This window comes from Pelmatolapia mariae, linkage group LG12 (genome assembly GCF_036321145.2).
Source record: "Pelmatolapia mariae isolate MD_Pm_ZW linkage group LG12, Pm_UMD_F_2, whole genome shotgun sequence".
In the NCBI taxonomy this organism is placed as follows: Eukaryota; Metazoa; Chordata; class Actinopteri; order Cichliformes; family Cichlidae; genus Pelmatolapia; species Pelmatolapia mariae.
Window position 1 is genome coordinate 33,964,782 of NC_086237.1, and position 123,555 is coordinate 34,088,336.

Below are 123,555 nucleotides of genomic sequence, written 5' to 3' on the forward strand. Positions count from 1 at the left end.
GTGTGCCGCACCGGTCAGTGGAAGGATACGGCAGTTTCTCTGTAAATTTCACATTCCAGCAGCAGCGTATTTGGTGCTTGCTCGGACGTTTAGGGGTTTTTTCGCTGTAAAAAGAAGTTTTCTTCCCACGCAGTGAGCAGTGGACGCTAATGTTTTTGTCACTTTTTACGGAATCAAACTCAAAGTAAGGTCAGTACTTCCACGCATTAAACGCTGCACGGTCATACTCTCTCTCCCGCCCTCGTTATATTATCCATTTTTGATCTGCACACAGCTTTTGCCACAAACGTCGCACTCTCTTACGTCATTGTCATGAGACACTCTCGCAAAAAAACATCACGGTTTTAGTAATGCAGTAATGCAGCGTGCTTACGGGAAAGTAACAGTAATCTAATTACCTTTTTTGCAATAGTAATCCCTTACTTTAGTCGTTACTCTAAAAAAAGTAATCGGATTACAGTAACGCGTTACTGCCCATCTCTGCTCATGACTCTCTCTCTCTCTCTGCTTTTACAGTGTGGTGTAGACGTGTTGGACCAAATGGCGCGGATGTATTCCGTAAGAGCAGCAACACGCAGGTGGCCAGTAGCGGTTTTCTACAATATGCTGGACCTGGCGGCAGTGAATGCTTACATTTTGTACAAGGCATGTACAGGGTGGACAGGCAAAAGAAGATTGTTTCTGAGTCTTCTAGCCAAGGAACTTCGTTGCCGATTCATGCAGCACAAGGAAATATTAGCACAGAGGCAGGCTGCTGAAGCTGCTGCGGCTGTAAAGACAACGCAGTGCCAGGTGCAAGAGAGCTGCAACAGAAATCGCAGCAGGTTTACCTGTGCAACATGTCACAAATTCACCTGTGCCAAATGCAGGGATGATGGACACTGGGTCTGCAAATGCTGTAAAGTTTGAAACACTTTGAAATAAAACAGACTTGTGTACCCATATATTGTGAATGTGTGTCTTTTGTATCGCTACGGCAGGAACTTCTGAAGGTTGTAACACAGAGGTTTGGCCTGCCTTGGATCTGAGTAAACAAATGCCAATGTTGCACACACACACACAAACGCAGCAAATCTGCATTTATTAGTCCCACAAGTGGAAAATCTGCATTGTCACTGCAGAAAAGTGGACAGTGCAAGACAAAAGCAGCAAAAATAAAAACTGTACAAAGAGTACAGTATAGAAAGTGCACTATACAAACAATCTGGAGACATAAATATGGACTCGTGTATTGAAAAATATTGGTGTAGATATATATATATGTATGTATGTATAACTAGACTTTATGTATATTATGTAAGGTGTGGATATATAAATATATGTACAACTTAGGGGTGGGTTTTGATTATCGATTTATCAATTAAAATCGATTCTAGCTTGGATAACGTGATATCGATTCATTTAAATCCTGAATCGATTTTTTAATATAAATTTATTTTACCCGAAAAGCCAGAATCTCAGGTTAAACCTCACAAAATTTCAACAACCACCAAACAGCTAAAACAGTAAATGAGAGCAGGTACATGGATTCTGCACAAAGACGTAAACACAAAGAGCGGACCCACTGACAGATCAGAACCAGTGTGATGTCGCCTTTCTTACCCAAAGCCGACAGCTCGCTGATTCTGATGTTTCGGCGGGTCTGCACTTTGCACTGTGTCTGCACTGTGTTTACGTCCTTTTGGCGCTAGATTCTGAAGCTGCAGGTTTTATCTCTCTCCAAACAACATTGACTGAACCAGCAGCAAAAGAAGATCCAAACTACGCTTCACATAAACATCGTCATGAATTCCCTCTGACTTTTGCTGTTTTGCTTCTACCACGATAAAATCACACGTCATGCACAGCTCTCTCTCTCTCTCTCTCGCTCTCAGTATACTTCAAGAACAGTTTCCCGTCTAAAAATCAGTTTTCTTCATTATTCACTTGCGCACAAGTCTACCGTTGTTTACAGCGCTGTCAGCCGCTGTTTTTTTTCCTTTTACTTCCTTCAGAAAAGAAAGCCTCATTTCTGATGTTCAATAGGCTACTGAACAAATTTAAACTTTTTAAAATTATGCGAAATTGCAAAACGCTTAAATGTGTCTCTAATAAAACCTCTGTAACTTTGCTCTGCTTCACTTCAGCAGGTACTGTTCATATGTTGATTCATGGTTTTCTTTCGTTTTTGATCTACTGCAGAATATTTTTATAAAATCCCAGGCCAGGAAAATCGCCTTCATGTTTTTCTGTTTTATCCTCAGCTACTTTGACACAAAGGCATCTGCTGTGATGCTTACACCTTTGATAAAATCTCGCAAGTGTCAGCTTTCTTTTTATAGATATAAAAATATGGAAATGTACTGATGCATGATCTGAATTATAATATTTCTGACTGTCTGAGGCAAAATTTCCCTGATTCAAATCGAATCGAATCGAATCGAATTGTGGATCAAATCGATTCTGGGTATCAGTGACGATACCCAGCCCTAGTACAACTCTGTGTATATATGTTTATGGACAGGCATGCAATGTAGTGACAAGGATTGACAAGAACTAATATTGCATATGAGAAATATTGCACATAGAAACTACCATGGTATATTGTAGGCTGCAGGTACTTTGTTGTTGAGTCTGACAATGATTGGAAGGAAAGACCTTCTGAATCTCTCCTGGTTGGGGGTTGGGGGAGGGTGTGTTTGCACAACAAAAGCAGGAGAACAATGGAGCTGAAGGCCTGTGAAAATCTCAGCAGGGTGCTAGGAGGTGTTAGGTTCAGGGAATTTACGCAAATTTGCACAGGGTTAGTAAATCTAGGTAGTAGTAGGGACTTGCACCAGGAAAAAAAAGGGTCTGTAATTCTAGTGTTAATGCCCTACCTGCCCCCCTCCCAAAACTTTGCCAGACCCGCCCCTGCACAGTTACCAGCTGTCAGCTATGTAGAAAAGGATCCTGGTGTAGAAAGTAATATTAAATAAATTCTAACAACAGCTTATCAAGCTTAAACGTGCTGCTGTTGTTTAGCCGCTGGTTTCCTCTTTCTGGTGCAAAGTGGGCGATAAACAAACAAGAGAGACGGGAGTCGCGACAGAAAAGCAGATTAGCCGATCATTGATCAGTTTCATGATTGAAGTAGCAACAGGAGAGGGAGAGAGAAGAGGCAGTCGCTCCATGTATCGGTTGTTAAGCTTAACGTGGGAATGCTTTACAAACATTCAGAGATGAACTTACACACTTGCTTTACTTCTCTCTGGGATAACTTTCTCACAGATGAAATGCTGGTTTGGTAGCGATGGCTCCAAGTGCTCAACCAGACCTCCCGCACGCCACAGCCGCTCTATCACGTGGCGCAAACTGCGCCGACGTGCTAAGGTTATGAGCTGAATTACGCCATGTCGCAAGTTTTTTTTTAGGTGCTTTTGTGATATTTAATAGATCGGATCAATGTTCCCTATAATTTTTCATTTCCCTTGGACCACTGTGTGCAACAGCAGACGTGTGCACTGTGGTCACGCCAGCATCGAATCCATCCAAGTTACATGGTTTATTAAAATAATCAAATTACAGCATTTACATTTATGTTAGACTACTTTTATTTAACTGCTTTAGCCCACTTACAATGAAAATTTTAAAAAAATCTTGTTCATGACCTGTGTAGTATGTTAACACAATTGGAAGTAAAAATAACTTGAACTCCAATTTTGAAAACACAACTTTCTTTTTTTCTCTTATAAAGCTCTGACTTGTATTATGAGTATGAGTCTGTGGTCTGGGAGAGAGTCCTGTAACTCTCTGTCTGCAAAATACAGTATATAATGACCAATGCTGTGCAATTAATTATATAGTTACTTCTTCAACAAAGTAACTGAGTTTTGCAAACAACAAAGTTTTTTGCAGCTGTTTACCTAAAAATGCAGCCAAGGCATTTTTTTTAAATAAACATTTCAAACTATTTACAGAACAATCAGCTGTTCTGCATCAAATTTGATGCCACACAATTTTATTTTTGCCACTCCAAAAATAATTTCTGTCCACTATGAGATAAAGGAGAACAACAGCCTGATACCTGCAGGCCTGACAACAGGAGATGTATCACTCCTGTAACACCTGTAACATTCAGCAGTTGCCTCATTGTTCTGACACACACAACAAAACTATTGACTACACTACACACTAACTACACAAGATTAGCGCTAAACGTCGCAAATCTCTCACACCTCAAAACACCGCCATCACTCCTAAAACTTCCTCCCGTTTCTCAACATCTAAATGCCATGTTGCCATATCAGTTTTTGATTGGTCGACATGGTACATTTTTCGACCAATAGGAAAGGGTGGGGTTTGTTTCGGTTTTGCTCACAGCGGAGAGTGCTTTCGAGCGTTTTCCTTATAAAACGCCGTTTTTACCGTTTCTTCCCGCAGTAAATATAAACAACGATAGTATTCAGGAAGAAAACAAACATTGCAAATATTTTTATCATAACTCTGGTTTTACGTGGCCTATCAACACAATTTAAACACTGGTATAAAGTCCACACTTTTTCCGTCAATTGTTCCGTCTGTCCTGCTCACATCTCCAATGGCTGTACACGTTGTCATTAACGTGGCTTCACTCCACATCAACCACGCCGCTTTGCTAGCTAAAACACCGGTGTGGGCACATAAGGATGCTGTCATAGCCTGTCAACGACGTTGATTAGCTCCGTATGATTCGAATCGCATTATTGGCTGGACTATGGGATAAGGTGGCATCGTTCTAATCCCATACGCGAGCAGCCAGTCACTTACTGACTAACACTGCAAAACAGAATTGTTAAAGTTTTAATTTTAATTTCAATTCAGGTTAGATTTTTTTGTGCACAACGCAGATTTTTTGTGCGCAGAGACCGTGCCAGCAGTGCGCAATTGCGCACGCGCGCAGCTTAGAGGGAACATCGGATTACATTTTTCATTTCTCTCCGATACCCGATCCAGTAATTTAGGTCAGTATCGGACCGATATGTAATATCGGATCAGTCCATCTCTATTATATACTGTACCTTTAACTCTTGTACACGTGCTTTATTTCAGAACTTGTTGGTGTGGAAAAAGATTTCTGAAGTTTGATTTTTGTTTTAATCAGTTTGCCATGAAAACATATGTTTGCCTTTGAAGTGTTACACCATTCATAGTTTGGAGTTATCCAGAGTGACAGTGGTCAACTCGAGTCTGCAAGTTGTATACGACCCCTCATTCATTCTTTGTGCACTACATAAACTATACCAACTTGCTCAGTTGTTACAGAAGTATAGCAGTAGTATGAAAATTGTTCTGTATAATGAGAATTTAGTCAATGCTAAGTTCAAGGTTTAGCCTTTATTTCAAAGATGGTAAAGTTTTGCTTGATGAGGATGATGGAATGAAGCTAACGAGACCAGTGCTGCCTGTGTGACACCTAATGGTGTGTTCACACCGAACGCGATAGATGCGACCAGAGCGTCAGGTTTACATGTAAAGTCAATGGAGGAGTGCGATGAAGCGCGGATTTGTGTCGCGAAAATGCGTCAGTCGCGCGACACGTTTGAAGCGCGAATAAAAATACGCGCGTCAGTTTTATAAAGAATTTGTGTGTGTGTAAAAAAGATTTGTATGTGTAAAAAGAATTTGACGCTGGGCTGGCATGTTAAAGGGCATTTATTCCCTCAGGACCTGAAGCTCCATAAAGCACCACTCCAATAGCCAAACCCATCTGTTCTCTGATTGGATTGTTAAATTTGTGATTGACATGACATTTTTACACAAACAGGAACGGGTATTGAATCCCAATAATCAGACCCCTATGAGCAGCACATGGGGACTGCAAGGATTCCCTTTGTCTCTTTAGATTAATTAATGAAAGATTTTTAAAACACTTAGTTACAAAGTTGTTCATTAAGTAACTTCACAAGGCATTATCCCCCCCCCCAGCTGTTTTTTAAAAAAATAAATATTGGAGTATTTTCGACACCCTGCTGGACAGGCGGCATGGACTCCAAGTTTGTGAATGGAGTAACTCAAGATTGAGACGACGTAGGAGTTTGAAATTGATACCCTAGGTGCAACTATTAAAAATGTGAATGTTTGACTCCCAGTGACCTTGACCTTGAGGTTAAGGTCAAACGTTAGATTTTCTACAAATCTTGTAAATGCAATAATTCAAGAGGGAAGTCACCCAGCATTTTCAAATACATCCATAGGTGTATCTATTAAAAATGTTGGACGAATTTGAATCCCAGTGCCCTCAGCATTAAGGTCAGAGGTCAGCTGTTGTCAAAAAATGTCACCTTTACAAACTTCTGAGCTGTTCGATTAGATGGGATACTATACACTACCGGGTATTCTAAAACACCACTGGTTTTACAACACCACAATTTTTCAATTTTTTACTGAAAATTATGCAGTTTAACGTCTCATTGCACTCTGAAATGAAAGCATAGTACAAATAAGTCAAAAAAGAAATCATGGAATACATTTATAGACCCAAATGTATTCTAAACTTTGGTCTCATCAAACTAGCCACCTTTACAGATATAACACTCCCGTTGCATTCTCCCTACAATAGAAATAGTGGTGATACATAAAGAATAAGATGATGGGAAACTCAGCGTACATGAAAGAAAGTCTCATGTAGGTAACAAATATTGCCCTGGCCCAGCACTCACAGCACCTGTTTCAGTTGTTATTCAGCCTTCCTTTTTGCCTTTCCTTTCCTGACACAGCACTTGTGCAAACAGAAACTGCAGGTCTTGATGAAGATGAATATGATGAGTAGAACTATAGTGAGGAAGAAGCCCAGGACATCCAGGCTGTGATACTGGTACCAGGTGAGCTCATGGGCCTGGACCCTCAAGTGCTTGGCCCCTTTATTTCTCAGCGTGAACTCGATCCAAAATACTGCCTCTTCCAGAGCACTCATGGGTCTGTCGTGGTGGATGCTGGACAACCGCATAGCATTTTCTTTGTACCTGTGAATGTGTATACAAATTAGAAAAAAAAATGTAAAAATGACTATTATCCTGTATTAATAAAAAATAACTTTAAGACCATAAAAACTCTAGAAAATTGTTTACACGGGTCATTAAAGTTCAGCTCAGCAAGGCTTTCTTGTGTTAGCTGGCTCCAAGAAAAATGGTTTAAGGTAGATTCTTCACGTTTCGTACTCTGAGCCTGCTCCATTTTTTCCCTTTGAAGCCTGTTTTCAGTGCCTAATTTAAAGTGCAGATAGTTCAGAGAACTCACGATTTGTCATTGATGACTGTGTTGACTGCATCTCTTAGGTCCTCAGCTGTCATGAAGTTCAAATTGAGAATAACTGCAGTTCCTTTTTCCTCCATATGGATCATGTTGTCTGGCTGGTCACCAAACATGGGTATGCCCACCATGGGAACTCCGTGGTAGATGGCTTCATAAATCCCATTTGTGCCTCCGTGAGTGATGAAAGCTCTAGCTTTAGGGTGACCTAACAAATAACCGTGTAATACTCAAAGTTAGTTTTTCACATGTGGACAACAGGAGGATTTTAATTACCCAGAATAACTGCTTTGAGCTGAGATTGATTTGCAGATTTTATAACTTATATGCATTCAACTAAACTTTAGTGCAACCTCTTGGAGAAAAAGAACTGACCAGAGCAGATTTGCACAGGGTGCAATATGTAATCAAGATCACATCTGTTAGAAAAGTATAATTGATCAAATTTCCTTGTGTTAATAAACAGAATGCTAACAACCTGCATTTAATGTTGAATGCACGTTTAATTTGTGTCATTGCAGTTTTAAGAACTTCTGTGGTTGGTAGCAGGTTTACGTACCCAGGAGGTCATTCTGAGGGATCCAGTCATATATTCTAGTGTTGGCACTCAAGATTTCTGGTTTTTCTCCTCTGTACCTCCACAGCACCTATAAAAATAACACATTTCTTAGCTTACATGTTTTTTTTTCTGTCGTAGTATACTTACAGCCCAACTCTAAGTAATATATCACAAAATATTATTCCTTCTATTTCCTGAAGAAAATGCAGTGTGAATGCTGATAGTTGAAGTTTTGAGCTGGATTGTGATGATTCCTGAATGTTAAGTTAAAAATGTTGAATGAGCTGAAGAAGAGAATTTTTCACCTGAAAATAAAAGTGCTAAACTGTTGAAAGCTGACACAGAATAAGTTTCAAAATTGAAAAGTAGCTGAACATGTTTAAATACACATTAGAAAAAGCTGAGTAATGACAAAAGAAAATTTAGAGTCAGAAAACATCTGAATGAATATTGAAATCTGATATTCTTTAAATAACTTGGAAGTACATATGTGAAATGTCAAAAAGAAAAATTTGAATCAGAACAAATCTAGATGAGTGTTGACAGCTTATATTCCTTAAATTGGTAGAAGAGTGGAATTATGTATTTTAAATGTCTAAAATCAAGAATCACAAATGAAAAAAATGAATATCTGAAGAACATCTGCTGACTGTGTGTCTGTGTGTCAGAGTAAAAACAGAGATATTAGATGAGGTTAGATGAGTTTAAATGTGGGAGAATCCACTAGTCGCTGCAGTAAAGGCCTGGCAACGCATTAAAAAGAAGGTAACCCACTATCTTGTGATCTCCTTGAGTTCGAGACTTCAGGCTGTTATTGTCAGCAAAGGGTTTTCATTAGCAATGAACATTTTATTTTAATTTTTATTCAGTGTAATTTGTCCAATTACTTTTGAGTCCCTGAAATGAAGGGATTGTGGGGTTTTTTTTAAATAATGCTTTAGTTCCTCACATTTTCATGCAATGTATTTGGTCAACCCACTGAAATAAAACTGAAAGTCTGCACTACAATGGCATCTGAGTTATTTTATTTAAAATTCATTGGGGTAATGTATAAAACCAAAATTAGAAAAAAAATTAAAATAAAATGTCCAAATATTAATAGACCTAACTGTATATTGAAGCATGAGGTTAACTTGTCATTAGAAATCATCAGCTGTTGACAAAGTGTGATTTTTCACACTCTGTATTAGGAAAACGAACATAAATATTGTGGAAATAACATGGAAACTGGGCACTTGCATGTTGAAATGTCCACAGTCTGCAATGTCATTAAAAAAATTGTAGTTTTGGTAGTTCTGGTTTTCAGAAGTAGAGCACTCTGCAACTGGTTATCTAAAACATGAAAAACTACTCCGTGCTTTGCACAGATTAATTACAGCTGGCACAAACATTATCCTCTGACCTTTTGTGGGATCTGAGCGAGGCCTGAGGCTATCATGTTTGCCTTCTCTTTGGTGATGTTGTTGATCATGGAGCCTAAAGTGAAGATCACAATGCCATCATCTCCAGAACTCTGCACAAATTCCTCCAGATCCTGCAACAAGACAAATATTATCCCACTGCCAGCCAACCAGCTGTTTTCTCATTTTTATTCAACATTTTGATGGCTTCACTGCTCCTGGCAGGAATATTCGGTGATGTAATGATTAATCAGATGGTAATAGTTGAGTGTCCTCACCTCTGGTAAAGGTTTAGCAGGTCTGCAGTGGATCCCACCAACATATTTGAAGTTGGGGAGGAAAGGACGAGGGAATTCAAAATCCCAGTAGGTTCGGATTAACCAGATGTCTGCTTTGCTCATCAGTTCACAGGCACTGGTGGGAGTTCCTGTTGCAATGCATAAGTAAAGGACATTAATGTATCACCAATAGTTTATGCAAGGCATCATATTTTCTTAATCAGAAAATTTTAAAACACTGTGTTTACATTATTAGCAAATTTTAAATATTTTTTTTTTAAATCAGTGCTTCATGTCTATTTGCTCACCTTTGACATCAGAGTAATATCTGTCTAATACGTTCCAAAAAGTGTGATCAATCACGATGTCTTGAAGAGCGTAGAAGAGAAAGTTCCACACTCTCTCTGAGAAGTCCATCTTATCTGTGAGTTTGCTCATAGCACCGGGAACAAAGGATGGTGGAGCAGGCATCTGACCACAATGCCTCTCCCAGTTATTAGCTAAGGAGAAGCGCAAGGAGAAGACGAGTGGGATTCCCAAAATATCTGCTACTAAGTCACTGCCAGGGTTGATGGGGTCAGCCAAGAGAAGGTCATAATTTCCCTCTTTCAACTTCTTCATGACGACTTCTGATTTCACCACACCGTCCAAATACTGGATATTGTACTGAAGGTTTGTCTTTGCAATGTTAATGAATCTGATGTAGATCTCCCAGTAGTTCATATAATCAATCTCGTATATGGAGAATTGGAGGAACTCTTCAAAAAAATCTTCTATAGTCTCCAATGAGAAAGAGGCGTTGAAGGGCTCATAGCGAAAGCGGGCAGGTTCATTGGTGTTCATGTACATTGATGAGCTCGGGACCAGTACAGTCACCTGGTGTCCCCTGTCAACCAGCGTCTCCAGAACAGGCTTCATGTTTATCCAGTGGCTGCCATCGGTGTACCACACCAAAATATTTCCTCCATTTGCACTCCATGTCGCACAAAGTACCAGCAGGATGCAGGCAGAGAGACGCAGATCCATGGTGTCTGAATGTCAGCAGGAAAACTACCCGTGGTCTGATTCTTTGGTGAAAGTATATCAGGAAAGATAATTATTAACTCAATAAATCTGAACTCTGACTTATATCTGTCTGTGCTATCACAATGGGTTAAAAGGTAGTCATAGTAAAGTTGACTGTACTGAGAAACAAGACTGATTTCTAACCTGTCCCAGTACCCTAGGGTGGCTGCGGATGACCCAGGTCTTTCTCTGTCTGCCTCTGGTTCCAGGATCATTATTAATTAAGTATAATATTAAGTATATCTTGTGACACATGCACAACACAGCAGGATTGTTGATGTGTGTAGGACTACTGTATGACACTTCAGCACACCTCATTATATACTCTACCTTTAACTCTTGTGCCCATGGGCTTTATGTCAGAACTTGTTGGTGTGGAAAAAGATGTCTGAAGTTTGATTTTTGTTTTTAATCAGTTTGCAATGAAAACATATGTTTGCCTTTGTAGTGTTACACCATTCATGGTTTGGAGTTATCCAGAGTGACGGTCAACTCGAGTCACCTAATTCTATACGACACCTTGGATTAAACCTGAAAATGAGGTCACTGACTATAAAACCAGGTAATGTGATAATATACCCCTCATCTTTCTCTGTGCACTACATAAACTATACCAACTCACTCTGTCATTACAGTGTGGCAGCAGTCTGAAAAATTTTCTGTATATTGAAAATTTGGTCAACACCAAGTGCAAGGTTTAGCCAGTATTTCAAAGATGGTAAGGTTTTGCTTTATAACGCACATGATGCTGCTCTGCTTAGAGCCCGTGTGACACCTTACTTGGCCAGATTTTCAGGTGTTAGTGAGGAGGATGTGAAGGGTCACCATGGTTCTCTAAGAGATATCCAGGAGACGCTGTTGGGCTTCAAAAATGCTGACACGATTCTAATTGGACACTGCCTGGAAACAGATCTCTGTTTACTCAAGGTGACTTCTTCACTTCCTTTTTTAAATTTTATTTTTTTCTTTTTTTTTTAAAGTTTTTCACAGCTTATTTCACATCTTCCAGCTGCAGTCCTTAATAGACTTTAATGTGCAAATAACTGACACAAAATCATCTGGATTTCTGTTTTAAACCAGAACCATGGAAGAAGTTTGTAAAACAAAGTACAAAACATCTGATTGGTTGTGAACATACCATTTGAGACCTTTTTGTTTGTTGTTACACCTATTTTTTTAAATGTTATGTTTTCTATTTATCATATACTCATATACTTGTTATAAGTCACTTTTGGACAAAAGGGTCCAAATGTCATGATACAGTAATCTCACTTTATTTCTCTCTGATGTCCTCCAAAAGTATTTTATTTTGTCCATCAAATTGTACTATTTGTAATTACCCGAACCAAATTTTTATCTAAAGCTTTTACCACCAGGTGGCAGCACATTACTGGAAAGTCTCAATGTAATGTAGCTACCAACCCCTGTCTGGAAGTAGAAATAAAAAGTCACTATTTGCTGTGACCTAATTAAGCAAATCACATACAGCAATTGTTTTGTATATAAAGTCTCTCACAAAAAGCTACCTTAGCAAACATATATGAACAGTTAGTAACAGGTAGCAGTCAACAAAACAATCTATTATTCAAGGATCATTGATTCATTTTATTCTTGAAGAGCTGTGTGCAGTGATGGAAAGCTGCTCCAATGTTATTTTCTTCTGAACTGAGCATGGTATCATTCTGGGAGGATCTAGTGGTGATGACGGGGCCACCATCAAGGTGTTTCAGCTGCTGTTTGCTGTCCCTTTGACTAGAAGACCAATACTTCCTCTGATTTTCCATTATATTTCCTACATCTTTAAGGGCAGAGAGCATGCTACAGTGAGTCACTGCACAATTTTACGGCACAAAGTGGTATTACATGAAAGTACTGCTGGGCCCTATTTCAGCTTCAGCTTATATATCCTCTTTAAGTGTTTTGGGCAGTAAGATTCACTGGTTACTTCTCCATATTTTGTTCATATTCTGTAGCTATAGTTCATGTTGAAAGTAAAACAGAGTAATTTATCAAGTTCTAACCAATAAGAAAAGCTTGAGATATCTTCCTGTTTACTGCAGCTGCTCCACGGGATGGTGGTGGATACATCGGTAGTCTTTCCCCACCGCCTGGGCCCCCCTCACAAACTGACCCTCAACAAGCTCACAGCTGAATACCTCAGAAGGAAAGTGGGGGCACCACAATGCCTTACCACCTGTTATTACAATATCATTACATTCTAAATAAGATGACTTATTAATATGACTCATTATAACATTAAATGCCACAGACTCATGCAGCAGATATCAGATTTATTTCTTTGATGTTGATTTCAATTGCATTGAATTTTTAAAAGATTATTTTTTTGCCCTTAGTTTGTGGCCATGACACTGCAGAAGATGCTACTGCCTGTATGGAGCTGATGCTGTGGAAAGTCAAAGAAGATGGAAAATTTAAATAAAATGCTGGAAATAAAATTATTCCTGTACACTTCATGTGGGGGGAGGGGGAACAAATACTAGCTGTGATTCAAATGTATTATTTTGTGTAAACCTCGTTCAGGACATGGAGGGCAGTTTGTTTTTTGTTAATGTGATTTATGTTAATGAGTTCTGTATGTAAAAGTTCAATTTGGAGCCCATCTTCCATATTTGTATAAATGTTGACCACATGTAGTGCCAAGAGGACCCACAGTGGTGACTTTTCATGAGTAGTACTCAAGTAAAGGCATAGAATGAATTTTGTGTTTTCTTTTCTTAAAAAAGCAAAACTCAACAGTCAATCAGCATTCTGTTTTTAATGTGAGATTAACTTCAGGTACACTTCTGCAAATTGGTGCACCTGTCTTCAGTTAAAGTAATCAGTGGTGATGCATAAAGAATAAGATGGTGGGAAACTCAACATACATGAAAGAAAGTCTCATGTAGGTAACAAATACTGCACTGGTACAACATCTCAGCACGTGTCTGTGAAGGTTCTCAGTCATCCAGGTCATCGTAGTCAAAGGAGTTTGCAAAGAAAAGCGTCTGGACTTCTTTAAGTTGCTTGAAGACGTTTCACCTCTCATCCGAGAAGCTCCTTCAGTTCTAAGGTCAAATGGCCGAGAGTCCCAGATTTAAACCCAGTGGGAGTATCCCCCCAAAGAGGGACAAAGGACCCCCTGGTGATCCTCTAATCACATGAGCCAAGGTGTGAAAGCGGGTGTGGGACCTAATCAGCCAGGGTTTCGGGTGAGCTCTTCCACAGGACAAGACTCAGCAGTCCATCTGCATCTTAAGGATAAAGGTCACTCTTTCGAGGATGCCAATGTTTACATTTTGGACAGAGAGGACAGATGGTTTGAAAGAGGAGTGAAAGAGGCCATCTATGTCCACTGTGAGCGACCATCTTTGAACAGAGGCGGTGGTTTACGACACCAACTGTCTGCCATCTATAATCCAGTTTTGAGTTCCCTCCCCAGACGCCTTCACGCCCACTCACATCCTGGGCCATCTGACCTCAGGAATTCACATGACAAGGTGGGGCCAGGTTTCACAATGAGCTCACCCGAAACCCTGGCTGATTAGGTCCCACACCCGCTTTCACACCTTGGCTCATGTGATTAGAGGATCACCAGGGGGTCCTTTGTCCCTCTTTGGGGGGATACTCCCACTGGGTTTAGATCTGAGACTCTCGGCCATTTGACCTTAGAACTGAAGAAGCTTCTCGGATGAAAGGTGAAACGTCTTCAAGCAACTTAAAGAAGTCCAGACGGTTTTCTTTGCAAACTCCTTTGACAACATCTCAGCACCTGTTTCAGTTCAGTTGTTATTCAGCCTTCCGTTTGGTCTTTCCTTTCCTGACAAAACACCTGTGCAAACAGAAACTGCAGGTCTTGATGAAGATGAATATGAGGAGTAGAACTATAGTGAGGAAGAAGCCCAGGACATCCAGGCTGTGATACTGGTACCAGGTGAGCTCATGGGCCTGGACCCTCAAGTGCTTGGCTCCTTTGTTTCTCAGTGTGAACTCGATCCAGAAAACTGCCTCTTCCAGAGCACTCATGGGTCTGTCGTGGTGGATGCTGGACAGCCGCATAGCATTTTCTTTGTACCTGTGAATGTGTATATGAATTAAAAAGCATAATCTGAATTGTTACATTTTTATTATTTTTTTCCTCTTTATTTATATAGGGCTAATAAAACAAGTATCAAATGATACAAAGATATACGTTATCACAGTTCAGGCAATTACAACAAACACACACACAGAGACACCCCCCCCCCCAAAAAAAAACAAACAAACAAACAAACAAACAAAAAAACCAAAACAAAAAAACCAAAAAAACAAACAAACAAAGACAACAAACAAAAAAGCCATGGTACTCAAAATTAGTGGGCAAGGCTTGAGTGTAACACTCAAAACACGAGAGAGCACTTCAAAACAAAATGTCCTGTAATACTGAAGTGTTGTGCAGGTAAAAAAACACATGAGTTAAATCACAGGGGCAGGTGTTGCCTCTGTTGCACAGGTCAGGAATGTCGGGTATATTTTAGATAGTCTAGATCAGTCTTTCTCAAACTGTGGTACGCGTCCCACTAGTGGTACTTGGGCTCTCTCTGGTGGTACGCGGGAAAGCTCCAATTCTTTTATAGATTGAATAATGTACCATTGTGGAGGCTCCCGACGTTTTCTGGTTGACTCCCGAGGCTCTTCTGTGAGCTGGAGTCAACCAGAAAACGTCTACCCAACCGCGAGTCCTCTGTGAAGAGCAGCCTGTCCTTATCGCCAGCGGTCACAGCCACTACAGAGCGCTGGCAGGCTTATTTCTCTGGGCCTTAAAACTGCAAAGGTGGCACGGCGCTGATGGTAAAAACACAGCCCTTTTCTGCGGTGCCGCGATTCTAGCCACCATCGATGAGTTGGAGGCCCCCGGGAGAATTGTGGCGCAGGAGATGCCATTGGTGAGTCGGGAGCTATCGCCTGGATGCCGAAGCTCCTGGTAGCCAGGAGAATGCAATCCGCTTCTTCTGCGAGTGAGTGGTAATCCTTTGCGGCCAGCAGCGGGGAGTTGGCAAGGCCACTGTAACGTTGGGTTGTGTTGCGTGGTTGAGAGGAGGCGGCAAAACACCTAGCAGGCTAGTCGGAAGAACACACACCCACGCTGGTATCGGTAATCCACGGTGGTTCTTTAATACGCCTTCTTCAACAACCATATAAAAGCCCGGCTGAACGGCTGCGGCTCAACAAGATAACGCCCAGCGTTCATACAACCCAAGCGTTGCAAACAAAGAGAAAAACAAAAAAAAGGTCTCTCCTCATGCACTAGCGTGCAAGCACATGTCCACATAAAACCAGAGAGAGAGCACTGATGACACCATCAACCCTCGACTTGGGTGTCTTAAAGGGACACCACACCATTGTGACTGTTACATATTCCCCCCGGGTTAAACAAAGGCTGTCCTCAGCCGGACCCAGGTGACCCTCCTCCCGCTACCCCCTTTCACTACACATAGCTACTTCAGGTAGTAAGCAGGTTGTGGAGGAAGTGTTATACACCCTTACAGCATTGGTACAGTCAAGACTTAACCAGCCTCCATACATGGTCAGCAGGATAAGAAGTTGAAACCAAAACAGGGAAATGTACAGTGCAATATCGACAAACTGGCATACATGACAGTGTCCCACATGGTGAATGTCCATTTAAATAAATGTTATAGAAATAAAATAAACTTAGGATAGCCAGGACAATTACAGAATGAAATTCCCTCTTTCTCGTAGCTTTTTCTTCTTTTCAAAAACTGTAACAGTCAGCATAATATTTGAAAACGGTACCAGAAAGTACTGTAGAAAACTCAAACAACAGTCATGTTACAACAGTAACCAACACGAAATACATCAAAAAAATGCAAATCCAGGAACTATGGCAAAGCTGCATCGAACCCACGCCCAGGAAAAGCAGGTCCACGCACATCCAATGGAGCCACAGCGAAAAGGCCAAACAAAGAACGGCACCACAGTCCACAAACAGCACTGGAGCGGCTCCAGTCGTTGCCATGGAAATGCACCGCCGCGACCCTTTGATCCTCCCGACGTCCACGTCCAGGCCAGCTTGGTCCGTTCCCGCGAAACATGGAGGACATCCACTTCGCCGCGTCGTACCTTTTTATGTACCAATCATCAGCTGCTCGAAGATACTGCACACTGAGGTCCAAGAGAAGATGTTCGGGCGCCATTTTGTAACGTTGGGTTGTGTTGCGTGGTTGAGAGGAGGCGGCAAAACACCTAGCAGGCTAGTCGGAAGAACACACACCCACGCTGGTATCGGTAATCCACAGTGGTTCTTTAATACGCCTTCTTCAACAACCATATAAAAGCCCGGCTGAACGGCTGCGGCTCAACAACATAACTCCCAGCGTTCATACAACCCAAGCGTTGCAAACAAAGAGAAAAACAAAAAAAAGGTCTCTCCTCATGCACTAGCGTGCAAGCACATGTCCACATAAAACCAGAGAGAGAGCAGTGGCACAAACTGATGACACCACACCATTGTGACTGTTACACCACCTCGCACCGGCAACTGTCGGAGGAAGAGGAATCCGCCGTCGTCCGTTCCTAGCAAGGACAGCATACCCTCCATGAGCTCGAGAGCTGTACCATCACCCAGGCCTTGCGGGGCGATCGTGGCTCAAGAGTTGGGAGTTCGCCTTGTAATCGGAAGGTTGCCGGTTCGAGCCCCGGCTTGGACAGTGTCGGTCGTTGTGTCCTTGGGCAAGACACTTCACCCGTTGCCTACTGGTGGTGGTCAGAGGGCCCGGTAGCGCCAGTGTCCGGCAGCCTCGCCTCTGTCAGTGCGCCCCAGGGTGGCTGTGGCTACAATGTAGCTTGCCATCACCAGTGTGTGAATGTGTGTGTGAATGGGTGGATGACTGAATGTGTAAAGCGCTTTGGGGTCCTTCGGGACTAGTAAAGCGCTATACAAATATAGGCCATTTAGAGAGAGAGTTTATTGACCCGCTCTGCATCGGAGAGGGAGTAGCACCGCAGCAGTGCCTTGAGAGCGGTGTATTTCCCTTGGGTTGAGGGTCATCACACAGTGGGTGGAGAGCGGATCCAGCGAGGCTACCACATGATAGTGATTCGTGTCGTCAGCTGAAACGCCACGAAGAGCAAACTGAGCTTCGATGTGCACGAACCACAAAGGAGGGTCGTGAAGCCAAAATTCCGGCAGCTTAACCGCAACAGCAAAAGTTAAAACGTACAGCTCTCACTTCCAACATAAATGAAGACAGAAAACAAAAGAGCAGTGACGTTTGTAGGGTTACTGAAGTTGGGCTAGCTGGTATATAATTATGTGCTGCATGGTGGCTAGCTACACAGCTACTTTAGCATAACATAAACACAGTGAAGCTGGAGGATGATCGCTAACTTTTTACAACTCGATAAAAGTTGACGAGAGAGTTCCTGATGATTAGGGACAAATGTAATCGAAAGGCTGGATGCTGTAAACGGACCAAACCTCAGTCAGGAGAAAAACTGAGATAATCCATCCACAATACAAGGTTAGTCATTAATATTCTGCAGCATGGGCTGGGCTGTAGTTACATCGTAAGGTTTTAAAAACTGAGCTTTAAAATGATTAGCAGTAATAAAAACCGAGAGAGGCCGACAGTGATCACTGACTGTTTTTAGGGGCTTGTTCAAAATAAATAGAACAAAATAAAAAGCATTAAAACAGCTTTAATAAATGCAGAGTAGTTTGGACCCGGAATCAGGGTTCATCGGGTCATCACTTAAAGATTGGATATCCCACCTGCTGTGAATGTTTTAATGCAGTACAGTTGTTATATTATCACTCGTCACATCCTGTTTATGACAGTTTAAATAAATAACATTCATATAAGACATAAAATTGTCTTGTGTAAACTGTATGTGGTGTTAAATAGGAATATATTACTGTACTTTAATGTCGGTCATAAGCATGGTACTTTAAGAGCCATATATTTTATGAGGTGGTACTCATTGCAAAAAGTTTGAGAACCACTGGTCTAGATCTTGAGAAGTGCAATCTGTATACCGTCTTAAACTGAATAAGGGAGAGTCTTGCACATGAGGACGAGGTATGAATTCTGTCAATTACTTTGTCCCAGTAATCTTTCCCAAACTTAAGGCCCAGGTCCTGTTCCCAACTGGAAGCATTTTTTTTTTTGGGGGGGGGGGGGGGGGGGGGGGGGGGTTCAGTAATTGCCCCATGTCTTAATTAAGGTATATATTTATGTTATAAGAGCCTTACTGTGAGACTTCAGCTCAAATAAGTCTTCCAAGATAGAAGATGCACAGTGTCTTATTTGAAAATAGCGGAAGAAATGATACAAGCGCAAATTTTACAAAGAAGACAGGTCACTAAAGCTTAGAAAAGTGTTATCTTTAAAAAAAATCATAAAAACATGTAATACCCATCCCTCGTGGACTCCCATATACACGACTCCACAAGGGATGGGGGGAAAAGGGGGATGGGGATGCGGAAAAGTATTTTGACTGCGCTGAGTGGACATATATGTTTGCTGTGATGGAGAAATTTTGCTTGGGCAGGTCTTTATAGATATGATCAGATTGTTATATGTCACCCCAAGAGCATGTGTTGTAGTAAATGGTATTAAATCCTCAGAATCTTGTTTACAAGATCAACAAGACGGGGGACCCGATTTCACCATTAATTTTTGCTTTAGCAATTGAACCACTGGCTGAGGCCGTTAGAAATAATCAAAGTATATCTGGATACCAAATTCATGAATTTGAATTCAAAATTTTACTCTACGCAGATGATGTTCTGTTGTTTGTCACCAATCCCCAGAATTCTATACCTTCTGTAATGTCTACTATAGAAACCTTTGGATATCTGTCTGGGTATAAGGTTAATACGAACAAAACTATTGCTATGCCACTGGGAAATTTGCCTATGACATGTAGCATCCCATTTACCTGGTCTGGTTCCGGATTTAAGTGCTTGGGGATATACATTTCACCTAATATAAAAACTAAATAAAAACTATAAATATAAAAACTATATTTTAATACAAAAACTATATTGAAAAAGAATATAGACATAGTTCACAAAAGCGTCAAAAAAGATCTTTCTAGATGGATGGATCTCCCAGTCTCCTGGATGGGCAGAATAAATTTAATTAAAATGAATGTGTTGCCACGGCTTTTATATCCTTTGCAAATGCTCCTGATAAGTCTTACCAAAAAAACGGTAAAAGAAATTGAAAAAGACCTGTCAAGGTTTATTTGGAGGGGTAAGAAAGCCAGATTAAGTATGAAAACGTTACAGCTGCCCAAAGATAAAGGGGATCTTGCCTTTCCTAACATTTTGCTTTATAACTGGTTATGCCATAGTAAAGTTATACATGAATGGATCCACACATATCTAAAAGAGACAGAGAATCCCCTAGATGCGTGGACATGTTCGCTATTTAATCTCTTAAGTGAACTAGTGAGTAAATATATTAAAAACCACAACAAAGTAATGATTGATGCTTATTTAAAAACATGGCGTGATATGAACAAATACACTGAAAGTAATCCTATACCGAGTTATCTAACACCTTTTATAAATAATCGGCACTTTACACCTGGAATGAAAAGTGCAGTATTTCAGAGATGGCTTTGTGCAGGAATACGTGTGGTTGGTGATTTGTTTAATGGGAATGTTTGTATGTCTTTTGAGCAGGTCCAAAAGAAATATGGAATACATCAAATTGATTTTGTTTTGCATTTTTACAGGCCTGTCACTTAATTACTTCAAGTTTTGATACTTTGCACAATACAATGCAACTAGGACCCATTGAAAATTTCTTTTTACATTTAAACGCAGATAAAAGTACTATAAGACAGTTTTACAATACACTACAAGGCCATAACAAACATAATACTGGAAAACTTATCAGGAGTTGGGAGGGAGACCTCCAGTGTCATTGTGATGATCATGTATGGAGTGAGTGCATACAATCTGTGCATTCATTATTTCTTAATAACAGATTAAAGAAACACAATATAACATTTTACATAGACAGTATAGAACGCCTACTTTTCTAAATAAAATTGATCCGAGTAAGTCATCACAATGTACTAAATGTAAATCTGCGGCAGGGACCTACTTGCAATGTCTTTGGACTTGCTCAAAAATTTCAAAATTCTGGCTCTGTGTAACAAAAGAATTAAAGGGTATATTTAAAAGCAGAATACAAAAAGATCCAGCTCAGTATTTATTGGGGCTGCCAACTCTGAACAAATGTCCAGATAAAAAAATATATAAACTACTATGTAAATTATTGTTCTTGGCAAGAAAATGTATTTTTTTCAACTGGATCAATAAAAAACCACCAACAATAACTCAGTGGTATAAAGAAATCTTTAGACTCTTACTAATGGAAAGACTGTGTGCAGAACTAAGTGGTAATGACAATATCTTTTTGGATATATGGCGCCCTCCAATTGATTACTTACCTGATGATCTGAGGGAAACTATAGTGAGAGGGGCAGCCCCGCTCCAATGGCAGGTTGGGTTTGTCAGGACAAATGTGTAAATGGCTGGTAGACCCAATTATTTATCATACTCTATTAGTTTTCCTTTTACATGTCTCAGACTGCTTATTGTGTTGCCTTTGTTGGTGTTGTTGGTGTTGGTGTTTTTTTTTATATCAAAAAATCAGAATAAAGAGATAAATTTAAAAAAAACAAACAAAAAAAACTTGTGGTACTTGAACTTTTATGCTCATTAGACCTTTATGATATGCTGTCAATCTGTCTTTTGAATTCTCCTATGATGCAGAAAAATAATATTCTCAGCTTCAGGCTCTGTGTGCGCTCACACAAAAAGAGGTGTTTTGTGGGTCATGTGACTCTGCTTCTGTATGAAATGATCCCTTTGAGTGCCAAATACTCCAGTCAGAGATGACATCAGATGATGATAAAATTATTAAAATTATTAAAAATCTCTAAAGAACATAAAACCTCAAGAATAAACTCTTAAATGAGGCAAGAGATTAATGGCACAGAAAATCATTAATCTTGAAATTTATTGTAAAGAGCCCTTATCTCTAGTTAATAATTTAATCACTTTGTGCAGTCTCGGTGCTGCTGTTTATTTCTAAGGAGACGGCTGCATGTTAGAGCTCAGACTCCAAGCTGGATCGAATTCAGCGTTAAATGTCATGGTCTCAAAGCCTAATAAGAGACATGGAAATAACTTTAGTTTGTTGCAGATTTAAGTGAAACTAATTTGATTGTGTGAATAGGTATTCTTGGTGTGTGTTCTTCTATTCCATCAGTGTAAAGGATTGCTAACACTTTTTAACACGACCAGCAAATAAGATGCAAGTACCCCGCACTTACGTGCAATTTGCAGATTTGCTGGCAACAATGTTGGTTTTTGCAAGAAACAATGAAACAAGTACCCTGTGCTTTGTGGGGCATGGGTTGTGTTATTGTGTAACTAAAAAAATGTTGCACGAAAATTGCACTTAATTACAGGGTACTTGTAGTCTAACAGTGTAATTATTTTATTGTTTCCTGCAAAAACCTGACTTGGTACACAACTTTGCATGTAATTAAAGGCTACTTGTGCCTTAGTTGTGGGTGCTACAGTGTAATTGTTTGATTGTTTCACAGGTGACTCCATAATATGGCTCGCATTCCAGAAAGTGCAGGGTACTTACAGTGTACTTCTTTCATTATTTCCTGCAAAAACCTGACTTGTTGCCCACAAAATGCATTTAAGTACAGCGTACTTGCACCATATTTGTAGTTTGTGTTATAAAGTGTTGCCAAAACATTTATACCTTTTTTGTATTGCCAAATTAATACATGCACATTCCAGTGACAATAAAGGGGTCAGTGGTTTTAGTAAGGTACAGCATAACAACTTACATTTATTAAAAATAATAATTGCCTTGCAAAGGCTCTATAAAGCACCCCAAAACATACTGCAAATAAATTAAAAAATAAATAAACAAATGAGAAACCAAGACCAGATTGTGTTCAGTGTAAGTTGATCACTGTGACTTGAAATTGCAAATAATTCTGGTTTAAGGTATGTTATGCTTGGCCTTCATACTTTTCATACTCTTGAACCCACATTTATCTTTGCTATAAAATCTATACTTTCAAATCCTAATCAAAAGCACAGATAGTTCAAAGAACTCACGATTTGTCATTGATGACTGTGTTGATTGCGTCTCTAAGATCTTCAGCCGTCATGAAGTTCACGTTGAGAATAACTGCAGCTCCTTTTTCTTTCATATGGACCATGTTGTCTGGCTGGTCAGCAAACATGGGGATGCCCACAATGGGAACGCCGTGGTAGATGGCTTCGTAAATCCCATTTGTACCTCCATGAGTGATGAAAGCTCTAGCTTTAGGGTGACCTAAGACATGTCAAATAACCATGAAACATCTGGAGTAGGATTTTTACACTTGGACAGCAAAAAGGTTTCAATAAACCTGAACAAGTGCTTCGAGCTGATTTGAGTCTTTAAAATATAAAAAAAGTCTTAGTTGGCAGTGTTACTGTGAACTTTACCGTAATGATGAGAGCTTTAGTTTTAGGGTGACCTAAGACATGTCAAATAACCATTTAACAAACCATTAAACATTTAGTTACTTATTGCCTACTACTACTTCCGGCGCCGCTCCGAGCTGGCAGCCAGTATCAGCAGCTCCGACCTGACCGAGTCCCTTTTTCTCTTTAATATATGTTTCTCTGTTGTTTTTGTGTTTTTTGTTTTTGTTTTTCTATTGTGGAGTGCTGTCCCCCACAATGGAGCTCAGAATTCTATGGACAATGGTGTTCTTTATCACATTTTTTACGGCGTCTTTGTCCGGAGAGCGCGTGGAGGTCCGACCTCCCATTGTTTACAGCAGGGATCAGCTGTTAGCCCTCGGAGCCTCCGCTACCATGCCTACCGCCGAGCAAGCTAACATCCCCCGCGAAGTGAGGAGGAAGAGACGCGGTACTCGGGCCGGGATCGGGCGTCGCAGTAAAGTTAGGAGGTACCGGCCAGCGATTCCATCTATTATTATGGGGAATGTGAGATCTTTCCCCAATAAAGTAGACGAACTGGCAGCCCTTACCCGACATCAGAGGAGCTACAGGGAGTGCAGCCTGATGTGCTTCACAGAGTCGTGGCTAACTGCGCTAACTCCGGACTCACACGTAAACATGGATGGTTTTCATCTGATTGTTCTGGCCGACAGAACAACGGAGAGTGGTAAGAAGAGAGGAGGGGGTCTGGCTGTGTTTGTGAACGATAGATGGTGTAACTCTGGGCATTTATCTATCAAAGAGACGCTATGCTGTAAGGACATTGAGCTGCTAGCGGTTAGCATGAGACCGTACTATCTACCGCGAGAGTTTACACACGTGATTATGATAGCTGTGTATGTCCCGCCCTCTGCTAGCGCTGCAGCAGCCTGTGAGGTCCTGCACACTGTAACCAGCAGACTCCAAACACAGCACCCTCAGGCTCTTTTCCTGATCTCTGGGGACTTTAATCACATCTCCCTGTCCTCCACTCTCCCCACCTTCACCCAGTATGTTACCTGCCACACCAGAGACAATAAAACATTGGACTTATTGTATGCCAACACCAAGGAGGCATACAGCTCATCACCTCTCCCTCCCCTGGGGGGCTCAGATCACAATCTGGTTCATCTCCAGCCTGTGTATAAACCTCTAGTACACAGAGAACCAGTTGTGAAACGCACAGTAAGGAAATGGTCGGCAGAAACTGAAGAGGCCCTGAGGGACTGTTTCCGTTCTACTGTGTGGGACAACCTCTGCAGCCCCCTGGAGGATGACCTCAACAGCATCACAGACTGCATTACGGATTACATGAACTTCTGTGTGGACAACACTGTACCCATCAAAAAGGTAAGGTGTTTTTCTAACAACAAGCCATGGATAAATCCTGAAATTAAGGCTCTCCTCAAGGAGAAGAAGAGAGTCTTTAGATCTGGAGACAAACAGGAGCTGAGAGTTGTTCAGAAGAAGCTGAAATGGAAGATAAGGCAGGGGAAGGAAAACTACAGGAGGAAGATGGAAGAGCAGCTGCAACAAGACAACATCAGAGGGGTTTGGAACAGCCTGAAGACAATCTCAGGACAAAAACCAACCCCCCAGGCTGCAGGAGACTTGGGGTGGGTGAATGACCTAAATAAATATTTTAATAGGTTTGATCAACCACCCACCCCTCCCACAGCATCGTCCCCCCTGCTGCAATCTCCTTCATCTCAGGACTTCACACCTCTCAGCTTCACACCTCCCAGCTCCCAGTCATTACACCCACCCCCGGCTTCTGTGGACTCCAACATACACACCCCTCCCCCAAGACCCCCTCTCTCCATCTCAGCACTTCAAGTGAGGAACGAGCTTCGCAAGATCAAGTTGCGTAAGGCTGCAGGTCCAGATGGCGTCAGCTCCAGACTCCTGAGGTGCTGCGCAGATGAACTGTGTGGCATCCTAGGTTATCTGTTCAACCTGAGCCTGTCACTGGGGAAAGTACCACAGCTGTGGAAGACCTCCTGTGTGGTACCGGTACCAAAGACCTCCCATCACAAGGACCTCAGCAGCTACAGGCCGGTAGCCCTGACATCGCATCTGATGAAGACCCTCGAGAGGTTGGTTCTAAACCATCTGTGCCCCCTGGTGAGATCTTCATTGGATCCGCTGCAGTTTGCTTACCAGCCTGGCATTGGGGTGGAGGACGCCATCATCTACCTCCTGCACCGAGCTCTGACTCACCTGGAGAAGCCTGGAAGCACTGTGAGGATCATGTTCTTTGATTTCTCCAGTGCTTTCAACACCATCCAGCCACGACTTCTGAGGGACAAGCTGGAGCTATCGGGAGTGGACCACCACATGTCCCAGTGGATACTGGACTACCTCACAGAACGTCCACAGTATGTGAGGTCACAGGGCTGTGTCTCTGACACGCTGGTCTGCAGTACGGGGGCCCCACAGGGAACTGTGCTGGCACCGTTCCTCTTCACCCTCTACACTGCAGACTTCTCCATCAACTCCCCACGCTGCCACCTACAGAAGTTCTCTGACGACTCTGCCATAGTCGGCCTCATCACAGGTGAGGATGACTCAGAGTACAGACAGTGGACTCTGGACTTTGTGGACTGGTGTCAGCAGAACCACCTGCTGATCAACGCCGGAAAAACCAAGGAGTTGGTGGTGGACTTCCGGAGACGCAGACCCACCACACTGACACCGGTGAACATCCAGGGAGTGGACATTGAGATAGTGGACTCGTATAGGTACCTGGGTGTTCACCTGAATAATAAACTGGACTGGAGCCATAACACTGATGCTCTTTACAGGAAGGGTCAGAGCAGACTCTACCTGCTGAGGCGGCTGAGGTCATTTGGAGTACAGGGAGCGCTTTTAAAGACCTTCTATGACTCTGTGGTGGCATCTTTCATTTTTTACAGTGTGGTATGTTGGAGCAGCGGTTTATCGGCAGCTGAGAGGAAGAGGTTGGATAAACTAATCAGGAAGGCCAGCTCTGTTCTGGGATGCACCCTGGACCCAGTGCAGGTGGTGGGAGACAGAAGGACTCTGGCCAAAATAACATCTCTGATGGACAGAGTCTCCCACCCCATGCATGTAAATGTTGCTGAACTGCAGAGCTGCTTCAGTGACAGACTGCTGCATCCTAGATGCATGAAGGAGCGTTTCCGCAGGTCCTTCCTCCCTGACTGTACAATCAGAACTGCTCCCAACAAACACAGATGCCTACATCAGCGCTGTAACAACTTCTACTGTTATAACTTGCACATTACTTTTCTCAGCTTATATATACACTAACTTATTGGAAGTTACATGTCTACTTTTTAATGCACAGGTACAATAAACAATCTGCACTTTTCTAATTATTCTAAATATTCTTAACTATTTAAACATCTTTCAGTATCCTGCTCCGTTTTCACACTATGTGTACGCTAATTTAAATAACTGTACAGTACTCTGCTCTGGTAGCTATTGTCCATGATGTAAATATGTAAAAATTGTGCTTCTGTTCTGTGTCCTGTTCTGTTTGTATATGTGTGTTTTTGCTGCTGATACAACCAAATTTCCCCTTGTGGGACAATTAAAGGATTATTCTATTCTATTCTATTCTATTCTTATTGCACACGTGGACTACTTGGGGATGTCAATAAATGTGAAGAAGTGATTTAAGCTGAAATTTAACTTGCATGTTAAATAGACATCTGTTATAGTGGAACAGCTTGGAGAAAATGAACTAAACAAAGCAGGTTAGTGCAGCGTGCAACACATAATCATGATTTCATCTGTGAGAAAATCATATTTCATCCAGTTCTCCTTGTTTTTAATATAAGAAATGCTCACAGCCTCCAATAATAAATTTGATGTTGAATGTGGCAAAATAAGCTCTAGGTATAGTTAAAAAAATACAAATTTGCCATCTTTGTGGAATCTGTTTTCGCTAAGATAACTTTTTATGGAATCAGCGTTTCTATACTGCCCATCATCTATTGATCCGTTATTCATCTGTGATTGGTACCCACATTACTTACCCAGAAGGTCATTCTGAGGGATCCAGTCATATATTTTAGTGTTGGCACCCAAACTTTCTGGCTTTTCTCCTCTATATCTCCACAGCACCTATAAACAGTAAGACATTTCTTAGCTAACATGATTGTTTTTTTAGTATGCTAGTTTTATATTGTAATGTAATTTTTCAACAGTTGAAGGGTAGGGGACATCTCAAGACTTGTCATTAGAAATCATCAACCGCAGACAAAATCTGACTTTTCACACCCTGTATGGGAACAACTGAGGGATGTAAATTGGAGATGGCTGATTCTCACAAAGAACATGGAGCCTAAAATGTCCACAGTCTGCAATGTCATTAAAAAAATGGTAGTTTTGGTAGTTCTGGTAGTTAGAAGTCGAGCACTCTGCAACTGGTTATCTGAAACATGAAAAACTACTCCATGCTTTACACAAATTAATTACAGCTGAAACAAAGATTATCCTCTGACCTTTTGTGGGATCTGAGCGAGGCCCGAGGCTATCATGTTTGCCTTCTCTTCAGTGACGTTGTTGATCATGGATCCTAAAGTGAAGATCACAATGCCATCATCTCCAGAAGTCTGCACAAATTCCTCCAGATCCTGCAACAAGTCGAATATTATCCCACTGCCAACAACCAGCTGTTTTCTCATTTTTGTTCAACATTTTGATGGCTTCACTGCTCCTGGCAGGAATATTCTGTGATGTAATGATTAATCAGATGGTAATAGTTGAGTGTCCTTACCTCTGGTAAAGGTTTAGCAGGTCTGCAGTGGATCCCACCAACATATTTGAAGTTGGGGAGGAAAGGACGAGGGAATTCAAAATCCCAGTAGGTTCGGATTAACCAGATGTCTGCTTTGCTCATCAACTCACAGGCACTGGTGGGAGTTCCTGTTGCAGTGCATAAGTAAAGGACATTAACGTATCATCAATAGTTCATACAGGACATATTTTTAAATCAGATCTGATGGGATATTAAAACACTGCGTTTACAGTATTAGCAAATTTTAAATAGTTTTATAAATTAGTGCTTCATGCCTATTTGCTCACCTTTGACATCAGAGTAATATCTGTCTAATACTTTCCAAAAAGTGTGATCAATCACGATGTCTTGAAGAGCGTAGAAGAGAAAGTTCCACACTCTCTCTGAGAAGTCCATCTTATCTGTGAGTTTGCTCATAGCACCGGGCACAAAGGATGGTGGAGTAGGCATCTGACCACAATGCCTCTCCCAGTTGTTACCTATAGAGAAGCGCAAGGAGAAGACGAGTGGGATTCCCAAAATATCTGCTACCAAGTCACTGCCAGCGTAGATGGGGTCAGCCAAGAGAAGGTCGTAATTTCCCTCTTTCAACTTCTTCATGACGACTTCTGATTTCACCACACCGTCCAAAAACTGGATAGAAAACTGCAGTTCAGTTTTCATCAAGTCAATGAATCTGATGTAGATCTCCCAGTAGCTCATATAATCAATTTCGTATATGGAGAATCGGAGGTACTCTTCTAGAAACTCTTCTATAGCCTCCAGTGAGAAAGAGACGCTGAAGGGCTCATAGCGAAAGCGGGAGGGTTCATTGGTGTTCATGTACATTGATGAGCTCGGGACCAGTACAGTCACCTGGTGTCCCCTGTCAACCAGCGTCTCCAGAACAGGCTTCATGTTTATCCAGTGGCTGCCTTCGGTGTACCACACCAAAATATTTCCTCCATTTGCACTCCATGTCGCACAAAGTACCAGCAGGATGCAGGCAGAGAGACGCAGATCCATGGTGTCTGAATGTCAGCAGGAAAACTACCCGTGGTCTGATTCTTTGGTGAAAGTATATCAGGAAAGATAATTATTAACTCAATAAATCTGAACTCTGACTTATATCTGTCTGTGCTATCACAATGGGTTAAAAGGTAGTCATAGTAAAGTTGACTGTACTGAGAAACAAGACTGATTTCTAACCTGTCCCAGTACCCTAGGGTGGCTGCGGATGACTCAGGTCTTTCTCTGTCTGCCTCTGGTTCCAGGATCATTATTAATTAAGTATAATATTAAGTATATCTTGTGACACATGCACAACACAGCAGGATTGTTGATGTGTGTAGGACTACTGTATGACACTTCAGCACACCTCATTATATACTCTACCTTTAACTCTTGTGCCCATGGGCTTTATGTCAGAACTTGTTGGTGTGGAAAAAGATGTCTGAAGTTTGATTTTTGTTTTTAATCAGTTTGCAATGAAAACATATGTTTGCCTTTGTAGTGTTACACCATTCATGGTTTGGAGTTATCCAGAGTGACGGTCAACTCGAGTCACCTAATTCTATACGACACCTTGGATTAAACCTGAAAATGAGGTCACTGACTATAAAACCAGGTAATGTGATAATATACCCCTCATCTTTCTCTGTGCACTACATAAACTATACCAACTCACTCTGTCATTACAGTGTGGCAGCAGTCTGAAAAATTTTCTGTATATTGAAAATTTGGTCAACACCAAGTGCAAGGTTTAGCCAGTATTTCAAAGATGGTAAGGTTTTGCTTTATAACGCACATGATGCAGCTCTGCTTAGAGCCCGTGTGACACCTTACTTGGCCAGATTTTCAGGTGTTAGTGAGGAGGATGTGAAGGGTCACCATGGTTCTCTAAGAGATATCCAGGAGACGCTGTTGGGCTTCAAAAATGCTGACACGATTCTAATTGGACACTGCCTGGAAACAGATCTCTGTTTACTCAAGGTGACTTCTTCACTTCCTTTTTAAATTTTTTTTTCTTTGTTTTAAGTTTTTCACAGCTTATTTCACATCTTCCAGCTGCAGTCCTTAATAGACTTTAATGTGCAAATAATTGACACAAAATCATCTGGATTTATGTTTTAAACCAGAACCATGGAAGAAGTTTGTAAAACAAAGTACAAAACATCTGATTGGTTGTGAACATACCATTTGAGACCTTTTTGTTTGTTGTTACACTTATTTTTTTTAAATGTTATGTTTTCTATTTATCATATACTCAAAGTATTCAACAGGATTCGCCTAGAAATATTGCAGCTTATACAAGTTCACGGCAATGGGTATTGAATCCCAATAATCAGACCCCTATGAGCAGCACATGGGGACTGCAAGGATTCCCTTTGTCTTTTTAGATTAACCAATGAAAGATTTATAAAACACTTAGTTACAGAGTTGTTCATTCAGTAACGTCATAAGGCATTTTTACCCCCCAGGCTGTTTTAAAAAATAAATAAATAAAATAAATATTGGGGTATTTTCGACACCATACTGGACGGGTGGCGTGGACACCAAGTTTGTGAATGGAGTAACTCGAGATTGAGGCGACGTAGGAGTTTTAAATTGACACCCTATGTGTAGCTATTAAAAATGTGAATGTTTGACTCCCAGTGACCTTGACCTTGAGGTTAAGGTCAAATGTTAGATTTTCTGAAAATCTTGTAAATGCAATAATTCAAAAGGGTAGTCACATAGGATTTTCAAATACATCCATAGGTGTATCTATTAAAAATGTTGGATGAATTTGAATCCCAGTGCCCTCAGCATTAAGGTCAGAGGTCAGCTGTTGTGAAAATAAAAAAATGTTAGCTATACAAACTTCTGGGCATTCGATTTGATGAGATACTATACACTACTGTGTCTTCTTAAAAAACTACCAGTTTTAGAACACCCCAATTTTTCCAGTTTTTTATTGAAAATCAAGCAGTTTAATGTCTCACTGCACTCTGAAATGAAAGCATAGTACAAACAAACAATTGGAGTAAAAAAAGAGATCAAGGAATAAATTATTAGACCCAAATGTATTCTAAACTTTTGACTCATCAAAGTAGCCACGTTTTTGCAGATAAAATAGCTGAACACACCCGTTGCAAAAGTTCTTCCCATATTTGTTGCACAAGTTCCCATAAATGTGTGGCACTTGTAGGTTACTTTGCTTTCACTCTTCAGGCCATTTCATCCCAAACCAGCTTGATGGGGTTTAAGTCTGGAGGCTGTGCTGGCCACTCCATGTTTTTGAGCTTACCATCTTGTTCTTTTTTCCTGAGGTACTTCTTGTGTAGCTTGGACCTCTGTTTTGGGTCATTATCTTGCTGTAGGATGAACCCCTGACCAACTAGGCGCATACCAGAGGGTACTGCACGGTGCTGCAGAATGCAGACCTTCACACTTCCTCCTCCATGTTTGACGGTTGATGCCACCACTGTGGAATGATCCTTGCACCTACTCAACGGTGTACAAAGATCCTGCGTGATGAACCCAAGATTTCAAATCCATTTTCATCAATCCATTATACTTTCTTCCAGTCTTCAGTAGTCCAATGGCGGTGTTTCATGGCCCAGCCAAGCCTCTTTGTCTTATTCTGACATCTTAGCAATGACCTTCTTGCTGCAACTCGTCCTGTCAAACTTGCAGCTCGAAGTCTTCTCTTCACAGTTGCAATTGAGACTTGCTTACTACGACCATCTGAACCTGTGAGCCGCCTATCAAGCAAGCTTTGAATTGGTGTCCTCTGATTCAGTTGTGGCTTTGAGTCTCTCTTGACATCTTGACTTTCTTTGCAACTTCTCTGTAGGAAAGACCTAGATTTTTAAGTGTTATGATGGTCTGTCCCTCCTCCATTGTTAATATCCTTTTCTCATAATTTTTTTTGTAGAAACATTACTTTCTGCAGCACAAAACTGTTCAACTGATGGTCACGAGGGTATGGTATCACAGTGTGTTCCAACACTGCTTTTATGCAGACAGGATAGTTGTAAGTAATCCAGAAAAGTTGGAACACCTCTAGAAATTAGTAGAACCAGCTTTCAAGGCTTGATCGACCTCCACTGCTGTAGAACAGCTTTAAATCATTAACCCATTTTGTGTTACCTAAAAAAGGCCTTTTTGTATAATTCTGAAATGTACATTATTTTTCAGTTTTGGGAAACCTTACTTCCTTTTTTTTAACCTTTGGCAGTTCAACACTTACCTTTGTACCATTTCAACCTATTCATTGGATTTGAATTACATAAACTGCAATAAATAGCTGGAAAATTAGGGTGTTTTAAAACTTTTGACAGGTAGTGTATTTGAAACACATAGTTGACAGAGACCAACAGATATTGAAAATTCGTCATGGTCTGGTTGTCTTGTCTTGTAGACCCTGAATTTAATTTGTTATAAGTCACTTTTGGACAAAAGGGTCCAAATGTCATGATACAGTAATCTCACTTTATTTCTCTCTGATGTCCTCCGAAAGTATTTTATTTTGTCCATCAAATTGTACTATTTGTAATTACCCGAACCAAATTTTTATCTAAAGCTTTTACCACCAGGTGGCAGCACATTACTGGAAAGTCTCAATGTAATGTAGCTACCAACCCCTGTCTGGAAGTAGAAATAAAAAGTCACTATTTGCTGTGACCTAATTAAGCAAATCACATACAGCAATTGTTTTGTATATAAAGTCTCTCACAAAAAGCTACCTTAGCAAACATATATGAACAGTTAGTAACAGGTAGCAGTCAACAAAACAATCTATTATTCAAGGATCATTGATTCATTTTATTCTTGAAGAGCTGTGTGCAGTGATGGAAAGCTGCTCCAATGTTATTTTCTTCTGAACTGAGCATGGTGTTGTTCTGGGAGGATCTAGTGGTGATGACGGGGCCACCATCAAAGTGTTTCAGCTGCTGTTTGCTGTCCCTTTGACTAGAAGACCAATACTTCCTCTGACTCTCCATTATATTTCCTACATCTTTCAGGGCAGAGAGCATGCTACAGTGAGTCACTGCACAATTTTACGGCACAAAGTGGTATTACATGAAAGTACTGCTGGGCCCTATTTCAGCTTCAGCTTATATATCCTCTTTAAGTGTTTTGGGCAGTAAGAGTCACTGGTTACTTCTCCATATTTTGTTCATATTCTGTAGCTATAGTTCATGTTGAAAGTAAAACAGAGTAATTTATCAAGTTCTAACCAATAAGAAAAGCTTGAGATATCTTCCTGTTTACTGCAGCTGCTCCATGGGATGGTGGTGGATACATCGGTAGTCTTTCCCCACCGCCTGGGCCCCCCTCACAAACTGACCCTCAACAAGCTCACAGCTGAATACCTCAGAAGGAAAGTGGGGGCACCACAATGCCTTACCACCTGTTATTACAATATCATTACATTCTAAATAAGATGACTTATTAATATGACTCATTATAACATTAAATGCCACAGACTCATGCAGCAGATATCAGATTTATTTCTTCGATGTTGATTTCAATTGCATTGAATTTTTAAAAGATTATTTTTTCCCCTTAGTTTGTGGCCATGACACTGCAGAAGATGCTACTGCCTGTATGGAGCTGATGCTGTGGAAAGTCAAAGAAGATGGAAAATTTAAATAAAATGCTGGAAATAAAATTATTCCTGTACACTTCATGTGGGGGGAGGGGGAACAAATACTAGCTGTGATTCAAATGTATTATTTTGTGTAAACCTCTTTCAGGACATGGAGGGCAGTTTGTTTTTTGTTAATGTGATTTATGTTAATGAGTTCTGTATGTAAAAGTTCAATTTGGAGCCCATCTTCCATATTTGTATAAATGTTGACCACATGTAGTGCCAAGAGGACCCACAGTGGTGACTTTTCATGAGTAGTACTCAAGTAAAGGCATAGAATGAATTTTGTGTTTTCTTTTCTTAAAAAAGCAAAACTCAACAGTCAATCAGCATTCTGTTTTTAATGTGAGATTAACTTCAGGTACACTTCTGCAAATTGGTGCACCTGTCTTCAGTTAAAGTAATCAGTGGTGATGCATAAAGAATAAGATGGTGGGAAACTCAACATACATGAAAGAAAGTCTCGTGTAGGTAACAAATACTGCACTGGTACAACATCTCAGCACCTGTTTCAGTTCAGTTGTTATTCAGCCTTCCTTTTGGTCTTTCCTTTCCTGACACAACACCTGTGCAAGCAGAAACTGCAGGTCTTGATGAAGATGAATATGAGGAGTAGAACTATAGTGAGGAAGAAGCCCAGGACATCCAGGCTGTGATACTGGTACCAGGTGAGCTCATGTGCCTGGACCCTCAAGTGCTTGGCCCCTTTGTTTCTCAGTGTGAACTCGATCCAGAAAACTGCCTCTTCCAGAGCACTCATGGGTCTGTCGTGGTGGATGCTGGACAACCGCATAGCATTTTCTTTGTACCTGTGAATGTGTATATGAATTAAAAAACATAATCTGAATTGTTACATTTTTATTATTTTTTTCCTCTTTATTTATATAGGGCTAATAAAACAAGTATCAAATGATACAAAGATATACGTTATCACAGTTCAGGCAATTACAACAAACACACACACAGAGACCCCCCCCCCTCCCCAAAAACAAACAAAAAAACCAAAACAAAAAACCCCAAAAAACAAACAAGCAAAGACAACAAACAAAAAAGCCATGGTACTCAAAATTAGTGGGCAAGGCTTGAGTGTAACACTCAAAACACGAGAGAGCACTTCAAAACAAAATGTCCTGTAATACTGAAGTGTTGTGCAGGTAAAAAACATATGAGTTAAATCACAGGGGCAGGTGTTGCCTCTGTTGCACAGGTCAGGAATGTCGGGGTATATTTTAGATAGTCTAGATCAGTCTTTCTCAAACTGTGGTACGCGTCCCACTAGTGGTACTTGGGCTCTCTCTGCTGGTACACGGGAAAGCTCCAATTTTTTAAAGATTGAATAATGTACCATTGTGGAGGCTCCCGACGTTTTCTGATTGACTCCCGAGGCTCTTCTGTGAGCCGGAGTCAACCAGAAAACGTCTACCCAACCGCGAGTCCTCTGTGAAGAGCAGCCGGTCCTTATCGCCAGCGGTCACAGCCACTACAGAGCGCTGGCAGGCTTATTTCCCTGGGCCTTAAAACTGCAAAGGTGGCACGGCGCTGATGGTAAAAACACAGCCCTTTTCTGCGGTGCCGCGATTCTAGCCACCATCGATGAGTTGGAGGCCCCCGGGAGAATTGTGGCGCAGGAGGTGCCGTTGGTAAGTCGGGAGCTATCGCCTGAATGCCGAAGCTCCTGGTAACCAGGAGAATGCAATCCACTTCTTCTGTGAGTGAGTGGTAATCCTTTGCGGCCAGCAGCGGGGAGTTGGCAAGGCCACCTCGCACCGGCAACTGTCGGAGGAAGAGGAATCCGCCGTCGTCCGTTCCTAGCAAGGACAGCATACCCTCCATGAGCTCGAGAGCTGTGCCATCACCCAGGCCTTAGAGAGAGAGTTTATCGGCCCGCTCTGCATCGGAGAGGGAGTAGCACCACAGCAGCAGTGTCTTGAGAGCGGTGTATTTCCCTTGGGTGGAAGGTCATCACACAGCGGCTGGAGAGCGGATCCAGCGAGGCCACCACATGATAGTGATTCGTGTCGTCAGTTGAAACGCCACGAAGAGCAAACTGAGCTTTGACGTGCACGAACCACGAAGGAGGGTCGTGAAGCCAAAATTCCGGCAGCTTAACCGCAACAGCAAAAGTTAAAACGTACAGCTCTGCTATCACTTCCAACATAAATGAAGACAGAAAACAAAACAGCAGTGACGTTTGTAGGGTTACTGAAGTTGGGCTAGCTGGTATATAATTATGTGCTGCACGGTGGCTAGCTACACAGCTACTTTAGCATAACATAAACACAGTGAAGCTGGAGGATGATCGCTAACTTTTTACAACTCGATAAAAGTTGACGAGAGAGTTCCTGATGATTAGGGACAAATGTAATCGAAAGGCTGGATGCTGTAAACGGACCAAACCTCAGTCAGGAGAAAAACTGAGATAATCCATCCACAATACAAGGTTAGTCATTAATATTCTGCAGCATGGGCTGGGCTGTAGTTACATCGTAAGGTTTTAAAAACTGAGCTTTAAAATGATTAGCGGTAATAAAAACCGAGAGAGGCCGACAGTGATCACTGACTGTTTTTAGGGGCTTGTTCAAAATAAATAGAACAAAATAAAAAGCATTAAAACAGCTTTAATAAATGCAGAGTAGTTTGGACCCGGAATCAGGGTTCATCGGGTCATCACTTAAAGATTGGATATCCCACCTGCTGTGAATGTTTTAATGCAGTACAGTTGTTATATTATCACTCGTCACATCCTGTTTATGACAGTTTAAATAAATAACATTCATATAAGACATAAAATTGTCTTGTGTAAACTGTATGTGGTGTTAAATAGGAATATATTACTGTACTTTAATGTCGGTCATAAGCATGGTACTTTAAGAGCCATATATTTTATGAGGTGGTACTCATTGCAAAAAGTTTGAGAACCACTGGTCTAGATCTTGAGAAGTGCAATCTGTATACCGTCTTAAACTGAATAAGGGAGAGTCTTGCACATGAGGACGAGGTATGAATTCTGTCAATTACTTTGTCCCAGTAATCTTTCCCAAACTTAAGGCCCAGGTCCTGTTCCCACCTGGAAGCATTTTTGGGGGGGTCAGTAATTGCCCCATGTCTTAAATAAGGTATATATTTGTGTTATAAGAGCCTTACTGTGAGACTTCAGCTCAAATAAGTTTCCAAGATAGAAGATGCACAGTGTCTTATTTGAAAATAGCGGAAGAAATGATACAAGCGCAAATTTTACAAAGAAGACAGGTCACTAAAGCTTAGAAAAGTGTTATCTTTAAAAAAAATCATAAAAACATGTAATACCCATCCCTCGTGGACTCCCATATACACGACTCCACAAGGGATGGGGGGAAAAGGGGGATGGGGATGCGGAAAAGTATTTTGACTGCGCTGAGTGGACATATATGTTTGCTGTGATGGAGAAATTTTGCTTGGGCAGGTCTTTATAGATATGATCAGATTGTTATATGTCACCCCAAGAGCATGTGTTGTAGTAAATGGTATTAAATCCTCAGAATCTTGTTTACAAGATCAACAAGACGGGGGACCCGATTTCACCATTAATTTTTGCTTTAGCAATTGAACCACTGGCTGAGGCCGTTAGAAATAATCAAAGTATATCTGGATACCAAATTCATGAATTTGAATTCAAAATTTTACTCTACGCAGATGATGTTCTGTTGTTTGTCACCAATCCCCAGAATTCTATACCTTCTGTAATGTCTACTATAGAAACCTTTGGATATCTGTCTGGGTATACGGTTAATATGAACAAAACTATTGCTATGCCACTGGGAAATTTGCCTATGACATGTAGCATCCCATTTACCTGGTCTGGTTCCGGATTTAAGTACTTGGGGATATACATTTCACCTAATATAAAAACTAAATAAAAACTATAAATATAAAAACTATATTTTAATACAAAAACTATATTGAAAAAGAATATAGACATAGTTCACAAAAGCGTCAAAAAAGATCTTTCTAGATGGATGGTCTCCTGGATGGGCAGAATAAATTTAATTAAAATGAATGTGTTGCCACGGCTTTTATATCCTTTGCAAATGCTCCTGATAAGTCTTACCAAAAAAACTGTAAAAGAAATTGAAAAAGACCTGTCAAGGTTTATTTGGAGGGGTAAGAAACCCAGATTAAGTATGATTAAGTATTGCCTTTCCTAACATTTTGCTTTATAACTGGTTATGCCATAGTAAAGTTATACATGAATGGATCCACACATATCTAAAAGAGACAGAGAATCCCCTAGAAGCCTGGACATGTTCGCTATTTAATCTCTTAAGTGAACTAGTGAGTAAATATATTAAAAACCACAACAAAGTAATGATTGATGCTTATTTAAAAACATGGCGTGATATGAACAAATACACTGAAAGTAATCCTATACCGAGTTATCTAACACCTTTTATAAATAATCGGCACTTTACACCTGGAATGAAAAGTGCAGTATTTCAGAGATGGCTTTGTGCAGGAATACGTGTGGTTGGTGATTTGTTTAATGGGAATGTTTGTATGTCTTTTGAGCAGGTCCAAAAGAAATATGGAATACATCAAATTGATTTTGTTTTGCATTTTTACAGGCCTGTCACTTAATTACTTCAAGTTTTGATACTTTGCACAATACAATGCAACTAGGACCCATTGAAAATTTCTTTTTACATTTAAACGCAGATAAAAGTACTATAAGACAGTTTTACAATACACTACAAGGCCATAACAAACATAATATTGGAAAACTTATCAGGAGTTGGGAGGGAGACCTCCAGTGTCATTGTGATGATCATGTATGGAGTGAGTGCATACAATCTGTACATTCATTATTTCTTAATAACAGATTAAAGAAACACAATATAACATTTTACATAGACAGTATAGAACGCCTACTTTTCTAAATAAAATTGATCCGAGTAAGTCATCACAATGTACTAAATGTAAATCTGCGGCAGGGACCTACTTGCAATGTCTTTGGACTTGCTCAAAAATTTCAAAATTCTGGCTCTGTGTAACAAAAGAATTAAAGGGTATATTTAAAAGCAGAATACAAAAAGATCCAGCTCAGTGTTTATTGGGGCTGCCAACTCTGAACAAATGTCCAGATAAAAAAAAAATATAAACTATGTAAATTATTGTTCTTGGCAAGAAAATGTATTTTTTTCAACTGGATCAATAAAAAACCACCAACAATAACTCAGTGGTATAAAGAAATCTTTAGACTCTTACCAATGGAAAGACTGTGTGCAAAACTAAGTGGTAATGACAATATCTTTTTGGATATATGGCGCCCTCCAATGGATTACTTACCTGATGATCTGAGGGAAACTATAGTGAGAGGGGCAGCCCCGCTCCAATGGCAGGTTGGGTTTGTCAGGACAAATGTGTAAATGGCTGGTAGACCCAATTATTTACCATACTCTATTAGTTTTCCTTTTACATGTCTCAGACTGCTTATTGTGTTGCCTTTGTTGGTGTTGTTGTTTTTTTTTTATATCAAAAAATCAGAATAAAGAGATAAATTTAAAAAACAAACAAAAAAAAACTTGTGGTACTTGAACTTTTATGCTCATTAGACCATTATGATATGCTGTCAATCTGTCTTTTGAATTCTCCTATGAAGCAGAAAAATAATATTCTCAGCTTCAGGCTCTGTGTGCGCTCACACAAAAAGAGGTGTTTTGTGGGTCATGTGACTCTGCTTCTGTATGAAATGATCCCTTTGAGTGCCAAATACTCCAGTCAGAGATGACATCAGATGATGATAAAATTATTAAAATTATTAAAAATCTCTAAAGAACATAAAACCTCAAGAATAAACTCTTAAATAAGGCACAGAAAATCATTAATCTTGAAATTTATTGTAAAGAGCCCTTATCTCCAGTTAATAATTTAATCACTTTGTGTAGTCTCGGTGCTGCTGTTTATTTCTAAGGAGACGGCTGCATGTTAGAGCTCAGACTCCAAGCTGGATCAAATTCAGCGTTAAATGTCATGGTCTCAAAGCCTAATAAGAGACATGGAAATAACTTTAGTTTGTTGCAGATTTAAGTGAAACTAATTTGATTGTGTGAATAGGCATTCTTGGTGTGTGTTCTTCTATTCCATCAGTGTAAAGGATTGCTAACACTTTTTAACACGACCAGCGAATAAGATGCAAGTACCCCGCACTTACGTGCAATTTGCAGATTTGCTGGCAACAATGTTGGTTTTTGCAAGAAATGATGAAACAAGTACCCTGTGCTTTGTGGGGCACGGGTTGTGTTATTGTCTAACTAAAAAAATGTTGCACGAAAATTGCACTTAATTACAGGGTACTTGTAGTCTAACAGTGTAATTATTTTATTGTTTCCTGCAAAAACCTGACTTGGTACACAACTTTGCATGTAATTAAAGGCTACTTGTGCCTTAGTTGTGGGTGCTACAGTGTAATTGTTTCATTGTTTCACAGGTGACTCCATAATATGGCTCGCATTCCAGAAAGTGCAGGGTACTTACAGTGTACTTCTTTCATTATTTCCTGCAAAAACCTGACTTGTTGCCCACAAAATGCACTTAAGTACAGCATACTTGCACCATATTTGTAGTTTGTGTTATAAAGTGTTGCCAAAACATTTATACCTTTTTTGTATTGCCAAATTAATACATGCACATTCCAGTGACAATAAAGGGGTCAGTGGTTTTAGTAAGGTACAGCATAACTTACATTTATTAAAAAAAAAAAATTGCCTTGCAAAGGCTCTATAAAGCACCCCAAAACATACTGCAAATAAATTAAAAAATAAATAAACAAATGAGAAACCAAGACCAGATTGTGTTCAGTGTAAGTTGATCACTGTGACTTGAAATTGCAAATAATTCTGGTTTAAGGTATGTTATGCTTTGCCTTCATACTTTTCATACTCTTGAACCCACATTCATCTTTGCTATAAAATCTATACTTTCAAATCCTAATCAAAAGTACATATAATTCAAAGAACTCACGATTTGTAGTTGATGACTGTGTTGATTGCATCTCTAAGATCTTCAGCCGTCATGAAGTTCACATTGAGAATAACTGCAGCTCCTTTTTCTTTCATATGGACCATGTTGTCTGGCTGGTCAGCAAACATGGGGATGCCCACAATGGGAACGCCGTGGTAGATGGCTTCGTAAATCCCATTTGTACCTCCATGAGTGATGAAAGCTCTAGCTTTAGGGTGACCTAAGACATGTCAAATAACCATGAAACATCTGGAGTAGGATTTTTACACTTGGACAGCAAAAAGGTTTCAATAAACCTGAACAAGTGCTTCGAGCTGATTTGAGTCTTTAAAATATAAAAAAAGTCTTAGTTGGCAGTGTTACTGTGAACTTTACCGTAATGATGAGAGCTTTAGTTTTAGGGTGACCTAAGACATGTCAAATAACCATTTAACAAACCATTAAACATTTAGTTACTTATTGCACACGTGGACTACTTGGGGATGTCAATAAACGTGAAGAAGCAATTTAAGCTGAAATTTAACTTGCATGTTAAATAGACATCTGTTATAGTGGAACAGCTTGGAGAAAATGAACTAAACAAAGCAGGTTAGCGCAGCGTGCAACACATAATCATGATTTCATCTGTGAGAAAATCATATTTCATCCAGTTCTCCTTGTTTTTAATATAAGAAATGCTCACAGCCTCCAATAATAAATTTGATGTTGAATGTGGCAAAATAAGCTCTAGGTATAGTTAAAAAAATACAAAAGTTTTTAAAAGTTTTGTAGAAAACATTCTGTTTAGTGTGCAGTGTAAATTTGCCATCTTTGTGGAATCTGTTTTTGCTAAGATAACTTTTTATGGAATCAGCGTTTCTATACTGCCCATCATCTATTGATCCGTTATTCATCTGTGATTGGTACCCACATTACTTACCCAGGAGGTCATTCTGAGGGATCCAGTCATATATTTTGGTGTTGGCACCCAAACTTTCTGGCTTTTCTCCTCTATATCTCCACAGCACCTATAAACAGTAAGACATTTCTTAGCTAACATGATTGTTTTTTTAGTATGCTAGTTTTATATTGTAATGTAATTTTTCAACAGTTGAAGGGTAGGGGACATCTCAAGACTTGTCATTAGAAATCATCAACCGCAGACAAAATCTGACTTTTCACACCCTGTATGGGAACAACTGAGGGATGTAAATTGGAGATGGCTGATTCTCACAAAGAACATGGAGCCTAAAATGTCCACAGTCTGCAATGTCATTAAAAAAATGGTAGTTTTGGTAGTTCTGGTAGTTAGAAGTCGAGCACTCTGCAACTGGTTATCTGAAACATGAAAAACTACTCCGTGCTTTACACAAATTAATTACAGCTGGCACAAACATTATCCTCTGACCTTTTGTGGGATCTGAGCGAGGCCCGAGGCTATCATGTTTGCCTTCTCTTCAGTGACGTTGTTGATCATGGATCCTAAAGTGAAGATCACAATGCCATCATCTCCAGAACTCTGCACAAATTCCTCCAGATCCTGCAACAAGTCGAATATTATCCCACTGCCAACAACCAGCTGTTTTCTCATTTTTGTTCAACATTTTGAGGGCTTCACTGCTCCTGGCAGGAATATTCTGTGATGTAATTATTAATCAGATGGTAATAGTTGAGTGTCCTTACCTCTGGTAAAGGTTTAGCAGGTCTGCAGTGGATCCCACCAACATATTTGAAGTTGGGGAGGAAAGGACGAGGGAATTCAAAATCCCAGTAGGTTCGGATTAACCAGATGTCTGCTTTACTCATCAACTCACAGGCTCTGGTGGGAGTTCCTGTTGCAATGCATAAGTAAAGGACATTAACGTATCACCAATAGTTCATACAGGACATATTTTCTTAATCAGATCTGATGGGATATTAAAACACTGCATTTAAATCTTTAGAAAATTTTAAATAGTTTTATAAATCAGTGCTTCATGTCTATTTGCTCACCTTTGACATCAGAGTAATATCTGTCTAATACGTTCCAAAAAGTGTGATCAATCACGATGTCTTGAAGAGCGTAGAAGAGAAAGTTCCACACTCTCTCTGAGAAGTCCATCTTATCTGTGAGTTTGCTCATGGCACCGGGAACAAAGGATGGTGGAGCAGGCATCTGACCACAATGTCTCTCCCAGTTATAAGCTACAGAGAAGCGCAAGGAGAAGACGAGTGGGATTCCCAAAATATCTGCTACTAAGTCACTGCCAGGGTAGAGGGGGTCAGCCAAGAGAAGGTCGTAATTTCCTTCTTTCAACTTCTTCATGACGACTTCTGATTTCACCACACCGTCCAAATACTGGATAGAAAACTGCAGGTCAGTTTTCATTATGTCAATGAATCTGATGTAGAGCTCCAAGTAGTTCATATAATCAATCTCGTATATGGAGAATCGGAGGAACTCTTCTAGGAACTCTTCCATAGCCTCCAATGAGAAAGAGGCGTTGAAGGGCTCATAACGAAAGCGGGCGGGTTCATTGGTGTTCATGTACATTGACGAGCTCGGGACCAGTACAGTCACCTGGTGTCCCCTGTCAACCAGCTTCTCCAGAACAAGCTTCATGTTTATCCAGTGGCTGCCTTCGGTGTACCACACCAAAACGTTCCCTCCGTTTGCACTCCATGTCGCACAAAGGACCAACAGGATGCAGGCAGAGAGACGCAGATCCATGGTGTATGAGTGTCAGCAGGAAAACCAGCTGTGGTCTGATCCTTTGTAGAAGTATCACAGGAAAGATAATTATTAACTCAAAGTTAAACTCTGACTCACTTCTTTCTGTACAGTATTGCTCATTTCACAATGGGTTAAAAGTTAATGCCAATAAAGTTGACAGTACTGAACCGGTATGAGAAATCCACTAAGAAATTAGTAAAGATGTCAGAGCTCGACGTTGTTAGTCGGGGAGAGACGGAGTGAAGTAATGCAAAACAATGGTCATTTCAACTGTATAGGCTTGGACACTGTTGCATAATCTGAGGAAGTTGTGGGTGCCTGTGCAACTGTTTCCATGCATGCCACTGAAACACAAAGGAGTCAGGATTGTTAGGATTCAAACAAGCTGTAACCCCATTGGTGATCTGACTCTGCCAGTGTTGAGGTTCAAGGTTAAGCCAATATTTAAAAGGTGATGGAGAGTTATCATTCACAACATATCTGGTAAAATAATGGAATTGATAAAAGTTTATTTTACAGTCTGTGTGATGATCTCTCCAGATTTTTTGAGGAGAATGTGAAGGATGAAGTTGAAGTGCCCTGAGGCAACTGCTGTTGTGATTTGGCACTATTTAAATAAAACTGAATTCAATTGAAATCACTTTGCCAAGAGAGGTCCAAAAGATCCTGTTGAGTTTGGTGAGTCCTGACTCCATTCTAACTGGATACAGCCTTAAAACAAACTTGTGTTTAATCAAATTTACCTTTCAGCTTCTTTTTTTATATTTATTAATACACAGCCATTTTCACATCTGTCAGTTACAATCCTTACTAAACTTTGATACACAAGAAAAAGATATGAAACCACCTGGATATTTGAAACCAGAAGCATGCATGCTTGTCACATCTGAAGACGGCACTCTGAGTGCTTGTCAACGAAATTTCCCCCCCTGACCTCACCTTTTATATAAGGTGATAAGATACAAGATACAACATGCCAAACACAATTACCTGCCTGAGAGCAACAGATATTGAAACGGCATCATGCTCCTGTGGTCTTGTCCTGCAGAGTCGGAATTAATTGATTATGAGTCATTTCTGGGCAGAAGTGTAAAAATATACAGTAATGTTTGAGACAAAAGGAATCTCACTTTATTTCTCTCAGTCTTAACGAATTTCAATTTAACAATCTTAACTGTACTATTTGTAATGTCCCTAACCAAAGTTTGCCTACAACTTTCACCACCACATGGCAACTGGAAAGTCTTGATGTAGCTACCCGCCCCTTTCTTGAAGTAGTAACAAATATTAAAGGATTTGCGACTAAGCTAATCAAATAGCTTAATTCTATATCATATTTTTTATATGAAAAATCTCTCAAAAACATTTTAAAACCTGTTTGGAGTGTCATCAACACTTACATATTCGTAGACATCAGCCTCTTCTATCAGTCTACCAGAAATGTTGTTAATCGAGGATCATTTTTACTCTTGAAGAGCTATCGTGTTTGGGGTTTTTTTCATAGGAAATGAGCATGGTGTCTTTCTGGGAGACTCTAGTGGTGATGAGAGCCTCCTTCAAGCTGTTTCAGTTATTGTATGCTGTCCCATTGACTAAAAGACTGGTACTTCCTCTACCTCTCCATTGTATTTCCTACACCTTTCAGGGCAGAGTTAATGCTGTATCTACTCACAAGTAGTGAAAGTACTGCTGGCTCTATTTCACATTAAATTGACATATCTATTGCATAAATGTTTTGGACAGTAAAATGTAGGTTGCTTTTTTTGTAATCAGTAAGAAAAGCTTCCGATGTCTTCTTGTTTACTACAGCTGCTCCACGGGATGGTGGTGGATACGTCAGTGGTCACAAGCTGACCCTCAAGAAGCTCACAGCTGAGTACATCATAATGATCCATTCAAGAGAGTGAGGGGTCACCACCATGAAAATGTTTTATTTGTTATTACAATATCCTTACAGAGTATTATCTCATGGCTGAGTTAATATTGATCCACATAAAGATAAATCATTATCATACAGTGAAATTTGACTTAAATCACACAGAATCATGATGCAGATATCAGATTTATTGATGAAGATGTTGATTGTCACAGTTCCTAGATTGAATTGTTTAAAAAAAAAAAAAAAAAAGAGTAAATAAAATATATGCATAAATAATGAAATGCTTTTTAGGAAAATATTTCTGTATGCATTTTCAAAAAAACAAAACAAAACAAAAAAACCCCCAAAAAAAACCCCAAAACAAAACAAGTTTGAATGTACTGAATTCAATCTGATGTTAGTGTTTTTTCCAAACAAACAAACAAAAAACCCCAAAACAAAACAAAACAAAAAAAAACCCAAAACGGCCAATCAGTATTTGCTTTTTAATGTTAGATCAACTTCAGGTTCTGTTATGCAAATTAGTGCATCTGTTAAAGTCATTAGTGGTGGTGCTTAAAGAAGAAGATGATGGGAAATTCAACATATATGAAAGAAAGTTTCATGCTGGTAACAAATATTGCCCCAGTCCAACATTCACAGCACCGTTTCAGTTTAGTTGTTATTCAGCTTTCCTTTTTGTCTTTCCTTTCCTGACAAAACACCTGTGCAAGCAGAAACTGCAGGTCTTGATGAAGATGAATATGAGGAGTAGATCTACGGTGAGGAAGAAGCCCAGGACATCCAGGCTGAGATACTGGTACCAGGTGAGTTCATGGGCCTGGACCCTCAAGTGCTTGGCCCCTTTGTTTCTCAGCGTGAACTCGATCCAGAATACTGCCTCTTCCAGAGCACTCATGGGTCTGTCGTGGTGGATGCTGGACAGCCGCATAGCATTTTCTTTGTACCTGTGAATGTGTATATGGGTTCAAAAAATTTACCTTTGAATTGTTATACTTTCATTTATTTATTTTTTTGCCAGACAATAAAGGGATGCATTTCAAAACTCTAAAACTGATAACGCCTCAAGTTAAAATTGACATCTAGAGATATTTCAATCATTTTGTGGCCTTTGAAGCTTTTTAGTGGTACTTCAACTATCATGCTCATTAGACCCTTGTTCCTTCATGACCTGCTATTATCCATCCATCCGTCCATCATTTGGACGCTACTATAAGTCACACCCCCGAAAAAAACTTTCAATCATGAACTGTATAAAAAAGATGGAAGCAAAATAAGCTCTGAGACCACTGAGACCACAAGATCATTGGCAGGGGGTTTACTGAGGTTATAGAAGTTTAACCCAGCAAGGTTTTCTTTGTGTTAGCTGGCTCTGCAAAACTTAAAACCCCAGTTGGAGATGACCGGTATCACGACAATAGTTATGAACTTTCTTTGTTAAGCCAGGCCCTCTGCTTTAGGATCTGTGTGCGCTGAAATACAAATGTGTGTTTTGCAGGCTATTTGACTCTTGTTCTGCATACTAGAGGTGTTATCTGGTGATAACATGGTCAATAAATTTCTCCAATGAATATAAAGTTGGTAATAAACTGTTGTAAAGAAAACCAGAGATTAATGTTGCAAAAATAAAGTTGGCTACTTCGCGGATTTCACCTACCGCGGATTATTTTTGGAACGTAACTCCTGCGACAAACGAAGGACCACTGTAATCCATATTTATGGTATGTTTTGCTTGGCCTTCATACTTTTCAAGCCCAGATTCACCTTTGCTATAAAATCTATACTTTCAAATCCTAATGAAAAGCACAGATAGTTCAAAGAACTCACGATATGTCATTGATGACTGTGTTGATTGCGTCTCTAAGATCTTCAGTTGCCATGAAGTTCACGTTGAGAATAACTGCAGCTCCTTTAGCCTTCATATGGACCATGTTGTCTGGCTGGTCACCAAACATGGGGATGCCCACCATGGGAACGCCGTGGTAGATGGCTTCATAAATCCCGTTTGTGCCTCCATGGGTGATGAAAGCTCTAGTTTTAGGGTGACCTAAGACATGTCAAATAACCATGAAACATCTGGAGTAAGTTTTTCACACTTGGACGGCAAAATTTCAATAAGCCTGAACAACTAATTTGAGCTGATTTGAGTATTTTTGTAAAAATTCTTAGTTGGCAGTCTTACTGTGAACTTTACCGTCTCTGTGGCATCTGATGTCATTAGGATTATTTCTCATGGCATAAAAGGCAGACATAGATAGAAATAACTGTGATTGGTACCAACTTGACTTACCCAGGAGGTCATTCTGAGGAATCCAATCATATATTCGAGTGTTGGCACCCAAAGTTTCTGGCTTTTCTCCTCTGTATCTCCACAGCACCTTTAAATAGAAAGTTCATTGTTTTTGTTTTTATTATATTTATTATAGTACATATATCATATTAATTTAATGTTGGGGTTTTATTTTAGAATACACTGCTCAAAAAAAAGTTAAAGGAGCAATTTTTAAATCAGGAAAGCATGAAGTTAACTAAACTTACACTGATCTGCTAAGTAGCTGCGGGAGTTGTTAATCAATTAAAAGGTTGTGCAGGTAGTACTTAAATATGTCAAACTGAAAGAAGGTTTGCTGTCTCCCAGCACAGTGTTCATGAGCATGGAGGAGTTTCTAGTTACATGATAGTTTGGGGAGGTATATCCATGGAGGGATGCATAGACCTACAGACTAGGCAACAGTACTTTTACTGCATTTAGGTATGTGGATAAAATCCTTGGACCCATTTTCAGACTCTACACTGATGCACCGGGCCCTGGGTTCTTCTTGATGCACAACAATACGCAGGCTCATGTGGCAGGAGTATGCTGGCAGTTTCTGGAGGATAAAAGAATGGATAGCACTGACTGTCCCCCACACTGGCCTGACCTAAATCCAATCGAACATCTTTGGGACATTATGTTTCAGTACATCCAACACCAGCAGTTTGCACCTCAGACTGTAAGGATCTAAGTCAGGTGTGGCCAGCTCCAAAGCTGAAACTGGTTACCCTAAAACATGAAAAACTACTCCATGCTTTCAGGGATTGAACAAACTGATTACAGCTGGCACAAAGATTATCCTCTGACCTTTTGTGGGATCTGAGCGAGGCCTGAGGCTATCATGTTTGCCTTCTCCTTGGTGACGTTGTTGATTACGGATCCTAAAGTGAAGATCACAATGCCATCATCTCCAGAACTCTGCACAAATTCCTCCAGATCCTGTAACAAGTCAAAGATTATCCCACCACCAGCCAACCAGCTGTTTTCTCATTTTTGTTCAACATTTTGATGGCTTCACTGCTCCTGGCAGGAATATTGTGTGATGTAATGATTAATCAGATGGTAATAGGAGTGTCCTTACCTCTGGTAAAGGTTTAGCAGGTCTGCAGTGGATCCCACCAACATATTTGAAGTTGGGGAGGAAAGGACGAGGGAATTCAAAATCCCAGTAGGTTCGGATTAACCAGATGTCTGCTTTGCTCATCAACTCACAGGCACTGGTGGGAGTTCCTGTTGCAATGCATGAACAATAGACATCAACATATCACCAATAGTTCATGCAGGTTGTATTTTCTTAGGCAGGTTTGATGGGACATAAAAACGCTGCATTTAAAGCTTTAGCAGACTTCAAATATTGTTATTGGTTTTTTTGGGGGTTTTTTTAAACCTAGTGCTTCATGTCCATTTACTCACCTTTTACATCAGAGTAATATCTGTCTAATTCTTTCCAAGAAAACTGATCAATCACGATGTCTTGAAGAGCGTAGAAGAGAAAGTTCCACACTCTCTCTGAGAAGTCCATCTTATCTGTGAGTTTGCTCATTGCACCAGGCACAAAGGATGGTGGAGCAGGCATCTGACCACAATGCCTCTCCCAGTTATTAACTAAGGAGAAGCGCAAAGAGAAGACGAGTGGGATTCCCAAAATATCTGCTAACAAGTCACTGCCAGGGTAGATGGGGTCAGCCAAGAGAAGGTCATAATTTCCTCCTTTCAACTTCTTCATGACGACTTCTGATTTCACCACACCGTCCAAATACTGGATAGAAAACCGCAGGTTATTTTTCATCATGTCAGTAAATCTGATGTAGATCTCCCAGTAGCTAATATAATCAATCTCATATAGACTGAATTGGAGGAACTCTTCTAGACTCTTCTGTAAAGCCTCCAATGAGAAAGAGGCGTTGAAGGGCTCATAGTGAAAACGGGCAGGTTCATTGGTGTTCATGTACAGTGATGAGCTTGGGACCAGTACAGTCACCTGGTGTCCCCTGTCAATCAGTGTCTCCAGAACAAGCTTCATGTTTATCCAGTGGCTGCCATCAGTGTACCACACCAAAATATTTCCTCCGTTTGCACACGATGTCGCACAAAGTACCAGCAGGATGCAGGCAGAGAGACGCAGATCCATGGTGTCTGAATCTCAGCAGGAAAACCAGCTGTGGTCTGATCCTTTGGTGAAAGCATTCCAGGAAAAATAATTATTAACTCAATAAAGGTGAACTCTAGCTCACTTCTTTCTGTATTGCATTGGTCATTTTACAATGGGTTATAAAGCAATGATAGTAAAGTTGACAGTACTGAAAAAACAAGACTAATATCTAACTTGTATGAGAAATAAAAAAAATATGTCAGAGCCTGATGTTGTAGGTGTTAGTTGAGGAGAGAGAGAGAGTGAAGTAATACAAAACAATAGTCAAAGTATTCAAAAGGATCCACCTATAAAGACTGCAGTGATTTCAGATTTCTTTTTAATTGTACATAAAAATTCACAACAGGCATGAACAGATTATTGATTATTATTATGGTCCGATTACTGGGCTTTTCTCAGTCCACTATGAGCAGCACATGGTGACTGCAAGAAGGGAAAAAACTCCCTTTGTCTCTCTTTAGAATAACCACCTATAGATTTTTAAAATGCTTATGAAAAGTAACAACTCTGTAACTAACTTCATGACAACAAGAACAGCGCCTCACCTAAGCAATCACGGTTATTAACAGCCACTATGTAACAGCAGATAGTAATTTCCCTACGGGGAATAACACATACACATTATTACATTGGGTTTTTTTAAAAACAACAACAACAACAACAACAACAACAACAACTTGATGCCTGGAACAGAATTAAAAGGACTGCGGCACCGTCTATAGGCCCAGATGCTCTCCTAAAAATAAGTATCTACAAAACTACTGAAAGGATAGTTAAGGGTAGGACTTAACACTATCCGGGAAACACACACACACACACTCACACAAGAGGGCCTTGTGAAGCAGTGCCCACCACCAGGAAGGTCACACTGTCCACCTGATGGCCTAATCCCCCCCCCCGAAGATTACTGGTCAAAGACAACCCTAACCTGGATTGAACTAAGGAACTGAGGTGCTTAACAGTGAGATATTGCAAATCAAACCAATAAAGATTTATTCCAGTCAAAAGATTATCTATATCTTGTGTGTAAGTAAACAATTTCTAAGTTAGCCTGCCATCTGAACCTGACACCAACAGCTCTCTAGAACAAAATCCCCCTCGAAAGAAATTAAGTTAACAAAAAAACAGTAACAAACAATAAATAAATAAAGCCACGAGGGAAAAAAACAACAACAAGAAAGTAAGGAAAACAATCTTCGAGAAGGACAGGCCACCAAAGTTTTGCCGTTATCTAACCTGGATTTAAGGCGTTAAAGTCGGGCCCCTGACGGAGACATGACCGAGAGCCCCAAAAGTAAAGTATAAAGTATCAGTAGGAATGTAACAGCTTGCACAACATGGGCAAAATGTCTCCAAGTGTAGCTTACCAGAGTAAAGCGACGGTGAATACCGACACCAGGGCCCTGTTTCAGAAAGCCGGTTTAGAAAACTCAGAGTTAAAAATGATACTCAGGGTTGAGTAACCCCGAACTGTCCAACTCGGAATATTCGGTTTCAGAAAGGCTGATAACAATTAGTTCAATCAACGCGGAGTTGCTTTAACCCCAAGTTAAGCACGCGCACGAGGATACATAAAGCCCTGATTAGTGGAGCACAGATTAAGCGAGGCACCATGGAGACGGAGGGAAAGAAGGCGCGGTCAATCTATTTTACAGCGCTTGAGGCTGAAATTCTGATGGCAGCATATGCCGATAACATGCAAATTTTGCGGAAAAAAAGTAACACAGCCTCAGCTGCAAAAGAAAGGGAGCATGCATGGCAAAACATAGCCGACAGAGTCAATGCGTGAGTGTTAATTTAAACATTGATCTAGGGATTTCCACCCATTTAACATGTTATTTTATTATATTTCATTTTATTTTTTTAGTTTATACATTTTATTTTGTGATGTGAGCGCAGGTGCAACCCAACAGGCCCCAAACATTCCTGGCAGCAAGTAAAAATGAAATATAAAAATATAATCCAAACAGGTAAGGTGTAATTGTATTATGAGCCATAGTGCTTGGTCTGTTTGTCCTATGTAAATCAATTGCAGTTAGAGGCTACATTAATTTTCTTTCTGTAAGCACTTATTGAAATTATCTGAGCACATTACAAGTACATATTTGCTTACTCTGTATGCTCAAATGTGACCCGTTATAGCCAACAGAAAAAAAGCGGAGGCCCGAAAAACAGGTGGGGGTCCTCCACCACCACCACTGACATAGGCTGAGCAGTTGTTCCTCAGCCAAAACAGTGGGCGCACTGTGGCTGCAGGGACATCCTCTGAGTCAATAACCCCACAAGACACAAGTGCCTACATAAGAGGTAAATTCAAAATAATACATGATGTGCATACATCCTTTCTTCACAGTCACCTTTGCAGTGCTACTCATTCATTTGATAAACTCTTTACCATAATGAATTATTTTGTAGTGAAGTTATTTTCCTACTGATGTTGCCTTCCCTCAGTCTTGGTTGTCTTTGAGAGCATAATGACAATGAAGTGTAAGGTGATTGGTATATATTTGTTAATTGCCATTTGGTCCCTTGTAAGTTATAAGTGACCTGTATAAACCTCATATTCTATCAGTTGATGGTGATGGTGTACTGCATCTGGTGCAGCCTCCTGTTGAGCCAGACCAACATGCAGTTGTGAGTACTCTTAATACTCCACAGATTATATGAGTTTACAGTAGAACAGCAATGTTGTTAATTTCATTACTACAGGAAAATAATGAAGAAACATTGACAGCTGTTACAGAGGAGGAAGCAACAGAGACACTTGATGAGGTTTACATCTTACAATGGAAAATATAACAATTGAATAAAATGTGGTACTTTAATAAAACATGGACTTTCTATGTCTCTAACAGAGTGATGATGGAAATGCAGAGGAAGAGGGTCCAGCCACTTCTCCAACAAACCTTTCCTCAGTAAGATGTTCAGCACTGATTTACAACCAACCTAAGTAGGCATGTACTATGAATGTCAATGCTATTTTCTGTGTTTCAATAGCTCCCTGTAAAGCAGCTGTACAAGACCTGTTTGATCAAGAAAATAAAAAAATGCAACTTGGAAATGGAACACTTCAAGCAGCAGATCCAAAAGACCAAGACTGAGATTTTACTGCTGGAACATCAGTTAAGGGTGGGTGAAGTGGTCAGAGATGGACGAATTATTTCAGTGTTTGAACAACATAATAATATACTTATTAATACTTTGTGTACAGGAAATACAGGCGACCAATAAAGCCAGTTGAACAAAAAATCTGTTTATTCTTTTTTCAACATGTTGAGGTGATGGGTCAAAGGAAATGATTGTGACATATGGTGTCTCTGACTGCTCCTCTATCTTGTATGTCCGTGGGAGGGTCAGGATGTTCATGGTTTGGATCACTGCTGATGTTTGGTTCAGAAGGACAGTGTTCTCCTCTAATTGTGGCAATGTTGTGAAGAATCACACATGCCACAATAATGTCACATGCCCTTTCTGGGGTGACCCTGAGTCTTTGAAGGCACTGGAACCGGGCCTTAAGCATTCCGATAGTCATTTCAACTCTGGCTCTTGTCCTGCAATGAGCCAGATTATATCGCTGCTGTGGGCCCGGTTCAGAGTCAGGGTAAGGGGTAAGCAAATAGGGTAAACATGGATACCCCCTATCACCAAGCAAGTAGCCAGTGAACTCTCCTAAGACATTAGGATACACTTCAGTTCAAATGTCCCTGTAGCAATTGGTCTTTATATATTTTAAAGTGTTTTCAACTCACCATGTCTAAATTTTGTGCTCAGCGTACATTCACGAAAAATTCGTGAGTCATGAACAGAGCCTGGCCACTTGGCTTCCACATTTGTGATAATGTTGGCAGCATCACATATGATCTTCACAGTGCAGAGAACACAAATTAGCATCCATTACTATAATGAAATAATTTGTTAGTTTGAAATGCTACAGGGAACTATGTACCTGTACATTAATGCTGTGGAAAGACTTCCTGTTCACATAGTCTCCTTCATTTACTGAAGGAGCAATGATTGGAATGTGAGTGCCATCTATACAGCCAATCACGCCTGGGAACCCTGAAAATAAATGTAAAATTTAAGTAGTACAAGTATCACCACATCATGAATTAGGTTTTGTTCATCCTGATACCTGCAATTTTGTGGAATCCCTCTTTGATATATCTTGTGGGTCTATGACCGGGGAACACCACAAACGAGTACAGGAGACGTTTCAGTGCAACTGTAACATTCCTGACTGCCCGACAAACGGTAGCCTTGGAAACGTGCTCAGCGTCACCAATATTATACAGAAAGCTCCCGTTTGCAAAAAAAACGAAGTACAATACAAATAATATGTACAGAACTGAGAGAATGTCCGCGGTGTGTCACATGAGCAATATAAGGCCTGAGGATGTTATTCAAATAAATTATAGATTGTGCTGAAAAACGGTAACGTTCACACAGAAAATCATCAGGAAATGATAAAATGTCCAAACGCGCTCTAATCACTCTCTCCCGGCGGAGAGCTCTGCGGAGAATTTGGGCTTCAACATCTACTGGCTCTTCAAGGAAGGGGCACGCCATGTCTGACACTTCCTACAGTCAGGTTTTCGACAAAGAGGCGGAGAAAGTCAGGGTTAGTTGAAGTAAACCTGCTAGGGGGCAGGTTAGCTTCACGGAGTGTGTCGTCATAGTAACTCACTCAGAATTAATCTAAACTCGCTTTGTGGAACCGAAAACCCAGAGTTTTCGTTAACTCAGGGTATACTTACTCAGAGTTTGCACTAAACCGGCTTTCTGAAACAGGGCCCTGGTGACAGCGGCTCAAGACCGCCGAAAGTAAACATGGGCTGAATCCGCTAAAACTCAAGGTTATGTCTATATAACCCTGGTTCTCTGAGTAACATGCGTTAATGTTTTACTATGGAAACGCCTCCTGCGTGACATCATCAGAAGCTCAAACGCCATTATGCCAGCCCTTACAGGCTGCTAAGTGAGGCTCATGTCAGGAGGGGCTAATGCCTCCTTCTATAATAGGCTGATATAGCATCAGATGTCATTCAAAACACAACACATAACCTTAAGTTCTTTCATGTCTCACTGTGGGAGAAATACCGATTGCCAGACATTCTCCAAGTAGTTCATATAATCAATGTCGTATATGGAGAATCAGAGGAAATCTTCTAGAAAGTCCTCCATCTGAGTGAAAGAAAGTTTTAATTTATTAAAAAATAAATAAATAACACAAAACAACCCCCCCAAACACACACACACACACACACACACACAAAAAAAAAAAAACACCCCAAAACAAAACAAAATACAAAACAAAACAAACCCTAATATGCACCCCCTGTGGCTATAGCCCAACTGCAGAAACACACTGGTGATCAACAGCTAGAAAACGGGCCTCCTTCCAGTGGTGTAACACAACAAAAGAGTTTATAAATCAAAAACAGTAAAGAAGCCAGATATACAACAAAATAAACTAAACCTTGGATCTAGAGCAGAAGGCGTCAGTGTCAGGCCAAATCATCCTTCATCTGACTGCTCTAATTGAATAATTCAGTTCATTAACATACACACCAACCGGCTTCTATATCTGGCATGTACGGCACCAGTTTTCTTAAATGGCCACTTCTAAGAAGCTGGCAGCAACAGGGCAAAGGAAATCCCAAAAGAAAAAGGCAAAGCAGCAGCACTTCTGTCAGCGCAGCAGTAGCGGCCGCTGTAAGGCTATTGGCCGCCCACTGAGGCCCACACTTCCTGCAAGGCATCATATCGTGAGTATTTACTATAGAAAAACTCAACTCAACTATGACTGTGACAAATCGGACTTACGTACCAATCAAACGGTGTCGCTCAATTCATTAACACAGTGGCTCACTGGAGGCTTCTGCGGCTACAACCTATAACCTATATTACAAAAGAGTGAAATAAGGTACGCATGGCACCAATTAAACACATACCAGCCGCGATGGAGGCTTCAGGAAGATAATCCGCGGGTGATCGCTGTAACACGAACAACACAATCAAAACGTGTGCCGCCAGTTCAGTCGGAGGCAGCAGCAACATGCACGCAAACCCCTACCTGTAACTCCGGGGGAAGTCAGGTGACCGAAAAGCCGGATGCGGCTGACAGCAGGTGAGCGATTCATGGACGCTCAGATGGCAGCTACTATTTATAGCAGCGCCATCTAATGTGCTTGACTAATAGTGGGATCAAAAGTCAGTAAATATAACACTCATTCTGCTACATAAAAGAACTGATAAAAGTTAATTTTACAGTCTGTGTGATGATCTCTCCAGATTTTTTGAGGAGGATGTGAAGCGCCCTGAGGCAACTGCTGTTGTGATTTGGCACTATATAAAAAAAACTGACTTCAACTAAACTCACCTTAATAAGAGAGGTCCAAAAGACCCCGTTGAGTTTCATAAGTCCTGCCTCCATTCTAACTGGATACAGCCTTAAAACAGACCTTTGTTTTATCTAGTTTACCTTTAAGCTTTTTATTTTTTTTCAGTACACAGATGTTTTCACATCTGTCCGGCTAACAATCCTCACTAAACTTTGGTACACAAGAAAAAGATATGAAACCACCTGGATATTTTTGAAACCAGAAGTATGCATGTTTGTCACATCTGAAGACGGCACCCTAATGACGACGTAATTTCCCCCCCTGACCTCACCTTTTATGGTACCAATTTCTTGACAATAGAAATTTCTGAGCACTTTAATAGAATAAGATACAAGATACAACATGCCAAACACAATTACTTGACTGAGAGCAACAGATATTGAAATGGCATCATGATTATGAATCATTTCTGGGCAAAAGTGTAAAAATATACAGTAATGTTTGAGACAAAAGTGATTTGGCAAGAACATGCATACAAAAGTAATCTCACTTTATTTCTCTCAGTCTTGACGAATTTCAATTTAAAAATCTTAACTGTACTATTTGTAATGTCCCTAACCAAAGTTTGCCTACGACTTTGACCACCACATGGCAACTGGAAAGTCTTGTTGTAGCTACTCGCCCCTTTCTTCAAATATTAACAAATATTAAAGAATTTGCAATTAAGCTAATCAGCTTAATTGTATATCATATTTTTTATATGAAAAATCTCTCAAAAACATTTTAAAACGTGTTTGGAGTGTCATCAACAATTACATATTCGTAGATATCATTGTCTTTTATCAGTCTACAAGAATATTGTTAATCATTGATTCATTTTACTCTTGAAGAGCTATCGTGTGTGGGTTTGTTTGTTTTTTTCATAGGAAATGAGCATGGTGTCTTTCTGGGAGACTCTAGTGGTGATGAGGGCCTCCTTCAAGGTGTTTCAGTCATTGTTTGCTGTCCCATTGACTAAAAGACTGGTACTTCCTCTGCCTCTCCATTGTATTTCCTACATCTTCCAGGGCAGAGTTAATGCTGGATCTACTCACAAGTAGTGAAAGTACTGCTGTCTCTATTTCACATTAAATTGACATATCTATTGCATAAATGTTTTGGACAGTAAAATGTAGGTTGCTTTTTTTGTAACCAGTAAGAAAAGCTTCGGATATCTTCCTGTTTACTACAGCTGCTCCACGGGATGGTGATGAATACGTCAGTGGTCACAAGCTGACCCTCAAGAAGCTCACAGCTGAATACATCATAATGATCCATTCAAGAGAGTGATGGGTCACCACTATGCAAATGTTTTATTTGTTATTACAAAATCCTAACAGAGTATCATCTCATTGTTGAGTTAATTTGACCCGCATAAAGATAAATCATTATCATACAGTGAAATTTGACTTTAAATCCCACAGAATCATGATCCAGATATCAGATTTATTGATGAAGATGTTGATTGTCACAGTTCCTAGATTGAAGTTGTAAAAAAACAAAAAAAAGTAAATACTAATATTATATATATATATATATATATAATGAAATGCTTTTTAGGAAAATATTTCTGTATGCATTAAAAAGAGAATGCATACAGAAAAAAAGAACAAGTTAGAATATACTGAATTCAACCTGATGTTAGTGTTTTTTCTTAAACCCCCCTGGTTTTTAATGTTCTGTTATGCAGAACCTGAAGTTCTGCATAACAGAACTTCAGGTTCTGTTATGCAAATTAGTGCATCTGTTAAAGTCATTAGTGGTGGTGCATAAAGGAGAAGATGATGGGAAATTCAACATATATGAAAGAAAGTTTCATGCTGGTAACAAATATTGCCCCAGTCCAACATTCACAGCACCGTTTCAGTTTAGTTGTTATTCAGCTTTCCTTTTTGTCTTTCCTTTCCTGACAAAACACCTGTGCAAGCAGAAACTGCAGGTCTTGATGAAGATGAATATGAGGAGTAGATCTACGGTGAGGAAGAAGCCCAGGACATCCAGGCTGAGATACTGGTACCAGGTGAGCTCATGGGCCTGGACCCTCAAGTGCTTGGCCCCTTTGTTTCTCAGCGTGAACTCGATCCAGAATACTGCCTCTTCCAGAGCACTCATGGGTCTGTCGTGGTGGATGCTGGACAGCCGCATAGCATTTTCTTTGTACCTGTGAATGTGTATATGGGTTCAAAAAATTTACCTTTGAATTGTTATACTTTGATTTATTTATTTTTTTGCCAGACAATAAAGGGATGCATTTCAAAACTCTAAAACTGATAACGCCTCAAGTTAAAATTGACATCTAGAGATATTTCAATCATTTTGTGGCCTTTGAAGCTTTTTAGTGGTACTTCAACTATCATGCTCATTAGACCCTTGTTCCTTCATGACCTGCTATTATCCATCCATCCGTCCATCATTTGGACGCTACTATAAGTCACGCCCCCGAAAAAAACTTTCAATCATGAACTGTATAAAAAAGATGGAAGCAAAATAAGCTCTGAGACCACTGAGACCACAAGATCATTGGCAGAGGGTTTACTGAGGTTATAGAAGTTTAACCCAGCAAGGTTTTCTTTGTGTTAGCTGGCTCTGCAAAACTTAAAACCCCAGTTGGAGATGACCGGTATCACGACAATAGTTATGAACTTTCTTTGTTAAGCCAGGCCCTCTGCTTTAGGATCTGTGTGCGCTGAAATACAAATGTGTGTTTTGCAGGCTATTTGACTCTTGTTCTGCATACTAGAGGTGTTATCTGGTGATAACATGGTCATTAAATTTCTCCAATGAATATAAAGTTGGTAATAAACTGTTGTAAAGAAAACCAGAGATTAATGTTGCAGAATTAGTTTTCATTTAGTTCCAGTTAATAATTCTATTGTTGAGTGTACTCAATTTTGCAGGCTTTTTAAAAATGTTTTTATAGCGCATTGTGTTCTGCATCCTGATTGGCTGTAGACCATTGTCAATCAACCTCGTGCCGTGTCTCCTGTACAGTACAGAATGCGTTCAGCTTGTCAAATTGACATAAATCTTTGATCGCTAGCAGTGTGACTCTGAAGTGCTGTACTGTATGTTTGTAAGTTTTCTTCCCTTTGGTTTCATCCTATAATACTGGACTTTATTTTTTTTTTTTTACGAAAGTTTGAAGTTTGAAAGTGTTTAAACAAGAGAGAAAAGTGTGAAAATGTTCATGCCTGTCTGAGAAAAGTGTATAAAGTGTGTAGTGAGGGGTTTTACAGCCTTAAAACATCTATAATAATTGTAAAAAATAAAGTTGGCTACTTCGCGGATTTCACCTACCGCGGATTATTTTTGGAACGTAACTCCTGCGACAAACGAAGGACCACTGTAATCCATATTTATGGTATGTTTTGCTTGGCCTTCATACTTTTCAAGCCCAGATTCACCTTTGCTATAAAATCTATACTTTCAAATCCTAATCAAAAGCACAGATAGTTCAAAGAACTCACGATTTGTCATTGATGACTGTGTTGATTGCGTCTCTAAGATCTTCAGTTGCCATGAAGTTCACGTTGAGAATAACTGCAGCTCCTTTAGCCTTCATATGGACCATGTTGTCTGGCTGGTCACCAAACATGGGGATGCCCACCATGGGAACGCCGTGGTAGATGGCTTCATAAATCCCGTTTGTGCCTCCATGGGTGATGAAAGCTCTAGTTTTAGGGTGACCTAAGACATGTCAAATAACCATGAAACATCTGGAGTAAGTTTTTCACACTTGGACGGCAAAATTTCAATAAGCCTGAACAACTAATTTGAGCTGATTTGAGTATTTTTGTAAAAATTCTTAGTTGGCAGTCTTACTGTGAACTTTACCGTCTCTGTGGCATCTGATGTCATTAGGATTATTTCTCATGGCATAAAAGGCAGACATAGATAGAAATAACTGTGATTGGTACTAGAGCAGGGCGATATGGCCAAAATTATTTATCACGATATATATTTGAAAATTTGCGATAACGATATAACTGACGATATAATTGATGCGAGACAAAATACAACTCCACAACTTTACTAGCGCAAAAAACACCATCCATTTATTTTCACTTAAACAAGAAGCTGTTTTTTATGTGCATTAAAGCTATATAAAAATTTAACAGTGCAAATGCAAATTCCTTGCTGAAAGTTTAACCAAAAGGCATTTCCAGTAGAAATGGGCTGACATATCCTGAGCATAACCATGTATAATATCCACTGAAGTTAAAAAGAGTTGCTTTGCAACATTAAACTGCAGTGTGCCAAATAAAAAAGTCAAATACATATTTTTCGGACCATAAGGTGCACGGGATTATAAGGCACATTAAGCGAAACAAAGCAGTCAGATAAATCAAACTTTATTCAACTCATTCTTCTTGCTTCCTCCACTTCTGTACCATTGATTCATTAATGCTGTATTCTATCACAGCTGCTATATTCCCATGTTGTTGCTGTATATTAATGACTAACCTCGTATTGTGGATGGATTATCTCAGTTGTTCTCCTGACTGAAGTTTGGTCCATTTACAGCATCCTGCTATGCGATTGCATTTGTCTCTAACCATCAGGAAACTTCACGTTAACTTTTATTAAGTGGAAAAGTGTTAGCCTTGATTTCTCCAGCTTCACTGTTTATGTTATGCTAACATAGCTGTGTCGCTAGCGATCACGTAGCACATCATTACATACCAGCTAGCCCAACTTCAGTAAGCTTACAAACATCACTGCTGTTTAGTTTCCTGTCTTTATTTATGTTGGAAGTGATAGCAGAGCTGTACGTTTGAATTTTTTCAGAAATCTCTCAGTCAGAACATGCTATATCATGCTTAGGTAACTAGCGAAACTAGCGAGCTAACTTCCGCTAGCTTCCTGCTAACTTCTAACTCCGTTAAATGTAATAAATTCTGTTTTCATGTATGCCTGGATCTTAAACTTCATAGTTACACCTGGTAAAGCAGCAATGCTGATCATTTTATTAAAGATGAAAGAATTTAGACAGTTTTTAACTCTTAGTGATGCTGCAGTGTTTGTTTGACTTTGGGACCTGAAGGGGAGGGAGTTTAGGACCCAGATTACTCCCAGATTTACGAGCACCTTAGTCCGACAAATACGGCAATAATGACAGCCGCTTGCATGTTCTACAAAAAAAATGTGCTTTGTTGTGTATCTGACGGACAAACACCAAACCAGTTCCACATCACTGAAGTGGCACCATTTTTACAAACTAATTCTGGTTCATCCGTTTCACTCAACAATCGGCCATGTGCGTATGAAAACAAAGGCACTGCGCATGTGCGTTTGACCCATATTCTATCGCGATATTTCATTTTCCTATCGTTGCCTAACATTATACCGGTATTACCGTGAACGGTATAATATGGCCCAGCCCTAATTGATACCAACTTGACTTACCCAGGAGGTCATTCTGAGGAATCCAATCATATATTCGAGTGTTGGCACCCAAAGTTTCTGGCTTTTCTCCTCTGTATCTCCACAGCACCTTTAAATAGAAAGTTCATTGTTTTTGTTTTTATTATATTTATTATAGTACATATATCACATTATTTTAATGTTGGGGTTTTATTTTAGAATACACTGCTCAAAAAAAAAGTTAAAGGAGCAATTTTTAAATCAGGAAAGCATGAAGTTAACTAAACTTACACTGATCTGCTAAGTAGCTGCGGGAGTTGTTAATCAATTAAAAGGTTGTGCAGGTAGTACTTAAATATGTCAAACTGAAAGAAGGTTTGCTGTCTCCCAGCACAGTGTTCATGAGCATGGAGGAGTTTCTAGTTACATGATAGTTTGGGGAGGTATATCCATGGAGGGATGCATAGACCTACAGACTAGGCAACAGTACTTTTACTGCATTTAGGTATGTGGATAAAATCCTTGGACCCATTTTCAGACTCTACACTGATGCACTGGGCCCTGGGTTCTTCTTGATGCACAACAATACGCAGGCTCATGTGGCAGGAGTATGCTGGCAGTTCCTGGAGGATAAAGGAATGGATAGCACTGACTGCCTGTGATGCCCTGGTACCTATTTGTGAAGTCGTCTGAAACTACAGAGTACCCTGTTTGAGTTGCTGCAATAATATTTCGGCAAAATAGACTAGCCTGCCGCATTATTATTTTTTACATTTTCAGTGCGTCTTTGAATTCAGCACTTGCTAGGTTGTCTTTCCCTTAACATGTTGTGGCAACCTTTTCCTTTTATTCCTAACAGTTTACCCAGTCAGTATCACTATAGACATTCAACATGATATTTTTTTGCACACTGAGATCTAATGTGTTTTCAAAGGGTTCTTTTAAAATACACTGCTCAGAAATATTAACATGAAATTTAAAAGAATAAGGATATAAAAATGAAGTAAGCTGATTCCCATAAGGTACATGCAACTTGAATAATAATTGTTAATTACAATACAACATGTTACGAAGTAGTAATTCATTTCTGATGGTCAGAAGTAGAGCACTTGGTAATTGGTTACCCTAAAACATGAAAAACTACTCCGTGCTTTGCACAAATTGATTACAGCTGGCACAAAGATTATCCTCTGACCTTTTGTGGGATCTGAGCGAGGCCGGAGGCTATCATGTTTGCCTTCTCCTTGGTGACATTGTTGATCATGGATCCTAAAGTGAAGATCACAATGCCATCATCTCCAGAACTCTGCACAAATTCCTCCAGATCCTGTAACAAGTCGAATATTATCCCACTGCCAACAACCAGCTGTTTTTTTTATTATTTTTGTTCAACTTTTGATGGCTTCACTGCTCCTGGCACAAATATTATGTAATGATTAATCAGATGGTAATAGTTGAGTGTCCTTACCTCTGGTAAAGGTTTAGCAGGACTGCAGTGGATCCCACCAACATATTTGAAGTTGGGGAGGAAAGGACGAGGGAATTCAAAATCCCAGTAGGTTCGGATTAACCAGATGTCTGCTTTACTCATCAGTTCACAGGCACTGGTGGGAGTTCCTGTTGCAATGCATGAACAATAGACATCAACATATCACCAATAGTTCATGCAGATTGTATTTCGTGGGCAGGTTTGATGGGATATAAAAACACTACATTTAATAGTGTTGTTTTTGTTTTTTAAATCAGTGCTTCATGTCTATTTGCTCACCTTTGACATCAGAGTAATATCTGTCTAATTCTTTCCAAGAAAACTGATCAATCACGATGTCGTGGAGAGCATAGAAGAGAAAGTTCCACACTCTCTCTGAGAAGTCCATCTTATCTGTGAGTTTGCTCATAGCACCGGGAACAAAGGATGGTGGAGCAGGCATCTGACCACAATGCCTCTCCCAGTTATTAACTAAGGAGAAGCGCAAGGAGAAGACGAGTGGGATCCCCAAAATATCTGCTAACAAGTCACTGCCAGGGTAGATGGGGTCAGCCAAGAGAAGGTCGTAATTTCCCTCTTTCAACTTCTTCATGACGACTTCTGATTTCACCACACCGTCCAAATACTGGATAGAAAACTGCAGGTCAGTTTTCATTATGTCAATGAATCTGATGTAGATCTCCCAGTAGCTCATATAATCAATCTCATATACATTGAATTGGAGGAACTCTTCTAGAAACTCTTCCATAGCCTCCAATGAGAAAGAGACATTGAAGGGCTCATAGTGAAAGCGGGAGGGTTCATTGGTGTTCATGTACATTGACGAGCTCGGGACCAGGACAGTCACCTGGTGTCCCCTGTCAACCAATGTCTCCAGAACAGGCTTCATGTTTATCCAGTGGCTGCCTTCGGTGTACCACACCAAAACGTTCCCTCCATTTGCACTCCATGTCGCACAAAGTACCAGCAGGATGCAGGCAGAGAGACGCAGCTCCATGAATGTTAGCAGGAAAACCAGCTGTGGTCTGATCCTTTGGTGAAAGCATTCCAGGAAAAATAATCATTAACTCAATAAAGGTGAACTCTGGCTCACTTCTTTGTGTACTGCATTGGTCATTTCATAATGGGTTATAAAGTAATGATAGTAAAGTTGACAGTACTGAAAAAAACAAGAGTAATATCTAACTTGTATGAGAATTAAAGAAATAAAAAGGATGTCAAAGCCTGATGTTGTAATTGTTAGTAAGGAGAGGCAGAGTGAAGTAATGCAAAACAGTAGTCATTTCAAATGTCGAATTCACCAAACTTCTCTATGAGATGTCCAAGAATCCATGTCACATCTGAAGATGTAAAAAACCAGAGTATATTCAACAAAGTATTCAACAGGATACACCTAGAAATACTGCAGTTATTTTAGTCTTTCTAAAAATTTGACATAAGCCGGAGAGCTGGCACTGACAGATCAAATGTGATTGGTCGAGGCAGAGGAAGCAAAAGCAACCCTACCAGAATCTTTTAGAACAGCTTAACTTTCTCAAAGTAGCTGCTCTTTAATTGTGCTACTATGTCTGTAAAACATACACCAAAGCAAGTGAGGTGGTTTTTAATATTAATACAACTTTTTATTTAAAACAAACAAACAAATTAAATCAATTTTGGTGCCTGGAACAGAATTAAAAAGACAGCGGCACCGTTAAGGATGTTAAGGATGGAACCATATAATGAGAGGGAAATGAAAGGACAGACACACACACACACACACACACACACACACACACACACACACACACACTCAAGATGATTAATGGTCAAAGAAAACTGGATTTAACTAAGGAACTGACCTTAGTCTAGGTGCTTAACAGTGAGATATTGCAATAAAACCACTAAAAAACACTAAAGGTTTATTCCAGGCACAAGCGTCTTTATAACTTGTGTATGTGTGTGTGTGCGTGCGTGCTCGTGTGTGTAAGTAAACAATTTCTAAGTTAGCCTGCTGCCTGAACCTGACACCAACAGCTCGATGGAACAAAATTCCCCTCGAAAGAAATTAAGTTTCTGTCACGAGAAACACAAGCGAGAAAAACAAAACAAAAACAAAGCCACAAGGAAAAACAAACAAGAAAGTAAGGAAAACAATCTTCGAGAATGATAGGCCGCCAAAGTTGTGGCCGTTATACAACCTTGATTTAACGTGATCACAATACCGGAAGCCATTAAATTCGGGCCGCTGACGGAGACATGACCGAGCGCCCTAAAATAAAAGTATAAAGTGTCAGTATGAATGTAACTGCTTGCACAACATGGGCAAAATGTCTCTAAGAGCAGCTTACCAGAGTAAAGAGACGGTGAATCCCGACAGCAGGTGACAGAACAGCGGCTCAACACCGCCGAAAGTAAACACGGGCCTGAATCCGCTAAAACTTCCCTGTAAAGTGACTCCGGACCGGACCCGCCCCGGATGTACCACAGGCTCAATACCGGATCCGTAACACCGGGTCCACTTGCACAGCGGGAAGGATCATGATCGCAGATGTGTGCAACAAATCATTTCCCAGCTCATCTGGTCTGGATCTGTGTTGGATCCGTTGGTAGTGGCTGATTTTTGAGCAGATCCTTTCAAGATGAAATATAGCTGAGTAACATGTTCATGGCTCTACAAAAGCTTAGGGTTTTCTTATTAGACATTTGTCTTTGATGATATTTGCAATGCTACTTTGAAAGTTAAATGTGAAATGGGGTTTAATAGTAACTCAGTAAAAAATCTCAAAGCCCGGTGTCAGAGAGCCGTTGGCTATCAGTGAAGGCTGATATTAGTTCAGATTAGAGATGCTCACACTAGAGAACATTAAAGCAGAGTGTTTTCTGATTATAATTTTTTAATCCAATTCAGAAATGTCAGAAATAATGAAATCCTCTGTCTAAGAAAAGCCCATCAGTAAAATGTTCATAAACTGTACTAGTTTATTACTCTTAAGTATTTTAACTTTAACAATATTGTTCAGTACATTCAGACATCAGCTTTAGACAATTAAGCGCAATCATTGTTGAATATCATTATTTGAACTGAATTATTTGCAACTCAAATGAACAAAACTAAGCAAATCAGTTAGGTTAGGTAGAAGTCATGTTTTGGAGATATACAAAACAAAAAAAATCAGTGTTTCCCACACAGAGATTTTATGATTTAGGTATATGAATGGCTCTAAGCCCCATTTCGTGTTTTTCCAGCTGGCTTGTCATCATTGTCGCTGTAGTGATAGTCCACTAAATCACTTCAGACTGCAGTTGGACAGACCACATTATCACCCTTATATTGACTGCAGCTAGATCTGGTTCTGCCCAAGAGATCTAATGGAAACTGAAATTCCATTACCCAAAAAAGAGCGCCAAGTCGCCTGCCTTTCAAATGGTGATGAAATGCCAATATAGTTGCCCACAAAAATCTTAAGATTTGAAGCACCCCGACATTTTCAAAAAGATGTGCCACAGTGCCTGCAATGGACAGAAGACTGGGTCCAAACAACTGACCCTGAAGAATGAGATGTCACTCAAGTTCATATACATGTGAAGGCAGATGGGAAATAATGCAAATACTTTTGGCAAGATAGAGTATCTTAACTGTGCTATTTGTATCTTGGTGCATGCTCAATCATCCAGGTAAGTAAATTCCAAAAGGTTGATTCTGTTCATCTGGATGTGTCATTTTCAGTGGGAGAAACGTTTCGTCACTCATCCAAGTGACTTCTTTAGTCTCAGCTGACTGCAGGTTTCCCCAATCTTATAAACAGTACATTTGCACAATGACTAAAATCAAGGAAAAGTGTCTGAACTTCTGTAAGTTTCCTTGAAGATGTTTCACCTCTCATCCAAGAAGCTTCTACAGTTGTAAGAACAATTGGTGGAGAGTCCCAGATTTTAAGCCCAGTGGGAGTGTCCCCAAAAGGGTCATGGGCACCCTATTGATCCTCTAAGACCTTTGATCACTGATTAGTGACCATTGATCAATGGCCATGAGTACCATTCACAGAGAGTTGGGGATTGGCTACAGTTGGAGGTTGTTTGGTTTCTCTGATGTATAAATCCTGGCAATCCTACTGGCACTTAACAGCATACACTACACAGTGTACAGTACATTAATCTGTTTGTGTCGGGGGACCCGATCCTTGGGTGGACCAATTTTTTGGTGCAGCGTGTTTTGGGGCTTAAAAGCCACAGAGATGGGATGTTTAGAAAAATCACGTCTCAACTGTTCCAATACTCCTGACACATAAGGGATCACTAAGGGTTTTTGCTTAGGCGGCAGTTGACCATCTCTCCTGTATTGGCTGGAGCTTTCTTGAGGCGCCTTCCCAGCTTTGACAAATGTCCAGCTGGGATAACCACATTTACTCAGGGCCTTCTTGATGTGATGTCCTTCTGCTTCCCTGGCCGCTGTGTCTGTGGGGATGGTGTTCGCTCTGTGTTGTACCGTCCTGATGACACCCAGTTTATGCTCCAATGGATGATGAGCATCAAAGCTTAAATACTGATCAGTATGCGTAGGTTTATGGTACACATCAACTTTTCAGTGCGCCCATTACTGATGGAAATCTCACAGTCTAAGAAGGCTAACCTGCTACTTTTCATATCCTCCCTGGTGAATTTTAAGTGTTGGTCCACCGAGTTAATGTGATCAGTGAATTGTGGTACGTCCTGAGATTTGATTTTCACCCAGGTGTCATCCAGATCCACATACCTGAACCAATGTGTGTGCTATTTGTAATTACCGTCTGCAAAAATTAACCTAAAACTTTCACCACCAGGTGGCAACACTTTCCTGAAATAGAAACAAATTCAGTTTGCTCTGACGTAATTAAGCTAATCATGAATAGCAATTGTGTTTGTATGAAACCGTTTCACAAAAAGCTATCTTAGCAAATGTATTTGAACTGTCAGTAACAGATTGCTATTCCTACGTGTCATCATAGGCAACAACATCTCTTATCTTATCAGTTCACAAGAAATGCTGTTAATTGAGTATAATTGATTCATTTTACTCTTGAAGAGCTGTAAGCTGCTCCAATGTTATTTTCTTTGGAACTGAGAATGTTATCTTCTGGGAGGATCTGGTCGTGATGAGGGCATGTTCAAGGTGTTCAAGTCACTGTTTGCTGTTTCATTGACTAGAAAACCAGTGCTTCCCCTGCCTTGCATTGTATTACCTACATCTTTCAGGGCAGAGAACATGCTACATTGACTCAGTGCACCATTTTAGTGTTATTACATGACAATAAAGCCATATTACATCAGATATTTTGGAAATAAAATTATAGCAGTTGTGTATTTTGGTGTGACCAGATATCTTCCAATTTACTGCAGCTGCTTCACAGCCACCATCCTGTGGCCTAAAAAAGAAACCTTTTCCTAAACCTTTTCCTAATCTTTTTTCAAATCCAGATTTGTGGCCATTACACTGCAGTAGATGCTACAGTATTTATGGAGCTGATGCTGGGGAAGTTCAGAGAAGATGGGAAAAAATGATTGGGATAATATAATTCCTAAACTGTTTATAAATAAGAAGAAACATAGATAATAGAAGTCATTCAAATGTATATGCTTGTGTAAACCTCTTTCAGGACATGGAGGGCAGTTTGTGTTTTGTTATGTGATTAATATTAATGTGGTTTCTATATGTAAATATGATCCACACCTATATATAAGTTGATGGTAGTGTATTTGCGTGTTTTTTTTTTTAAACATAAAACAATGTCCAATCAGCATTTGGTTTTTAACCCTGGAGAACCCATGGGGTCAAATTTGACCCCATGGTTTCCCTAGAAAACCAATGGGGTCAGATCTGACCCCATGGATTCTCCAGGGTTAATGTCAGATCAACTTCAGGTACACTTCTGCAAATTGGTGCATCAGTTAAAGTAGTTAGTGGTGATACATAAAGGAGAAGATGATGGGAAATTCAACATATATGGAAGAAAGTTTCACGTAGGTAACAAATACTTTCCCCAGCCCAACACTCACAGCACTGCTTCTGTCCAGTCTGTTATTCAGCTTTCCTTTTTGTCTTTCCTTTCCTGACACAACACCTGTGCAAACAGAAACTGCAGGTCTTGATGAAGATGAATATGAGGAGTAGAACTATAGTGAGGAAGAAGCCCAGCACATCCAGGCTGTGATACTGGTACCAGGTGAGCTCATGGGCCTGGACCCTCAAGTGCTTGGCCCCTTTGTTTCTCAGTGTGAACTCGATCCAGAATACTGCCTCTTCCAGAGCACTCATGGGTCTGTCGTGGTGGATGCTGGACAGCCGCATAGCATTTTCTTTGTACCTGTGAATGTGCATATAGGTTTTTTTAAAAAAAGAAAAAAAATCAGCTTCAATCATTTACTGTACATAAAAAAATTAAATGGCCCATGCGACAAATAACAGATTAGTAAAATCCTATTTTGAAGCCTTGACTTGAGCATGACTAACTGAGAATCTGAGGTTACTGCACATTCCTAGGGTAATGACGCAAAGTAGCCATGCCCTAAAGTGTTGACATCTGTTTTATTATAAATGTGTGTTGAAAGAGCTATAGGGTTGTATATCCTCTTGTATGGATTTCTGCAGAGGCAGACTTAATTTTCAGACTCTGAGCCTACATCCATCCTTTCTTTGAATGTTTTTTTTTTGTTTTACAGTCTATGCTTTCAGTACCTAATCCAAAGTGCAGACAGTTCAAAGAACTCACGATTTGTCATTGATGACTGTGCTGATTGCGTCTCTAAGAGCTTCCATTGTTATGAAGTTCAAATTGAGAATAACTGCAGCTCCTTTAGCCTTCATATGGACCATGTTGTCTGGCTGGTCACCGAACATTGGGATGCCCACCATGGGAACTCCGTGGTAGATGGCTTCGTAAATCCCATTTGTGCCTCCATGAGTGATGAAAGCTCTAGTTTTAGGGTGACCTAAGAGATGTCAAATAACGGTGTGACATTGAAAGTTAATTTTTTACATTTGGGCAACAGGAGAATTTTAATAACCCAGAACAGGGGATTTTAGCTGAAACTGATTTGCACGTTCAAACAGCTAACTCTATAGTGCAACAGAAGAAGAGAGAGAGAAAAAAAAATCTCAACCTAATCAACACAGCAGGTTTGCACAAGAAGTAGTAAGTTATCAGGATAGTATGTCATAAAATTCTCAGTCTTTAAATTGTTTCCTTGTGTTATAAAAAGTGCTCACAGCTTCCAAAAACACATTTAACGTTGACTGTGGTGAAATAAGCCTCAATTGGCATTAAGAATTAAAATTAAGCAAAGGTTTTGAGAAAAAATTAATTATTAATTTGGTTGGCAGTGGTACTGTTAAATTTGCAATCTCTCCAGCATCTCATTTCACTAGTATAATTTCTGCCCACCCAAGCCCATATCCATGAGTACCAACATTACTTACCCAGGAGGTCATTCTGAGGGATCCAGTCATATATTTGAGTGTTGGCACCCAAAGTTGCTGGTTTTTCTCCCCTGTATCTCCACAGCACCTATAAATGGTAAAACATTTCAAAGTTTACACTGTGTTGTCGGTGTATTGTGGTATTTTTGTTGGACACAGTGTATCAAGTTGGTGACAAAGAATTTACACACTCTGAATTTAAAAAAACAAACATTTAAGTTGGCATGTTCCCACAAGGGAGTGGAACTTGAAACATCCAATCGGTAATGTCATTAATAAATGCAGTTATCTGAAACATGAAAAACTACTCTATACTTTACACAATTGATTACAGCTGGCACAAAGATTATCCTCTGACCTTTTGTGGGATCTGAGCGAGGCCTGAGGCTATCATGTTTGCCTTCTCCTTGGTGATGTTGTTGATCATGGATCCTAAAGTGAAGATCACAATGCCATCATCTCCAGAACTCTGCACAAATTCCTCCAGATCCTGCAACAAGTCGAATATTATCCCACTGCCAACAACCAGCTGTTTTCTCACTTTTGTTCAACATTTTGATGGCTTCACTGCTCCTGGCAGGAATATTCTGTGATGTAATGATTAATCAGATGGTAATAGTTGAGTGTCCTTACCTCTGGTAAAGGTTTAGCAGGTCTGCAGTGGATCCCACCAACATATTTGAAGTTGGGGAGGAAAGGACGAGGGAATTCAAAATCCCAGTAGGTTCGGATTAACCAGATGTCTGCTTTGCTCATCAACTCACAGGCACTGGTGGGAGTTCCTGTTGCAATGCATAAGTAAAGGACATTAATGTATCACCAATAGTTCATACAGGACATATTTTTAAATCAGATCTGATAAGATATAAAACACTTCATTTACAGTATTAGCAGATTTCAAATATTTTTTTTTAATCAGTGCTCACCTTTGACATCAGAGTAATATCTGTCTACTTTTCCAAAAATGTGACTCATCGCAATGTCTTGAAGAGCATAGAAGAGAAAGTTCCACACTCTCTCTGAGAAGTCCATCTTATCTGTGAGTTTGCTCATGGCACCGGGCACAAAGGATGGTGGAGCAGGTATCTGACCACAATGCCTCTCCCAGTTATAAGCTATAGAGAAGCGAAAGGAGAAGACGAGCGGGATCCCCAAAATATCTGCTAACAAGTCACTGCCACGATAGATGGGGTCAGCGAAGAGAAGGTCATAATTTCCCTCTTTCAACTTCTTCACGACGACTTCTGATTTCACCACACCGTCCAAATACTGGATAGAAAACTGCATTTGAGTCCTGATTATTTCACTGAATCTGATGTAGATCTCCCAGTAGCTCATATAATCAATTTCATACATGGAGAATCGAAGGAATTCTTCTAAAAAATCCTGCAGGGCGTCTTTTGAGAAAGAGACGTTGAAGGGCTCATAGTGAAAGTGGGTGGGCTCATTGGTGTTCATGTATAATGACGAGCTCGGGACCAGTACAGTCACCTGGTGTCCCCTGTCAACCAGCTTCTCCAGAACAGGCTTCATGTTTATCCAGTGGCTGCCATCGGTGTACCACACCAGAATATTCCCTCCATTTGCACTCCATGTCGCACAAAGTACCAGCAGGATGCAGGCAGAGAGAGGCAGATCCATGGTGTCTGAATGTCAGCAGGAAAACCAGCTGTGGTCTGATCCTTTTTTAAAAGTATATAAGAAAAGATGATTATTAAATAAATAAATCTGAACTCTGACTCACTTCTTTGTTATGAATCATTTCTTTTTTCACCGTGCCTTAAAATGTAATAACCGTAAATTTGACAGTGCTGGAAAAAATAAAACAAATAAATAGGAGAAATACACTAGGAAATGAAAAAAGTTTTCAGAGCACCAGTTTGTGGTTGTTAGTATAGTAGAGGTAGAGTGAATTGGAAATTTCAGTGGAAATTTCATTTATATAGGCTTATACATCACTCCCACAACTTATGTGTAACTTGAGTTAGTAATATGATGTCTCATACTTCTGATTGCTGCCCTTTAAAATAGAAAAAAGCCTCCTGCGTCACATAAAGTCTCTGCATGCCCTTCTTCACTACTTACTGCTACATCTACGATGTAAATCTGGATTATGGAAGCTAGAGTTTTATATCTGACCTAGGAAAATGTTGCATCGATGCATCCCTAGCTTAAAACTAGTGGTTAGTTCCAGCATCTCTGCAAGTTTGTGTGTTCTTTGTCTTTGTTACTTTTGCCTGGCATGTTAGGTGGTTTAGTGACTCCAAATTAACCCCATCATTGCCTGTGACCTGTCCAGGTTACATCCTGCCTCTCTCCAAACGTCAGTTGGAGGATGGTCCAGGCTACCAACCCAACAAGTAGTTAAGAAAATAGATAGGTAAAGTTTTAGCTCTCCAAGAACTAACTCAGATCCTTATATTAGTATGTTTGAGTTTCAACTTTGGTTTTTGACCAAATACTTTCTGATCTGACAATATTCACTTGTGCCTCCAGTCCATATTTGGATAAGAGGCACGTGTGCATGTCAACATGATACACTACGATGATGAATTTTATACCATTAGCACTTAGCTGAAAGTACTACAGTGTATAACTACACGTCTCCCAACATTTTAAAGACTCGTAGTAGAAAGATATCCAGGAGCAGAAAGAGGCAGCTGATTTCAGAAACCTGCTGAGGCCAGAAGGGTCGCAAGAGTTGTCAGCCACGCCTTCAGGAATCGTTGTTGTTCTTGGGAAACGTCACCGCTGACTGTTTGGGCGTGTAAATCTTAACTCTGGGTACTTTGTCCCCCTCATTAACATTGTAGATTCCTTTTGACGCTGGATTCAGGAGCGTCTGGAAAAACAATAAGCATTTGAATATTGGATTCAATGCCCTGCTGAGGCAGTCACTGGCCATTCAGTGTGCGAGTGTGTACTGTTTTCAACCTTAGACCTCCCCTGGTGGTGCGGTGGATGTGTGAGAGTGAGTGATCAATGAGTGATTAACCAGCAGAATCACTGAGCCCCTAACTGTGCTTTTGCCCTCATATTTAATTTTCTCTGGAACTCAACAATCTACCATTTCCTGTTTGCATTCCTACTGCTTCCACTTCTTCCTTCCTTGCTCTGTCTTCCCACCACAGGGTAAGGGGTTACAGCGCAATGCTTTTTGAAGTAGACATTTGCATAATCAGATTAGGATGTGTGATTGTCAGTGGGCTCCCCCATCAGAGGGTGCTCCAGAGGAGAGAGGGTGCTGTCCAGCCCAACAATGGAAGACTCCCCTCCTCTCACTATCCAACCAGCCCTGCACCTGCATCCCACCCAGCCACCCACCCGTGCTGCAGGTCGGCAGCTTCGCAAGTCTATGCTTGGACTCGGAAGGGTAAGAGAGAGAGCGAGAGGAAGGTGCAGGGGGAGGAGGAGGGGTTCGAGTGCGTGATGGGAGTGGGAGGGCAGGGGTTGAGCTGAGATATTTAAACATGCAGAGTGTGAATTGGCTTTAAGGGGATAAAGAGCTCAGGGCCTATCGGTTGGCACCCAACTCCAGAAATTCTTTTTCATGGGCGCCTCAGCCGAGAGAGCGAGGGGCTGCCTGCACTGATCTGGCCCATTGTGATAACGGATTCAGACAGTGTGCTAGACGCTGATAAGGAAATGTGCTCTCAATAGACGATTGCCCACATACTTGGGAGAGAATAGTCAATCAGGCAAATATACTTGGTGGAGGGAATGAGAAGCGTACAGATTTGTTATTATTTCTCAGTGCATGGTTTCATAATCCTTGTGGAAAGTTGAGGTCAGAGTTATGCTCATACTGCTTAGGCGTTTTCTGTAAATAAGGTGGTTCAACAAAATGCTTTTTCACAGCCTTACAGCCTGTACGGAAAAGGCTTCACACGCCTTCCTCCAGTGTCAGATGACTGAATTATGAAACATCATGATGGCTTTCACCAAAACGTTCAGCTCACAAAGCAGTCCCCTGTTATTTTAATCTTTTTGCATTTTACCAGAAAGTTGCTCAATTTCCTGTTAAATTGCTCAAGCAATAAACACTTCCTAAATTCATGTTATAGATGAGCCATACTGCTTGGTTGAAATATTTGTCATTCTGCCTCTACCATAGAATTCATTTAGTATTACTGCAGCATCACAAAGAGTCACCTGTCACTTCCCACAGGCCTGCAGTCACTGTGTCCAGCTGCCCTCTGCTCCGTTTACACACCATTAGCTGGAGTTTAACAGCCGGGGTGAAAGCGCCTAAAACCGACTCAGTGTTTACTCTGCAGCTCAGTTAGTTGCTGCCTCTTGCCTGAAAACGGGGCCCATTTTCTGTAGTCACAATAGGCGATTAGACATGTAAATGTCTGACCTCAGTTTAACCGGCTGCCAAACAAGAAGACTGTTGATATTGTAGCTAGAGGTGAAAGAAATAATCCATTAATAGGTTTGCTGACTGAAAATTGATCAGCAGCTATTCTGATAATTTAAAAAAGGCCTAATTATTTATTGGCAGCAGTAAAAATAAGCAAGGCAATGTAAAATTTACATACATATTTAATGTATATGTATATGTATATATATATATATATATATTTGTATTATGTATATATATTTACTTTAGGGCTGCTAAATACCTTATGAAGCAACAGAGTGATGCTATCCTTTAAAAAATAAGAGACAGAGAGCAAGAACGGCATTTGCACTCTGGTCATCTCGACAGTGTTTGACTCTAGAGCGACCTCTGACCTCAGAGGTTGCAAGTTAAGCGGTCACATTGAGCACTCATCCCTCAGGCCTCTGGTCAGTAGACAGAGAGCAGAGGTCAGTTTTGTGTCCACATGGTCATCACAGGCGCTGCTAAAAGCAAATGTCTCTGGGCTTACTGAGCAAGAACAAAGAGCAGCAGATTTTCTCTTAATTTCACATCAGCTGTGTTTCTGACATACTGTGAAACAACTAAACTATTCCACTCCACATGTCAATATATACTGTGCATTGTATGAGTCTGTTCCATTCACAGCAACTCTAAAAAGGCGACTTATATTGTAAAAACCTATCTATCTAGCTATATGAAATTATATATAGTATATTTATTGGTTATTGTTAATTATAGGTTATTTTTGTTTTGTTTTTTTTGAGTGTTTGGGTGTTTATTTTTTGTGTATTTTTTTTTACCTCAACCCACAAATTGACCTTTTTGTAGGAGTGTCCACTTTCCTGCTTCCTCTAACAGTTTAGAATAGTGATTACCAACCAGGGGTACAAATATCCCCGAGGGTACTTAATATTAGCATGACTTAAACAAAAAAAGGAAACAAAATGTAAAAACAAAAATTACTGATAGCTAAAAGAAGTGCATAAATCATTTAAACACAGAGGGTGGATGGGTGAAACAACTAGTTTTGAAAATGAAACTGTTAGATAAAAAAAAACAATAAAAGTTTGAAATTAGTAAGTAAGTAAATTAGTTAAAAGATGGAGTTTATTATCTAAAAGTATGCAATTAAATTTTTGGTTAGCTGCATTGATACACACCTGGGGAAAGATGGGGAGAAGTGTGGATAATCTTTGTAACTCCTCTGAGCAGTTCATTTGTTGCATTATCTGAATAAACTTTAATTTCAGTGGTCACACAGACAATGCTACAATTTAAAAACTACTTTTCAACCAGGATTGTTGCTTTTACTGAACTATCCTGAATGATTAGATTTTATATCAGCACCTGGAGTAAATGTCAGACTGAAACTATAGTCCAGATCCCCTTTTCTATAATAGGTTAAAATGATAAAATGTATCTATGTCTATGTGATTCAATATTTGCTTACTGGGGGCTTTCACTTTAGTGAAACAATTACTCATACTTAACAATTCAGAAGGTAACAAATCATTTATTAAATAAATAGTTCAAATAAATAACATACCTTATATTCACAAACAAACCAAAATAACTTACAAAAGAGGTATCAGAAGATCATCGGCACACTCTTAACAGGAGACAATCAACTTATTATTATTATTATTATTATTATTATTATTATCATCTTTGGCTATATGACATGCGTATTGTACAAAAAATGACCAAGTGAAAACACAGCGAAGAGATTTGTGTACAATTACTGAAAGAAGATTGTCAGTTTTGCCAAAATCCAACCTGACTAGTAACAAATACTGACGCTGTTGTGTGAAAGGGATGAGAAAAGGGGGGAAAGGCTTTCTTAGGATTGATTTTTGTGAAGTGGTATAACCTTGATAATTGAAAAGAAAGGTCACATGTAGTCTTCTCTCGGAGGACGGGGGTAGCATGTCGACTAGTGGGGAAAAAGTGCCCTTGGTTATTTTGAGATTATTTGCAGTCTTGGCTGAACCATTATCTATTCAAATTCCTTATTCAATCTTTTGCTTGGAATGAGAAATTCCTTAATCCCTTCCATTTCTCCTCATTGGCAAAACACCCCGATACTGCAAAACTAAATTAGTTCCAGGCGGGCCGGCAACAAGGAATATTAACATAAAGACACGAGAGGAATAGTACATCCAGGTTTTTACACACCCATGCAGAACACAAATCAATTTCACCTGCAAATTATATTTCATAACTTCAACACAGAGACGGTGCTCACTTTTCAGCCACGTTTGACTATCACACACTCTGCCCTGAAGGCAGACACAACAGTCTTTACAGAGGACCAGATCAGAGCAGAAACCCCGGGAAGAAAGAAAGGGTCCAAAAGTTCACTCCAGAGTTGCTTCTGTTAGATGAGCTGCGGCTCTACCAGGCCTCAGAGCTGTCACAGCTGGATCCGGGCGACGGAGCCTCCGTGTCACTGGTCAGGGCCCAGGGGTGAGGAGGGGAGTGCAGCTGCTCCATGTTGCCTCTGAGAAAGGTGAGCAGGGCGGCGGGGGAGTGGCCGGCCGGCTGGCCGCTCTGGCTCTCCAGCAGCTGGACTAGGAAGTTGATGTAGCGCATGGCCAGGCGCAGGATCTCGTTCTTGCTCAGCTTCTTCTCCGGAGGATGGGTGGGGATGAGCTTGCGGAGCTCGGCAAAGGCAGTGTTGACGTTGTGCTGGCGCCAGCGCTCCCTCGTGTTGGTGAACACCTTTCTGGTCATGATGCTGAGCTCAGCTGCAACAAGTGACACAACGTTAGGCCACTTAATTCAAGACATGAGAGTAATTTGTGTTTATTTTGAGTTTTTGATTCCAAACTCAATGCAAAACAGAAAAAATGGATATAAAAGCTTTAAAATAAATAAAGAAATCATCACCGCTGGGGAGTAATAGGAGGAAGGTGGAGGCACCAGGAGCATGGTGAAATTTGCAAACTGTTTTAAACCCCACAAAAGCATTTATCATAATTGATTCATTTGCTACCTATTTCTGCAATACACAGCCTTTGTGTTTTTCTTCATATTTAAAGGCATATTCAAGAGTTTTTTTGGCTGGCACAAGTGACACATCAAGTTCTTCTGCAGTGTTTACCATTTGCAAGCAATGAAGCCTTTAAATCATTAACAGATGGTATTTTAAACTACATTAGAATCTATTTATTAAACTTCTTTTGCACTTAATATTTTGATAACAAATATCTGCAGCTATCAACTATATATTACAGCACATTAAATATCTACTATGCTACTATAAATGGAAACATTGCCTCGGAGGAGGGAAAATCCTGGAGAATGAAGTAAATGTCTCACCTGTACCTGTGTGTGGGAAATGTGCAGAAATCTCAGAGGCAGAGGTTCCTTTGTCATCGATGTGTCCTGGAGACCAGTGTGAAGGTCCACTTAGACGCGTCTCCTCATGCTCACTGAGCTCCTAGTGAGTTAGAGGAGAGGGGAGAGACAGAGAGAGGGAGGGAGGGATGAGAGTGCCGAGTGCTCGCATCCCACATTTTTATAGCAGTGCGAGCTCCATTGTCTGACGTGTGCTGTCGTGGAGCCGCTGCGTGCATTGTGTGAGGTTGGTGTGATTGTTAAAACACATAACTCCTCCTTTTTCTGTCACTTGGAACAAGTGTGTGTGTGTATATGATGCTGCTGTGTTTAAATGATTTGTCTTTTTTTGTGGGGGCCTTTCTGCAGCTTTTATGATTTAACAGCTCTTTAAATGACTATTTGTGCTGCTTTTATGATTCATTGCTCATTTAATCCTTGAAGGTTAGCGCTAAAGGTGACAAATAAATTCCTATTGAAGTGAAACTGAGACGTTCATCTCTCTGATCCTTCTCTTACTGCTGTGGACACTTATTCCTTTCTGCTTCTCTGACATTAGGCATGGACAACCCACCGTCCCCTCCACCGAGGAAAAGACCTTGATATCAGTGGCTGCTCTGCTTTGAATCCGGTCTGATTGGGCCACAAAAGGTAAAAATACCATATCCAGATTGACAGTCGGACAATATGGGTTTTGTTATGACTACGGTAATCTTGTTGAGCCATTCCAAGGGGCCACACATAAATTAGAGAGGAAACACGGAGAGCACAGCGTCTAACTCACCTCTCTGCAGCCACTCCTCACTCCCCCATCTCACCCCCTTCCTCTGCCTCCCACTTTCAACCTCCGTTCAGACAGAAAAACACATCTAGTTTAACCAATTGTCACTGTTCTTTTTACACCCTTCAAGTGTTGTTTCAAAGACGCAGCCTTCCATAAAAGTCTCTGTGTGGAGTAGGAATTTACATAATCCGATTAGGGGCCGGGATTAGCCCCGGGCCTGGAGAACAGGCCCGATGGGGGCCGTTTTCTGAATCGGGCATTCATGAGACCCCGCTGCACGTCCAAGAGGCTGCACCTGCAGGCCAGGCGCCGCTGCTCGCTGCCTCCATCCAGCCTCCACTCCAGGTCTGCAGACTCACTTCTCTGTGTGGTGGTTTGATGGCAGAGTACCTGCTTTAAGTCATCATCATCATCTGGGAGCAGAATGAGGGCAAACTCGTAAAATAAATTCAACTGAATGAAGTATAGCATCTTGTGTTTTTTCAGGGGGTTCTGCAGAGAAAATCTAAGCCAGAAGTCACTGCAGAATTCATAAATAAACAAGTGTTGTGCTACATTACAAACACTGGATCTTTTTTTAGGAGTAGACCAAATCGCATTACTTCATCCTACACTGTTACAACACAGCCAAAGTTTGGAGAAATTACAGTAAAATGAGTCTGAGCTGTTTGGATATTTCCCATTTTTAACTTTGTAAAAATGGGAAGTATTACGTATATATAACGTAATACGTCCTGCTGATGCAGTCGTTCAAACAGCTGACAAAAACCACATAATCAGGCGTTTTATTTTTGGAGTTTGCCCCTTGCAAGTTGATGCACTGGACCAAAAATGTTCTTTTTAATTTTACCCCAGCACCATCTCATTTCAACAGTTGGTATCATGTGAGGGGTTTTCATCAGAAATGTAAAACAAAGCAAACTTTAAGCAGCCTTGTTGATTGGGGCTTAGTTTTGCTTAGCCTTAAAGACATTTTTGTTAATCATCAGGAGGCATATAGTGGTAAACTTTATCATTTTTTATCAACTAAGGCAACACAGAAGTTACACATTCAATCGGGCTCAGTCTACCTGTAAAGGTCCATTTTTTGTGGGACAACACCCTGAAAACTGAAGACTGGAACCACATTTTGTACAGATGGACATTCATGTAGCATTTTGGTTATCCTCTACAGCACCATCACTAGTTTAAACAATTTAAATCGTTCAGTATAAGCTAACATTCATACAATGTTAACTTATACAATTATAATTTTAGCACAACTGTGACACCATGTGTGCAATGGATTGCTAAGTTAATGATTCAAGGTTCGTCAAAGTGTGACTTGAGTTGAACTGACACATGACTAAATTGTTATCTTGATGATCACTGACTAACCAGTTATTATTACATGAACTGTTTCCCGGAGGCACTTTTTTTTTTTTTAATAAAAAAAGAAAAATCCTAATCTTAAATTCACTTTATTTTCAAATGTTATAAGAACCCTGTGCAAAAATCAGCACCAGCTTTTTAGATAGTTTTTTTTTTAAAATCCTGGTAAGAACACGAATTCCAGAATAAAATTAAAATGGTAATAAACCTTATATATTAAAACTAGAACCAGGCGAAAAACTACAAGATAAATCTACATTTGGATTATCAAATACCAACACATTACTTATACTTCAGAAAATTTTATTCTTACCATGCGAATCATTATTTGTTTCATGGCGCTTGTGTCATTTTCCTTTTACTCAGCATTTTGAGGTGCTGCTTTTTGTGCCCAAAAGCCCCCCCCCATCTGTAATCACTATCCAACTATAAAGGTGCTTCTGCTAGGGCTCCATCTCTTCTTTAAAAGAGAAAACTCACAGGTGACTCTTAATTGCAGGCTGTGATTAAAGATAACAGTGTGACCTTTACAGCTGAAGCCAAAATAGGAGCCAGACTAAAGGATGCTTTGGTTTAAACAGCCTGCTCCTTCCCACAATATCTCTCCTGTCCCATTCAGTGCAGGGCTCCAGTGTAGTCAGGGACCATTACTGCACCATTAGGCTACTGTTTGCCTCGCCTTCATAGGGGGACTCCTTTGACCACCCTGCTGACTGCTTTTGTTCCTGTGCCATTAAAAAAACAAACCATTTCTCTCTTTGTTTGTCCACTGCTTCTAAGCAGGCAGCAGCCAGGGAGACGGACACGTAGAGAGAGGGACACATAAAAAAAAAAAAAAAAAGAAAGTGGTGGGTTATTGATGGTGGTAGTCAGTGCTTGATATGGCTGTCCAGAGGCAGGGAGGCTTGGAGTCGATGTCCCTGGGGTCGTCTTTGTCTGGGGATCATTCCTGAGGGAGCTGGCTTCACTCTGCTGGCTCGTGAAGATAAGCACTCTCTCCACATGCTGAGAGAGCACGATAAGGGGATTGCTCCACTAAATTATATATATAAAAAAAGAAGCCCCGCCATTGGAGCTGCTAAAATGAGACTTTATCAGGTTAACTGGGAAACACCCTCCATCCCATTCCTCCAGCCATAAATCACAATTTGTTTTTCCTCAATTGAGCATGCTCAGTATGGGGAGGGGGCACAGCAAACATGTGCAGATAATTATAATTATGCTTAATCTTATTTTATAAGAAGAACCTGCCAACACCTTCTCCTTGTTACTTAGCAGTTTTTAAACATATAATCATTTATAACACATTATAATGTAGTTGTAAGCAGATTTAAGGCGTTAATCAATTTAAAATGCTACCATGTTATTAGTACTATTCATTGTCTGTTTCTATACCAGCTTGGGAAACTTCCGCGACACTTACAAAAAAATCATCAAACAAATTTTGAATTTTGATAAATTACAAATAGATAACTAAAATTAAATTATAAATAGAAAAGGAGCAGTGTGCCCTGTAAAACAGCTTAAAATAGCTAAAACTATATTATGAAAAAGTGCAAAGCAAATTTATACAATAAATAATATTTTAGATTGAAATAATACAAAAATCATATGATATTGCCTTGAACTTTAATAAAATTAACTGTTACTCCTTTTTTAAACATTAACAGCATTTTTGGTGACAAAAAAGGAATTCATAAAATCACAATGGCTTATAAACATTTAAAATGTAGACTTTTAGGTGAAAAACTAAAAATGTAATCTGAGAAGAAAAAACCCCACTGCAAACTATGCCATGACTGAACTTTTACTGTTTTAATGCATTTTAATATTTTTTATTCCTTCTCCCATTCTTTTCTAAAACAATTTAAGCCTCGTCTGTCCATCACTTCTGCCCGGCACCCTCTCATAGCTCAGCCTTCCCTTCTTCGATGGTGACAACACTGCAAATGTAAAAAAAACAACAACCAAAAAATAAAGTAAGAACAAATGAGCTATGTTAGCACCTGAACTTTTACCTGTGAAATAAGAAAAAGGAGACTATAATGTGCATTTCCAACCACAAACTCTGTTCAGGATCATTTTCTCGTGCAGCTCTGAACATGGGATCTATAAATTAGATCACCCAACACAACTCCTATTATGCCCACTTATACTTGTTTGCTGGTTCTCGTGTGACTATTCAACTAAATTTTTAATTATAAGATGTAAATAAAGAACCTGGGAGGAAAATCGAGAGTTAAAACTGCTGAATGTTTTTTCTCAGAGACTTGGGGATGTCACAGCAGAACTCCACGCTCACAGTCTCACTGGGAGTAGCACGGCATCATGAACATTGCCATAGTTCGTCATGATTTAGAGGAGTCTTATTTTTCTGTATATTGTGGACTTTTTTTGTTGTTGCTTTAGTTGTATTTACATATTAAAAATTTTAAAAAGGGGGAAAAAAAGGTTAAAAAAAGATTCTGAGCATGCTCCTAGTCTTGCTCAGAATTGCTCCTCACCTGATGTGCTGTCTTCAGGCTTGGAAACTATTGACTCTTGAAGTAAAAGTGACTCAGCTCACATCACCAGCATAAAATTCAGGTTAGTATGCCAGACAATAAAAGTTGTTTGTTCTCTGTGCAAGTTTGAGGACCATGATGTAGAATGCACAATGTACTTTATACTTTGTTGCACTTTCCTGTCATTGTAAATCTTGTGAATGGTCAACTATACAAACTGCATTCGCTTTCAAAGTAAAAGCTCCACCTTTTTGAAACACCTTTTACTCTGAAGGCAAATGGTCTCCATTTGCGGCTTGTGTGGCACTTTTCAGTTTTACTGCTGCTCAGAGATATTTTGATGAGTGTTTACAGACATAGACATCTTCCACAAAAACTACAGGGAACCATGGCAACGTAAGTATAGTATCAAAGGTTGTGTCAACAGCTAGTATTGTGCCAGAGACCTGAACAGCTTCTATTTCTATTTTTCACCTGATCCAATCAAGCCTGCAGCCTCTCTGTTCCTCTTCCTCTCCTGTCCTGCCCAGTATCTGGAGCCGTAGTTGGCTGAAAGTGATGTCATCCCTCCACCAACGTGATCATGACCCCACAGGATACCTGTAGGTGTGCTAAGACTGTAGGTGATGTGCTGACTGGGAGGATTAAAGTCCTTGTAGAGTGTAGGGTATGTGGACGTTTGGCGGCTGGCTGGCTGCTGCAGGTTGGTACTGTAACTGAAGGTAGAGTCCAGTTTGAGTGGGTTGTCAGCAGGGTGTGAAGAAATGGTGTAATCGTTTAGCGGAGTCTTGTGTGTCCACTCATTGACTGATCTTTCAACAACCCTCCCCACTGCTCCAGTTATGCTCCTCCAGCCAGAGATCTTCCCATCCTCTCTCCATGGATCATTGCTGGTCCAGCTTCCCTGGAAACAAACATCTGAACTGCCAAAAGTATCACTCAGGTCAAGTTTGAAATCTGAGTTGCCATCCTCGAATATTGGGTAGAAGCTCTCCTGTGGACTCTCGAACAGGAAGCTCGTGTTCTGGTTGCTAGAGAGAAGGTCTGGATGGGGGGACTTCATGCATTCATAATCCCCAGTGTGAGTCTGTGGGCTGCTTTGTTGGTTTGTCTCAGTGGTCAAAGTTTGAGGGTCTTTTGGATCTGCTGCCAGTGGATACAGGGAGGTCGTGTCACTGAAGAGCTAAACTCGGAAGAGAAGGGGGGAAAAAATCAAATTTAATTTCTTAACAACTCGGTTTATTTATGTATTTATTTTCTAAATATTTTTGGGGACTTTTTCAGCTTTATTTGATAGACACAGTGAAGAAAGGACAGGAAAGCGGGGGCAGAGAGAGGGGAAGACATGCGGCAAAGGGCCACGGGTTGGACTCAAACCCGGGCCGGCTGCTCTTAGCCGTATGGCATATGGTCATCTGCTCAACGCATTGAGCTAAACCGGTGCCCGGAACTCTGTTTATTTTTATTTGTAATTTGTACTTTCCCCTTCTGTCTAAAGTAATACGTTTTTGTAAAACAAGTGTTCCAAATACAAACATATTTACAGCACATGATCACCTTTAGCACTTTATGTGGCACCTCAGGAAGCAGCTCCTTCAGCTGACACAGTGAGGCCCCCAGGAGCCACTCAAAGGATGGCACTCTGCTCAGCATCAGCTGTCCAACCAGGGGGTTAATGCAAGGGAACTGTGACAAACATTCTTCTTCCTGGAGGAAGCAAATGGAAAAAAAAAAGAAATGCAATCAATGACAAAACATGTAATAGCTTTTGATTCATAAAAAAATAAATAAATAAAATCACACAGCAGACATAAGACAGTTGTAATAGGTGCATTTAGTTTTTGTCTCTTTGAAACTTCACAACCATTTATGGAATAATTTCTGTTTCAAACCTATGAGGTCCTGACTGGTCTCTCAGTATAAGTAATTAATGAAAAAACATTCTGTTTAATGTGAATTTCTGTGTATGTAGATGGCATTTTTTCCTAATTTATCAGTATTAATTATCACAGTTAATAATAAAAGATCTTGGTCTCCAACCACTGTTTTCTGCAATGTGACTATACAATACAAAAACAGAACTGCACAGAACCTGCATTTTCTAACTGTATGCTGTCCAGTTATCCCTCTTGATTACAACTCAACCAGCTTATAATTAACCATAGATAAAAATGTATCCACATGCTCTTAAGAATAGAGTCAAAACACTGCTTTAATTCATCACTGAAAATGGTGTAATTTATTCTAGACCTTTCTGTATGAATAGCTTTGATTTGGGGATATGAGTTTCACCTGTGAGGGCATCACAGTCAGCCAGTCTCTGTTCAAGAAGCTGACAGGGTCTCTGTCACTGGACATCAGGCTGTGGAAGCAGATCTGACTGATGGACTTTGCTATTTCCAATACATCTGACACTATCAGCACCTGCAAGACAATGTACAGAAATGCCTGTATCCTACTGTTGTTTGTTCTTTTTTATAACTTTTGGTCTTTTTGTTTAAAATATTGGTGAAATGTCTTCAGTATCCTGAAAGGATATTAATTTGACTTGAATGAAGATGATAATGATAATAATGATCTGTTACAGAGAGGGGCGCCACTTATGTTCTACCTTCACATCCAAATCCTCAGACTTCATTCTCAATAGCACCAGAGATGAATAGACTAGCACCAAGTTGCTGAAGGCCTCACTGGAAAATCTGCACACACACAAAATCAAGCCTTCTCATACACTACTACTGTTTAGGGGAGATAAATAAGGACCCTTTTGGATGACAAAATCATCAGGTTTTAGGGTCAATACTTGGTTCAAAGTTAAATACACTCTCCAAGTGAGGGTGTAGGGTTAAGTATATGTGGACACCCACCTTCCTCCCTGACCTTCTGGACAATGAAGGATGAGCCAGCAGCAGCTGTACTGAAGAGAGAGAGCAGTCAGCCTCATCACCACTCCCTCACTGGCTCGCTCTTGACATAGTTCATCCTGCTCCTACACACACACACACACACACACACACACACACACACACACACACACACACACACACACACACACACACACACACACACACACACACACACACACACACACACAGTCAGCAAAAGTATGTGTGTTTTTCTTTAAGTAGTTGCAGAGTTTATTGGTCAGCATTTCCACTTAAGAGACTCATTAGAGCATTGGGACTAAACGCAGAGGAAATCCGCCCCCATAACAAGTCTAACTGTGTATATTGTCTTTATGAGGACTGATTGGACTGAAATGAAAGTTACATAATGCTTAAAAATAACTGCCCAGAAGTGTATCAAGACGGTCGTCAAGTGGTGAGAGTAGGATCTAAAACAACTTGGCTAAAACCAAGACGTTTAAAAAGCTGAAACCATAAAACTAAGTATGGAAGCAGACTTTTATCACTGATCTTGTCTGTAAGTCAAAGTTTTGAGTTATGCATGTTGAAATTCCAACTTAAAAACTCAAAATTCTGAGTTAAGTATCTCAAAAACTTCATCAAAATAACTTACCAGTTTAAATTCCATGTACATTTTTTTTCAGTGTTAGAAAAAAGCTTCCATACCTAAGTGAAACACATGTTACCAGTTCCCTTAAAAACACTGTCAGACATCGGATTTTTATTTTATCACAGACACATTTACAAACCATGAAGAGCCTGAGATGTGTAAAGAAAAATGTTTCCTTTCCCAAATTCGCGGAGTCTACTGTTATTAGATGTGCTTTAAAATTTACAGCTACCACCGTATTACGTGAAGTTTCCTCACAAAGATGAAATGTTTATGTGTTTCCTGATACCTGAATGACGATGGCGGTGCTTTCATCCACTGTGATGAGAGTGTAATTGTGGATCCCTCCGAGCCTCTGCAGGGAGGGACAGTGGCTCCTCTCCAGCACCATCACATTAAACCTGTGACAGACATGTTTCACCAAATGATCAAACAGTGCTCGTCAGGACTGGGAGGTCAGGTAAAAATGCTTAAAAAAAAAAAAAAAAAGCCTTTGCTGTCTGAAGGTCAGGAAAGTCCAAGGCAGAGGCAGCATATTGATTGATTGATTTTTAGCTGTCAGAGTTATAATTATCTGTTAAAATGTCAAAAGTGATGCAGCAGAACTAGAAAATAAGTTTCCTATATCCATGATATGAGTAAACTCTGTGATGACTACGACAGCACTCAGACTGCTGGCTTACTTACAAGGCTTACAAGGATATTTAAAAGTACAATTGGAGGCAGAGTCTTCATTTTTCAGGCCACTTTTCTGTAGGGCCAGCTCCTACTTTCAAGATTAGGCTTAAAGCCTTCCTTTTTGATAAAGCATATAGTTATAGGCTTGATCAGGTGACTCCTCCCTTAACCCTTTAAAACCGGTAGGAGCAGGCACGCTCCGTTTTGCGTTACTATTTTTAAATCCCTGTAGAACTGGAACCACGTAAGCTAGCGCAATAATTTTTTTTGCACAGGAAACCGGAGGAGTTGTACTTACATCTTATGCCATCAGCTTGCCCTAGGTCGGGTTTCCTTTCACATATAGCTTTGCAAAAATTGCATTAAAAGCACTTGTAGCAACAAAAACATAATATTCCAGAAACACGCTTTGCCGATCTGATCAGCTGTTCAAAACACTTCCTACGTTGGAATAGACGTCAGCGCGAACTATCGCATGTCCACCATTACCTGCCCGAAACCGGAAGTGATGTCATTTTTCCGGAAAATGTAGTTTTTTACCTTCGGGGCCTTATAAGCCTTTACTGGTGTTTTTAAAAGCCATGTTTGACTTTATGCTTTTCTGAATAGTTTCTGGGATGCTTAGAACTCAAATTGCACTCCTGGAAATAGTTTATTTTGATGCACATGCTGTTTTTTTGAAAATTTGGATTATAATATTTATTTTCGTTTTTCCTGCAGTATATAAAAATTGTTGTATTTCAAAAATAAAACTATGAAGACACTCAAAATAAATTTCCTGTTGCTGGAAACTATTTTGTGCAACTTTTTTGTATTTACAGTTGTGAGGGATAAACCTCTTAAATTTCTCTAACTAGAAATATATGTAAAAAAATAAAAACAATTTTCAATTTTTTTGTAGTTTATTGCATTTTTTTTTGCAATTTATGTAGTTACTATGGACTTAATGCATACATATTATTACAATTTGGGCTATAACGGTTGTATTGATGTATTGCAACTTGAAATGCTCTCAAAAATGGCACTACAGCATGTAAAAATATAAAGATAAGCTCTGGCGGACTTGGTTCTATGGTAGGTCTTAAAGGGTTAATTACCCTGCAATGGATTTAGGCTGATGGGGCTTTGCCATGATGCACTGTTCCTTTTTCATTCATGTGCTTACATACTACTCTGCATTAACTGTTATTAAAATCTGGCTGTAGTTTTCTGTTTAACTTTAAATTAAAACTTCTTATATTAGATTATGTGATATGTAACCTGGTGTTAGTTATTTTTACTATTTTTTAATCTCAGCTACTCAGATGTAAAACATTTAAAAATTATTCTGATGTAAAGGCTGGTCATAACACTCAATACTTGAACACAGTTGTTTTTACTTGTCTGGATGAGGAGGAAAACTCACTCTGACTCGAGTGTTTGCAGTAGCAGCGGATAGTTAATAAGTCCCTCCGTCACAAACAACACATACGGGACGTTGTCCTCCAGGCACCACAAGATATTCTCTTTAGGGAAACAAGCACATTTAAAAGCATTTAAGTGAAAATATCAACAATAATATGAATACGTGGAATTTGGTGGCAGCTGACCTGCATCAGAGACGGTGGTGTTGAATGTTAGGTGGCTGATGCTCCTCTCCCTACAGATTGCAGACCATGGAGACTGGCCCGGATGGTCGTACTCCACGACTAGAGAGAAACAGGTCCAGGGGAAGTCGGGGCCAATATCCTGTTCATACACCACCACGCACACACTGTCATGCATGCTGTAAACAGGATAGAAGTGTGACAACAACGTGTTTACTTATACTCAAGACAGTGTGATGAATGGCTCCTAATCTGAAAATATAGCTATTAGATGTATACATTTTGCTGTTGCCAAAATATAAAATAATAAAATAGATACTATTTACCATTTGAAACTGAAAATACCCTTTTCAAATCTTTCAGAAACAGTCATATGAGGCATTTCAGAAACAAAAAATAAAATAAAGAATGTATGTTAATTTAAAAAAAATAACTCGGAAAGCAGGGGATGGGACCTCAAGCACAGCTTTATTGTGTCTCTACAATATCCAACTACATCAGAAATATCATGTAATTACATATGACTTCATATCTCTATATACCAATGTATCACACAGGCCTAGATGAATGAACTATGATACACTTTTACCTGCTGACTACACTTGCACCATTGAGCTTTATCTTGTCCTGCTCTGGACAAACTGCAGTTGCGCCTCAAACAACAACAAAAAAACACAAATATAATTAACTCTATGACACAATGACAGTCACCTGTTTGTCTTATTTCTGCATGTTTTGCAGCATTTAATTTTTCTTTGAATATTTTTTAGTTTAATAACCTTTGACTGAAATGACTGAAATGATCAGTGAGCTGCTTACCTGTCACCTGGTTCAAGCTGTTGATTATTGTTGATCTGCTGCTATCACAGTGAACTGATACGATAACAAGAATCTGCACAAAGGTAAATAAGCAACTCTTATCAAGTGTTTTTCACATAAAGATTTGTGACTTTAACTAATATCATATTTAGCTGATAGAAGTATATGACTGATTACACAATACTGACTTTATCTGTGGTGTTCTGTCCTTTACTGCTGTTCAGCCACTCAGCCACCAGGTGCTGGAGCTCCTGCAGTTTGAGGCTGGACTCCTGGTTTTTCTGACTGAGGTAGAGGATGATGTGCAGCCTCTTCAGCAGCTGCTGCAGACTCTGCTCTGCACATGCCTTAGCTGCCTTTGTCAGGTACTCTGTTGTCCAAGAACAGCAGGTTAAAAATCTCACAATATGGCATCTGTTCGGTTAAAACCTCAGTGTAGACACTGAAACTAAAGTTAAGATTTTGGAAATTCCAGCTTCCAGTTTTGAGTGATGGGATCCCACATGATTGCATAATTTCTATCGTACTTTTTTAGAATATTTACAGGGGATATTTCTGTATCTTGCCCAGGTTCTCTCCTACTGGCTCGACAAAGTCATTACTTATATGAAAGTAAAAACAATATCATACTACGTTATAATAAAAATAGCACAATTATGAAATTTACTTTCAGTTAACTGTCTGAATTTTTAATTTATTAAAATTAGATTTTTCCCCCCCTTTACAACTGCAGCATTTTGAACTAACTTAATAAACTTTAAAGGTTGGCTGCTTGTGTGACAGTAGTTCATGCTCACCCAAACCGGTACTGAGGTCACACTTCAGCAGCAGCTCCTTAAATGTCACCAGCACATGAATCAGAGCTGCAAGGTTGAAAAGCGCTTCCTGATCTGCAACACAGTGGGAGAGAGAGTAGATAATTTACTTCTTTCAAATCTAGGTTTAATACATTAATACAACAACATGCAAATTAAAACATTAACATGGCATTTCCTACCTTTGATCAGTTCTGCAGTCTGTGCAGGGGCCCTGCAGAGTGCCCTCTCCTGTTGTTTGAGAAGGAAGTGAGTTTGGTCTGGTGCCAGGCTGCTGAAGTCTCCACACCCTGGGAAGTTGAGCCCCAGCTGTCTGGCAGAGCTCAGACAAGGCTGAGCGAAGGCCAGCAGCTCACAGTAGGCTCGCTGCTGGCTGTCTGCACAGGGTTTAAAACACTAATTTAAAACACCATCTGAACCACCATGCTTTCCAAACAGACCCTACTACAGTCTGGTCAATGAGAAATGCACTCAAGCAGCCTGACTTCAAAACAAAAGGGCGGCATTAAAAACGTAATATGTTACAATTGACACTAGCAGTGATGTTTTTGATGTCACAAAACCACAAGCGTTCTCCAAGAGCTTGTTGTCAGCAGAGGCATCGCCGGGGGGGCTTTGCTGGTCCCCCAAGTGGTCCCCCCTGTCAAGACCTGTCTCTTTTTTTCATATTTTTCAAGCAACCTATATTGGAAATTCTGTTTTTGGTCTGTGACCCCAATACTTTTAGTAGCCTCAATAGGGCCACCCCTATGAAAAAAAACCCTATGAGGCGCCTGGCTTTCAGGTCTCCATATAATCGCTGCTAATGATACATTTGTAAAAGTGTGGAATTACTTGACTGAAACTCAAATGTGAAAGTAAGGTGTTTGTTACTTTACTTCACTCTGATAACTTGTGACGCACCTGTAGGTTTGATCTTAACTACTTGGCTGTCCTGTCTTTGCTGTGATTTTCCACTGAGTTGACCCATCCACTGATTAGCAGGTTCTTCCTCTCTGGTTGAACTTCCTGGCCTCACGTCCAGTGTTTGATTCTGCACTGGAGAAGGCTGCAGCTCTGGCAATAGTGCTTGGTGGTTCACCTCATGTGCTGATAAATAAAAGGATGAGCTTAGGTAAAACATGTTTTCATTAGGCTACATTAGTTTTTACAGGCGTACATCTGGAATCATAGCAAGAAAGTTCAGGACGAGGGTAAATTTATTGGATCTGTTGAGGTTTTTAACTATTAAAAAAATAATCAGCTTACCTGAGAGCTTTAGAGCCTTCTTAGAAACAATGCCCTCTTTATGTGAGTTGGGTGAGCAGAAGTTTATAAACTTATCGGGATTAAAAGATTAGCTGAAGAAATTATGATGATTACTGAGGAATCTAACATGAAGAATCTAAGAGCTTTATAGTGCATTCATGCGTTTTGTTTTCTTTTGTGGGAAGTGTAGGGATCTGTGGCTACACACGGTTTTCCTGTGGAGACTTTGGCTATAATACTTCATTTACATAAGACCAGACTGTTTGTATCTATTAAGTTCAGAAAAAAATGTTTGAAAATAAAGCTGCAAAAGCATAAATCAGGTGCTGAAAATCACCTTCAGACTATGCAAGAACAGTTAGTGAGCATAGCGTACCTGCAGTGCTGCCTGAGCTCTGAGGTGATGCAGCAACAGGAGCGATCTGCTGAGACCTAAGCATCATGAAGGTGGCAAGGGGGTCAAGGTCCAGCTCTGGTGGATTTCTTGCAAACAGCAAACCTCTGTCATCATCTCTAGTATTCAGTGTGGAGGCGACAGCCTCCTCAGAAATGTTCGCACTCAGCTCCATCTGACAGTCATGTCCTTGTCTGCTGATGCCTTTTTTTTTAGCTGAAGACCGGCTTGCAACTTCTGAAAACTTCTTGTCACCAATATCATATTTGGTGCAGGTGACAGGAGCTGATTTTACATCTTTATTCACTGTGTTGAACGCAGGCATCTGGGAGGCATTCGGAGGTGAATCAACAGTGGTTTTCTTTTGAAGAAGAGTTTCAGCTGTGGTGCTCAATAGAAAGGAGTCGACTGAAACCAGAATAGAAGGAAAATTGATGAGGTCTGATGATACTTAATATGAATAATTTTTGCACTTCAACTTAAAACAACAACAACAACAACAACAAAAAAAAACACCTGAAACAATTAACCTGGTTTTGACTGGCATTTCGGCATTTAAACCAGCTGCAGGTGAGCTGCCAAAACCATAGTGATGGACAAAAACTATCATGCAAACCACTAACCACCACAGAGTGGACAATTCCTAAAGGGGTCTGAGCCCCACCTGAGACTGATTACTGCTCCACATCAAAAGAAGGTGGTTCTGGCATAGGATCCTTTCAGGATACCACCTAGATGAGATATTTCGGTCATGTTTAGCCAGCAAACCCCCAAGCAGACCCAGTACATGTGGAGACATTATGTCTCTCAGCTAGATGGGAACATTTTGATGTGTCCTTGAAAGAGATGGAGGAGGTGGCTGGGGAGAGTGAAGTCTGGGTATCTCTACTCAGACTGCTGCTTCCAAGAAATGGATGCGGAAAAGTGTCAGTAAACCGACGGCTTAGTAATTAATTACCTACATATGTTTAATACAGCTACCACACATGGACTCATGCACATGTAAAAACCAAAAACACTCACCCTCCACATGTTCAGGTGGCAGTTTACTTAAGTCTTCTCCAGTTTCCTCTCTGATGGAGGGAAGATCAGACTTCACACGCTCTGTGAAGTCGCAGCAGCAGCACAAAGATAACTGCGGGACTCCCGTCTCCATCTCGGACTGCTGTTTGTCAGCAGCACTTATGAAACTTTCTTTCTCTAGTTTGATAACTTTTAAGGCTTCCCACAGAGGCTGGAAGTCAACAGCTGGCTCATACATTTGAGGCTCTGTAGGAAATACAGCAATTTAGTGACACAGTTCAGAGATTTCTGTGTTCAGTACGTCTGTAAATGTGATAGATTAGAAACAAAAAAAACAAAAAAAAATATCACTTTAAGTCCAATCATGACACAAAAACATGCACCCCAGAGTTTCCATGATAGCAACATTCATTTGAATTGACTTTCTCTGCCTGGTAAACAGTCACATTTTGTCAACCCCTGTCCCTAGATTGTGATACATTAAGTTTTAAGTCTCTACATCCAATTTGAGACTCCATTTAGAGCTGCAAACCCATCAGAAATGTTTAAGTAGATGGGTGGTTGAAGACCAAGATGTTTTGGGGCCACAGTGACATCTGGTGGTCTCCAAAACCATCAGCCTTTTAACTATTGATGCCAAAGCACTGCAGCACCTCAGTGAGTTTTAAAGTCCTCTTAGTCAGAAGTGCTGCAGCAGATTCACCCCAAATTTTGCATAATAAAAAACAAAATGTGTACTCACATGATTTAAACTTAATGGCTTTTGTTCCCCCTGCTGATTCCCTCAAAGTCACTTTAGCAAAACTGTCACAGTGAACAAAGTGGTTTCTAAAGAGCCAGTGGAGGCTTTGGCACTTTTCCACTGTTAATCAGTGTTGAGTATTTAATGTGGAACATTTGTGGAGTCTTCCTTTAATTACAAAATTACCTGACAACAGAAAGCCCACCACAAAGTTCAGGTGCTTCTCTGCCTTCCAAAGTACCGCCTTCATCTCTTTCTGAGCTCTCGGCGACACCAAAGATCTAGATGAAAATCATTATTGTTTCAAAAGCTTCTCCAAGTACCATAAAATGGGAATCACTCATATTTTCTCATCATGCTGTAGCATTTTATAAGAATTTATATCTTAATATAAATGTTAATCCAGATGACTTACAGATGACATCTCTATGTGTTTGTTCAGTTAATGTGAAATCAGTGAAAATAAACAAACAAAAAAAACCTATCAGAGAACTGTTTAGTTAGCAGCTCGACCTGACATTACTCACATTCTGCAACAAGGAGACATCTCTTCCTTCTTGAGCTCAGAGGTGGACAGACAGATGTCAGTTTGACTTTTCAGGGGAGTTGGGGTGAGAGTCAACTCCAGCTCCATTTCAGTGGGAAGCACCGCACATCCTTAAAGACACAGTAAACTAAAACTTACATAGAAAGAGAATTAGACACCTCAAACAATCAAAGAGACATGGTGTGCCTGATGTAGAAATTATTGGATGAATAATAGAGAAATTATTCATCCAATAATTTCTCTATTATTGGATGAAAAGTAAAACCAACAAGTTACAGTTTTTATCTAAGCTCTCTGTACCTGCAAAATCTGACTCAATCAGACCTCCATTCATCTTGGTTTCTTCACCGGCTTCATCTGGTACATCAAACTTGGAAATATCCATTGAGGGATTTGAAAGGTAAGCTGACGAAAAGTCAAATATATCAGTTTATCTTTTAATAGTGTTTTATATAATTTTTTTTCCATTTCATCTTAAATGATTTTGGTCTTTGTCACCTTTTTGAAGCACATCTAAGACTGGAATCTCCTCGTCCATCAGCTCAGTGGAAACATTCACACGACTGCAGATGCTTGAAAACCTTGTGAACTTTTCTGTGCTCAGCTGAAGAGTCTCCACTACAGCAGGCAACAGCAGCAACTACAGAGGAAAAACTATTAACAATAAACTGAGCAAATAATCTCATGTTTATAAGGATTAGTTACCTCTCCGTTCGTGAGTGGCTGTTTAACAAACTCCTCTTGAATGTCTGCGCATGTCTGAACATTAGTGGTGTCCACATCTGCCGGTTTTTCATAAGATGCACAGTGCTTGAAACAGCTACAATCCAACAGGTTTAACATGATGGTTAGTGGGGTCATAAACACATAAAGGTTGTTTATTTGCAGGTTTTAAAATACACCTGAACATGTTGTCTTCTGAGATGGGATTTCCTGATGAGCTCAGCAGCGGGTCAGCTACAGGAAGCATCCTCAATCTGGACAACTTGACTCTCAGTGTAGGCAAATGTCTCTTAAACTCTGCCAGGTGATCGACTGGAATGAGCTCTTCTGGCAAGAAGAGGTCTTTCACAGAACACAAACATGTTTTATTAAGCATAACTGATTTCCTTAAGAAGATTAGAATTACAACTTTATTGTAGTATACAGAAATGGTTCACCTTCACTCTTATCCGTGATCTCGTCAGGTGTCTGCATAAAAAACGATTCCTGACATGGACCGTCAGTCTGTGAGTCTTTTAAAAGGGAAACATACAAATCTTCATCTAAATCCTGAAGTGAGTCAGGATTAGAACTGGGTATCACCTCCACCTCATCTTTCACATCAAATCTGAAAAGTAACACAAGTATTTATGATATCTCTCCACAAATACAAAATTCAGTGAATGGATTGTGTTTTTAAAAGGGAGAACCTTTCTGTTGAATTTACTGGTGGATTTTTTTCTCTCAGATTATCAAGGACAGAGCCACCGACATTAAGTCTGCAAGTGGAGATCACCTGTCCTGTCAAGGGAATAAATATATAAGCAAATTAATTCATATGGCAGGCATGTGAAGATTACCTGTATCATCAACACACTATTACTGTTTTTATGATTGCTTAAGTACTTTCAAAATTACTTTAGTAATTTTACACTTTGATTTATTACAAAGCCCAAAGAGTCATGCTGACAGATTTCTTTCATTAACTATAGCAGCATTTCTTTATCATATATAAAAACTGAAATGTACTATTGAAGTTGCACATCTTTTGCTTATATTAGGATAAAATATGGAGTCAAACTTCTTTGCACTACTAGAAATTAAATTTTCACTAGTCTGGTCCACTTACATCCCCGCTCTACAAACTAAAGTTTGGGGGGGGGGGGGGTTTAAATACCTCTGACCCACGGTTTCCTGTAGGTGTCTTCAAGCAGCTTTCCACTATGTGGATACAGGTCACTGGCACCTGTCAGGTAAGGTGTTGGCAGAGCCAGCAGGTTCATCATGACTTTCAGACTGGTGCTGGCCTGAAATAAACACACAAAGAATCAGAACAACAAGCTTTTAGAGAAATACTCCGGATAAAATGAACAAGCTCACCTCAAAAACATAGTCAAGAGCTTTATATCTGATAGCAGGAAAGACTTCAGTCTGGGCAGAGTTGTCCTTTTCTGGCCTGTGCACACAAAGAAGCGGAGTTACAGGTAACATGTCTGTACCTCGGTATCTTACATCACACCAACTAACTTCATGTCTCACGCTATAAACAAATATATTTATGTAAACGGATAAAAATAACTTTCACATGGAAATCTTTCAAGTTTATTAGCTTGCTTAGCTAGCAAGTGTCGTACTATAGCTAGGTAAGGTAAGACTTTTTTTTTTTTTTTACACATTTTAACTCTAAATTTAAAGCTTTAAACATGGAAAGCTGACAAAAATGTAAATAAGAGCACTGTGTGTTTGAGTAACAGCAAACTTACATGACGTAATTAAGTTTTAGTGTTGCGCAGCTGTAGTGTCCAAGACTGTTTATTCAGGATGCATTAACAGGTCACCAAAAGGTGAAACCGTCACGCATGCGCTCTGAGGCATATGACCAGTAAAGCTAGGATCCGCCTTTGAAAAAAAATGTTTGGATAGTATTTGCCTAAAAAATGAGAAACCCTAAAATATTTCTGGGACCCCAACAAGCTCTTTGTAAATCCTGGAAAGGCCTCCACTGAAGTTATGGACCCATGGACACAAATATTTTATGGACGCTGGCCAACGTTTTTTTCTGTGGTTGTGTGGATGGCAATGTAATACCTAACATAGGCCATCAGAGGCGCTAGAATTATACGCTACACTCAAATAAATGTTTTTGGTCCGATAAGGAAAGATAAATGGTCCACGAGTCTTTCCTTTCTTCTCGGTGACGAAGCATTTCTATCTCAGGATGTCACCAGATTTCAGTTTGGGTCAGTGCCTACAGGTCTCATTATGGCAGAAACACACATTTATTTGTCAAAACGCCCCTTTAAATTCCCCCATAGACTGAACAAAATAAAAGGTAAATTTAAAAGTCATACATTATATATTCCTGTATAAAGCCAGTCCACCAAGGATAACATCAACTAAGATGTTGACTATGGACTGATTTTAATCACTTAAATCACAGATAACCATAAATAAAGCTCACTGTAATACATATTTCTTAGCTATTTATTCATTACTTTCCCGACACAGTATTTGTGTTAATGTGCCATGTTGTGGCACAATACAAATTGTTTCTATATTAAATATGGAAAAACTGGGTTGCAATTTCCCATACAAATCGACACAATAATAGTTATAGTGTAATAATGAACTAAATGGCTTCTGTGTTTTCTGCTTTTCAATTGCATGGACACTCTACTTTTCACCACAGGAGGGCGATCTTCACCAGCAACATCATTCAAGGAAGTACAATTACCAATCCAATTCTTCTATATGATTAGAAGATATGGGCCCCCCGGTTTTCAGTTTCCAAACATGTGATGATTTTCAATCTTACAGAAAAGAAAAGAAAGAGAAGAAAAGAAAAGAAAGTGAAACAAACAGCAAGGTGTTTCCGTCCTCTCTATTATCTTTCCCCTCATTAGAAAAATGGTGTGGACAGTTTTATCTTTGTGTTGTCTCTTCTGTGACCTTGTAATTCTTCTGTGTATCCTGATTGGATGAACTAAAAGTTATTAAACGCTTAAAGGTCTATGTCTGGAGTTCACTAGTTTCTCATCAAGGTGACAAAATACCAGCATGCTTTACAGGCTTCGCTTTAACACAGCAGATTCTGCCGATGTGTGCTTTCTCACAGGAGTGATAACATACAGAAAATTCACACTGACATGAAACTGCACTAAATGTGAGCTGGTGTTTGTCTCGATTTCTGGATTACTGCCGCAGGTATTCACAGAATAAACTGAGTGTTCCTCCATGATGTAAAACATACAATATAAACAGATGAATATAAACAACCTTAATATAAGGCACGAGTATTTATATAATTTCTAGTTAGAGTCAACTGTATTATAATTATAGAAACTAAACTAGTAAATATCATAGCTTTCTATAGTTTTAACTTACAGTAGGTTGTGTGTTATGCAGCGTGGCTCCATGTGGTGACAAGCTGCCTGAACAAGGAAGACATTAGACTGTGAGACTTCATAACGATGTGAGAGGGAACATGAGCGTCAGAGGGCTGCTAAACAGACATTCAAACAGCTGCAGCAGACTTCAGGACAGTAGCTGACGTCCCAACAGGCCTGTCAGACTGATTCATCATAAACACAACTCTTATTCTGATGTTTTATTTTCATGTAGAGGATGTTTTTCATCCAGTCACACTGTCAGTGTTTAGCTCAGTTTGGTCTCAGCTACTCTATTCATAGAATATTATATGTTTTAACATTTATCCATTATCTTCAGCTTTTTCAGCAATTTATACAACATATTATGATTCTTTACCTCTTTTATTAAATACTTATAACTTTATAACTATATTTACTTACATAGATATTTATTCCAGATAGCTAATTGCTATTATATGTATTTAAACTTAGTATAAGTATAAGTATAAGTATAAGTAAATACTTCTGCCTACTCCTTTTCAAACAAATTTCAAACAAATAATGAAATGATATTTTGTAATGATTGTGAAGGGACATGTTTGAAATGTTTGAAATAAAAATGAACTGAACTGAAAAAAAAACTTAAAAAAATATTGCCACATTTATGTAACTATTTAGTTTTATTCATTTACTTAGAACTACTTTTGCATTATACGGTCTTTTTATGGTTTATCCATACTTTGAAATACATAACCTATTCATATTCACTAAGTCCTCTAATTATATTGTAATTAAGGGTTTGTTTAGTTAGTTGAGTGATATTAACCTGCTTACTCTATCACTGGGTTAGGAAGTAAAATGGCAGCCATATCAATGACAGTCAGTTTAACTAACTATTTACACAGCCTTACATTGAAAATAAGTTAAATTGCTTATGACTTGGTAAAGATTATCTGTCATGCCCAGACAGTGTGGAGAGAAGAAAACAGAGAATGTATTTAGATCAGGTGAAGTTCAGTGTTGTGCCTCTACAAGGCCACAGGACTGTCAAGGCTGTATGAGGGTTTTATGGGCGATGCCTGGGTGAATAAGAATGCTCCCAACACTGAATTAAAAGATGACTCCCGCTCTCCAGAAGCTTGACAGGAGAGGAATTAGATGAGGATGCCAAACACACTGCAACAATCACATCCAGTGGTTTTTATAGGAGAGCTGGTGGTTTATTTTCTTTGACTGGAATCCTAGAACCCCCTCTGTCATAGAGCAGCTGTGAATAATCATCTAAAGAACAGAAGAAATCTACAGTTTATCAAAAGAAGACTGGTCCATCCAAAACATGTCATTAAAAATAAAGGAAAGTATTATATGTGTAGCATGGGGAAAACTGAGGACAGTCCATATGTAGAACATAGAGCAGAGGTGTCACAGCAGGTTTTAATTAAAAGTTATTTTCAGTCTGGGGAGCTTTAAGGGGGCTGCTTCAACGTTCTGGACTCAATCCCATTTAATACATCACCTCTACCCACACAAAACCCACACCACACACTGAGTGTTTTCCCATCCGGCTGTCAGTAAGAAGCCACAACAGTCAATGTGGGTTAAATAACTCACTATTTACAAGACAAGAAGACAGACACTGCCCCTGTGGGAAGCCAACTCAGTCCCCAGAGTTCTTGATCATAACAGAGCTATTTAAGCAGTTTGAGCTTCTGCAGTTTATGTCCAAGCAACGCTCAGCTAGACTGCAAAAATACAAAATGAAAACAGAAATGGTTACACCGAACAAACCAGGTACAGAAGGGAGCAGCCTCCAGGCAAAAATGTGTTGACATGTGAGTGCAGGCAAGTGGAAATTACAGGTGAGATCAAAAGGTTCCCCATCAAAAAAAATGATTGTTCTCCTCAGTGAATGGTTGTAAATGTATACAGTAACACTGAATGAGCTAAATACTATTGGTTATTTTAAGATGGGAAACAATACATTTTTCATTTTTTCAAAGTGGGCTCTGCCTCATGGTTTGGTCCACAACCTACTCCTCCTCTCCTTCTTTACTTTGCAAACGGTAAGACGTTATTATTTCATCCTAACACTCAGTAAGTTCATCACATTTACTGTTCTAACCAGGCTGCATTTTAGCTTTGATATGTCTCTATTAAATGTTGTGCTTGTGCCATGTTAATCTTAATGCATGTTTATGGCAGCAGGAGGTGTGTGCAAATACAACTCACTGAACTGATTTTATTTGGTTTTATCAGTTTCCTCAATGTTCCCCCACGCCAGCCTTTTTTAACAAGCCTGGAAACACCCCTGCTGCACACCTGCCAGCAATCCTGACTATTCATTACTTTGTGTCCCAACTGCTTGGTCCTCAGTGTTCCCATATTATGTAGAGTCATCACAAGAGCACACCTTTTTGAAATGTATTCAGTATTTAAATGAAACCTCCTCCCTCAACACACAAACACCTCTAAGAAAGATAAAATCCTTCAGCGACCAGACAACAAAAACTCAAAGTGGCTGAAATCCCCAAATGACATCCTGACTGCACTCGGAGCACTTTGTTTTCACAAGGAAACAAAAAGAGGAACATTTCCCAGTAAAAACCCCCCCCACAAAAACAAAGACGAATCCTCTGGGTAGACACCCAAGTATCTTTTGCTCAAGTCTCACATACAGCCAAAAAGCCCAAAACAAACTCTGATACGATTCTTACCTGTTCCACCTGTTGCACTTTGACTGTAGGCTCTTTGTTTCTGCATTGACATCTGACTTTTTCATACACCACCACAGCAGACCACATTAAACACTGCAGGAGCTTGCTCTGCCATCTTTTTGTAAATTTTCACTTTAATGTGAACACAAACTCACAGAAACACACACACAAAGGTTGTTACCCGACACTGCTGGATTCAGGTTTGGTAGTTTCTGCTCGGTTGGTGCAGAATCACATTTCGTTTTTGTTCTCTGAGTATCAGCCAAGGTTTCTGTTTGAAACAAACCCGGAACACAAAACACATTTTAATCACTGAGTTTTATTGGCACTGTAAAGCCGCTTTGGTTAATGTTTATTTGGATATTAAAAGTACATAACAATACTTTCAGTAGTTTTTCACAGTGAAACTATCACACAATAACAGAGTTGGTACAGTCACTTTATGAATGACATTATTGGCACAGTTAAGACAAATATTTAATCACATTTAGCCTCCAGTGATGATCAAAAGAAAGGGTTTAAAGTTTAGGAAATACTTTCATTTTCACTTTTCACATATATTAAACCTTTAAAATATTGGAAACCACAAAAATACATGATTATGTTTTTTCCTGGATGTTTCATTTTAATGCAATTTGAGCAAAGTCATCTATGACAGCATAACGGGAATAACATGCTGTGGCAGATAATTTCAAAAGGAACTTCTAACAGCGCAACAAATATCAACACAAACTGTTTGTGGGCAGTGTGTGTGTGCTAGCTAAAGCTGCCCAGAGATGGAGAACGACCTAAGAAAGACAGGACAGAAGAGGAAGAAGAGGGGTTATATTTAAAGGTAAGGACTGCTCAGTGATATTTGAAAAACTGTAAACTGTTACTATCACGTTTTATATTATAATTTTTTAATCAAACAGTGGGTCTGTTTATGATGTGTTCTGATAAATTTTGAAACATCATGCGAAACACACAGAGGTAAACTAACTAATTCAGAGGTTTTTTAGAGAGTTACACTGATGAATTTACAGTGAGGCAGTGTGTTGGACCGGTGCCCAGCGACTATTGTGTTCATGGTCAAATTGGGTTACATCCAGTGTAGCAAATTTGATTTTAAGCAGATGATGATGTGTCCTACATAATAGATTCAAGCTGACTACATTCATTAGAATTGGAATACAGATTGGAATTTTGTTTGTAGTCTCACATACTAACATAATTTTATGATTATTATTATTATTACCACAAGCTTCAGTTAGCTTTGCACAAAAATCGCTGGTAGAAATATCCTCTAAAAGTGCTTTTAGTACATCTCAGAGCCTGTATTTTTCACTTTTGAGTACTTCAGCTTTTACCGGAGTACTTTTTAAACACAGGTTTCTGTACTTCTATTTACATAAAGAATACTTTTGCCACCTGTGATGATACTGGAAAAGGAACATTTTATGTATATTATTTACATAACTGGGTCTTAATTAATCATTTCTAAAAGATATGTGAAAATCTTTCATGCTGCAGAACTAGGATATAGTAATTACATTTTATTTTAGAAAATAGTGACGAGACGTTGCATTAAAAATGGGTTGACCTTTTCAAAGACATTTTAAGAAAATTAAACTTCATGGATTTGAATTAAAGACTGAAAAGCACAACAAAGACCATCACAGTGCATCATTTTCTAAACTGACTGTAACCCTCAAAAGTGTGGAAGCAATTACAAATCTTTAGCCAGACTTATTTTAGTATTGAAGAAGAAGAATCTGGTCAGCCTTGTTCCAATACACTGACAATAACAGTGATCTTGTGATCTGTTATTCATCACTGCTGATCACCACAACCCTAACCCTACGGTAGAAGAATATGCCATTTTTGCTTCTTTTTTCATATTCTTTGCAATCGTGGGAACAAAAAAGTAATTTTAAGTGATGTGTATAAACTATTTATGGAAGACTATTATATAGGAAAGAAGATCTTTTTATATTTCTCCATAATACAGGTGTATGGTCACAGCTGGAGCCATTATTTAAACCTCAGAGGGCTAATATCAGCTGTGATTAAATAAAGTAAATAAAGAAAACAATCATTTGATCCACAGTCAGCTAATGCTTTATGAAACATTGCTTCCATACACTGATGCACTTTGGTTCATTTTTTGCGTTCCTCGATCTCCTCCACCTCGCTGGACTCATCGACTACTTTGCCATTGATCATTGTTTGAGTCACGACTTTCACAATCTTCCTAGTCCTCACATCGGGGTCTTCTGTAACACAGGAGCGAACAAGGGTTAGTCACACTAATGTTGCTAATCTAAAGCCACAGAAAGTGTCATTAACAGTGTAACAACAGTGCAATGCTCACATAAGAAGTTTATATTGAGGCTACGAAGCCATACTGACCCCGAGAAAAGGGATTCCTACTTTCCCCGAGTGAGTCATGTGCTATTTTGATTTTTTTATGATCCCGTGTGAGTATCAAGTGAACACATGTTCACAAAAGAGTTTGAATAGCAAAGGAAAGGATCAGATTTTCCTGCATTGTTAGCCTACTGGAAGAATTTAAGATGACTAAAAATACCCAGCTTTACAAGAGCAGACTGTAACAGACATAAAGGACAACAGCACTCAAGTTCTTTTTATACTGACTTCCTATAGAAGTCTGTACTGAAACATAGGACCCTTTTGCAGTAGTGATGAATTCTGGCCTCTGGTATGACACTGGATACCATTCAACAATGGTTTTCAAACTTTTTTTTTGCCCAGAGCGCACCAAAGTTTCGAGGCACACCTGTATTCAAGTGTGTAAAAATAGATTCTGTGGCCTCGATCATGCCTGCTTGAGGATAAGCACACGCACGAGAGCTGCAGAAACTGCTGGTGAGTATGCCTTCCTTTTTACATTGGTTTCATTTGAGTGATGTACATTTCATCACCAATGAGGTGAAAACGAAACGCCGAAGTCTAATTATTTGTCCAAGCAAAGCTTTACTAAAATTTTACCAAATAAGAGTGTGTTGCTCAGAGGGACTCCAAGCAGACTGAATTAAAAAAAAAAAAAAGTAATAATAGTGACAAGACGTCCCACCTCTGCAAGCGATAATATCCAGTTAAGTTGGCCTTAAAATGCATTGCGATTGGTGGATTGTAGTGTGACAGTGTGCCGCAGTGAGTCACAAAACATTTTCAGAAAAACGGACATCTGCATCGAGCCTTGAATTTATGTCACTCTGTCCCAAGTCACATAAATTCTCAAATGCTTGGAGCACAAACAGCAGCAGACACCATGGATAAATATCTATTCTACTCTCTTGTAAAGTTCTCTAAAGTTCTCTTGTAGATCACATTTTTAGTTGGTGCGTTGTATTAAATGGCTGACAAGTGGACATCTGCAACGAGTGTCACGATCACTGTCTCGTGACAAGTGACACCCTCCTGACCCAAGCAGACCTTAGGACACTTCTGAATGCAAAAACTATAATTATAAAAACCATAACTGTAAGATTAAGGTACTTCTAGTAACCTATTTGTGGCATCTGCCTGTAGTATGACACCCACAATATTGTATTTATAACTGTTTCTTTTGCTCTACTAGCAAATAACTTCTGTTATGAAAGAATTTAACACAAACCATCAACAACCTTTATATTTCTAGTTCAAATTCAGCAGTTTTAAAGCATGTCAACTCTGGCTCAGAAAACTTGTTGGATTAAGTGCTTCTCCCAGACTAGCATTATCCAACCCAAATTTGCCGATGACACGCTCAGATTTGTTCAATTTAATAATCTGAACTTACTTTTAAGAGGTGGAGGGGGAGTTTCTTTCACCCTGTAGGACAAAATTATAATCAGTGAAGGCAAAGCAGAAACCAGGTTCAAGCAAATACAGTTCTGCATTGTGGGAAAAAACACTTTGTTCTCATGTTTTCTTTTTGTCTAATTATTTATTGTATTTTATATCTATTCTTTTTTTCACTGTAGTTATGGGCATCATTTATTACACCTTGTCGCTAATATTCATACCATTTAAGGTCATTAAGCTTGCTTATTAAAAAAGAAAGTAAAAACATTTTAGTTAATGATTAAAAAATGTTTTAACTAACTGAAACAATTATGCTTAGTTAGTGTAGTAAAAATGTTATTACATCTTGCTTGATGAGGCATTGATGCACATTTTTATTGAGAGTCTGACCATCGGTCCGTTGCTTTTAAAAAGTTATGTGTTTTTATTATATTACCTGCACTGATTTTTCTAAATCTGGTCTCAGAGACGTGTCCTCCATACAGTAGTTAAAAAGACTAAAACAAAAAATGAAACTAATAACAACTAAACAAAAACTAAACATTTTCAAATTCTGAAAACTAAACTGAAAATAAGTAAATCAACTCTGAAAACTAACTGAAAAGAAACTAGTTTAAAAACAAAAAGTCAAATATGAAATAAAAATACTAATTAGAAAACGCAAAGCTATAATAACTCTGATATGAACAATCATAGTGAACTGAATATGACGCTACAGTTGCTTCTGGGTAGCTTAATTTTAACTCTGTCCAAAGTTTAGTCTATACAAACGGATGTGCAAAAGTAAATAACCAAATAAAATATAAGGTGTTAATAAGCTTGAGATTCCTGGTAGGCTGATTTTTCCGTCTAAATGCGACCCCTGTTTCTAATCTATGCTCATCTAAAACAAACTGTGGTCTAAATTTACTGGACAGACACGATAATCTTATTTCTACTAAAAAATGCACATATGTCCCAAAATGGAGAACATTAATTCCTTTAATTCGAAGACTTATAAATGCACAAATGCATTCTTCTTGTAGAAAGTATGAATAACTACAAGAGTCAGTTGTTTTTTTGATAATATTCAAGTAAAAAAAATATGCATTTGAAAAGGAACTGATCCTGTGACTGTTGTTATTTTGGGACTGTGCATCCCTTAGGCTTAGATTTGTTTTTCTACTTGCTTACACGTCCTCTCCTTCCAGCAGCCTCCTGTAGGTGGCGATCTCCATCTCCAGGTTCTGCTTGATGCGTAGTAGCTGTTCGTAGTCAGTCTTGTTGCGCTGCATGTCCAAACGTAGCTGAGACACCTCATCCTCCAGCTGTGTCAGAATGGCCTGAAGACGGTCCATCTCCACAGAGTACTTGTGTCCCGATTCTCCGAGATTTCCCTCTAACACGCTAACCTGTAAACACAGCATACAGATGCTGAATAGCCACAACAGATAACACTATTCTCCTCTGTGTTACATAATCGCTAAAGCTGGCTTGAATATTCAGACAGGTCACCTCCAAACAATAGTAAAAATTCGCTATATGTCATCAAGAACTGCATTTAAGGAACAGCTTCATCCTGAGAAGCACAGATAACAGTCTGAGCATGCATGGTTAAAAACACATAATGTCTTTGGAAACAATAATCAAATTTTGAGTTAGTTGTCCAAAATGTCGTCCTTTGCTTACTTAAGATGGTACTGCCCACTTTGACATTAAAAAAAGAATTTTTTTTTTTAGTAAAGTGAAATAATTAATGCTCTAATGTCTGTGTGCTAAAGATGAAGCATCAATAACGAGCGTGTTGGCTTAGGGTGAAAGTAGAATAGATTTGCCTTTTGGGGAATTAATTACAGAGCAATCACAAAAAACAAAATAACAAAACGGCCATTTAAATATTTAAAACTGCATGAACATTTTTTTTTTTTGCTCTTAATGGCATATAAATTGGTCATCGATTGTGTACACAGTGATTCCTGACAGTCAAACAAAGCCAGAAAATTTTAAAATGACACGTTACTCTTCATTTTCTGACTTTCTTTTAATCTTTAACTGCTAAATCTCATCAGTAGTGCAAATAGCTAAAATGAGGCACTGGCTATAAGAAGCCGAAATGAAGCCGTTGCTGTAAAGGATGCTCAGCACCACGAAGTAAATCTTTAGGAGACTAAAATGAATCAATTAAAACATAAAGAAGGATCAAAGCTGTGTTAAAGGTTTGGCTTTGTTAAAGTAGTATAGCAGTCTTAATTTTGGGAATGGCCAAAAAAATTATTAAGTTGTAAATTTATAGTCTGATACTCCTGCTCTAACGGGCTGTATGGTCTTCATGTAACAGTAGAAACCTTGAGGATGAAGGTAAACACAGTGAGGATAAAATGTTAAAGCATCCATATTAACTCACTGTTCACACGGACCATAAAGAGTGTCACCACTGTCAGACAGTCAGTCAAAAGATTGCTGCTTTGTAATTTTACCTATTAAGAAGTTTTCCTGTCAGCACTATAATACATTTGCATCCATTACTGTGTGGTCAGGCTGAACAAATATCTGAAAGCTACATTTGCCTCCAGTGAACATGTCTGTATGCTGTACATTATTTCTGAGTTCACAGGAAGTGGAGACAAAACACCAGGTTTTTGTGTCTTGTCACACTGATTGATTATGGAAGCATTATTAACCTGCTGTGTACATTGTATCTATACAGCAGCAGCTCTTAACTGACAAAAAGAAGGCAGCTGTTACCTATAGCTAGTCTCGACAAGTGTGCGGGGGAGGATGTGAGGATGGGGTGAGGACCAGTCATTCGTGTCCTCATACAGGGTTTCTAATGTCTCCGTCTCACGGAAACCTCACTGCTGAAGAAGATAAGTAGTCATTCAAATGTATATGAACAAACTGTACTGTACCTGTTTACGAACGCTCTCAAGCTCAACTTCTAGAGCCTGAAGGAAACGCCGCCTCTCACTGAGCTCACTTTGGGCACAACGCAAAGCTTCGTTGCTTTCTTTGACCTCCGACTGTACTGCCTCTAGCTGTAAACACATAACAACATAATATTCAAAACAATTCAACACAGCACTCATCTCAGGGTGCTTCATACTGTAAAGTAAAGACCCGACAACATTAGGTAGAGAACCCCCAAAATCAGGCAATCCCTTATGACTTGAGACACTGAGGAGGAAGAACGTGCTTTAAAAGGAAGAAACCAGAACCAAGATCAGGGCGGAGCAGCTATCTGCTAAAACTGGTTTGGTGATGACAGAGAAGGGAAGGCAAAAGAAAATTAATGTAGTAGCATAAAAATGCTTGATGAGTAACAAGAGGTGAAGTATTTGATTACTTTCTAGCAGCCTAAGCTGGTTAACTAAGCAATGTTTCAGGTCAACCTGATGCAGCGCTAACTATAAGCCAAAAATGAAAGTTTGAAGCCTAATCTTAGTATATCATTGAATCTAGTTAGGAAGGTGATTCTGGTAGCTGAAGGCTTTGCTTCCAGTTCTATTTTTAGAAACTCTGGGAACCAGACGTAGGCCTGCAATCTGAGAGTGAAGCGCTCTTATGGGATAATATAATACATTAAGGTCTTTAAGATGTTATGTGGACTGACCCTTCAAGACTTTCTATGCAAGAAGGAGGATTTTAAATTAAACGATGAGCTTAACAGGAAACCAGTGAACAAACAAGGGACAAATATGATCCCTCGCTCTCTCTCTTTCTCTACTCATTTGGACCAACTGACAGCTTTTCAGGGAGTTTTTAGGACATGCTGATAAAAAGGAATGACAATAGTCCCGACTAGCTGTAACCAATGCATCTAGTTTTTTAGGTTCACTCTGCAACTGGATAAATTATAATTTTTACAATATTGCAGAGGTGAAAGAAAGCAGTCCTACATATTTATTTACTGTGGGGAAAAGACAGAAGAACAAGAGCTGGTTTGTGCAGTTACACACCTTCTTCAGGTACCAAGACTCTGCCTCCTCCTTGTTCTTGCGAACAATACCCTCATATTGGACCCTGAGTTCAGCCAAGATGGCCCCAAGATCAGGACTTTGAGCCGCATCCACCTCCACGTTCACCTGCTCATTGTCCAGACGGGCCTTCAGGGAGTTCATTTCCTGCAGACATTTAAAGAAGGAATGGGGGGAAAAACAGCATCTTACTGTAGATGCACTGTAATGTAAATCATGGTTATAACAGAAATATTTAGATGTAAAAACACAGCTGAAGAGCCACAGTGGGTCCTCGACTTGTATACTTTACTAACTCTTAGCACGCACAAAGCAAACTGACAAGACAACATGTGCTGTACTTGGTTTTTGAGATTTGTGTTTAACTTAAACTTTTCTTCTCCACCTATTAATCCACCAACTTCAACTTCAAGTGGTTTTAGTACACTTAGTACTGCCTGTTGATACAGACATTGAGCAAACAAAAAGAAGTTGTGTGCTAAAAGAGCTGCTATATTAAAAGAAAACCATTAACATCGTTGACATTTGTTTGTTTGCATTTAGTCATTTAAATGCCTCTGGTGGATTAAGCTTGTAAACTGAGATGTTCAGGGACCAGAGCTGAAATTTAGAAAAAGGTCTGACGTTCAGATGGAAAAAGCCTGTTGAGCCTGCTTGTTTTGTTTGTTTTTTTAATAAAGGAGGAGCTTTGAGGCTTCCTTATAATTGGCGTGAGACTGTTTCAGCAGCGTGAGACTGAAGGTGAAAGTCATGCCATCAGTGTGAGAGCTGGTAAACCTGCTTTAACATCATCCATGTTGCCTAATTGGCTGTTTGTTTTCAATGAGCTAACCTATTGCTACAGCAGATGTAGGTAGGTAGGTTAGAGTCGATCAAAACGCTAATGTACTTTGTTAAATTAGCTTTACAGCTGTGCGAGTTTAGTGTAAACTTGGTGCTGCAGATGCTATTCAGCAGTGAATTCCTAAAAGCTGTTAAAGTGGTGCACAGCACTGCAAAAACCACACCCCATCTCCATCATTAAGTAGCTTTAGTTTATGTCTGTGAAGGTTCTCAGTCATCCAGGTCATCGAAGTATAGCTTGGAAAGAAAAGCATCTGGACTTCTTTAAGATTCTTGAATTCAAGTGAATTCAAGAAACTTAAACTAGCTTTCTCTTTCTTCCTTTTTCAGTTCAGTGGTCTGTTGTGTATTTAGTTCTATTTAAGTTTCTAAACTAGACTAGCTTTAGTTTAGTATTTGTATTCTCAGGTCTTAGTTTTGCTAAGTTTTCACATCTCCCCTGTGTTCCCTGTGACTTCTTGTGAAGTCAGTCTTGTTTCAGTGTTTGTTTATCTTTCTGTCTTTGTGTCATGTCTGAGTTTCTGTTTCCGTGTTCTGTTTCTTCCTGTTTCATTTCAGTGGTTTGTCGTGTATTTAGTTCCATTTGCCTGTCACCTGTAATTGGTTACAGCTGTTCTCACACCTGTTGCTTGTTCCTCGTTATCCTCTGCGTATATATGTGTTGTCTCATTCATCCCTTGTCCTTTATCACATTCTCTCTCATGGCTGTGTCCTTCCTTGTGCAGTTCCCCAGATGAGTTGTACTTTCAGCACCTGACCTGCTGCTCTTTGTTTAGTTAAGAGCTGTGCAATAAAGTTGTTCTGGAATTTTAATTCTCGCCTTGCTACCTTTGCCTACCTTGACACCCATAATAACATAAGCTACATGTGCAGGAGTACTCCCACAAAATCAGCTCAGCTTTCGTATCACAGAAACTTCACAGCTCTCTGATAACTATTTTATGCTACCATTTTTCACTTCCTTTAAATCTTTACAGTAGTTGTAAAGTTTTTATTCACAACACATGAAGCCTCAAGAAAAAACCAGTGCCAAGTGATAATCTTCAGAGGACTAGCCAAATATAATAAGATTTTTTAAAGAAAGAATCCCACCGTGAATTAAAAGTATTACTGTAGTGTTCATAAAGCTCACAAGATAATTAAAGTTTAAATGAGTGATCACTGTAGCTGCCTAAAAGAGTGCGACCACAGGTTGTGGTCAGAAGGCTACATCTACTTCACATTTGCTACAAACTAATTTCTGAGACATTTATATGGTAGCTGCATCAACACCCCTTGGGTTTTGTAGTTCTTACTTGCTGCAACAATCATGAATTTATTTTTTTTTTAATTCTCGAATTGGGAAAAATTAGATGTGTCGAAAAATAACAAAATAAAAAAGCTGCACTGTACAGTTATGATAACACTATAATTACAGTCAGTCAAATTTTATACATTTTTAAGACAAAATAAAAAATTCCCTCTGTGTAAAATTCAGTCTATATCCTGGACACCACACCTGAGTGCCTAAACACACACAGACTGTTGCGATGACTGGGCTCAAACACTCCTGCTTTGTGTACATTGGAGTTACCTCGTTATCTTGAAGCAGTCTGGTTACAAAGATGAAGGGTGTGTCCCTGTACTTATATTATCGTATTTCAGACACCGGACACTGTTTAAACCTTGTGGGAGAAAACACAAACTGACCTGGCAGAGAACTAGTTTATATGAACTTGTGTCTTGTGAAGAAGATAATAATAATGGATATGTAAACACTTTTTTAATCTCATGTAACCTTCGTTTTGGCAGCAGTCTCACCTCCTGGTGATTCTTCTTGAGGAAGTAGAGCTCCTCCTTCAGGCTGTCCAGGTCTCCTCGGAGAGTGGCGATGATCTGGTCGTGGTCTGACTTTGCTCTCCTCAGAGCCTGACAGTCCCTCTCTACTGACTGGCACAAGGTGGCCTCTGCCTCCCATCTGCAGTTTAAAAAACAGCATTAAAGATAAGATTAAATCAAATAAATCAACTTTCACACATGTGCTGTAGCTCTGCACTTGAGAACAGAAATATCTGATGTAGTCAGGTTGGATATGAGCAATCAACAGAATAACAGCTGTGACTTTATTTCCAGAACACCCGTGTGTTGTGTTGAAGAGATTTCATATAGCAATTTGTACCACAATTTTGTGGCAAGTCGGCCAGGCAACTCAATAAGAATGCACACATACATTATCCACAACGTTCTGGGAAAAGCTAAAATTTCTTGAGGAAATGGGGGTAAATGCAGAAGGTAATCACAGAAATTACTTTTAACCTGCCAGCTCTTCCTGTACACTATATCCAGGTAACCACGTTACCTATGGTGCATACAGCATTTCTAGTTGTGTGAATGTGTCTGAAGTGGCTACTTCCTGCTGTCTGTACCTGTGGAAAATATCCCAACACGATTCCCTGTAAATTCTCACAAGTTCATCTTAAGAGAATAGGAGGTCATCAGTAAACATGTGCAATATTAGACCAGGTTTGTACCTTTTGTGTACATTATTGACAAATAATCATTATCATGAGATCTGAAAATACTGCAGATTATTTAATACAATCTTTCTGTACCTATAGATCAAAAATATTCCTGCTTCTGCATAAAGAAAATGACTTTTGAACAAGTAGCAGAAGTGACACTTCCACGCTATTTTCATTTTTCCTCAAGTGCCTCAGGAGGCAACTAGCTCTTAAAGAAAATCAGTTCCCATAAACTTCTACATTAAAATATCCAACTTTACAACATTAAATAGCAGATTTACAGCCTGGTAACTCATTCGTGAGGATACTGGTGTTAGGGGTGTTGACACTTTGATTAACAGGCACCTGATAAAGGCAGCTGGAGCTAATTAGTAGTTCTTCTGCGAATTTGGCACTGAGGCCACTCAGGAATGGATGCACAAATGTGAAAAATCGCACGCAAACTCCTGCAAAGCTCTGTGTTATTAAGGTCCACACTCACTTTGCTGTAAATACCATGAATCACTGTCAGCTGACATATTACTCCCTCACATTAGACCACAAAACATACCATCAACACACTGTGAAAAACACCAGCAGCAGGTATTTCCTGACTCTGTCACCTTTAGCTTCACCTTGCCAACTGTAGAATCTCCGTAAGGGGACGATTCTCTTTCTGACCTGCACCATCTATCATATTCTCCTCTAACTGACGTTGCCATTGTTCGGTACTGGAGCACCCACCATGGGAATAAGGCATTTATTTCGGCGCCTGACAGAAAGGTCATTTATTCATACTGTTTTGCAGTCTGGCGCTCCCATGTGAACACTCACAGCCAGGGAAAAGACTGCAGTGTGACACTCACTTGACCCTGAAGTCATCAGCTGCCAGCTTGGCATTATCAATCTCCAGCATTATACGGGCATTCTCCAGTGTCTTCCTTCTAACCTAAGTGGAAGAACACAATGCACAGCAAGTTAAAATCACGTGTAGTTTTAATGTGTCTAGCTCTAACATATGTTAAAGATTAATGTGTTAAGCTGAGTTCTTCCACCAAAATTGTACTTCAAATTAGAGAATTCATGACAAGACATCACGCACAAATATGAAAAAAAAAAAAAAACCTCAAGACAGGAAGTCTTAAAATGAATTGTAGAGTCTAAAGCACTAGACACTGACCTCCTGTCCAATGGCATGGGCCTGTGCCATCATCCCCTCAATGTCGTGCCCTTTTGGAGCTCTCTCCAGCATAAGCTGCTTGATCTTCACCTCCAGCTCAGCATTGGATTTCTCCAGCGACCGCACCTTGTCCAGGTAGTTGGCCAGCCTGTCGTTCAGGCCCTGCATGGTCTCCTTCTCGCTGACGCTGACGCTGAGGCCGTTGATAGAGAGGCTGGAGCCCAGCACATTAAGGCCATTGCCCAGAGAGAGGGAGCGCGACAGAGTGCCGATGGAGGAAAGATTGGAGACAGAGGGTTTGGAGCGGATGCTGCGTCCACTGCCCCTCACAGAGATGCTGGAGAAGGAGGGCTGCCGCACTGAGCGCACAGAGAGAGCAGAGGCCATGGTGTCCACTACACAGATAGTTAGATACATTTGGGTCAATAAGGATCAATAAGGAAGACAAAAACACAGCTAGAGGTCTTTTTATGCCTATCATACACCAGAAAACTCTGAAAGGGCTAAAAGTCAAGGCACCCTGTCATATCTTAAGGTAGTATGTCATTAGGCTATAACATTGTTCAAAGAATGGAGTCACTATTTACGAGACTATAACTAGTTTCCTTTTGAGATGATTTCCCATCAAGAAAATAAAATAAAAATATTAGTAAGTTGATACATGAACAGGCTGTCATGGCCACTTCTGTCTTATTATGTTCTCAAAATCACCCAAAAGGAATAGAAAGTACTTCAGAATAGACAACACTGGTTAGGAAAACAGAGAGTGCACATCTATTGGTTCTTAAAGTCACATGATTAATCCAGCAAGATCAGCCATTTGATTTGTCTTGTTGGATTTGATAGATCTGAAACAACTCTGAGTTTTATCACTTTCTACTAAACGATTACCAAAAATGTAACAATAAATGATTTTCTTGAGATCCTGAAAAACTTAAAAAGTCATTTGGATCACCCTGTAGCATTTTTTGTCATCTTTTCTGTCTCCCTTTTCCAGGTTTCTACTGAACATTCAAGCAGGAAATATTACCAATCATGTTTCTGATCTACTAAAGAAACATTGTGTTTGAAATACAAGTGCTGGATACAAGCATCATCACTCTTTCCTCATCAGAGAGTTATTTAAGAAGAACAGCAATGAGGTTCTAGTAAATTTCAAGTCCCTGAGAGCTTTACATCATCCAGAAAATGTGTTCCCTATTCAGCTACTCTGAGCTGTAATTTGATGAAGAGAAACAGAGGAAAAGGACAAAAGCAGTATTTACCTGGAGCTCAGTTGTTTAGTTGGTCTCTTCTGGTCGCTGATGGTGAGAGTGATTGTTGTTGCTGGAGCAGCTTTCACAGGTGAGTCCGGCTGTAGAGGATCAGCTGTCCTGGCTGGGGAGGAGCCAGTCATGTAACCAATCCCACAACAACAAAGAAGAGGATGCAATATGACACCTTGTGGAGGACTGAAAAAATACAGAGGTGCGCATGAGTTTAAATCAATGTGTCCTTTCATTTGAGGAAAAACTGTACTGCTACTGTCAGTATAGTTTATAGTTTAACCTGCTTTTTTCAGGTAATATAAGTATATCTAAGATGGATATGGCAGAAAAATCATTCAAAAGAGAACAAATGTAATAGGTTGTTGGGGGAAAAGAGTTGCATTCACTCAATATTGTTACATAAAAAACAAACCAGTCCTACCCAGCAGAAAATGTGGCCTTTACTGCTATACTTGTCCTCACAATAGCTTCCTCAGACTTGAATCTGACATGTCTCTTTTCACAGTGGTTGTATTGAGAGCAGACACAATGGCTTTAGAGTGATGTGAGAAGGCTTCACCTGAGGACGGCCAGCCAGGAAGGGAAGAAACGAGAGGAAATGGGAACAATGAAGAAAAAGAATGAAAAGAAAGTGAAGACCCCTGAGAAATACACAAAGAAATGCAGGGCGTAGGTGTGGATGAACTGGAAACCTGGCTTATATTTACACACTCACAGACACACACACCCACATCAACACGCACAGGCACCATTTTATAAGGGTGAATTGTCTCTCAGCCCTCTATTTCCATCTTAGCGCATATAATCCCTTGTTACTGTTGAAAACATGTATGACTTTTGATTTCTTTGGGCTTTATCATGCCAAGAAGATCAGAGCTCTCAGTGACAGTGACCTGATTTAGTGCTGTATGAATTACATCTCACTGCAGCCATCCCCGCCCAGCGCTTGTCTGCATTGGCCAGCTACATTCAGGGACAGCTCACGGTGGAAACTTTCTTTTGTGCCGTTTCTAAGCTAACCGTAAAAGTCACCTATCACCTGTCTGTTTCTACAGGCTGCAGGCACAGTAACATTAATGACTTAAAGCTGTCCAACTTGGTCCAGAATGAATCAAACAAATGGATAATTAATTAACTTAATTAACTTAAACTAAATGTGGTCTTAACTGCAGGACAAGTGTGTCTGTATTACTGTGTCACTACATCATAATATAATACAACTGGATGCATATATGTTGTAAAAATACACTTGTGTCGATATTCGTTACATTTTTCTCATGTATGTGTGGGATCTTTGTTCCTTAGACAAAGGGGAAAAGCCATAAAACTGATTCTCACAAGCACGAAAGCAAGACATAGCAAGGATACAGCGACATCATGTGGCTTAAAACACATGCTACAGCAGAGAACTTAAGTATTTTTAAAGCTCAAATTTTCAGACACAAGTTACTTGAATTATAAAGAGACATGGTATGAAAATGAAACGTTATATAGAAATAAAGATTTATATTCCAATAAAGTGCAAAACCCTTGAGCTACTCCTGATTTCTTTATGACCCAGACATTCTTGTAATTTTTTAAAGCGGTCTTGAGCTCCTCTAGGTTCTCTAGGCTTTCTGAAAGGCATTGGCTGCTTGTTCACTCATTTTTCAGTCCAGTCTTTGTATCTGACCATTTTTAGAAGAATTATGTTTAAGTTACTTAGAAATGATTTATAAATCATTCAAGCACAAAAAGGGAACCTATAACTCAAGGGATGAACCAGTGATGTGTCTACACACAACAGACAACTTGAGGATAACTTTAAGTATTCTAAGGATATCTCAGCATGTTCAGTGTCTCCTTGAAAAATTAAGTAAATATGACAAATGGAGGTTGTAGGCTTCAAAAACGCTATCTACAGCAGATGAAAAGCATCTAAAAGTCATTTCCTTAAGAAATATTGGGAGAAATACAGCAAATCCCTGACATAGGTCCAGTCCAGGTCAGGAGAGAAGTACAAAGGTAAGTGTCTAAAGCCATCTGTAAAATATGATGGCGCCTCTGTCATGGGTTGGGTCTTTCAGCCAGTGGTGTTGGAGGATCTTGTCAAATTTAATGGAATTATGAATAATCTGATCGGCATACTTTAATTTTTCCCAAACACGCTACTAACGCAGTAAAAGCCATGCTGGTAGCAATACTGTCAGTCATAGATCGGCGTCCCCAGAGCCCAGAACGCAACATCCCTGAAGCAGTGTAGGATCATCTGGACAGAAAACGGAACAAAAGGCAGTCGACATAAAAAACCTTCTTCTTCAAGAGGCCTTCAAGACTAACTAGCAAAATTCCAAGAAGGCTTACCTGAGAGTGTTCATAAAAGTGAGCATACCAAATATTGACTTTCAAGCTTACTATAAATTGGCCTTATTTGCTTTATTCCATGTAGGTTTGCACAAGTTTAAACAAATCACTTAAACTATTTCCCATTTTCATGTTAAAATATACAAAAGCTCAAGACAGGTTTAAGCTCAAGACACAACATCTTTCGATAAGGATAATGATTTATGTGGTGTTTCTGTTTAGCTTACAATACTGAAAAACTGGAGAAAAACTGGAAAAACTGCTTCTTAACTTGCAGACTTTAAATTACACTACAGCCAATATAACCTATAAATAATGTATGAAGTGATTGCACATGTTGTCCTCATGCTTTTGATATCCCATGGCCTGGAATAAGGACAACTTTAGCCTTAGCAGGCATCTCATTCCAGTATGGCAGAAGCTCAAACTGGATACAAAACAAATATAACTTTTTCACGTTGTCTTTCCTATATCTTTATCGGGTCATTACCATGAGACTGATTAAGTATTCTGGACTGGTGATAGACTTTATATGATCAAACCTTTAAGTGTACTACTACAAAACACACAAATAAGTGTACTGGGTGTACTTTCGTAAAGTTTGGGGTTTTTTGTTAAAGGGGAGGAGACAGCATTAAGCCCACTGGTCACTGTGGCCCATTTTAAAGTCTGAAAACTTCATGGTACCCAACAAAACCTTTCTCTGATCACCCCACGAGCTGAAAATGAAGCACTTTCTTCTTTGAGTTTTTATCAATTCACTTATTTGGGAATCTCCATCAAAACAATAATCTGTCATTTTAAAGTGCAGTACCTTCATGGCCCACAAGGGGCCGACAGACCACACTTTGGGAATCACTGCTCTAACAACTTTTAAACAGCCATCATTAGCAGCCATACGCCACATAACTGACATGGAAATGGTTGAGTGGAGAGATTAAAAACATTTAGATCTTTCTTGTAATACACTAAAGTGACTTCTTCTTTACTTTATATGTATTTAATATTTGTCCAGGACTGAATTATAGGAGAATTTGAAATTTCTGAATGTGTCTGTGGAACCTGTGGAAATGGAGGAAGCTACATGATATACAGAATCATTTGATTTAAGCTAGTCTCCATCTGAGAGAGTAAAATGTAGTAATTTAACAGCATTCTCAGCCTTCAGGTGTGCTTTAGTGCCACTGTCTTTATATGACATGCCGCACCTAGGCATATCAGTCTTCAACATGTCTCAGGAGATTGATATAGAATCTGCTCCAGCTTCTTATAAATCAAACTTAAGTGCAGTGATGTTTCAAAACCAGTTGTCATTTCCCCAAAGTAAACACTATCTGGGAACCTGCTGTGGAGTCCTATGTTTATTTTTGCATGGTGCGTGGTTGGCCGTCAGCCTGGATGAAGTGAATCATAAGTTTCAGCTATTTCCTTGCCTTTCGTCAGGGCCCCTGCTCTCATGTGCTACTGTAAGAGTTATCGTTTACACACACAAAAAAAGGTTCTTTGTTTATTTCTATGACTTTCTACAGCGCACTATGCAAAGGCCCAAAATCCAGAGTCAGATAAATTCCTTTTGCTTTGTTTTGACTTTGTTTGGAAACACGATACCAAATACAGTTGTGCAGTGCTTTTATAGCCAGGGTTAAATGGTAGGGCTGTGCAGTATCTATATTTAAACAAAACACTCTGAGCCATAAAGTAAATTCACTGTGGTCCAGTTTTCCTAAAGAAAGGACATTTCACCTAAAAATGCTCACTCATGTAGTGTTAACCATCATGCTGTTTGTCGACGTGGTCTAGCTCTGAAGCCTCAAATAATCCACTTTTGAGGGACAAATTTAGAGTCGTAGAATAAAAAAAGATGAAATTGTTGATGGTTGATGACATTACATTTACAAGTGAGACCTCTGGAAATAAACACCTGTTTTTTGGGAGTAAATTAGCAAAGTCATTGCTGTTTGGCTGACAGCTGGAGGACTGCAAAAGATGAGAAAAGAAAAGAAAGAAAGAGAAGGCTATTATAACCAGATCTAGGTTATAGAAAGGCTTGTAAAATGTTTTAAAATTTAAAATCAGTTATAATTATGGTTTCCAACAATTATGAAATAAGATAATTGAGAAAAGGAATTGTATTGTTCTTCCTTTCTTATATTTTTTTCCCACCATAATTGAGCAGCCCTGGTTACAGGTATTAAAAGCTAATCTAATCTAAAAGGTAATCATAAGTATCAATCTTTAAAAGATATTGGGGCTCTTAGACACTCTGCAACACTTTTGATAACACCCAACTATGCTAAGGCTGAGCAGTATCAATAAGTTTACAACTAAAAACTTGCAATAAATGTAGCTAGCAGCGGAGTAGCTAGCAAACCTATTTTCCTTGTAACTTTATTGACAAAACTGATAAGAAAATAATAAGAATATAAGCTGTTATTATATAAAAATATAACAAAATAACTAACATAATGCATAACTGAAAATAAATAAATACATAAAAAATCACATGATGAAGTATCTTTACAATTATAGCTGATTAGCTGCTTAAGCTAACATTAGCTTAAAAGGAAAGTTTAAACATGATAACTGCTATATAAATGAAGTAAACTGTCAATATAATAAAAACTTAATTTGAAGCTTCTTATGCTAAAATGTAAGAAAGGCTACATTTTAGCATAGCAAAGGCTAGTTGACACAAATCAGTCAATCACCAGTCAATCTTCCAGTTGTAGAAGGAAACATTAACTTGAATAACCACTGGTTACAAAAGAGACATGAAGAACAGCATCTCAAAACAAACCTTGAAGCAGATCGGCTGCAGCAGCAGAAAACCACAGTATGTGCCACTCTTGTCAGCTAATAACAGGAAACTGAAGCTATTCACTGGGGCTTAACAAAATTGGACAATAGAAGATTGGAAAAACACATGTTCTGGAGAGTCTCACGTTTGCTGTAACATCCAGATAGTCGCTCAGCGTTAACAAAATGAAAGCATGTCAGGGGTGTGGAAGCATTCGTGGAGGGGGTATTTACTTGGAACTCTTTGAGCCTCTTGGTACCTATTGAGCATCATTTAAACTCTCCAGCCTAGTTGAGTGTTGTTGCTGTTATGTCCAGCTCTTTATGACCACAGTGTATCTGTCTTCTTATGTTTCCTTCCAGGACATCTCAATCTGGTCACCTTTGGGACGTGGTGGACCTGGAGATTCCTATCATGTAAGATGTGAACACTGAGAATCATCCATCCATCCATCCATCCATTCGCTTCCGCTTATCCTTTTCAGGGTCGCGGGGGGCGCTGGAGCCTATCCCAGCTGTCATGGGGCGACTGAGAATCATCATTTACATTAAATTCGCAGTTGATACAGTCTGATTTTATTATGTCAGCATAGTCAAGAGTCTTGTAAGATGTTTGCAAGTAAGGAATTTAACTTATACTGAGTCAAAATTAAAAACAAAGGTTTTAAAAATGCTTCATGTAAGAATCAAGAACATAATGAAAGCTCAAAGCTGTGATGCCCTGTCTTGCAGCTCTTCAGTACCCCTGATCTGAACAGTAGAGAAGGAGAAGCAAAGTTAGAATGACTTTTAGAGCCACAGTAGCAGCCTTAATGGGAAATACGTCTGATTGAAATACACCAGAATGATCTTTTAATATGCTTAGCTGATGTTTTAACTGGGAGAGTCTCGTGCTGCTCCAAGCTGTAGATAGACATCAACTGTGAGTCACAGAAGACTGTCTATGGGAAAAAATAATTGTCTTCCAGAAAAAGGGACATCGCTAAAAAGACTCCTTGCTCGTAGTAACTATGACTGGAAAAAATGTCCTTCTTCTGGGATTGAGTTAATAATTACATGATTAAGTACATGAAAAACAGAAAAACATTAATAAAGATATTATGGATAAATGACTGAACAACTTAAGCAGAGAATCTGCATTTATGTGTAACTAAGGAGAAGGGTTCAAAGAAGCAAAGAAAACCCTAATAAACTTTTGGGTACATCTTTCTTCCGTGTTTTTACAAACTGATACACAAGGCTTAGTAAATAGCAGTAAATCAAAAGACAGCTGAACAAAACTGTACTGAATTTGTTTAGAGCCTGATCTGCCAGGCTACATCAAGAGGTTTTGTCAAGTTTGGATGCTCTGACATGGAGAAATGTCAGTTTCAGTTTTACCCAGAACATTATTGAATAGATATGTTAGTTTCATCACTTTGTTTCATGTATGCACACGGATGTCTCCACAACCAAACTTATTTAATCATTTAACAATCTAGGACACTAGTATTGGTTTACTCAGTGGGAACTTCATTAGGGACACTTTACTAGTACAATGTTGGACCCCCTGTTCCCTTCAACTGCATTAGTTCTTCATGCCACAGACTCAAGAGAGTGCCGGAAAGATTCCTCACACAGCTGCTGCAAAGATGCTCTACTGGATTGAGTTTGACTCTGGTGGTTGAGTACAATTAACTCAGTGACATAAGAAACCGGTTTTAGATGATTTGAGCTTTGTGAGATGATGCGTTATCCTGCTGGAAGCAGCCATCAGAAGTGGGTACACTAATTACAAAGGTATAGCCGTGGTCAGGAAATCATTTAAACAAGCTTAGTTGATACTAAAAGACCTAAAGTGTGGCATGAAAAACCACCAGCATCCTGAACCACTGATACCGTGCTTTCATATTGTTTATGCCAAAACTGACCTTACGATGTCACCGCAGAAAGTGAGACTGATTTGATCAGGCAACGATTTTCTTCTATTGTTCAGTTTTGGTGCAACTATATTGCAGCCTCAGTTTTCTGTACTTAGCAGACAAGAGTGGATCTAGGTATGGTTTTTTGCTGCTGTAGCCCATCTGCCTCAGGGTTTGATGTGTTGTTAATTAGGGATGGGTACCGGTGTCCGGTGCCATGATGGCAACGGTTCTGACATAAACGGTAGTAACCAGACCGAAAAGCAGCGCACATTTCGGTGCTTTATTTCGGTGCTTTTTTTTCCTGAGCCAATTCTAGCCAATCATTTTACGTTTCCGAGGATAGTAGGCGGGTCCAGGTACGTACGTTCTTTTAGAGCAGAGCTACAGATTAAAAACGCCCAAGGCGAAGCGGTCAAAAGTCTGGCTGTACTTCGCAGCAAAAGATGCAAACTCAGCAGCCTGCAACAAGTGCTTTAAGGTGATACTGTGATACTGTCAAAGGAGGTAACACCTCAAATCTGATGAAACACCTGGCGACGCATAGCGTTTTTTTTAAAGCCGAGAAATGCGCCGTGTTTGATAGCTTGCTGCGAGACCTCACACCGTGCACATCTACTGCGGGTGGGTTTCCTGTTATCAGACCCGGAGTTAGCAACATCCCCCAAGAACCCGAAGAGTAGAGTCCTGGCCCCTAGCCCTGCCAGTGTAGCAGAAATGATGACGGATGATGATGGCAGCAGCAGCCGTTCTTCTCTGCGTGAGTAGCTTAATGTTGTTCGTGTGTAATTTACGTTGAGTAGGCTAACCACGTTATTACATTAATGCATGTAAGGTGAACTAGCAAACACCATCGTAGTTACATGCGGCTGTCTTCTTGTTTGATGGCAGATACTCTCTTCAGCCAAAAAGGCTAAAATGACCAAAGAAAAAGTGGAAAACAGTTAAACATGAGAGGTTTTTGGACAAAGTTTGTGTTTTTTCCATTGATTAAGCACTGCTTCCAGCCAAGAGTGATACCATATATGCCCTATAGCTGCAGAAAAGGCTAACATTGTTATCTTTTTACAAAAAAAATACAGCTGAACATGAGAGGTTTTTGGACCAATTTTGTGTTCTCCATTCTTTAAGCACCGGTTTGAGCACCGTTTAAGCACCGGCACCGTTTCAAAAGTACCGGTTTGGTACTGGTATCGGATAAAACCTAAACGATACCCATCCCTATTGTTAATGCTCTTCTGCATACCCAGAACCAGTGATTATTTGAGTTACTGTGCCTTCCTATCAGTTTAAAGCAGCCAGGCCTTTCCCCTCTCTCCTCTGGCATCATTTCCCCCCAAAGAACTTCTACTCATGGGATGTTTTCTCTTTTGCAAAACCTAGTGATGGGTGTGCAGGAAAATCCCAGTTGATCAGCACATTCTGAAATACTCAGACCTGCCCACCTTGCACAAACAACCATCCCACATTCAAATTAAATTAAATAACCTTTGATCCCCATTCTGATGTTCAGTTTAAACTTTAGCAGGTCATCTTGTTCAAGTCTGCACTGGGTTGCTGCTATGTGCCCGGGTGATTAGATATTTGCTGTAGCGAACGGTTCAACAGTACTAAAAGAGACGTATTACTGTGGTATTAGGTACTACCACTGTACCTAATGAAGTGGCCAGTGAGTGTACATTTCATTGGTTCAGGTTTTGTAAATTCAATGAGAAACCATGGAACTTCCCAGTCAGATCCAGGGTCAAAGAGGACGTCAAAAGGTCAAAAGTAGAGATAAATGTTGAAATTTGAAAATTCAATTTTATATTTCATAGAGTTTTATTGAAACTGAATAAATAGTTAAGGAAGAGTGATCAAATGATAATTACCTGGCCTTATGCTGGCAATTTTTTGCCAAATTTCAGTGGCCAAAATGTATTTGAGTTTTTTCTGGTTTCAATTAAGAACTGACTTACTGACTTAGGTGCATGTCACGAAACCAGAGCCAACCAACAATTTTAAGCATCATTTTTAGTTTCTTGTAAAATTAGCAAAGTTTGACTACATTTATTTGTAATGCATTTGACTGTAGACCACTGAAGTAAAAAACACAAAACATCTAGCTTCTTTATTTAAACTGAACTGAGCTATTATCATGTTCATCAGCCTTTCAGTTACTTTGTATAACATCTTCAGTGCAATCAAATAATATAATCTAGTGAAGCAGGAAAAATAACACACACAAAAAAAATTCTAAGACCCTGCCAGCATATGGCAGTCTGAAAAAAAAACTAGAGGAGGAGGAGGGT

At 39.6% G+C, this 123,555-nt stretch overlaps 7 protein-coding genes across 17 annotated transcripts; all 7 read right to left on the reverse strand.

Annotated features, from left to right (window-relative positions):
* Positions 1-6,676: 6,676 nt before the first annotated feature.
* LOC134639255 (UDP-glucuronosyltransferase 2A2-like) lies at positions 6,677-10,517 on the reverse strand. Its single transcript, XM_063490373.1, has 6 exons — positions 9,794-10,517; positions 9,486-9,634; positions 9,210-9,341; positions 7,808-7,895; positions 7,237-7,456; positions 6,677-6,962 (listed from the first exon to the last, which is right to left on the reverse strand). Exons 1-6 carry the CDS (start codon positions 10,509-10,511, stop codon positions 6,677-6,679), a joined length of 1,593 nt encoding a protein of 530 aa, XP_063346443.1. The 5' UTR covers positions 10,512-10,517.
* Positions 10,518-14,336: 3,819 nt separating this feature from the next.
* Positions 14,337-43,225, reverse strand: LOC134638517 (UDP-glucuronosyltransferase 2A2-like). 4 transcript variants are annotated; one of them, XM_063489206.1, is made up of 8 exons: positions 42,462-43,225; positions 34,183-34,191; positions 28,165-28,791; positions 27,857-28,005; positions 27,582-27,713; positions 27,114-27,201; positions 22,717-22,936; positions 14,337-14,622 (listed from the first exon to the last, which is right to left on the reverse strand). In XM_063489206.1, the coding sequence occupies exons 1-8, from the start codon at positions 43,177-43,179 to the stop codon at positions 14,337-14,339; spliced, it is 2,229 nt and encodes a 742-aa protein (XP_063345276.1). In that variant the 5' UTR covers positions 43,180-43,225. The 4 variants fall into 4 exon arrangements, with proteins under 4 accessions (XP_063345276.1, XP_063345277.1, XP_063345279.1 ...); XM_063489207.1 differs by lacking the exon at positions 27,582-27,713; XM_063489209.1 differs by lacking the exons at positions 14,337-14,622; positions 22,717-22,936; positions 27,114-27,201; ... (1 more) ...; positions 27,857-28,005; positions 28,165-28,791 and adding exons at positions 33,446-33,463; positions 40,491-40,710; positions 41,410-41,497; positions 41,878-42,009; positions 42,153-42,301 and having other exon boundaries at positions 34,001-34,303.
* A 1,913-nt stretch (positions 43,226-45,138) lies between these two features.
* LOC134639118 (UDP-glucuronosyltransferase 2A2-like) lies at positions 45,139-65,213 on the reverse strand. 6 transcript variants are annotated; one of them, XM_063490179.1, is made up of 9 exons: positions 65,091-65,213; positions 64,941-65,011; positions 63,040-63,791; positions 48,789-49,442; positions 48,457-48,605; positions 48,183-48,314; positions 47,352-47,439; positions 46,889-47,108; positions 45,139-46,008 (listed from the first exon to the last, which is right to left on the reverse strand). In XM_063490179.1, the coding sequence occupies exons 3-9, from the start codon at positions 63,755-63,757 to the stop codon at positions 45,723-45,725; spliced, it is 2,247 nt and encodes a 748-aa protein (XP_063346249.1). In that variant the 5' UTR covers positions 63,758-63,791; positions 64,941-65,011; positions 65,091-65,213; the 3' UTR covers positions 45,139-45,722. The 6 variants fall into 6 exon arrangements, with proteins under 6 accessions (XP_063346249.1, XP_063346245.1, XP_063346246.1 ...); XM_063490174.1 differs by lacking the exons at positions 45,139-46,008; positions 46,889-47,108; positions 47,352-47,439; ... (1 more) ...; positions 48,457-48,605; positions 48,789-49,442 and adding exons at positions 57,195-58,068; positions 59,375-59,594; positions 61,314-61,401; positions 62,467-62,598; positions 62,740-62,888; XM_063490175.1 differs by lacking the exons at positions 63,040-63,791; positions 64,941-65,011; positions 65,091-65,213 and adding an exon at positions 55,479-55,588 and having other exon boundaries at positions 48,789-49,547.
* A 3,584-nt stretch (positions 65,214-68,797) lies between these two features.
* Positions 68,798-74,279, reverse strand: LOC134638451 (UDP-glucuronosyltransferase 2A2-like). 2 transcript variants are annotated; one of them, XM_065471824.1, is made up of 7 exons: positions 74,269-74,279; positions 71,122-71,750; positions 70,829-70,977; positions 70,554-70,685; positions 70,196-70,283; positions 69,489-69,708; positions 68,798-69,083 (listed from the first exon to the last, which is right to left on the reverse strand). In XM_065471824.1, exons 2-7 carry the CDS (start codon positions 71,726-71,728, stop codon positions 68,798-68,800), a joined length of 1,482 nt encoding a protein of 493 aa, XP_065327896.1. In that variant the 5' UTR covers positions 71,729-71,750; positions 74,269-74,279. The 2 variants fall into 2 exon arrangements, with proteins under 2 accessions (XP_065327896.1, XP_063345151.1); XM_063489081.1 differs by lacking the exon at positions 74,269-74,279 and having other exon boundaries at positions 71,122-71,842.
* A 1,885-nt stretch (positions 74,280-76,164) lies between these two features.
* tal2 (T-cell acute lymphocytic leukemia 2) lies at positions 76,165-78,728 on the reverse strand. 2 transcript variants are annotated; one of them, XM_063490141.1, is made up of 3 exons: positions 78,685-78,728; positions 77,883-78,003; positions 76,165-77,308 (listed from the first exon to the last, which is right to left on the reverse strand). In XM_063490141.1, exon 3 carries the CDS (start codon positions 77,292-77,294, stop codon positions 76,956-76,958), a length of 339 nt encoding a protein of 112 aa, XP_063346211.1. In that variant the 5' UTR covers positions 77,295-77,308; positions 77,883-78,003; positions 78,685-78,728; the 3' UTR covers positions 76,165-76,955. The 2 variants fall into 2 exon arrangements, with proteins under 2 accessions (XP_063346211.1, XP_063346210.1); XM_063490140.1 differs by lacking the exon at positions 78,685-78,728 and having other exon boundaries at positions 77,889-78,112.
* Positions 78,729-81,837: 3,109 nt separating this feature from the next.
* Positions 81,838-96,462, reverse strand: LOC134638343 (protein shortage in chiasmata 1 ortholog). Its single transcript, XM_063488853.1, has 28 exons — positions 96,393-96,462; positions 96,010-96,085; positions 95,807-95,936; positions 95,340-95,430; positions 95,088-95,257; positions 94,830-94,992; positions 94,633-94,747; positions 94,426-94,567; positions 94,228-94,332; positions 93,908-94,037; positions 93,567-93,661; positions 92,639-92,884; positions 91,598-92,023; positions 90,877-91,062; positions 90,156-90,350; positions 89,956-90,048; positions 89,347-89,528; positions 89,159-89,231; positions 88,929-88,992; positions 88,343-88,518; positions 88,159-88,258; positions 86,365-86,476; positions 85,427-85,548; positions 85,171-85,258; positions 84,852-84,983; positions 84,117-84,266; positions 83,034-83,742; positions 81,838-81,998 (listed from the first exon to the last, which is right to left on the reverse strand). Coding segments are annotated over exons 1-28 (4,359 nt in total). The 5' UTR covers positions 96,395-96,462; the 3' UTR covers positions 81,838-81,912.
* A 6,388-nt stretch (positions 96,463-102,850) lies between these two features.
* Positions 102,851-113,343, reverse strand: krt1-c5 (keratin, type 1, gene c5). The gene is made up of 8 exons (XM_063490003.1): positions 112,957-113,343; positions 112,643-112,725; positions 111,097-111,253; positions 108,436-108,600; positions 107,389-107,514; positions 105,674-105,891; positions 104,496-104,527; positions 102,851-102,966 (listed from the first exon to the last, which is right to left on the reverse strand). Exons 1-8 carry the CDS (start codon positions 113,341-113,343, stop codon positions 102,851-102,853), a joined length of 1,284 nt encoding a protein of 427 aa, XP_063346073.1.
* Positions 113,344-123,555: the final 10,212 nt, after the last annotated feature.

What these genes read in the sequence shown, in the direction of transcription:
- LOC134639255 (XM_063490373.1), bottom strand. Translation starts at nt 10,511, where the DNA reads ATGGATCTGCGTCTCTCTGCCTGCATCCTGCTGGTACTTTGTGCGACA. An exon ending in ATATTACTCTGATGTCAAAG is followed by an intron (nt 9,635 to 9,793) that starts GTGAGCAAATAG and finishes GCATTGCAACAG; the next exon opens with GAACTCCCACCAGTGCCTGT. An exon ending in TCGCTCAGATCCCACAAAAG is followed by an intron (nt 7,896 to 9,209) that starts GTCAGAGGATAA and finishes TTATTTTTATAG; the next exon opens with GTGCTGTGGAGGTACAGAGG.
- LOC134638451 (XM_063489081.1), bottom strand. Translation starts at nt 71,836, where the DNA reads ATGGATCTGCCTCTCTCTGCCTGCATCCTGCTGGTACTTTGTGCGACA. An exon ending in CTGCTAAACCTTTACCAGAG is followed by an intron (nt 70,686 to 70,828) that starts GTAAGGACACTC and finishes GACTTGTTGCAG; the next exon opens with GATCTGGAGGAATTTGTGCA. An exon ending in ACAGTCATCAATGACAAATC is followed by an intron (nt 69,084 to 69,488) that starts GTGAGTTCTTTG and finishes GCACATTCACAG; the next exon opens with GTACAAAGAAAATGCTATGC.
- LOC134638343 (XM_063488853.1), bottom strand. An exon ending in CCAGAAGGTCAGGGAGGAAG is followed by an intron (nt 85,259 to 85,426) that starts GTGGGTGTCCAC and finishes GTGTGTGTGCAG; the next exon opens with ATTTTCCAGTGAGGCCTTCA. An exon ending in TGCAGGCTTGATTGGATCAG is followed by an intron (nt 81,999 to 83,033) that starts GTGAAAAATAGA and finishes TTACATTTGCAG; the next exon opens with TGTTGTCACCATCGAAGAAG.
- krt1-c5 (XM_063490003.1), bottom strand. Translation starts at nt 113,343, where the DNA reads ATGGCCTCTGCTCTCTCTGTGCGCTCAGTGCGGCAGCCCTCCTTCTCC. An exon ending in TCAAGAAGAATCACCAGGAG is followed by an intron (nt 108,601 to 111,096) that starts GTGAGACTGCTG and finishes AAATGTCTGCAG; the next exon opens with GAAATGAACTCCCTGAAGGC. An exon ending in CTGCTGGAAGGAGAGGACGT is followed by an intron (nt 104,528 to 105,673) that starts GTAAGCAAGTAG and finishes TTTGTCCTACAG; the next exon opens with GGTGAAAGAAACTCCCCCTC.
- LOC134639118 (XM_063490179.1), bottom strand. Translation starts at nt 63,757, where the DNA reads ATGGAGCTGCGTCTCTCTGCCTGCATCCTGCTGGTACTTTGTGCGACA. An exon ending in ATATTACTCTGATGTAAAAG is followed by an intron (nt 48,606 to 48,788) that starts GTGAGTAAATGG and finishes GCATTGCAACAG; the next exon opens with GAACTCCCACCAGTGCCTGT. An exon ending in CTGCTAAACCTTTACCAGAG is followed by an intron (nt 48,315 to 48,456) that starts GTAAGGACACTC and finishes GACTTGTTACAG; the next exon opens with GATCTGGAGGAATTTGTGCA.
- LOC134638517 (XM_063489206.1), bottom strand. Translation starts at nt 43,179, where the DNA reads ATGGATCTGCGTCTCTCTGCCTGCATCCTGTTGGTCCTTTGTGCGACA. An exon ending in ATATTACTCTGATGTCAAAG is followed by an intron (nt 28,006 to 28,164) that starts GTGAGCAAATAG and finishes GCACTGCAACAG; the next exon opens with GAACTCCCACCAGTGCCTGT. An exon ending in TCGCTCAGATCCCACAAAAG is followed by an intron (nt 27,202 to 27,581) that starts GTCAGAGGATAA and finishes TACTGTTTATAG; the next exon opens with GTGCTGTGGAGATATAGAGG.
- tal2 (XM_063490141.1), bottom strand. Translation starts at nt 77,294, where the DNA reads ATGACCAGAAAGGTGTTCACCAACACGAGGGAGCGCTGGCGCCAGCAC.